Raw genomic sequence first — 144179 nt, 5'->3', positions numbered from 1 at the left:
ACCCTCGTGCTTCCTTCTGGAAAATCTAATCTTAGCTTTGGCTGCCAGAAAGACAGATCTTTTCCTGAGGGGCTGTGGGAAGCCACTGCTCCTCTCTTTTTACTTGGGGCCCACAAGAAGAGGTGCCCTGCTGCCCTTCAGTGTGGTACCAAGCAGGAACAGAGCATGGTGAGGAGAAGGGGGCAGCAGGCTGCTGCCAGCACAAGTCCTTGGGTGGGAGCAGAGATGCTCATGCAGCTCTGGGGTGCTGCAGCTGGGGGGGGGGTGGGCAAGTTAATTTGGAGAGCCCTCACTCTCTAGGAACGCAGAGCCAAACTCTCTTCGTTATACAGCTGGGATGGTCTCTGTAGTCACCAACTTCTCCCTGTGGCTATTTCCTACAGCTGGGTTTGGGAAAGGGAGAGGGGGGGGGATTGCTGTTACTGAAATGCATGAGAATCTCCTCCATAGCCAGGAGGCCAGCGAAGAGCCCAGGAAACTGTTCCCCTTAAATAGTTAAACGGCTGCCTCTCGACAAGCACAATGTCACATTGAATTTGAAACAGGGAACTTTTTATATTTTCCCCCTGATTGTGCTGGCACCTGGCAGATGCCTATTTACCACAGGCATCAATACACATAGTAATCAAAGGAAATCAGAGGCACAGATTAGCAACAGCTGCAAGTCATTAGTGGCAGCCATGGGAAAGCACAGCTCTGCACCCAACTTCCAAATAACCAATATGAGTATTTTAGAGCACGAGGGTTACCGCAGGGCACTCTGTGAGCACCAGAGAAAGCAAACAATTGCCTTGCTTGTCTCTTGAGATGGCTTCTTCCCTCTCCCAAAGGCAGCGCCGCGTTATCGATGAATCAATCACGCTTTATTGGCCCACTGAATGTTAACTCTTTGGGAGGCTGAATTTTGCCCATCAGGAGGCTGCTAGAGCGAGACAACAGGGTCTCTACCTATACAAATTTTCTAGTGATTCTTCAGTTCCTCTGGGCTGGTGGCTGCCCTGATTACTGGTATGTTTGGCAGTGTCTTGACACAAGCGAGAGCTTGGGATCTCTGAGAGTTAATGCTCATTTTACAGTAAGTTTTATTGGAACTAGTGTAGAGCAGAAGCTGACCAAAAGACTTATTTGTGTATCTGATTTCTTTAATCAATTCATTTTGAACCAGAATAGAGTCCAAATTTTATTTAAAAACTTGGTGTCGTTTGAAATTTCCATTGCAGATTTAGGCAGCTTGGATTTCTATTTTGATCGGTCTCCGGAAAAGCCAATTTTACTTCAAAGCCTCTCTGACTCTTGCAGGAGCAGGAAGCTGCTGCCCTATTAATAGACAGAGCAGAATCCAGCATCACCAAGGTGTACCCCATTGCTCCCCAGCAATCCTTCTGTGTCTGGCTGTACCTGCCCTCCTCCTTCCCTCCTTTGGCAAGGCTTTCACTATGGCAGGTGCAGCACCCAGGCTGCATGGGTGGTCTTTGTGGCCCAGAAGTGCTTTCCAGTGCTGCCTGCCTTGCCTCTCCCAGATGGGAAGCCAGCTTGTGCCTCGTGCTTGCCCAGATCTTGGCCAATGCCACCAGGACATAGGGGTGTGTGAGAGGGTTGGTGGCAAGATGTGCAAATGCTGATTTCCAGTACTTCGAAGTACCCCTTGAGCTTCTCTTGCCTTTTCTCAAAGAGGAGAGTAAGAGAAAAAGGGGTGGGAGCAAAGAGAGTGATTGCAGAGGGTGAGGGGGAAGGAAAAGACCTTTCCAGAAAGGCAGTCTCCCACAGTCAGCCTGACCCTCATAGTCCCAGAATCTCCTTCCAGCACTGAAGCCTTCGGTTACTCTCAGCTCCCCACCTGTATGTCCTGCCACAGACACAGATCTTGTTTCTTATCTGCAGTCCCAAACCTCACCCAGCTTCCTTCAGACTCCTTCCCCCTGTGTTCTTCCTGCTGTTACTGGAAAAGTTAAATTTGGTTTCCCCAGGGATAACAGCTAACATTTAAGAGGACATAAAAGGGAAATTTAGATTTCTCTTCCAAGGCCTCTTAAGCTGACTCTGTAAACAATATGGAATATGCAAACAGAACATTAAAAGTAACAAAGAAAATTATGGTTTTAAAGCAAAATAAAAGTGAATAGTCCCAAAAGATTAGACACATTGCAAGTGCTTGTATCTCCTAGTGCTAAGAAGAAAGCCAGGAGAAAAGGGGGATGGAGGAATGTTAGTTCTGCCACTCCCTCAGTCCTACAGCTGTTTCCATACATAAAATAATGAAGTAGTGAGCAAGACAGGTGTTTGTGATGGGAACTTCATGGCTATTAGCTGAATAAAGTAAGATGGCTTTCTGAGTGGTGCCTAGGGGAAGCAGAATTGCTTTTGGGAAAGTCCTAGGTGAGTGCTTGTTTTTAAAGGAATTCTTGATTTGCTGTTACGTTTGCAAAACAGACTAGTAGCTTTTTTTCCCTCTTATTTTTGCTAAAGTTTGTGAGTAAATCAAGCTACAGTTTTCTGAAGAACTGGTTTGTTTTGTGTGCTTTTTTCTTTTTTCAGTAGTTTCCTGTGTGTCTCAATAATAGAATCATAGAATGCTAGATTGGAAGGGACCTCAAGGATCATCTGGTCCAACCTTTCTAGGTACTACTATAGTTTACATGGGATGGCTCAGCATCCTGCCAAGCTGAGACTTAAAACTGTCCAATGTGGAGGAATCTACAGCTTGAGAGACTATTCCAATGTTTGACTGTCCTCACGGGGAAAAGCTTACCTCTTGTGTCCAATTGGAATCTCCCCAGGAGCAACTTGTGCCCCTGACCCCATGTCTTTTCCATGTGATTCCTTGTAAACAGGGAATCTCCATCTTCTTGGTAGCCACCCTTCAAGTACTGAAACATGGTAATGAAGTCTTGCTGAAGCCTTCTTTTCTCAAGGCTGAACAAACCCAGTTTTCTCAGCCTTTCCTCATATGGCAGGTCCTCAAGTCCTCTGATCACCCTTGTGGCCCTTCTCTGGACCCTCTCCAGCCTGTCCACATCCTTTTTGTAGAGCAGGAACCAAAACTGAACACAATGCTCCAGGTGTGGTCTGACAAGTACCAAGTAGAGCAGGATGATGACTTCTTGATCTCAGCTGGTGATGCCCTTGTTGATGCAGCCCAGCATCCTCTTGGCTTTCTTTGCCACTGCAGCACACTGCTCACTCATGTTGAGCCTCTTATCCACCAAGACCCCCAGGTCCCTTCCCACAGGGCTGCTCTCCAGCCAGGTGGATCTCAGTCTGAACTGTGCTCCTGGGTTATGTGTTCCCAGGTGCCAAACCTTACACTTCTCCCCATTGAACTTCATAAGGGTCCTATCAGCCCACTCCTCCAGCCTGTCCAGGTGATCCTGGAGGGTGGCTCTCCCTTCTGGAGTGTCAGCCTCTCCACTCATCTTGGTGTCACCAGCAAACTTCATCAGGGTGCTCTTGATCCCAACATCCAGGTCACTTATGAAGATGTTAAACAGCATTGGGCCCAATATCAATCCCTGGGGGACCCCACTTGTGACTGGTTGCCAGTTTGAGGAGGAACTATTTACTGTCACCCTCTGGGTATGGTCTGTCAGCCAGTTCCCCACCCACTGCATGGACCACTTCCATTTTCTTTTTATTCCCTGCTACCTATAACTGTCAAGCTTATGTTGAAAGAGCAATAGTCCGTCTCTGAACTATCAGTAGAACGCATGCCAGTGTGCAAAGAAAGTCCAAGGAAAGGCCATTAAAATGGTGAGGGTGATAGAAAATCTGCATATGAGGTGAGATGTAAAGAGATTAGTGCATTCAGTGTATCAGAAACAGACTGAAGGATAATTTGGTTGCTGTATCTGGAAAAGGTTGACACCTTTTCCAGAATTATTTTTCTCTAAAAAAGCCTGACTGTTTCTATGAATTTAATATTGATAAGAGAGATGGTGATCCAGATATTTGAATAGTCCAAACACAGGAAAGCTCAGCAGAGAGGAGCTTCACCTGCAGCTTTAAAAAAAAAAAGTGTTTTTTTTTTAACAAGAAGGTTTTGTGTGGACACAGTGGACACTTCTTAGTACAAGGATCCTTTTATTCATTTCCATCTTTGTGGATCTTCAGGAAAGAAGTGTTTCTTTTGTTGTGATGGCTGTGCTGTGATTTCTGTCAGAGCACAAGTTTCACTCCTACGTGTCAGGATGGGTTTTTTTCCTGCTTGGAAGGTAGGACTGATTCTCCATTTCTTTAACTCTTTTAAACGTTTGTTTTGTTGGAGATGGGGCTGGTTACATACTGACTGGAGTTAAAATGATGTGTGGTTCAAGTGATGAAGACCTTAAGGCTTTATTTGCCTTCCTTTGCAGTATAGGATATGAACTGACTTTTCTAGTCATCCGAATGTTGAAATGCCTTTTCTGCTTGTGTCTCAGTTGTTGAATTTCTAGCTATCACAGGGCTGTGGGGTTTGGTAATGCCCCCAGCCCATCCACCTCTTTGCTTGGGGTGCATCAGCATCAGTGTAGTCTCATGGACTGGCCTTTCAAAAGTTCAAAACCAGTTCTTCATGGGTGACATGTCACACTCTGGCATAGGTAGGATGAAATGATCTGTCAGACCATTATTCATATGGGCACCAAAGCCAGTGTCACATGAATCCTTTGTTAATTTCCATGTTTGATTCTTTGTAAAATGTAAAGATGAGTATTATCTTAGTAGTTTGCCTGTACCTGGAAAACAGGCAGGTCTCTTATGTGCATAACACACATGCAGAGGCTGCAGAGACACAGTGTCACTTCTATAATTAGTGACTTTTATGCCAAAACAAAGTTACTCAATGTTTTCAGCTTTTAAATTTTGAAGCCCTTTCCCTGAGTCTGCACTAATGAATAGATGGTAAGTGTCGTGCATGCAGGTTTGATAAGCCTCAGAAGGACACTGGGACCTGGATTTGTGCTGAGTGAGTTTGGTCAGTTCCTCAAAAATTAAAGGGTAAATTTTATAATTGCAATTGCAATTCTTTTTTGCCTCAGTACCGATGTTTTGATAATTTTATTATCTATTGTGCTTTCAAAGTTACTTAAAGCACTTGATCATAGCCCTGCTAGCTGGGGAATGAAATCTGTCATAAAGCATTTAGACTGGGTTACTTGTGTGAGGAGTGTCACTAATGGGTCGATGGCTTGTGTCTCAAAAAGTGCTTGACAGGGAAAGCTGGTCCTCACCCATCCCAGCCTAGTGGAGGCAGTCAGAGCTGTGCTTGGTTGGTCTCCTCACTCCAGGGACTGCAGAGGAAATGTGGTTTTCTGAGTTTAGTTGCTGTGAATAATGTCCAAGTTGGATGGCTGAAATTGCTCCAAGAGGATGCTATGAATGCCTGTCTTTATGTAGCACTGGCATCTCTGTTCAGGAGAGCCTTGAATGCAGCATCTATACTGACTTAACTGCTTTTCACATCTGTTGGAGGGTGTCTGTGTGTGCCCTTTCAGGTCAAGAAAAATGATTTTGTAGAAACCTCACCATTAAAATGACTAGCTGCTCAGGATTACAAACCAGAACGATTTCATTTTCCATTCCTGACAAGGATCTCTGAGTCTCCGGGAGCACAAATACTCAGGACAGAGTATCTTGTTCCTTCCAGGGAATTGTAGTGTCTTTGACAAATCTCAGTTTTCTCCCTTTAAATAAAGCCCTAGGGTGCTTTTTGCAAGATGCTTTTGGTTCTGATTCACTGTGTGAGTGTGTGTGTACGTGCAGGGGGAATGAGACTGTGTTGCACGCAGCCCTAGAGGCCTCATTAAATTGTGATGTGTGGTGTCACATTTCAAACCCGCAGTTCTTGCTGTCCCTAGTTTAAAACTTGATGCAAATGATGAGTAACAATGGTCCAGAAGCTGTCTTGACAAATAACGGGTGCAAAACAATGGCTGAAATGATCTCAAACACCCACTCTTTTTATGTCCTTGCGTTTTGTAGTTGCTCAACTTCAAGACTATTGTACTTGAGTGGTTGGAGGTATGATGAACCCTTTCCCCAACTCCAAAATCTGAAACATGAGAACCTAATAAGGGCTTTAAAAAAATGCTCTTGATGAGTAACATGCAACTGGCTGGGATATGTTTGGTCATGTCTTCACACCCTCATTTGTGTTTCCACAGGAAATAAATCAGCCCTGTTCTGATGAAGGTCAGCATCTGTTTGTACTCATTTAATGAAAGGAAATGTATTGAGAAGGTCAGCAGCTCTCTTAGACCTGAGAGGATAATTAGCAATGAATTATTCTACTATGCAATTGTATTTTTTCCCCCTATTTGTTAATTATCTGCGGCCAACTTATAAAATGTGTCAGCACGAAAAGAATTATTCACAAACAACTACTCAACAAATAGTTTGAAAGGGTGCTGGCAGGTGGTACGGAGGTGGCATGTTCCCTGCCTGGAGGAAGGCCAGCAGGGTCACACTGTGGTAGAGGATGGGCAGGACACATGGTATTGGGCTAACCTTGGTGCAGAGCAGAGGCTCCTCTTGGCCACACACACTTACTGTTCCTCTCTGTTCCAAACTTTAAAAGTCTGTGGTTATGATAATTTGCATTTTGAAATTTTGAGTGAAAAATATACCTGAAATTGTCAGTCTGCTGACTTGTCCAAATCACTCTCCTTTCTTTGCGTGCTGGTGATGTGCAAGATTCCAAGTGTCCAAATGATGATTCAGTGCAGTTGTGACTTTTTATATTAATTTATTTGGGTCAAACATGTTCTGTATACACTTTTGCTTCAGACCCTTTGGTGCTGAGTCAAAGAATAAGCATGGAGAAGGTGGAAGAACGACATGTTGGTGAATAGCTGGCTCATGGAAGGCTGAGTTGAAATGTAGGATTTGCACCACAAAGTGTTAAGTTATCTCCACTTTGAGTGTGTCTGTAATTCTTTCTGTGAAAGTGAACTATAGGAAGTATCTCTCTACATCAAGCTGAGGCCCAAGTCTGTCCTCAGATGGAGTGTTCATATAAAGCAGGGATGTTAATACTCATTGATCTGTGTACTCAGTACATTACTCTTTAATAATAACAAACAAGCTGTTTTTACAGTGACTTAATAGATTTAACTGACGCAATTTCTGACTTGGCAATATCTCAGAGGAGAAAATAAGCCTATATCAAAACCAAAAGTGTTTTTGTTGTTGCTGGGTTTTGGTGTTGCTTTTTTGTTTGTTTGTTTTTCCTTTCTTTTGATATTTTTTTTAATTAGAAGAAGCAAAATATTCGTATGTCAGAATTATAGTAGCTATTTTGAAAATGTCTTCTGCTTAGTGGGACTTACAGGCAACGTCTTTGTGGAGTCTACCTCATTTTTAAGCTCTTGATTTTGTGTGTAACTAGGTACAGTAACTTGTTAACTTTTGCTGTTCTTGTGTGTGTCCTTTTTCTAGGAATATCTAAAAATGTTGACACGAAGGGCACTTTCTATAGAGCTAAAAGATAAGCCTGACCCTGTCTAGACTAGACTTCAAACTTCAGGGTCAACTCAAGGAGGACAAAGATGTAGTGTTAATTAAATGAGCTGAAATGCTGGCAATCAAGTTAATTTCTCAGTATACATTTGATCAAGTATTACACTGGCTAGTAAATAACCCTCCACCTGCACCATTTTGTTTTAAATTTTGTTTGCACAGTTTATGCTCAAGTGGATTTAAGATATCTTCAGAATAATCTGGATGTGAAGAGGCTGCCAGAGGACAAGAACAGTCTTTCCTCATTAGTTTACTCTTTCCACAGCTCAAAGAATCACAGCTAATTGATAGTGTTTCCATTTTAATTACACATAATTTTTCTGTTTTCCTACCCAGGGAGCCAGGAGAAGAAAACAATACTCGGCCTACATGCAAATCTTCCAATCAACAATTTAAAACCTTTATGTTCCCAAATTTGTTACTTTTATTTCAAAATGAAAATGGACGTCCTTACAAGTTTTCATTGAGTGGATATACAGTCACTGAGGTTCAGACCTGTAATTTAGTGCTAGAAGATTCTCTCTCTCTCTCCTTCCCTTGTGCACTGGGGTTCAGGGTTGATGTTCAGGGCTGATGCTGGTGTTCCCAGTGCCCGTCTTTTTAGAAGGAGGCATCCCACAAACAGAGGATGTTCTGGTCCATGGGCCCCTTGTGCTTTAACGGAGTCCTTTTCCATGTTGCCATGCTCCACCTTCAGCCCTAAGCAGGAAGGGCTGTATCTGTTCTTTGGTGGATGCTGTGGTGCAGGTACATGGGATGTTGGATTGCTCGCACTGGTTGCATGAAAGACACTGAGGGAAAGAGAGACTATGGGTATAGAACGACAGTGTGGGGAAAAGTTAGTGGCTTCAGCAATGTGGGAATGGATACTCCAAAGTGGGAGCCAGTGAGAGTTTTCCTGTGGACTTGGATGGAGCTTTTAGGGAGAGAAGACTTTTTGTGGGGGTGGCTGGAGCCAGGCATGTGCACAGGAGAGATGTTTTCCCTCTCTTGGCAGTGGAGTCAGCAGAGGCCTATGCAAAAAAGCAGCTTTTGGAGGGGATGTGCTGTAGGGAGGAGGAAAGGGGAAAGGCTAAGGAATATTTTTAGTAGAGAACTGCCCATATTTCCATGCATGATGGCAAAGCCTGCCTGCTCCAGTTTGGAAAAGTAAACACTGGCTGTGGAAATGCTGTGGGATATGCTGAATCTCCTTTCCTAATGTTGGTGGGCCCAATCCTGTGGGCCTAAGGCTCATGTTCAGTTAATCTTGGGGCTTCAGAGGGTCGGAAAGAAAAGCTGCTTTGATGCCTTGCTGTGCCTCTTCTGATCAGCCAGGCACCAAATATGCTCCCTGAGAAAAAGCAGGCAGTTTGGGCCCCAAGAAAGCCTTACTGACTTGAACTGTAGCTTTATGATGAAAAGCTGAAAGCTGTGATCCTATAATGTGACCAAAATACCGAGTTTTTTAAAGAAACCATTATGCAACATCAGCTGTGCTTTTCTTTCCGCACAAGAAACTTTTTCAGCACAAGTGGAACAGTTGAGTCTGATTGTTTGCAAGAAAGATGGGGTCTCCTGGCACCTTAGTTCACAGAGGTGGAAAGGCACCACTCGGAGTGATCCCAGGGTGCAGCAGGTCTGTCGGGCACAGCAGGGCTGTGTTGCGAGGCACCTCCTCACCTCCCTTGGCCAGGATGCCCTTTTGCCCTGGGATCTGTGGCATCTCTCATCTCGCCTCTTTCCTTCCCCTTCTGTTTAAAATTCTTGCAAATCCATCTGTTCCTACCAAAGCTGGTGACTAATGCAGCAACTCCTATTAGGTCAAAATAGCTGAAATCATACGGCAATTACACATGCACACTCACATGCACGCAGAAGGGTTGTTTCCCCTCTATGCCCCCCTTTCCCCATCTCTGGAACAAAACATTCCCTCACAGCTCGAAGGGCCAGAGCAGCTGCCCAGCTGGCAGGAGCAGAGATGTTAATGCTCTCAGTGAAAGGATGAGTCACTTTGCAGAAGTTATTGTGGAGAGTCACCCTTCTTGTCCCCTTTCCCCTCCAGCCATGGATCCTTTTGGGTTCATCAGATGCTGGAGGTCTGCACTGGCTGCTGCCCACAGGGAGCACAATGAAGGCTTTTTAGTGCAAGAAGGCTCCTGATGGGAGTCACAAAAATGACTGGTCTCGTGCTTGACTAATCTGTTGGTCTCCTGAAAAAAGCTTCTGCCTGTCTTCGAAGCATGTGACATTAGCTCCAAGGCTGCCTTTTTTTTGGTTTGTTTTTCCTTCTTTCTTTTTCTTTTTCTATTTCTTTTTTTTTTTTTTCCTAAAGTTAATTAGATGGGAGTTATCAGTGTGTGAGGGGAAATGAGAAGAAAAAGGCGCAAGGATAACAGAAAATGATGACACACTTAACATACTTTTGGTTCTCATATTTTGGAAATAGGTCACAAAAAAGCAATCATCTTCTTAGGAAAATCATGCTCCTCTAAGCTCTCTGGAGTATGTAGATCTCTTCCAAGGACCCTCTGTAGCTGAGACCCCTTCCACACCCTGAACATGACTGATGTTTTTTGCCTCTCCAAACTCCTGTGGGACCAGAGTGCCCCAGGAGCCAAATCTGCATGAGCAGTGAGAGTTTGGCAATGCCCTCCCAAGTCAGCACCAGGTTTGTAACAGGACAAACTCAGCTTGTATATGCTCTCAACTGGGAAAAGCTGTGACCTTTGGTAAGGCAGCATATGAGAGAAAGCTGGACATCAATGACTGTGAAGGCTGGTACTGGTGTAGCCTTGGTAGTTTAGCTTATTAAATCTCTTCTGATAAAGACAGAATAAAGCTCTGTCTATCCTGACCTTTTGTTATGCTTTTAAATTATCTCTCTGAACCTAGAATTGCTGAATGGCTGCCATATCTGTGCCAGTGCAGGTTCACATGTATGCTGTGAGACAAAACAAGCTCCATGGCTCCCCATCTGCAGAACATGGCCCAACAGGCTTAGAACCATGCTGGGTATACATGGTCTGCCCTGTATGGCCTGAACCACCTTAGGCCAGGAAGTCCTCCTCTCCAGAGTTCAGGTTATTGATGAAAAAACTAAGCTGTGCCTGGGGTCACGCTGTTGAGGTGGGACTGGAGACTCTTCTAGCCTGTTCTGTGGTTTGCAGTATGTAAAGTGGGCATATGCATGGCATGCATGGATCATCTTGTGCTTCCTTCTTCTCCTAATCTATGGCACCTTTGAGAGGCTGCTGAAAACTTTCCATCACTTCTTAATGTCTACGCTATCCGCATCTCAATGTGTGTCAGCGAGTCTGCTAGAAGTTGCTTTGGCAACTGTTACAAGGGCTCAGTTACCACGATTAAACATGTCATAGATTTAGAACTTGCAGGATTATTTTTAAAACATAAAGGTTAATTGTTAAATGTAGTGGAGGGAAAAAAAAAAAGAAAAAAATTCTTATGAGAAGATTCAGGCATCCTTGATTACAATAGTTCTGGCTGGGCAGAGGAGGAAAATTCAGAACTAAATCTTTTGTTGCTTTTAATGCTTAAAATGTTTTGACATTTTTCGTCACTCCTTAAGAAATGTTTCTTATCACTTTTTAAGTGATCTCTTCATGACAGACAGGAATGTAGTCCCTTCCAGACTATGCCACAAGCAGAGAAGTGTTGGCTCATAGTACTGCCGTGGCAGAGGCTTCCACTGATACCCAGTTGCCTGTTCCTTTCTGAGCACCCTATGCCCTTGCTGAACAGCTAAATATAGCTGGTTAATCCCACAATTAGCTTGTTTTTTTTAATTATTTTTTTTCCTAGATGATCTGATGTTGATGTAACAACAACAACAAAATAATTCCGTATTTCTAAAAGCCAGGAAAGTGTGTGTGTGTATGTTTTCCTTTTTTTCCCTCCCTCTGCTATTTCCCTAGTATACAGAGGTAACTGTCTAATTTTGGTAGATAACATGAAATTTTGCAAGTAAGCTAGCTAAGCAATTTTTGGTGTATCAGTGGAAAGAATGGTGTCTTGGTGACATTTTAATTAATATCTCTTATAATAGGTTTCCTCCCTCCCTAAGCAAGCCCCAGGAAAGATACCCATAAGTTGACCATGAGATAGTGAATAACTAAGTGTACTGACAGAAACATTACAAACCCAGAACACTCATCAGAGGCAAACCAGTCTTGTGTCATTTTGTGGGTGTCTAATTGGCCCGGTGTAAAACACTAAATTAAGCCTGAATATTCAGATAAGAAGGCTAAAATAGCCTCTCCCAGAAGTTTATTCTGTTCTCTGATATTTTTGTCCTATTTTCAACCTTTCTAGAGGTGACACATCCCTGCTCAGCGTTACTGGCTGTGCATTGTCAGTCTGGAGTACGGGCGCTCCATCTGTGAGCTCCAGCTAGCAGCAGGTACTGTAAATCATAGAGATTCATGACAGGGCTGTGAAGTTTTCTGAAGGACAAATCACGGTATCTGTGTAGCAAATTACTGTATCTAGTAACCAGGAGCAGCTCTTGGTTTGTCAAACGCTGCTGTGGCACCGTTGTTGGGCAATACTTGAACTGTTGTGAAGCAAATATATAGAAACCACGTGTGCGTTGATGTATCCTTTCCAGCCTGTCTTCCCCATGAATTCACTTTCATGCTCACATGGACACTTGTTGCCTCCAGAAGAGCTGAGCTGAAATGGAGCAGGAGGCTGTTCCTGCACTCTTCTGATGCTGTTTTCCTTGGATTTGGAGAAGGTTGATTCACCCAGAAGCACACTGGGCTCACACTGCTACAGGCTACCAACAGGTCAGACGAAAGGGACCAGAGGGTAGTTGATCAAGTACCTAAATAGCCATGGCCTGGAGGGTTTTCAGCCTGTGATGCCCCAGACAAGTTTGTTTCATGGTGATGTCCTTGGAGACTCAGTCTGGCTAGTTTAGAGGTGGATGCAATTTGGATTCAGATGTGCACCCTTTGCATGAGTGTTCTTTCTTTTTTCCCACCAATACCATAGGTCTTGGGCGTCCCATGGAATGCCAGTGGCTGAGTGCTCCCAGCTGGTGGAGACTGCCAGAAGAAGCTTTTGGGGACCCAAGATCTAGAATGAAGCTAAGGATGACTATCTGGACAAAAAGAGTTAGACAAAGAGACCAGCCCACCAGGATGAGTGGCCATCAGCCCAAAGTAAGTAGTTGTCTCTGTAGGATTTGGTGGAATGGGTCTTATGGGAGATCATTGCTTGTAAATCAAATCCAGCAAAGTCCAGTCAGTCAATGCAAGTGCTACAACACTGATGGTTAGAGCTGACCCCATGTATTATGTGTGTGGGTCTGTCAGTGCTGGTCTGGGTGGATGGGAAGGTCAGGTGACTGGCAATGGGGTAAGCCTTGGGACGTCCTAATGTAGCCTCTGCTCGCACAACCATGTTCCATCCCTTTGAATTCAGGGGGTGTGATGAGACATCCTTGAACTGATGTGAATGTTCTCAACACCTGTCTGCAGTCATCTTTGCCTAGACAAACTGTCCTGCCATGTCCCTCAGGGAATCCTTGAGACATCTGTGTGTGCCTCGATTTGTCCTCGGTGGTTCCAGCTCTTTACATGGATTCTCCAGGGAGATGAGAAACAAAGCTATTACTAGAAATCCTACTGCAGTTGCATGTCTTTTCCCTTAACTGGCAGTCTCATCCTTGCTGCTTCTTGGTGCTAGTGCTAACATGTCTTTTGGCTGCTAAGGGGAGTTTTTAGTCTTGTTTAGAAGAACCTCTTCCCTCTTCTCTGTGCACCACTTGCTGTGTACTGGGGAAGATCACAAAACCTATGGCTACTGAGTATTGAAAATCAGAGGCTTTTAACTTTATGAGGTTCTGTCCTGCTAAGAGCCTGGGCTCAGCCTAGGCAGCACTGCAGTTTTAGGGAACAAAAAACATACAGTGTTTCTGTGCAGTTCCCAAAGGCTGTGCTCTATGTGGGGCTCCCTAAGTAATGAAGCATCATTTTGGTTTTAGGATATCAGTTTACAGCCTAGCATAAAGACTACATATAAAGCTATGAGAGAAGGGCATCTATGTGTGTCCACACACATCAAATCTCCTTGCTTGGGCTGCATTGCTGTCCTGTGCAAGATTTTCAGGCAAAATACATTTGTGTCCTTGGTGTGCCTGTTGTGGTACTCTTGAAAACAGGAGAGAGATGTTACTCCTTTAGAGGTTGCCCAGCTCCAGATTTCCTGAAGCCCTAGATGTGCAACACAGAGCACCCTCACCACCACTGAGCACTGCTATTAATATTTCTGGCACCAAAATACAATGGTGACTCCTGCCTCTTCCTTCTCCCTCCACTTTGAAGGGGAAGGAAAGAGGGAGAGGAGAAAAAAGAAAAGGCAAGGATGAAAAAGTGCATGCTTTGAAGGAGGAACTTCCTCTTAGAAGCTCGAGCTGGGACCAACATACTTTCCACCCTGCTGCACCAGGAGGTTGTTTTTGGTGGTGGTGCCTTTGGCACCAAGCCTGGCAGCAGCCATTCTTTTCAGTTTGCTGTCCTTTGGGAAAAAAAAAAATGTTTCTGACCCCAGTTCATAGTAGTGTTTCCACTTAGGACAGCATTTAATTGTATGTTGGAGTCAAACTGAGATTGAGCAGAACTTGAGCGATGCTTAAAGAGAGGGAATATAACAACCGAGTCCTGGATCTCATTTGCAGGCTGTAACTGCTCTGTTGCACCAAGCAAGACCCACAGCTGAGGAAGGCCTGATACCTCTTGTGTTAGCAGATGGATACAAAGAACATAAACAGGGCTGATCACCCCTGTCAGGGCAGAAATGTAGGCTTTGTTGATCCCAAGTGCCCTGCACCCCAGTAGCATCAGCATTGTGCATGCAGGAGTGACCATCCCTATCCAGCTGCACAGGTCTGTCCCTGAACCCCTAAGATTCTGGGATTCTGTGTGATTCTGAACCTCAGCTGAGGTATGGAGTCCGGACCTCCAGACATGATGCTGGGTGGTGCCCAGAGAGAGGTCAGAGTTGTGAATTTTGCAGGGGAGTATTGAGAGTAGGACAGCAGACCTGTACAGGGACTACAAAGTAATCCCTTTTTCTCCCTCTTGTTCCCACAGAGACTTCATAGTGCGTTTATGTTTTGACTTCCTTTGCTAGTGTAGTGTGGACTTCAGGCCCCTGGGGACCAAAGGAAGGGTGTGGGGATATGTGGAGTCCCATATAGGTCCCTGCTGGGAAGCAGGTCTGCTTGGTTATCTTGTCAGTCCAGAGCATAAGAAATAAATGTGGCTTTGCTTTCCTCCAGTTTAAGTAGCTCCAGGTAGTTTAGGGTTTACCGTATAGCAGGGGTGAGGCTCTGGCTTTGCCCATTGCAGAGGTGGGCTTTAGGCATAAAGATCATTTCCAAGGACAGGGAGTTTTGAAACAATGTTATTTTTGATTTTGCATCTGGCATCAGAAATGTGGAGTTGTCAAAACTAGTAATTCTCTCTACAAAGGGGCAAGCCCCAGAAAGATTGCCAGTGAGCTTGTTGCTTCTGTAGGTTTTTTCATCTGGGTTTCAACAAGTATGTTGAACAACAGTGAACAAGGACCAGAGACCTCACACAACTCTGGCTGGAGAAAGTGTGCAATTCCACTGCTGAAGCAGGGTTTCCTAAAATAACAGCTTCGGGAACCTCTGCAATCTGTTTCCCTGTCTTCTTACCCTTTTACAAGAACTGAGAAGTCTTTCAGCATTGTGAAGCAAGGCTGCAAAATAGCAGCCAGAACAAGAGTGCCTCAGTCTCTTACGCTCTATCTGGGGACTTTGTGGGCTATTATTAGCAGGGGATACCAGATACATTTTGTAAATATTTGAAAAGCCCTGCCAAGTGGTGCTGCAAAGACACAGGCTCTTTTATGAGCCCTCGCGATCGATAAACCCGGGCAAAACGCGATGGGAGCGTCCGAGCAGTTCACCTGGATCATCCCATTCTCCTCTTGTCTGTGTAAGGAAACGTGCTTGTATGCCTCTTGGGTCAAAGTTGAAGATCCTACCACTAATTCTTGGCAGAGGGGTTTTCCTCACAAGGCGAGATCAGGGTACTGGCCTCCCGAGCCCCCGGCCCGGGATGTGGTGGTCTCCCGGCACCCAGCTCCTGCCCTGGGGTCCGGGAGAGGGTCTGAGAGGTCACCCCGCTCCTTCAGCCTCATGCCAGGAGCCGAGCTTCTGGCTGCGAGGGATTTGGGATTCCCATGTAGCCTTCTCGTCCCCTTCCAGCACAAGGAGGAGCGACCCGCAATCTCGGTTTCCATCGCTAGAGGGAGAAAAACTACACGGAATTGTCACCCCCCAGCTCGCCGATCCTGTGTCCCTCCCCGGCCGTCAGTCCGTCCGCTCCAGGCAGGGCACCAAGTGCAGCATCTTTTTTTTTTTTTAAACGAGGAAAGGGTAAAAATGAGGCAGGCGCGCCGTTTTCCTTCGGCGGCACCAAAGCAGGGTTTGTCGCACCCCCTGGTAGGTAGCCGTGGGCAGGGACCAGAGCTGGCACCTCTGGGAAGCTCTGTGCAGCCCCCTGGACCCGCTGCAGAGTGGGGGAACCAGAGGAGCAAGGCAGGCTGCAGGGATCTCCAGGGCGGCCAGGAAGTTCTGGCCATGCTCTCTTGGGTAAGTTTTGTGGGAAGTGAAATCGCAATGTAGTGATGAAGAAGTTGCATTCCACTTCTTCGGTAACCGAACTGATGTGGAAAGGACTGAGAAAACTTGATGCATAGGGTGAAGGCAAATGCTGAATGCTGTACAGCAGTGTGCTTGCACCCTCCTGAACTGAGGGGGATTATGTACATTATTTAATCAAATGTATTCTCCTTCCAAATACCCATCAGCTCCTGTCTGTCTTTTAGCTACCTTATATGTGATGCGGCCAGTTAGTGTGGCTAAACAAATGAACCCATTAAAAAAAAAAAGCCTTTAGGAAAGACTGTTCTCATTCTCTAACATATATATTAGAAAAGCTAATTTACCAACAACAATGAGAACTTTAATAAAAACAAAAAGCGATTATAGGTATTCTTGAAGCAGTGCACTATAGACTTTCTTTTTCTGTCTCCAGGTATAGTAATTTTGAAATTCACTTAAGAGAAAGATGATAATTTCAACCTAGGAATAGCAACACAGTTCTGAAGCCCTGTGCCCATGGGAAGTACCAGACAATAACCTTCCTGCTTTCAGAACCTATTTCATGAAACTGGGTGGCTCTTCACTCACCTCCCCCTGGATTTGGGGTTATGGAGCTAGCTGAGGTCAGCTTTCCTCACCAAAACAACACTGACTAGCTACCGTGTTTTTAGCTTTGTCTGCTGAGGGGATCATCTGTCTCCCCTACAAGATGAGGAAGGTGAAAGCAAGCATGTCAGAGTGAGTTACTGGCTCTGCAAGAAAACCCAAGGGTGTATCTCATGTTCCAGATTTTCTCATGCTGGCTGTGATCATAGCCCCGTGCTGTATAGCATGACAGGCAAGGGTGTTGTCGTCTCTTGGGAATCTGTTGCTCCTCAGGGGATGCTCTTGAGAGGTGGCAGTAGACTGATATTGTATTAAAATAATGTTTAAAATGAAAGGATAAAGGTAAAACAATTCATTGCAATATGGAGGTAATTCATAACAATAAAAAATGGAAGTAAAAGTGACCAAGAATGAACATGATGATGGCTTGTCTGTTGCTCAAGCGTGAACAGAGGAAAAACAGAGACGGTAACAAATCTAAAGTGAAAAGGCTCACTCACTTTTCTGCAAAATGAAAAGAAGCAGGAAGGGTGCAGGACTCAACTCTGGAAAAAACTGAAAGATGAAATGATAAGGAGAGCTGTTTACTGTGTGACTCAGAGGTGGTCACACTTGTAACTGTCTGGGTCATTATCAGGAGGGAAAAAGGACAGCGTAGAGCAATATTGAACATACTTCCCCAGTTATCTTTTGGTGCTAAAATAAATGTGCACGTCCACTACATGCAAAACGTGGCTTCTAGTGGTGAAAACAACATGGAAGGGCTGGAGCAGCAGCAGGTCCCTGTGGGATGGGACACCTAGGCTTTGTGTTGTGCTTTGGTCTCAGACTTCCTCATGGAAAACCTTGGCCAGCTGCAGTGGAAAGGAAGCAATTTTCTTCACTGAAAGCCCGCCTGAGCATTGCCGGCAGTCGGGAAGAGGGGATGGGTTCCAGGAGGGGATGAGTGCCCGAGAGAAGGGTAAGCCAAAAAGATCTGGCTGGCAGTGGAGCAGCTGGCCTCTGCTGCTAATTCAGATTGGCTGGCCCTGGAGGATCCTAATTACAGCACAACTGCTGTCTCCATAATCGCTGCGGCAGGAGCAGCGTGGGCCATAAGGCACTGAAAGGGACCTGGATGCGGCAGCAGAAGATTATTAGAGTTACTGCACTCTGTCCTGGCCACTGAGTTGTGCAAAACCTACCAGATGTCGGGGAGTAAGCAATGGGTCATTCTCTGCATAGGCTTGTGCAAATAATGTCATTGACAGCGTATCTGAACAACGTGATAGTGTAGTGAGGCTGGGTTATACCCAGCTGAGGGTGTTTATGGGGAAGGCACTGGAGATGCAGTGAGTCTGCTCAGGCATCAGGGTCTGATTTGCAAAGTATCAGCTACTTGTGTGGCTGATGTCTGATGTGAATAACAAAAGCTGCTCAGACAGCTCGCAGTGTCAGATGTTCCCAGTGTACCAGTAACATGGCCACTCACCCACCCGCATCAGCCACTGACAGATGAAATCATCCTCAACAAAACTTGGACCCAGTAATTACCAAGAAAAGCTGTGATAAGCAGTGAGAAAAGGATGTTTTAGGATGTGAATGTTATTTTTTTATTTAATTCCTACTATGCTCCCAAGGTCAGCTTCTTCAGACACATGCTGAAATTAAAATAGTAAGCTCAGGCAACAAACATTCGGAGGGGATGCCTCAAAGCAGATGCAATCGCTGTAGCATGGACAGTTTGTTGGCAATTTGAAGTTACTGCTGATGCCCATTGCATTTAGGATCTAGGGTAGGAGGTGCTCCCACCATTTCCTTTGCAAAACAGAAGGATCAAAGATTTTCCAATGCTCCTTTTGGAAGTGCTCCTTCACAAAAGGCCTGGTGCTTGGTCCGGAGATGTGAATAAGGGAAGCGGGGCACAGGTAAAGCATTATTCCCTGCATCCTTCCACTTGCTCAGCAGCAGGGAAGAGCCCCTGTCTGCTTCCCCACAGGCTGCGCCTCAAGCACGCGTTTCTCTCTTGCCCCAGCCAGACTTTAATCACATGCAGTCGCCTTACGGGTAGCTGGGGCAATAACGGTGATCTTAAACATTGCTGGATGACTCACATCGGCTTTATCTAAGTCTGTTCACACGGTTGCAGCTTTTCTTGCCGGTGACGACGTGGCAGAGAGGGACGGAGTGAGAGAGTGAGATAGCATGGAAGTGGGAGGCCGCGCCAAGGTGACGAGCTGTTTTGCATTGGCATCTGATGGTGCTAATCAGTAACGATGTACTTTAGAAGGTGTCTTTGATAACACGCTTTAATAATTTCGCCCTCCTCATATTTTTGGATATTTAATTTGTGTAGGGATTACAACCTGAATCTGCTTAGGTGCCTCTGGTTTCTGACACAGCAGCAGCCTTTGAATCAGCGAGTGTCTGCTCTCGCTGCTTAATCTCTGAGGCAGCCAATTTGGGGACAGAAAGAGTTTTTACTTTATCTGCTCCAAACACGCTTGTACTTTATTCCTTTGTATTGGGAAAACAGGGGGGAAAAAAAGAGACCAAAAAAAGAAGAAGAAGGAAAAAAAAAAAAAAAGGAAAATGCAAAAGTAGAAAAAACCCCCAAACCTGTGTGTATGAGCACGTGTGTGTGTGTGTTTATATAGTATGGGAGACAAAACCGAACAAGTGTGGGAGGGTGAGAACCTTTATTGTGCAACAAACTGATGGCACCAAATATGCTGCATTTGTTGTGAGTTAAAAGGTTTATACAAAGATTTTCTTAGTAGTGTCTAAGATCTTAATAGGGTAATTAATCTTTCTAAGTGTTAGTGCCAGATTATGGGATCAGCTATTACCCCTGGCTACAGAGTACTCCTTTGTGTGTTGCTATGAACAGGACTAAGTGATGAGACTATTCCATTTGCCAAACAAAGATATGGTTGCTGCTAGCTTGTTTATGTTTGAAATGTGTTTTCTGGTGCAGTAAGAGAAGGCTGCACCATTTCCTTGGGAATACTGGCGCCCTTTAAAACGAGCTTTATTAAGAGAAGAAGGGGAAGAAGCTCTGTAGAATTTGCAGAGCTTTATAGAAAAGTGCATATATACTTTCAGAGGCATAATGGTGAGTTGCTTGGTTTGACTATTTTTTTTCCCAAGCAGGAAAGTAAATAGATAGCTAATGTAATTGTAAGAAGCAGCTGTAGGAATAGATAAAAAGAGGTCTCTACTTAAAAACTTTTGTATGGAATGCAGAAGCCAAACACTTTAGCTGAGGAATTAAAATCCAAGTTGTACTGCAGCATGATAGGGTAGGACATAGATGATGTGGGAGAATTTTCCTGAGAAGTAGTCTTTGTGCAAGCCTCTTTATTCAAAGGGTGAGTCAAAACTATTGGTTTTTTTATTTAATAGATAAAGGATTTTTTTTTTTTTTTCCCCCAGTGACATTAGAGGGGACATGGGGAGGGGAAGAAAGAGAGAGAGAGAGGGAAAAGTAGTATATTACCCAGTGGTTGTCACTGTTGAAACAATTGTGTCATTCTGGAGAAATGGCTGCTTGGCCAAATTTTGACGTCTCCTGTACTGTTGAATGAGCAGCCTCTGATCAAGGTCAGTATAAACTACTCTGTCCACATCATTTAGTCTCCAGTCTAGTGAAGGCTGTCTTGTTCGTAAGTGATGATCAAGGAAAACTCCAGCTCCAAGCTTTATAGCTGCCTGGAACCTAGGATTGCTTTTAAGCCATCCTGGGAGCAGTCACCTGCGAGTGACTGTTCACACAGAGGTGATTGTTCTGTTGTATAATAGAGCTGGTGAAGTTGTCATGTGTTGAGATGAAATGCTCGGGGATAGTTCAAGTTGCTGCCATGTCACAGGGTATATGGGAAGAAACCTTTGCTGTGTGGCTGGAAAATGGGTCAATTTGCAGAAAAGTGAGGGGAAAAAGCGGTCATGAAGGCTGGAGGAGGAGAGAGTCTTGCTACCTTTTGCATTGCTGGTGCCCACTGACACTGGTGGCATGCCTCGAGACCTCCAGCAGGGTCTTTCCCTTTACGAGGTCAGGTACCTGTTACAGGGCCAGCTGGGGGATCTGGCACTGCCTGCTCGTCTCTGTAGAAACCATGGGTCCATATGCTCTCCTGCCTTGCCTGCTGTATAATGATTTACAGCTGAGCAACAATGAAAAGGAAGAGCTGCAGGACCTGGCTCACCCTCTTTTCAGTCTCAGTGGGAAGTTTACATTTATACAAGGCTTGGGGGATCAAGGGAGAATCCTGAAATTGTGCCAAACCACCAGAATAAAGTTGTAATACTCTGGTTTGGCATAAGGTTGAAGAATCCTCCCTGTGAGCACACTGGGTGGATGCAGGATTGAAGGGGGTGGTCAGCCAGGCCCTGTAAAGGTTTATTCTCATGGCAGCATGTTTACCTGATTTGTCCCTGGGCTGCGAGAATGAAGTGCCAGCACTGGTGGTCTGGTATAAGGCTTGTACAATACTGAGCAACTCCTCATAGGCTCTGTTTCCCTGACAGCAGCTCCGTGTCTTGAGGCCCAGAGGGTTGTGCAGCACTGGGGATGTCCACTCTGCCCAGCTGCTCTAGGGGAAGGTGCTGTCATCGCTCCAAGTGACTGGAGTATGCCTCCTAGAAATCAAACATCTGCCTGAAAATGACAGTCAGCTCCTGGCTCCATCCTGCTGTCCCCAGGCACCTGTTGTCCCCTCGTTCAGGGACTCATCACTCTGTGATGCTGCAGAGATGTGCTTGTTTGTGAGTAGATGTCTTCATTGGTCAGATTACAATTCTAGCTTTCTGCATTAGCTTGGACTGTTGTCAGTATTCTGGATTTGCAATTTGCCTGACAAATTGCAGTTTGATTCTAGAGGCGATATGGAACACAAGATGCTATGAACTCTGAAATAGTCTTTGAAGATAATTACACCTACCTTACCACAAAGAAGCTTTGAGGGTTGAGGGGGGAAAAAAAATATCCCTATTAATGCAGAGTTAAGATGACCCAGTTGTAGCAGAGACCTTTCCAAGTGGAAAATTTAAATCCAGGAAATAAAGAATCAAGGTACATGCCAATAAAACATTAACTCTGCCCCCCTAGAGCTGGCAGTGCTCACTGGGAATTATCTGTAACCACTCCAGCTGCAGTCACTGTATTAACTGGAGCAGTATTGAACACTGGGAGGATTAGCTGGAGTTTGGCAGAGCTTGGAGGATAATAAGAAAAAAATTCAGGGTGGGTGAGAAGCTGAATGCACAAACCTGTGTGTGTAAATGTGTGCACAAAGAAAAACGGCACCTCTGTGCCAGGGGGAACCTGAGAGTTTCACTTTAGCTCCGAGATCCAGAAAGGAGACAAATACCTAGAAATGGAGATTTAATGGTAGCAAAGCATAGGATAATCTTGACTTGGAGGTTTAGTGCTGGGTGGAGGTGCTGCCGCAGGCTCCGTACCTGGGTGTGGAGTGGGTGACACATATGGTGCAGGTAGCATTAGCAACAGGAAGGTGTCAGGTGCTGTCCCATGGTGGTCATTGGTGGTCATTCCTCTTTCCTTGCATCTACAAAGTGTGTTATAGGGGAACTGAGGTCAGGGGACAGTTCTGCAGCTAAATTTTCTAATTTTCACAGGATTGCTTATCCAGAGCAGTAGGTATTACTGGGCAGCCCAGACTTTCTGATAACAAAGATATTTGGAAGTGCATTTCCTAAGTTTATTCAATAGTAATGAAGTGTTGTTTCTTTTTTTATTATTCTTTTTTTTTTTTTTATTGTTGAAAATAGTGGTGACTTAAGCAGTTGAAGTTAACATAGATTTTTACTTGGTGTATCACTAAAGAGGAAATAGGGAGTCTTCTGATTAAGTGGTTTTGTTCTTTTTTTGTGTAACAAACCCAGTTTTGTTACTGTGGAACGGAAGTTATAGTCACATTTTGAAATATTTGTAGGCCAGCGAAAGAGGAAAAATTCAGACCTGTGGTCTGTCTCTCCAAGTCTTCAGTGCTTTATCTTGTGGTGGCTGTAGTGTCTTGAGCCTTGCAAAAGTAGGTTGATGCATCTGCATTTCCTTCCCACACCGCAATTCAGGCAAGATGTAAAACTTGTGTCTTTGGCCTGGCCCCTTTCCCATGTCCTTGAAGCTGTACATTAAGAACCCCTGTGATTGTCTCCTCTAAGCTGGGTTTCTAGATCTGACCCGTGGATGAGTCCAGGCCCCAGCATGCAATGAAGAGCTGGGGCTCCAGGACTGAGCATGTACCTCCCATCCTGCTGGAGTTCAAGCTTGCGGTGAGCTAGAGGCACCTCCAGATATGTTCAAGACTTGTTAAACACCTTTTTGGCAAGTGAGAGGGATCTGGACTGTCCTGGGTGCAGTAGCGTCCATGATGCCCTTTCCTGGCAGCTGTCCTGGGCAGCCTTTAGGCAGGTGAGGGTTGCAGTGAGCTTCTGACAGCACTGCCCCCTCCAAGGGGTAGGGTCATAGCGGGGATGTTTAAGCCCCAGGCTGTGTGTCTTGCAGAGGCATCTTGATTCACCTTTTCTCAGACGTCCCCAACTTTGGAAGACAAGCAGGTCCTTTTGAGTCAGAGAAAATTCCCAGGTAGTCTGAGTCCGCAGAGTTTTCAGACCTCTTTGAAGACTCAACCTTTTAACAGCCTTCATGAGAGCTAGGCTGCCCCTCCACTACAACAGGCACACCCAAAGGCCTCCTTTTATCCTTGGTTTTCAGCGCACCCACAATATTAGGAAAATGTCACAATGAAGCGCTAAGGTTATTTCAAGAAGTAGCTAAAAAAAGCCCCTGGGAGAGAAGTGACTTATTAACAAGTCATGGGACTTCGGTGGGTCTCAGGCAACATTTTCAAACTATTGCTCTCCAAATCAGTCCCTATAATTATGGCACTTCCCAAACAGAAAAGAACAACGTGGGAAATTCATGTAATGTAATATCATAGGTCTGAGCCTTGGAGGAGAACAAAATGGGTTATTGAAACATAATAGTAAAATAGGTGTGACTGCAGAACAGCGGGTCAAAGCAAACCCTCAGATGAGTAATTAATCCTTACTATCCTACTTGTTATATTTCATCCTTAGGTATTTAATTACACAGTTTTCCTTTCCTCCTGTCCTAACATACACCACGAGGCAATTTTTTTCTTTGAGCCTTGGAAACAGTAAAATATGACTGCTTTATTGGAGTCACTCTCCCAAAAATAAAACTTCGAAAGGTCTGAGCAGTGTTAGGACCAAACATTGTAATTACAGCTGTGTCTGGAAGGTGTAAGATGGATGAGGATGTCCTTGTGCTGGGTGCTGTGCCCTATGTGTTAAGGCAGGAACTTCAATGCAGTGGAGCACTGAAGAAAACCAATTATCTTCTGTGCAACTTCCAGCCTTCTTTGAAGCTGAATCCATCCTTTGAAATACAAGATGCAACAGGGTGTTGCCTCTACCAATTCCTATCTGGGGATGAGAGACTAGGGGGTTTTTTTGCAAGGATGTATGCTGCCCCCAGGTTACTAGCCCAGAAAAATAAGACCCAAGTGTTTTCTCAAAAAACCTACCATTCCCTGCCCATTTAGGTGCTTACAATGTTCCTGTCATTTAAGTCTTCGAACGCCTACTATTCTAGTGACTCAGCTGATAGCACTATGGAAAGTAAATCTCTCTCAAGCGTTTTCCTCCCTCTGCCTAATAGCTAATCTAATAATAGTTTGACTCCTCCCACCATAATAGCTCTCTTTATAAGTTGTGTAGTGGGAGAAGGCTGAAGATTTCATTTCCTCCGTGGTGATCCAAAACTCCACAAAAGTAGTGTAACAGCACTGAAACAAGGCCCTGTGCTGCTTATTTCTCACTTTACAGGACTGAACGTGTCTTGGATTTGGCTTTAAAAATCCAGCAAAGACAACCAACCAAATCTTCCCAACAGTGCACATCCTTCTCAGTTTTTGTTAATTTTTTCCTTTTCAAGTGTTTTCCTTGTTAGTGTTTTTGCATGAGATCTTTTCATTTATTTATTTATTTTGTGCTTTTACAGCAGCCCTAAATGATCTTCCTGTTAGTACAGGAAGCTTGCAACAGCCAATCTGCAGCCTTTGGATAGCCAACTAATTAAGGGGAAAGCAGGTGTGGGTTGATCTGTTGATTCTAAAAGTAAGTGCCAAAAATTTAAGTTATTGGTCTGTGAGTGTTAGCAGGTGGAGCACTGTTTTTATACATTCAATGGTGAGAAAAGAAGGGTTAGAGGAAACAAGTCCTTTTTCATTATTTAAAAGCTCTTCAGAAATACAATGTCTGTTCTCAAAAAAGAAAAAAAAAGGAAGTAATTGTTTTTTATGAGGTTAGTCTTGAAGATAAATAAAGGTAGTGCAGGGGCTCTTACTTTCATTGACCTGGGTTGGGTGATGAACTGGATGGTCTGTGACAAAATAATTCATATTCTTAGGCTGACACTTAGAAACATAACTCACAAGTTACAGATGTTAGTGCCTATTGTTCCTTTGCGGTTCTGTTTATTTATAAACTTTCCCTGCCTTCCATCAAATGCTCAAAATGTTCTAATCTGCAAAAAGCCTCTGCCCTCAGTGCCAAACAAAAATACGATCTATTGAACAAAGTATTATGCAAGGGAGTTTGTGTCTAAGAATATATTCTCCCTTCAAATTGATTTCTCCTCCTCTCCAGTTTCTGTACTGGCTTTCTTCCTTTGTGCTGGATTTAGTAATTTATTCAAACACTTCTAACCAGGGGGCGTTTTCCACCAGGGTGCAGTGGCAAGAGACCACAAAAGCATTTCACAACACATACAAAATACATGAAAACACTTTTCAGGGTAGTATAATGTGTGATAGAATAATGTTAGAATAAAAACATGCAGAACAGCCACCTACTTACTTGACTGGTTTCATTAATTTTGATCTGACTGATATAAAAGTCTTTTTCATGGATATGTATTAATCTTTTATGGGCTGTGTATAAATCTAAATGCAAGCAATAAATGAATGCTTATATTAAAGCTTGCATGTGTCAATCTGGGAAAGACATGCTGAGAGGACACAGCATTTGAAATGTATGCATTGCTAATATTTTCAAACTCTGAGAGGATCTGATCAAACTAATAGGTGTTGATCTGGCTCAGTAAGGAAGGGGACTTGTGGTCTGAGGCACTGCTGGTTTTAGGGACTTTAATTTCTGAATATGCATTCTGAAATCAGAATGGGACTTTTTGGCCTTTCCCCTTTTTTTCTCCCCCTTAAATACTTAAATATGAAGGAGGGAAAGGTGTTTCCAGGTGAGTTTGGTCATTATGCAGATCTTTTAGCTTTGAGTCCAGTTCTCAGGACACTCAGCTATGACTGGACCATGCATGAGACCTCTGTCTGCCAAGCTATAGGATGCTCTGGCTTAAAAAGGAGAATGTTTGTAACTTGCCTTTTGCCCCTGGTTCCTCTTTGTACAGATAATGAGATACTCACTAGAGAAGGGTCTGAGATTGGGTACCCAGCCTTCCAAGCTAAGTGTTATTAATTAGTCTCTCTTTCTTTGTTTCTTAATGAATCTATAAATATTCATTGAGAAGTAGAACTGCTCCAATAGGAGAGACTGAAAAAACCCCTCTTTCTCCAAATACCCTGCAGCCTACCTGGTAGTTACAACTTTCTCCTGATAAGACCATGGCTTAATATCTTTGAATCAGGTGGAGGGAAGAAAAAAGCTTTTTTTTGCCTCTAGGGTGAATAGTCTGTCCACTAGGCCATTTGCAAGCAAGGGGAATGGTCTCTATCTGCAGGGTGTGTCTGTGTGTTGGTCCTTATTTCTTACATACTTTCATTACAGGTGCCTCAAATACAAACTTTTTCAAATTGGAGCTGAAGAAAAGATGTGCTTGCATTTGCTTTCTATGCAAAGTAAATCTAAATCTTAAAAGCTGTTTTAAATCATTTTAAAGCACTTGGACCCTACATGCTTTCTTTATTTCATCTTTGGGCACACATCTTTGTCGTATATATAAAATTGTCATTAGAATAAAAAATAATGAAAGTAGTAAGAACAAAAAAGGCTTGAAAGTAGGTGGGTATGCATTGGCTGAGAGTACCAACAGAATCCATCCTACTGGAGAAAGCCGGCTGTGAAACGGGTGCTAAAAATAAACCTCAACTTTAAAAGTCAGTTCTGACAGACCTGGGTCCTGCTTCTCTGCGTAAAGTAATTTGCCACAATCCGTGGGCTGATGTTGCAGTAAATTAGGTTCCTGATACTTACTGTTAATGAGTCACTGAATAAATACATCTGTATAAATTAGTCCACAATTTGCCTGTTTCAAAAATAAACAGTTCTGATTTCCTGTGTGAACAGCATGGCAAGCATTGTACAAATATAGTTCTGCTAAATATTGAAGATGCTAACCTGTGGGAAGAGAAAAGTGGTCATGAACAGGTAGCAGAGTGGTGAGCAATGGCATGGAGATGTTCAGCTCTTGCCCTGCATCCCACTAAGCAGGAACGAGGCTGTGCAAAGCTGCACAGTGAGTCGGTCTATGGATTTGGAGAATTAAGAGCTGTCTTTAGAGCTGTCATCTTGTTTCATATGGGGTGTCTTCTGTGTCAGTCTGAACAAGAACAGCAACAAATCAGGTACCCCAGGCATTTGGGTTCAAAGGGCACAGAGACTTGGGTGTTGTGACACTAGATGCTCTGTGAGACCAAGGTAGGAAATGTTCCATGCTTGGAGTATTTTACAGTTCAAGACTGAGAAGATGTAATAACATTTGGAAGAAAGATGATGAAACCAGCAGTGAGGACAGTTTATATAGGCCAGATATTTGCACAGTCACAATAGAGGCCTCCTGTACTTCTCTTGTGTATTTTTTAATTTACAAGTATGGTGATCCAAGTGCTTTATAAGTTGCCAAGTCTGAAAAAGACCTGGCTACCTGTTTTTTAGTGAAAACACCTCCACTCCCAGTGACTTCAGCTGAAGATATGCAGAAAGAGCCGTGGCTTCAATTCTTAGTCCTCCAAAGTTGGGTAGTGCGTTTAGCTGTGGAGCTGTGCTTCAATACAGGGCATAATCCTGTCAGTCTCCCTGAAATGGCTGTCTGTATTAAGAGCTGGGTCATTTCCAAGGGTTGCAAGAAGTTGCCTGCCTGCTGGCACTCGACCTTATTGAAATGTCTCCTTCAATATCTAGAGGCTGCGATGTGTCACGCTGATACATGTTTTTTACCTTAACACTCACTCAACAGCAGCTCTCTGATGTGACAGTGCTTTTCTAATGCATAGACACCCAAGGAGATGGATGCCTGTGTAATGTTACTTCTGTTTGCCTAGCTGGTCTGATAAAATTAATATCATCCCACAAAGTCATTATGTGAGTGGCTTATGATGGTGTGCAGGAATTTGAGCTTCTGTGCTTATTCCACCCAAGGTTCATGTATCCCATGGATGTCCTGTTGCAGGCACTTACTCTGGAGATGACTGACTGTATGTAGCATGCATAAAAGGTTGAGTCACTTCTGTTCAGCACAAGCAATGGAGTCTGCAAAGCCCAAGGAAGAAAATGAGGGAAGAGGTACTTAGAGTCTGCCCAAGTTGGACACTGAGCTGGGGAAATGGGCAACGCCATAACCCTAAAGAATACTGTGCAATTTGCAGGGTCATTTTGGTGGCTTCTTTGGGTTGGAGATGCCTTCAAAAGCACCTGGCAAAACTTTCTGCCTAGTTGATACTATTCTGTATGGGTGACATTTGTTAGGCAAACAGATGTGACATTTTAATGCAGCCAGCTACTGTCTCTTGTGCCATCAGGTCTCTGCCTGTTGGTGCACAAGGCTGTGGTTCCTCATCCACTTTGTGTCTCAGTGTGCTACGTGCAGGTGGTCAACCTGATTGGGGATTTACTGGCTGCTTGCCAGCCCAGGGAGCACATGAGCCCTGCTAGAGGATGCACTTGTCAGGATCCACCACCAAAGGAGGACCAACCATACGTGCAAATCTCACTTCTGTTTGTGGGAGGATATTGCATGCTGTGGGAGGAGAGTGTCAAAAGATGTAGAGAAAGCACAGAATGAACTAATGAACCAGCTATGCAGTGGCAAAATATATTCTAACCAGGAGAAAGGAGGAGAGCTATTTAAGCTTGACTTAAAAAAAACCCCCAAACTCCTCTGTAAAGTTATTTTATAATGGAAAGATAATTACAAAATTGTTTATGTCCACATGTGGTGCACGTATACACACATGTATGCACACAGATACACCTGCACATGGTGTATATGGACCTGACCCAAGCCCATTTGATTCTACAGGGTGGTGTGCAACCTGATACTGGCTGAGGGATTTGTAAACTCTTTCATGTTGCATAAGAAATATTTGAAGAGGTTATCTTTTGCCCAGCAAGGTTAATGTCTGTAGACTCTTGCTCTGTTCAAGGGGAAAAGAGGAGCTTCTCCCAGGTGCAATCTAGAGCAGCAGAGGTAGATTTTTATCTTCTGGTAATTTTCCTGTGGGAGAGCTTTTCTCTTGACAGTGGGGGCCAAGACCACTATGAGCTTGAGTAAATACCCTTCATAGGCAGATGTGAACTAGGAGAGGCCAAGTTGTGGGTTGTTGTTTTTTTCATTTATTTATTTATTTATTAGAGAAAAAGAATTGTCTTTAAAGCTAAGCTTCTGAAGTCCCTCTTCAGCATTGAAACCAGAAGCCCAGCTTTTAGCAAGAGCAGCTCCCATCTCTCCCCAGCCACCAGCAGCAGGACCCAACGGGTCTGCCCTGTTTACTGCGGGGCGATCAAGGGTCCTGGGTCTGTGCTTCTCCCTCCATCTGCTCTAAGCTTTGGCTTAATTTCACAGCTCTTCATGGAAATGATTCCCTGTTCTGGGAGGGGCTCAGTCTCTTTCTCGAATGATAATGCAATCCAGACATGAATTGGCAGAAATGTCATGAGACTTCTTATTCTTGTGTATTTCCAGTGTGAATGTGCTCAAAATATCCTGAGAAAGGCAGCCTTGGCTTTTTTTCTGATGAACAGTCACTGACCTGATAGTTTATTGTGGTTTCTTCCCCAAAAGATTGTTATATAGGAAAGAAACTGAAGGGTCTCTTTCCCATCCCTAGCTTGGTTTCCAGCTGTACTAGTACTAAAAACTATTATTTTTCCACACTGTATTTTAACAATTGCTGCTCCATCAAAAATACAGTTGAACACCACTATTAAATATATGCTAATGTTAATTTAAACCCTACCTACCTCTGAACCATGTGTAATAGACATTTCATGAGGTTTGGTGTACCGGGCAAGAGAAGAAAAGCAGAAGTTTAGTATAGTTCTTCAAGTACAAATTTGAAGGGGGACCTTTCCTTCTCAAAGTAAAGGCAACCTAGGATGACTCCCATGATCTCCTTTAGTGTCAGCACCTAAATTTATTGCCCAGACTTGGGCTGAGCGAATAGTTGCCATGATTGTGTTTGTGTCTTAAGACAACAGAACCCTCTTTCTCTCTATGTCCCTGTTTCCCCAAGTCTTAGATAGGGATTCTTGATATATCCTGAGTGTTGGAGGGAGATAAGGTGTTTCACTGGCTTTTCCCAGTTTTGTTTCCATATATGAAGGGGAGTATTGATAAGGCACAATGAGCCAGTGAGAAAAAGTCTCTGGGGATGGGCTGGCATCAAGTACCATTTTCTTTGAATCCTCTACCAGCTGAGCAACATGAGTACCTGACTTAGTGAACATTGGTGTGCCTCTATGGTGATACAGAGGGACCTTAATGTAGATCCTGCCCCTCACCAGGAGGGTCCTTGTTTCAATCCCTGAACCAGAACAGCAGCATTTCACGCCACGTGTAGCCACAATTTTTTTGAAGGTATAAGGTATGAGGCACTGGAGGGCTGGATCTGTTTTTCTCCAAATGGTTTTTGTTAAGCAGCTGCATTTTCTGTCTGTCTCCTCTACTCTTGGCCTGGCTCCTCTCCTCCAGCACCAGGAACCTCTGGTTCCTGGATGTTGGTCCTTGGCACCCGACCACTGAGACACCAGGGCAGATGGGACTGTAGGTGCTGCTCAGGGAGGAGCTTGGGAAGAAGCTTTCTTCCAGTTTCTGCCTCTCCCAAGCGCTTCTCAATGACAGTGGCATGTGTCTCACTTACAGAGGGCTGAGCTGCTTCTTCCACAGAGGAAAGTGGGGGAGAGAAGCAGGTGAGCCTCATCATACTGGTTTTGAGTTAGTGGCTGGGTTGGGCTAATAGTTTGTATATGCCTGATAGAAAGTCAGGCACATTGCTTTTTTTTTTTTTTTTTCTAAAATATAAGATCTGCTTAGATGTGTTGGTAATATCTGGCAATGGTGCTTCACAGAGAGTTGAATTGTTGCATGCTTGTTAGAAAGGCAGAAAACACAGTCAGTACCAAAGCTTCAAAATCACTATAGTGGTAAAATATCACAGCATGACAGGTACATCGCAAATCAATACAACAGAAGAGTCTGAAATATAATGTGTAGAAATATTTACAGACCGTGGAGATTCAGAAATATTGCTGTTTCGGTTGAAAGAATCAATACATGAGGGTAATTACAAAATGCCACCACCTTCTGAAGAAAAAAGTATAGGTCCCCATCCTGCCATCATAGCAGTTCAAGTAGACCTTCATGAAGTTTCACTGAAACCAATGGAAGTTCAAGGGGTTTCTGTTCCTTGACTGAGATGTCTAACTGGAGCAAGTATTAGGTTACAGAAATATGTCCCTTATTTCTAGCTATTTTAAGGGGGGGGAAAAAAAAGCCCCAAAAAAACCAACCTGAAAAGCAGGAAAACTCTGGGATGATAAATAATTGGACAAAGAAATGTTTAAAATGCAGAAAACTTGAGACAAAAACTCTAAAAACAGTTTCCCAAACAGTTTCCCAAGTTTTCATCTATCTCTAGGTTTGGTTCTGAAAGTGGAGGGATTAAAATGATGTGTGTAATTTAGGGTTTCTTTTTTCTTTGGATTTCTGTAGGTGTGATTTAGTTTTCCTTGTGCTAAAGCAAAGGTAGGGAGGATAATGCTTCTGATGGTGTTTCTCATAGCCTCTGCTTATTGCTGCTGAGTGGATGTTTCGGGTTTCTTTCCTGCCTCATTACTGAGGTGTGAATTAATATGTGGCCTGTCAAATATAGTGAAAAGACCCTATTTAATTCTAGGGAGGCAGAAGGCACCTCATCCTGACACTAAACTTAGGTAGCAGGGTGGAGCCAGAGCAGAGACAGACTGGCCTTGGCTACTTCTACTGCTAAACTCTCTCCAACCATGCAGTGACATGGTCTGCATGTGCTGCCTTGTTAGGTGCAGCCTGCAGAGGTCAGGACTCATGGAGCCATCTCTGGTCCTACAGGCACATGAGAACATAATGAAGAGATTTGTGCCTCTTCCGTTGGTCTGAGTTTTCTGGAGCAGGGAGAAGATGGCCTTGACATCTCTGCTGAGATAAGCAAAAGTGGGTTTTAGCCTGTATACATCAGAAAGTAACATTTGTTGAGAAGATTAGTTTGAGCTTAATTAAGGTTTCCTGGCATCTCCAGCCTCCAAGGTGGAGAGTGCTATTGTGATGAAACCATGCCATTAAGCCAAGAGGAAAATCAGGTATCCATTTCTGCAGGTTCTAATGACCCCATAAAGGTGCTGGGAGAACGGAACCCTGCTGTGTGCACTGTGGATTCATGCCATGAGACATGAGGAGAGATCTCTGGGTGCTTCCAGGAGAGGTGGTGGTAGTGCTTCTCACAGTGGCAGAATGCTCAGAGAAACTTCTCCCAGCAGAGCTGTCACTCTGGCACTTGATCCATCTGACAGCTCGGCAGAGGCCGCAGCGAGGGCACCTAGCAGCTAGTGCTCTGATGTTGCCCAGTTAAGATGGCACTGCTAGCTTGATCCAAATGGTGCCTTAGCAGAGCATTTTGAAGTGAAACCATCTTCAGAGGGTGCACAAGCCAAAGCTGTAAGGTGGAGAGCCTTTAGAAGAGATGGACTGAGTTGTGGCCATGTGTTGCATGAAGTCTCTTTAGATACTGGTTCAACGAAGAGAAGTCACAGCAGAACCTGTGGGTTTGCAAGCAGCCAAGGAGGAAGAGCCAAAAAATCTGGAGGCAGCAGAAGCTGAGCTTCTGCTAGCACCAGAGACCAGTCGACCCAGCCCAAGCATATTGTTACTGTTTTATTAAAAGGGTTGATTTGGAGAATGTTGTGTTTGCAATTCAGCATCATGCCTCGGAGCCTTGATTTCAAGCCTTTATTTATATGCTTAATTGTTGCTATGGAAATTCAATATTTAAAGAGGTAATTATTGCTGATCTTGTTGCATGTGTCCATTTCTGATGTCCAGCTGTTAGCTCTTTAGCTCCAGTCTAGCAGATTAATTACCACTATTGATTACTTTGAGCTTCTCTCTTCACACCTGCAGTCTGTGTAATTAGCCGGTGGCCTCCTCTGAAAATTAGGAGCAGTTTCATTTTGGCACCTTGCCATTTCTCAGCCACGTGCATTACACGGATGAACAAAAGCAAATCTATTTTAAATAGAGATATCTGGGCAATGAACTTTTTGTATTTTTGAACTATCTGCAGATAACTCAAATCACTCTGTTAGCAAATATTGCACCCTATTGGAAGACCACTGATAGTAAAAAATAAACAAATACCAAGACACTGGTATTTGTTCTGACTGCCAACCAGTCCATAAATGCTGTTCTGGCTTTTTGAAGTTTATAATCTGTAGTAACTTTTGAACTGAATGGGACCCATTCATCTGAGCAGTCACTTCTCCCCTTGGCCTGCTTTCCTGAGGTGGAGTTGTCCTTTCCCTGTTGCATGCAAGAGAGACTTCCTGCTGTTCTTACTGTATGCTACCAGGGGACATCAGAGAAACATTAAATAGTGGTGTAGGAGGGTGATCCTATACCCTGGAGACCCTCATCCATCCTTTCCCTTTTGGAGTACTGTGCTTTTCTCTGGCCATTCACTGTTTTCCAGTGGCCACCCAAGGATCATGGCCCTTTTTGGGAAGAAAGGTCTGTTCTGGATTTCCCTCCCTTTGTACCTCACAGAGAAGAAGACTGATGGTTTGAAGGCTCTGTTTTAGAAATAAAATATACCATTTTTTGCCACTGGGGTCATGGCTTCATCCTCTCAAAAAAGAAGCCTTTTCTCTATGTAAGTAGTGCTGCGAAGGTCACACTAACGTTGTGTGATTTTCACATAAGCCATGTGCTGGGATCATGAGGGGTAAACTCTTTGCTCCCTCTGGGTAAGCATCCAGTCTAGATTTATAGCACCCCAGTGACAGTCGAAAAGCACAATACGGGTGGCCTGTGAACTGAAGTGCTCTGAAATTCAGTGTTCAGGAGCTAACTTTCCTATTAATGCTGCATGACTGGATGTTCTCCACATATCAGCGGTTTAATGTGCCGTGGTTCAGGGTGGTGAGTCTCCAGAGTCAAGGAGGCAATGAAGGTGCTCTTTGCTTCACGGGTCAAATGCCACCCCGAAACTTGTTGTGAAGTTCAGGGAAAGAGAGGAGATTCATCTCCTTTCTGGTTGGGTAAACTAGTTGCTTTAGACTTTTGTACAGCACTGGCCTCCAGACCAGAAGGTCCCCAGCTGGAATCTCATCACCGCCACTGTTTCTAGATTAAATTCTAAATTGTGTACTGTCATTTGGAGGCCTTCTGTGCAGGGTCTCACTGAGTCACCAGTTATTAGGAATGCCTCCCATTATCACAGCCCTAAAAGCTATTTGAACAGAAGCCTAATGTGACTGTGATTTCCAAGGACCATTTGCTGTTATTGCAGCTCTGCTTTGCTGTGAGTGAGAGAAACAAACCGAAGTTGCTTTCAGTTCACATGAAAGGGAGGGACAGGGAAGCAGTGGAGCTGGAGTGACATTCAAGCTGCCAACAAATGTAAATTCACCAAAAATAAACTATCTTTTTATTAACTAGAGCAGGGTAATTTCTACTGCAAGAAGACAAACAGGTTAATTTTCTTTAAGCAGATACACTTCCAGGGTTTCATAATTCTTCTCATTTTTCTAAGTAGCTGCAAAAAGTGGCTGCTGAAGAATTATGCAGAGCCTATGCACTGCCCTACCCTATGGGCCAGAGGGACCTCTGTACAAGAGGAGGACATTTCAGAAAGGCAAATATCTGCTGTCTGGAAGAGGAAGGCAGCAACTTGTGTGCACAGAATGGGAAATTACAAATGTAAATATTCTGAAGGCACATAGATGCATGTGAGAAGTCTATATAATGTGGGAGAGTTTGGAGTATGAAAAACAGTTTAGGGTCTGGATTTTGGAACAGTTCTGATTCTACTTCATTGCGGACTCTTTATAAGACTTCTTAGTCCTAAGTTTCTTCCATGAAATGGAAACGGAATTTTCCTGAAGAAAGGCTGATTAAGGTACTAGGAAAATAGGCCTTTCAGAAAGAATTTTAGAAGTTTCCTTGTATCTACAGCTAAACGTGCTATGAACAGCTTGCTCCTGTTTAGGAGGACTGATGTGAAATGGAAGTGGTCCATTACAGCTAGTGGTGCTAGGTTCAACACTGGTTGAATATATGGCCAAATATTTGTATTAGTCCTGGGTAATACAGCCATATTCACCACTCAGCCCTGGCTCTCCCTTATCTAGGCTAGCACTGGGGGGGTTTGGCAAGAATGAGGGGCTACATCAGAGAGTCTATTTAGAGCATGAGGTGCCAGACATTATCTTTGTATCAGATGGTCTGCAGCCAGCCACGCTTGCAGAAGGACAGACGACTGGCAAGGGAGAAGACAACTGAAAGCTGGGACCATTAGAGGAAGGCAGTGGTGCTGCCAGCTATTTGCCTTCCCTATTCCCAGCTGGATATATCCCATTTAAGATGCTACTGTATTGACTCTATCAAACAGATTAGTAAATTGGGAAGGGAGTACAACTAGCTTTGGGGTAATAAATAGGTGGCCAGGCAGAAGAGAGAGTAAACATGTTTATGTGTCCATGCTATGTGTCCAGTGCTCACAGCACTTAAGTGTGGCACAGGATGAAGGACAAGGATGCTTTCATGGCTGGATTACTGTACTTTGAAATCTCTGAAATATAGGGCTGAAGTTTCAAAAATTTCAGGGTGGTCAAAATCCCACCTGCTGTGGCAGAGGTCACAGTCCCTGGCCAGTGCAAGGCGCAGAAAGGCCATTCCTGCCATGTCTGTCCCCTGGGATCTTAGAGCAGCAACTGGTCCAATTCTGTTGCAAGCCAACCTGGAAAAAGTCAGGCCTGCATGCACAGTGGAACCACCTGGGCATCAGCTGCCTATGTTATGTGTTTTAAATGACCTACAGGCATTGCTTTTACCTAACTGAGATTGAGCCACCAACATGCTTCCACCCACACAAAGAACTGGATCTCACAGCTGGGAAGGGTGCAAGTGGAGTGGCCGTCCCTGTATTGATGACGAGGTAGACCCACCAGACTTACAGTCCATACCCATGGTCAGGACCAGCGTGCTGAGTGAAAATGGTGACAAACTGGAAGATTTCTGGGGCAACTCTTCTGCAGAAAGGTAAGGGCACTGGTAACTCCCCTTGGGGGTTGCTGGTAATGCTCTATCGATAGGCTGTGACTAAGGCTGTGATTAAAGGCAATGAGCATCCCACTCATCCTGAAATTCTTAAAATAAGTTTGCTCAGCAAACCATTCAAATGCACCTACTGGCATTATAAAAAACTTCTGAGTACCCAATTCAGGAGGATCTGAATACAGGCACTTTTGGAGATTACTGTCTGTATCATTCTGCTGCCTGTATCTTTGGGTGTGCAAACAGTGTCATGTGTTGTTGTGTTAGGAGTGTATCAAAGATGTGACCTGAACAGCCTATCACCCTTTCTGAGATGTCTCATCATTCAATTTCTCATCATTGCTGCAGCTTTTTTCCTCCTTTTATTGGACTGTGGGGTACTGCCTCCTGCCACCATACACTCATGTGGCTCTAGGAGCAGCTGGATCAGACTGAAGTCCTCCCGAAATGCATGCAGTAACAAGGATAACTGCATGAGATATGTACGTGAGGACAAAACTGAGATACTCACAGCCGCCAAATTCTGTATCAAATGTTAGTAGATTTGAAATGCCATTTATTTCTTAACTGTTTGTCTTGGTGCACTGGCTTTGTTCATATGCCAGGTGTTGCTTTTGGTCTTTGGCATCAGCCTATGCAGCCATCCCTGACTTAACTTGAAGCTGTGCTAATTGCTGAACTGCCTCATCTTTTTCCTTCCCCAGGATTTAACTTCTTTGTGATTCTTCTGTATAATGGTATGTGCTGGTTGCATTTTGTCTTCTGTCAGCTTGGATTTTTCCTTTAGCACAGTACAACTGGGAGCTGCTTTTGAGCCCCAGTGTGTGTATTTTCACTAGTCCCATAAAAATCCATTGCCATTGCTGGAGGACACATCTAGAAGTGCAGAGCCCTCGGGATGGGCCTCAAGCTATGATTGCATTTGAGGTGCTTGTTATGTCCTGCTTCTCTGTGACACCAGCTCAGGAAACCCTACCAACCTGCTGCCTATAGGAGCAGGCTGAAGGAGCCAGTGGCACTCTTCACCTCAGGCTGCTCCTGCCACAATCCACCTACCTTCCTTAGCTGGAGCGTTTATTGTCAAAAGCCCTCCTGACAGAAAACATTCCGGCTGTAATGAAGTATCCACAGAGATTAATACAGTATTTGTGACCAAAACATCTCTCAACACCACAGGACTGACTTCTGTGTCCTAATTGTTTCCAGCCTCAGAATATTGCCTGTTTGGTAGAGCGGCTGATATAACCAAACTGTCTCTTGGTATCCATTTCTTACTAATGTGACTTTTGCCTTGTTCATGAGCTAAGGAAATAACATGTTGCTAGAAGGATGCTAGGAAACTCAGGACAATATGGGCTCCTTTTGTGACTAGACGTTTTCAGGAGGCATTTGAAATCCTTATAATATCCTCTTGATTTCAAATCCCTTTCTTAAGAGTCCGTATTTTATGGATCACACTTTTTCCTCTCTGAATGTAAATACACGTTCAAGTATATGCATGTGTCTGTTTGTGCATGATGCATATGAGAGATTTTTGTCCCTAAATAGGGAAAACATGGGTTGACCTGTGTTTTCATGAGCCTGTGTGTCCCCTCCACAGTATCAGCTCTCACCCTAATTAGCTGAAGCTACATTAGCAAAATCCCAGGCAGATAAATTGACTTTAAACCTTGGTTTGATGATCCTACTAAGACATTCAATTAATTCTATTTTGCTACAAGCTAATTTATGACTTTGTGTTTATTCCCCAAAAATGTGGAATGTACAAATCCGTAGGAGACAAGGTAATGAATTATTCTACCTTCCTTCATGCTCTTGTCTTCACACTTCGCTACTGTAAGAATGGAAGAGGAATTATGAAAGAAATGTCTTTTGATGTATGAAATGTGGGTATTTTCTCATACTGAGCCGTATCTAACTGGTGTAAACACATAATCAAGCCCTCTAGGAGATGCTAATTAGTGCAGTAAATGTTAGTTTATTAATTGCCATTACGTTTCTCTTTGTTTCACCAGTGAATGTATCTTTTCAGGAGAACAGATTTGATATGGTGTGTCTGTAGAATTTGTTTGTGTTCATGGCAAATGAAGACAAGTAGTCTAGCAAGGCTGTCATGAATTAACAGCAGTCCATGCCATCAGCATCTCTGTAACAGAGTCCACAAAGTGCATGGGCTTCTGTGTGATCTGAGAAGAAAACAACACAAAACAAAAACCCCCAGAGGATTTTATAACAATTTTCTGCTCCATCTCTCTACTTGGTGTGTTTTTAATGAGCCCTCCAAAAGCACAGGTAGTAAAACTTTTCCCTTTTTGATGTGGCAGAATACACGGCCAAGACATACTGCAGGAGAGGTACTTCAAAGGCAAACAGCCAGCCAATACAATTACATTAGGTGAGGCTGCTGGGTATAATTGAGTTACTCCCATCCTTGGAAAGTGATAGAAGACAGTCCCTTAACAATTGCCTCTTCCTGCTACTCCAGCTTGTTATTATAAATCAATACTTTCTCTGTGATGTTCACATTTGTAAACTGTACCATTATCACATGCTACATCGCCTGTGTACAGCGGGTACAGTGAGCCAAGGTTATGCCTACTGGTAGATTGTAAAGGGTCAAGTGAACAATCGCCCAGTACGCAGCAGCAGGGGCTGTGGAGAGGGCTAAAGAAGTATCCAGTGGTCTGCCAGCTTGGAAGCCTTCTCCTTTGTGAAGGTGGCCAGTAACTTCTGGAAGTGCTTGCACAGGGAGGCACTAGTGCTTCTGGGGAGCAGTGGAGTGGGCTATGTGTGTCAAAGCAGCTTGGTGTCCCAGGAGGACCAAGGGGTGGAAGTTAATTTGCTGGGAGTGGATCTAGGGCATGGCTTGATAGAGCTCTCAAGACCTACTTTTAGACTTGGTATAGGGAGAAGGCTACTGCATGTTTTTAATCACTTTGCTTGTGAAGCCAAAACATAGGAGGAGGTTTTCTTCTTCTGTGTGGAACTTGAACTTCTGTTGTGTTTTCACAGACTTTGATTAAAACACACCAAAACCCAGATATCTCTGCATACTCCTTCTGCTGTAGAATCAGCTCTACAAAGCCTTACTATATGAAACAATCTCTTTTGTCCAGACATTTAAAAATGCTTTTTCATTGTTTTCTTCAATTATTTGCCAAGAGAAATTTTAGTAGGCCACTGAAAATCTGAGGCTAGAATGCTCGTTTGATCTTTATCCCTGAACACAAGGTTGCTTTACATCTTTGAATAGCTGCAGTTCCTAACCCCGTTCAGTGCAGCTTCTAGTTTACATTCTGTCGTGGTTTGGGCCTAACACAACAAAGGAACAGCCATGTGGCTGCTCACTCAACTTCCTCCCCCGCACACACTGTGGGACGGGGAGGGCAAAGGTCAACTAGAAGCTTATGGGTCAAGACAAAGGACAAGGAGGCTTCTTAACTGATCAAGGTCACAGGCACAGACTCAACTTAGGGAAAAAATAATAATTTAATTTCACACTGATCACACACACCCAGGACACAGACACACACAGAGCAGGGCTTGCAGATGTTACCCCACCCCTCCCTTCTTCCCGGGCCCAAATCCCTTTGTTCCCAGTTTCTCTCCCTCCTTCCCCCCAGCGGCACAGGGGGACAGGGGATGGGGTTTAGAGTCACTTCACAGGCTGGTGGTTCCTGCTGCTCCTTCCTCCTCAGGAAGAAGGATTCCTTACAGTCCTGCCCTGCTTCCCCACGGGGTCCCTCCCATGGCAGAGAGTCCTCCACCAGCCTCTCCTTCATGAGTCCTTCCCACGAGGTCCGGAGCTGCTCCAGCCTGGGCTTCCCACAGAGTCAGGGGCTGCTTTGGGAACAAACTCCCCTGGCACTGAGGTCTTCCAAAGCTACGTAATCAGAGTTCACTGGCCACAAAATCCAAGTCCACTGGCCAAGTTCACCCCTCCTGGCACCTTCAGGGAATGTTCCACCATGTTCCTCCATGAGTTCAGGGGGACAGCTGCCATCTCGCCATGGGTTGCAGGGAAACTGCTGCTTGGGCACCTTCTTCCCCACCAAACACCAGTACCGTTCTGCCTCTCCAGCTCAGCTCTTCCTAACTGCTCACTCTGCTCAGCTCTTATCTCAGTTCTTTTGTATGTTAGTCGCTGAGGTGCATCTGTTGTCCCTCTAATGGCTCCTTGGCTGGTTTTGGAGCAGGGGGAGCTTCTCAGCTTCTTCCTGGAGCCAGCCCTGGAGCCCTTTGCCCACTACCAAAAAAACCCACCAAACCAGCACACATTCTTATACAAATAACACCAATCCCATGTCAGAAACTTCTAGCTTGGACTTTTCTGGCTACCTCTTGAAGAGGCAGGATCCTTCTTGTCTCTTTCCACTATAAGGCAGACATCTTGCCTCTGTGCTCCATTTACTGCAGATGTCAAAGGTAGGCATGGCTGACTCTTCTGGGACTCTGGATGGCAAGAGTGGGTGTTGCTGCTGCAGGTCTTAATTGGCATTAAGTAGTTTATTTATTTTCTGGTGATAAATAATCGTAACTAGCATATAAACTAGCCTCTGACTAGGGCACTGCTTTAGAAGGTTCTGTCCAAATGTTTGCACAGTGAATGACGAGAAAAATTGTATTGGAGCACCTTTTCAGATTGGGAAGATTGAAAGAAGATTGCAAATATTGTGTTCAATGTATTACTTCAGCACAGCCTGAGCAAAATTCCACCTTATTATTGAGGGGGCTTTTAGCTGGACTCCGGGAGCAGTAGCATGATGGAGCATGGACCTAGTTTAGAAATTTGTTAGAAATCTGGAGCCAGAAACTGGCTTGTCCTCCGAGACACGCTCCATATATGCAGAATCTATCTGAATAAATGAGCCCCTTACTTAACTGGGAACGTACTGTATATTCCATCTGTAGACTGAATGATTGCTCCATTTCAAGCCTCCTGACTCCCATGGAGCCATCTGGTACATGCTAGTTTGTACGAATAGGTGAGGATTCCTGCTAACACAACAGCCTTCAACTAGGCAGAGTGCTGATATTTAGCACTCTGCTTCACATCTGCATGCAAAGCTGTAACAAAAACCCCAACACTTTCCATGTTTAGTATTTAAATGAACCTTCCTTTTTCTCCTGGAAAGCCAATTGGGACAGGAGCAATTAATGCAATTGCATCAGAAAAATGGGTTGAGCTATTAATACTTCTGCAAAGCAGAGATTTCATGTTATGTGGCATTGTGAATTTTTTCCACCCATTGCTTGCTTAGGGCTGAGCGGGGAGGAGGGTGGGAGAGGGAAGGAAGGTATGTGTCATGTAGATATTTTTATATCATTTTGAGATAGTCAGAACTTAAGCTAATGGATATAACTCATGCCTGTAAGCAGCAGCGGCCTGATCACGGGACTTATCAATAGGTATGTAAAGGTTGCATCATTTTTGGCTGCCCTGCTATGTCCAAGATGTCTGTATGGGATTGGCAGTCTCTGGCACAGGGCCATGAAGAAGGTGTCCTGGTGGTAGCTGAATAGCTCCAAAGGGTTTCGATGAAAGTGGATGGGACAAGGTGAATAGGGGAGAAAGGGAAGTGGACTAAAAACCAAAGGCTGCCTGTGTACTCACACTATTTTGTTCTCTGGCACTTGGATCCACAGTTATATTTAAGGCACCTAACACATAGCCAGAGAGATTAATGTGATCTTTGGCAACTTAATACTAAATACTAAAAAATACTAAAGTGACATTAGATGCCCTTTTCTCTCCAGACACTCCTCAGGAGCCGGGAGGAGAAGGAGGTCAGGAGGACTTCCCAGCCCTCATGCCTCTGGAGCTTCTAAGGAGGTCTCTCTTCAGAAAAGTCCCATCAAGTCTTGCTCTCCACAGATGTTTTGCAGAGTATAGCTTACTTAAGACCTTTGCTTAGTCTGGGATGGGACTTGCATCTGTAGCAGTCATCTGTCTGGTTTTGGTTTGACTAATTAATTTATTTATTTCTGCAATGGAAATAATGGTGGATTTTTCCAATGAAAGTATCTTCTTTTTCAGGCATTCAAGCCAGCTCTAGCTTCTGATGCATCCTGACTAAATGGAAGTCAGTGTGAATGGTGCAAGACTTGTGTTCTCCTGTAACGTGGTGAGTATGTGGTTTACCAATGCAGGCCAGGGGCTGTGCAGACTCTTGCAATTCACATCAGTGCAATCTCACTTTGTTTTGGTAAATGTTGCCCCTCAGACATGGGATCGCTTACAAACTGGAATCTGCTCACATGCCTAGTGCAAAATACAGCCTGCTAAAAACAGCTGTAAGGAGCTCCCTTTGTCTGGTCGGGGTTCTTCACTTAAGTGCTTGTGGTGCCTGATTAAATTAGTAATCAGAGATATAGTCATGCTATTTTGTGACTCTGAGAGCCTTGATTGTGGATTATATTTACACACTGCAATTTCTTTCTAAATGGAGCTCTTTGTATTCAAGGACTCTAAGAGTCTTTCAGCCTGCAATAAAATGCGGTTTGCGACATAGACTAGTCCTTGCAGTGGTGCCAAGCTCTTGGTCAGGCAAGCTGTGTGAAACAGTTTTTCATTTGCACAAGAAATATGTCTATGGAAAAGTTCATGTGTGGTGCAGTGATTTTGCTGACCCTTGACGCTGCAGAACGGCACGATGTTGGACTGGCAGATGCGTTGAATGCCTCCGTGTCGTGCTGCCTCAGAACTTTCTTGTCAAAACAGGGGATGGCTTGAACCAAAGCCACATAAATGTAAACAACAAACTGTGGCATTTAAAATGGTTGCATGGATCCAAACCCTGTGGCCTTTCCCTGCTCAAAACAATGGGGCTGGAAAGTCAGCTGGCCCCTGTGGCATGTTTGGTTGTGTTTAAAACCCATGATGTGTGCTGAGCCAGTGGCTCTCTCCCATGCATGTAGGTGGCAGGGGTAGACAGGAGACCTGACTTCTTCACTGGTTGTGAGACTCCAGAACCATTCAGATAAAGCCCTATGGGGGAACTGATTTGGTGGGGAAGCCCCCGTTGAAAGTTTTTGCTTGTCCTGTTCTGAACAGGCACATGAAACCTGATCTGCATCAGCCCAGCTGCGTTTGCAGGCAAGGAGGTGCAGGGAAAATGAGAAGGACTTGGCCCACCACAATGAGGTGCTCCAAAATGGAGGAAACCTTGGGCCAGTCTATGCTCTGAATTAGCTCTGAGAGTTGGCTTTAGCCCCTTAGGGCTTTCTTTAGGCTTGGCCAGAAGATTCACCCTGGTTTGGAGGAAACTTTGCCAGGAAGGGTTTTTCCTGTTTGTTTGTTTCTCTGCTTTGCTTTTTTCTTTCTGTTGGAAACTGATGGTTTCTTATGAAAAAAAAATCTTGCTTCTTCCTCTCGTGACATTTGATTCAAGCTTTCTGAACAAATTCTGACCAGCTTTAGTGGGTACAATTTATTTTAATATCTTACATTGACACTGATATTAAAGTCTTGTTTATAGATGTATTAGTGGGACTTAGAACACATAATTCAGTTCCTTGCTTTGCTCCCTGTCACAATGCAATAGTTGGATACATAGAGATTCTTTGCGATCCCACCAGGGCAAAACAAAGATAATACAATAATGGGTGCACAAGTAGGCTTTTATTTAGGTACAGATCAGCTGGTAAGAGTTATAGCTATATATTTGTCATAAACTTGTAATAGATGTCATAACTAACCCTAAACTACAAAAGAGAAAGATCGGAAAGGAAATAGGGAGTTAAAAAAAAGTCAGCACCCAGAGCTCCAGCGATGTCCATTGGTCTTGTAGTAGAAGGGAGGTGGTGGTCTGATCTTAGTGGGCATCTGGAGACTGGTGCTCTTCTCCTTTATACAGTTCATTCCTGGGATGCACTACAGCATCACTGTTCCATGTTTGCAGGGAAAATTCTTTATCAACTGTTGCATTTCTTTGGTCCCTTTATTTGTAGACTTCAAGTCTTTTATGCCAGGTTGGTGATTTACATGAAAACACTGTCTGAGCCTCTTGATTAATTCAAGGCCTGGTTATCACCTGATGTCCTTGCTCCCCTGTGCCTCTTTTGTCTGCAATCTCAGCACATCCCACACCAAACTCTTCAGTTCCCTTCAGCATTTGCCACATTGCAGGGTGTCTTGCCCCTATCAGTTGAGTAAAACTGGTTTGGTGGGTTGTCCAGAGTCTCTTTGTTAAACACTATTTATCTCTTGGATGTCTCCAGACAAACACCAGACACTATAAATGTCCCAATACACTATTTATTTCTTGGATTGTTCAAGACAAACACCGTATATCCCAAATGTCACACTCCCCTCCTGCAGCAGCTCTTCAAACATCTGTGCCTTATTTCCCTTCTACTTGCCTTGTCCATAAAAATTCTTTGGAATGACATATTCATTACTTCCTTGTGCTAGGAAATGGAACTCTGATCTCACTTAGGACTTTGTATTGTGTTCATGTAAATAATATTCCATTAATGGAGTACCTTTCATGACTACTTGGAGGCATCCTACCAGCTACAGTAGCCAGTGAGCTTATTAGAATGGTGAAGCCTTTGGATGAATTAACAGACCAGATGAACAGATACAACTCACACACTTCTAAGTGAATTAATTATTTCCAGAAAATGATAGTACCATCTTGCAGATTGTTGGAATGATGCTGCCTACTGGCATTTTCCTTCTGCCACAGATAGCTGCAAATCACCCTCCAGTGAACTGAACAGTCCTGCAAAATAGCAAATGGATCAGGAATACCCCTGGAGTGAACCCTTTTTGAGTTCAGGAGGTTTATATTCAAACAGCTGAAACTGCATTTGCCTCTTGTATTTTCTCATCCAGCCTTAGATGTGGCTACAAGGTTGTTGAAGCAACCTCCCAGGGAAACAGTTTGGACTGGTGGAAAAAACCCACCCTTGCCTAATAGCAGTTATAGTCACTGTAACATCGTGCTGCTAACAAGTCACCTATCCTCCTTGGCCAACAGCAGGTACTTAGTGAAGAGGATCAGAAGAGTGACCTAAGTCATGAGCATGATGGTACACCTCTGAACAGCTTTCAGTAGCTCCATGGCTCCTGACCAGGGCCACAGGATAAGTCTGGGCCTCGGTCACAACTTGAGCTGGTGCAAAGGTATCCAGAGCCAAGCCTGAGGGGATGGAGGGAAAGACAAGGTGGCACACTCTAACATGGAGAAGAAGGAGTGTCCTTTGGGAAGGCTGGAGCTTGCCAGGGCCATTATTTAACAGCAGGCTCCATCTAACTGCAACGTGCTGTCTCCAGTACAGTCCTGCCTGATCACACTCAAATGAGCCTTAGTTATTCAATAACTATTTAAATACACTGTTTCTTGTACCTGGTTTTGTTGCTAGTTCTTTTTGTTAAGTGGTGTTTAGTGATCAATCTTTTCACAGGAGAACTGTGACTGGTTTAGGATTTGGTCTCTGATAATTGTTTTATTTGGGCTCTCCCTTAGCTTGGCTCAATGTCCCCTGCATCACAGGAGCTACAGGCTACCCTCCATCCTCATTTAAGTACAGAAATTATGGTGCATATGTGCAAACCCACCCAGCTCTTTTCTTGGTATGTACAGCCTAGCAGTGATCTTGACAAAACCTGTTCCCAGGGGCTGTCTGTGTTGTTCAGTGTTAATGGTAAGTCATAAAATTTTAGCCCAGGCTTCCTCCTGAGCCTGAGTGCCTCTGCTGACAGCCTGCTGCTCTTGCTCCAGGCTTCTCCACTTCACGCATTCAAATGCTTTTATTTTCTGTGGCTGAGTGTAATGGGACTCACCTGGTTCAACTGCCAAGCTAAGTCGACAAAATAATCTTGAATCTCTATGAAGATTTCTCCTGTTCTACTGCGATGACTGAATTAGTGCTCCACCCTCTGATATGTTAACATCTCCTCCTCCCCCGACAGCAGAGAAGTCCCGAAGCCCTCCAGACCACTGGTGCAGGAACTAAAACTGTCATGATAGTTGCTTTTTCCATACATAGAATATTTCCTGTTGATTAATGAGCTTTTTGATGGCCTTATTCCTATGGCAGTGAAACTGCTGGGTGGCTTGCATGGCACAAATGAAGTGGAACTAAAATTGTGACTGGAAAAGTTGAAAGAAATACAGTTACTGGGCATTTGTTAATTCCATCATTGCAGGAGGATAGCAGCTGCTTTTCTTTTCTTTTTTAACAGATGGAGTGATTTCTCATGTAGTGTTATAGTAATGACCAATGTGACACAGAAGGAAAATTCTGTGACAATATGGTGAGCAAGATCTTATTGACAGCTCCACTTGGTTGTAATTTGTAAGCTCTATATTGTTGCTCTATTCTTTTTTTTCTACCCCCCCACCTCCCAAATGCTGCCTGTCTTTTCTGCCATATAGAGTTAGATTTCGAGTTGAATGTAACAGTTTAATTTTAAGGACTCTTAGCTAAAAGCTGTTCAAAATCTTTACCAGAATTTTCACCCTATTGTAATTTTAAAAAAAGAAAAAAGAAAATCACTGCATTATGAAGTGATGGTATGAAAATTATCCCCTATTTCATTTATCTGTTGAGGTGGCTGCCTTGATTTTTCCCGTAGTAGCTGATACTCTCTCAAGGACAGGACTTGCCTCGCCCTAGCATGAAGGTGGTACAGCTAAAGACCAGCCTAACATGTGCACACAGCCCAAGTGTGTGAACCACAATGACCAGGGAGGAGTGCTTAAACCCTGCCCTGTGACTAAGCAGTATGCAAGGGATGGAAATAAACCAAGCATAGAGGTGCTCAGAGCAAATGCCACCATCCATTTGTAGGGAAGCTTAAAATTCAACTGGAGACCCCTACCTACAGCTCTTCTTTTGCAAAGCATGGGTTACCTCTACTTCACTGAGTGCATTTAGCTGCCTGGATAAGGTAAAGGGCTCTTGGTAGTCTGCATAGGGAGTAAGTAAAAAAGCAATATAACAATGGGATAGTTGGGGTGTTTTTCCACTCTTCCTTTGAATCAAATTTGAAACTTGAAAACAGAAGAAAACAAAAAGTGGGTGTGTGTTAGCTTAATGCTAACAAAGTGAAAAGTGCACCAGAAATTTTATTGTAAAAGGAACATTAAAAATAACAAAGGCGCTATTTGTCTCTGGATGGTAAGGAAGTCAGAGAGAACGACCCAGTGCGTTCAGCAACAGCATAAAGCAGAACTGCAGAGAATACTGTGCCAGTGGGAGGACAGGTGGAGCTTGTATGTACTGCAATCTTGACCTGCCCTGCTCCTGTCTTGAGGGGCCTATAGTCACTTCTCAGGATGAAGCTTGAGACAAATTCTGCTCTTGGAAATGGTTCCCTAAGAAATAGTCCCAAGGGCTGGTTTTAATGTTTGCTTCCAAATGCTTGTGGCTCTTTACAGTCCTGTTGCATACTGAGTACAGTACAAAGCACAGCCGTTTCTCAACAACAGGGAGACATATCCCTAAGAGAGACATTTTCCTTTACAGTCCATAAATGAGACTTCATTTTTAGGTGTCCTACACACAGAAAACAAGGCCATTTTAATCTCTGTAGCAGATTTGTCTTTAATTTCTGGACGTGGTAGTAACTTGTGATACTGTTTTTCAGAAGGTTAGCTGGAACAGGAGGAGATTGGACTGATCTTGTATTTTGCATTAACAGCCTTTAAAAATTTCTGCAAGTGAAGGGCTACCAGCCTGCTGCTCAGTGACTAATAAATTTGATTCATCCTCACTCCCCACAGGGTTATCCTCCTTCTTACTAGTGTTTGACATTTTATGTTTTAATTAAAATCACCCTCCAAGCAGCAAACCACTAAGAGGATGACTGATACTCTTCCTGCAACAAGACATAAGCAAAAGGGCAATTTGCTAACCGTATCTTCGATAGTGCCTCTCACTTAAGCTCTGTGACCACCTAATATTTCTGTGCGTGTGTGTGAGAGACAAGACAACCCCTATCTTAACATCCAGGGTTGTCTCCAGTGTCTCCAAGTCCCAAAACTTGGGTTGTCTCCAGCGTCCCAAGACACTATCATTTAATGTCTACATTTCAGGAGGAGAAACTGGGAATCAGGAGTAGTAGTGCTTACTTGATGTTATACAAACATGCATGTGAAGTCGTGTAGCCTAAGAGAAGGGAAGGAAGGCAGAGAAGAGCAAAGTAGTTCTAAGCTGTGAAAGCAATGGCAATGAAAATGCTACAGATTGTGGCAGTTGGTTGCTGGCTGCCCCAGCCATCACTGAGGAGCTAGTTGTATGGAACATCCCTGTGGAGAGGAGCAGAATGAGAAGAACTGGTGGATAAAACTGGTTGACAGGTGTAGAGAGGGTGATTGTGCAAGGGCCTGTACTAGTGAGCATGTTAAAACATCATCACAAGAAGCTTAAGAACAGGCAGAAAAGCTGGTGTCAGTGGTGGCAACATGGAGGAGATGTTTGGTGGGAGGTGAAGGTGTGAGACATATGAAGCTAGAGACCAGAATCACAATGTGCTTAGAAGGAAGAGGAGGTGATGCTACCAAAAAGGATGGATATGCTGTCCAGAGATGAGTCTGTAGGCCTTGGGAAGGGGGCTAACAAAGGCCTGGAAAAATGCTTTCATCATTTCAACAGAAAGAAGGAAAACCTGAAAATATAGCAATGCAACCTTTTTTTAACTCTCTGTACATAAGGCATAGAATGGATATTGCATGGAAGATGCATTCTAGGGTGGAGGGCTTGTTGATGATAGGATGGTGGAGCCAAAGGGACAAGGATGGATGCAGACAGAGGGACAGAGCCATGCTGTAAACACATTGAGGAACTGGTGCCTGACTCTGTATGGAGAGACAGAGGAGGGAAATACATTGATCCAATGGCTCAGTAATGGCATAAAAACCAATAATGAACCCATCTACTTATGAATCTTGTTCACCTTCGGCAGAGGCTTGTCCAGGTCCTCATGATAGGCCAGGCTTTAGTGCCTGGACATGTGTGAGGTAAGAAATGCCATCTTTCCTCTCCCCATGCAGTCTAAGAGCATGCAGCTATGCTGTGAAAGGGCAGTGGCACAGCCTTATGCCTAATTTGTTTCTAATCTAATGCAGCACCTTCCAGATTCTCATTGGATTCTCTTCATACATCTCAAACTCAGCAACAAAAAGTATTTCTCTCATACCAACTGAGTTTGCTGGTATTGAGAATTTTAAGTGTCCTCAGAAAAGGCAGTGTGCAGGAAAAACTGGCAAAATCCTGCAAGTTACAGGCTTGTCTGGGCCTTTTTGAATTATGATATGAAACCCAAAGGGATAGTGGAGAAATGACAGCTCCCTTTCATGTGATATTCTGGCTGCCCTCAGGAGATGAACAGTGAAATATACAACTTCTGAAGAGAATCATACTTAATAGAGAGGAAGAAGGCTTACATATATATCGGTATGGAGAAAGAGAGAAAGCTGTAAGATGGACAGCAAGGTTTTGTATTCATAGTTCTCCTCCTTTCTGAAACAAGGGAAAAGACAGCAGATGGAGGCTTCATGAGAGGCAGAGGATCCCCTGTCTTCTTGTCATCAGGCAGAAGGAAAGGACGTAAGAGATGAGGAGGGGAATGGAAACAGGTTCCTGCTCAGGGCAGCAGGCAACTCCCCTCCAGACCTTCCCAGGTGCCTTTACAGGACAGATGCGGGGCTCTGGAGATAGGGGAGCAGGGAAATGAGGATGTTGATAAAGCCCCATCCAGAGAGTTGCCAAAGAACTCAGCTCTACGCATTAAGACTGCTTCTGTGAAGAGCAAGAGAAGGGTGACTGTTAAAGGAGATTCCCTTCTGAGGGGAACTGAGGGTCCCATACGCTGGCTGGACCCTTCTCACAGGGAGATCTTCTGCCTCCTTGGGGACTAGGTTAGGGATATAACCAGGAAACTTCCTAATCTAGTATGGCTCTCAGATTACTACCCTCTTTTGATCTTTTGGGTAGGCAGTGACGAGTTATTGAGAAGTCCAAAGGCAACAAAGAAAGATTTCAGGGCCTCGGGATGACTGGTCAAGGGATCACAAGTTGTGTTCTCCTTTATCCCTCCAGTTCTGGGAAATGATGAACGGGTAAACAAGAAGACCCACTAGATCAATGCCTGGCTCCAAAACTGGTTTTTTTTGACCATGATTTGATTTACAGGACTCTGGGCCTGCTTGCAATGGGTGGAAAAACCCTCTCGTGCAGGGGGGAAGGGGTATTAGAGCAAGAGTTAGCAGGGCTCATGGACACGGCTTTAAACTAGACTTAAAGGGAGAGGGGGATGAAACCAGGCCCACCAGAGATGAGCCTAGGGGTGAAGTGCCAAGAGTAGGGGTGACATCGATGGCCCAGTTGAAGTGCATCTACACTAATGCACGTAGCATGGGCAACAAACGGGATGAGCTGGAAGCCATTGTGCAGCAGGACAGCTATGACATAGTTGCCATCACAGAAACATGGTGGGATGACTGTCATGACTGGAATGCTGCAATGAATGGGTATAAACTCTTTGAAAGGGATAGGCAAGGTAGGAGAGGCAGTGGCATGTCTCTGTACATTAGGGAGTGTTTTGATTGTATAGAGATTGATTATAGTGATGATAAAGTTGAGTGTTTATGGGTAAGGATGAAGGGGAAGGCGAATAAGGCAGATATTATGCTGGCAGTCTGTTATAGACCACCCAACCTGGACGAGGAGGCAGATGAAATATTCTGTAAGCGACTGGTGGAAGTCTCACAATCACCAGTCCTTGTTCTGGTTGGAGACTTAAATCTGCCAGATGTCTGCTGGAGATACAACACAGCAGAGAGCAGGCAGGCTAGAGGTTCCTCAAGTGCATGGAAGATAACTTCCTGACACAGCTGGTAAGTAAGCCTACCAGGGAAGGCACCTCTCTGCACCTCCTGTTCACAAACTGGGAAGGACTAGTGGGAAATGTGATGATCAGAGACCGTCTTGGACTTAGCAACCATGAAATGGTGAAATTTTCAATTCTTAGTGATGTAAGTAGAGAGGTTAGCAAAACCTCCACCTTGGACTTCCAGAGGGTGAACTTTGGCCTGTTCAGGACCTTTGTTGAGAGACTCCCTTGGGAGACGGTCCTGAAGGGAAAAGGGGTCCAGGAAGGCTGGACACTCTTCAAGAAGGAAATATTAAAGGGCCAGGAGGAGGCTGTCCCCAAGTATTGCAAGATCAAAGGGTGGGGAAGATGGCCAGCCTGACTGAACAGGGAGCTTTAGAAGGGACTTAGGAAAAAAAGGAGGGTTCACCACCTTTGGAAGAAGGGACAGGGAACTCAAGAGGAGTACAGAGATCTTGTTAAGTCATGCAGAGAGAAAATTAGGAAGGCAAAAGCCCAGCTGGAGCTCAACTTGGGCACTGACGTAAGGGATAACACAAAAAAGTTTTTACAAATACATAAACAATAAAAAAAAGAGCCAGGGAGAATCTCCATCCATTACTGGATGCAGGGGGGAACATTGCAACCAAGGATGAGGAAAAGGCTGAGATACTTAATGCCTTCTTTGCCTCTGTCTTTAATAGGCAGACCAGCTCTCCCAGGTTGTTCAGCCTTCTGAGCTGGAAGATGAGGACAGAGAGCAGAACAACCCCCCCACAATCCAGGAGGCAGTACTTAATGATCTGCTTCTGCACCTGGACATGCACAAGTCTATGGGGCCTGATGGGATCCACCCTAGAGTGCTGAGGGAGATGGCAGGGGAGCTTTCTAAGCCTCTCTCCATCATTTATCAACAATCCTGGTAAACAGGGGAGGTCCCGGACAACTGGAGGGGTGGCTAATGTGACACCCATCTATAAGAAGGGCCAGAAAGAGGATCTGAGGAACTACAGGCCTGTTGGCCTGACCTCAGTACTGGGAAAAATCATGGAGGCTCATCCTGAGTGAGCTCATGTGGCAAGTGCAGGGCAGCCAGGGGATCAGGGCCAGCCAGCATGGGTTTACAAAAGGGAGGTTTTGCTTGACCAGCCTTGACCATGTGACCCACCTAAGAGGGGTGGCTGTGGGTGTTGTCCACCTGGACTTTGGTAAGGCCTTTGACACTATGTTCCACAGCATTCTCTTGGAGAAGCTGCCGAATCGTGGCATAGACAAGTGTTCTCTTCACTGGTTAAAAAAAATGGCTGGATGGCCAGGTCCAAAGAGTTGTGATAAATGGCATCACATTTCATTGGCAGCTGGTCACCAGTGGTGTCCCTCGGGGCTTAGTTTTGAGGCCAATCTTCTTCAATATCTTTATCAATCATCTGAATGAGGGGATTGAGTGCAACCTCCGTAAGTTTGCAGCAACACCAAATTGGGTGGCAGTGATCTGCCTGAGGGTAAGAAGGCTCTGCAGAGGGACCTGAACAGGCTGGATCCATGGGCCGAGGCCAATTGTATGAAGTTCATTGAAAGCCAAGTGTCAGGTTCTGCATTTCGGTCACAACAACCCCAGGCAATGCTCCAGGTTTGGGGCAGAGTGGCTGGAAAGCTGCCCAGCAGAAAAGGACCTGGACATGCTCCCTGACAGCAGGCTTATCATGAGCCAGCAGTGTGCCCAGGTGGCCAAGATGGCAAATAACATCCTGGCCTGCATCAGGAATAGTGTGGTCAGCAGTAGGGCAGTGATTATGCCCCTGTACTCAGCTCTGGGGAGGTCACACATCAAGTATTGTGTGCAGTTCTGGGCCCCTCACTACAGGAAGGATGTTGAGTTGCTGGAGCGTGTCCAGAGGAGAGCTACCAAGCTGGTGAAGGGTGTGGAGAACAAGTCATATGAGGAGTGGCTGAGGGAACTGGAGTTGTTTACTTTGGAGAAGAGGAGGCTGAGAGGAGACCTTATTGCACTCTACAGCTACCTGAAAGGAGGTTGTAGGGAGATGGATGTTGACCTCTTCTCCCAAGGAAATAATGACAGGACCAGAGAAAATGGCCTGAAGTTGCAGCAGGGGAGGTTTAGATTGGGCATTAGGAAGAACTTCTATACAGAAAGAGTGATCAGGCACTGGAACAGCCTGCCGAGGGAGATGGTTGAGTCACCATCCTTGGAGGTATTAAAGGAACGTGTAGATGTGGCACTTCAGGGTATGCTGGAGTGGCCAAGGTTGTGGGTTTTTTTGTGACTGTTTTTCGGTGGAGTGTGTGTGGTTGTTTGTTTGTTGGTTTTGGGTTCTTTTTCTGCTGATGGTTGGACCCTGTGATTTCACAAGTCCTTTCCAACTATGACGATTCTGTAATTCTGTGAAAAAAATCAGAGAAACACCGTAGTTCCTCTTGAGCAGGCTACATGATCCACATTTTAGCATCACCAAAACCACAATCAAGTGATACTTCTGTAACTCCAGGGAGAGACCTGTTTTTGATTTGCTGGAATAGCTGTTAGCCAAAACCCAGTAGCATGCCCTCTTGAAAATAACAACTTGGTGAATAGACATTGTTATAAGAAATAGTGTTTGTGTCTCACCATGATTTGGTCCTTAGGGGGGAATTTACAAAAAAAGGTAGAGCTGCCTCCTTCTATCTCCAGTCATCTCAGTTTCGTGTGGAGGAGGCACTTGTGTCAACCCTGGTAGAACCACATGGACTTTCTAAGGGTCATTGCTGGGTATCTTTGTGCAGTTATCACAGAATCACAGAATTACTGAGGCTGGAAAAGACCTCTGAAATCATCAAGTCCAACCTATGACCTAACACCACCACATCGGCTAGACCATGGCACTAAGTGCCACATCCAGCCTTTCCTTGAACACATTCAGGGACGGTGGCTCCACCACTTCCTTGGGCAGTCCATTCCAATGTCTGATCACCCTTTCCATGAGGAAGTGCTTCCAAATATCCAACCTAAACCTCCCCTGGTGCAGCTTCCAGCCATGCCCTCTCATCCTATCACTAGTTGCCTGGAAAAAGATCCCAGCCCCACCTGACTACAACCTCCCTTCAGGTAGTTGTAGAGAGTGATAAGGTCCCCCTTGAGTCTTCTCTTCTTCAGGCTAGACAAGCCCAGGTCCCTCAGTTTCTTCTCATAAGACTTCCCCTCTAGTCCTTTCACCAGCTTTGTTGCTCTCCTCTGGACCTGCTCCAGCACCTCAATATCCTTCTTGAAGTGAGGGGCCCAGAACTGCACACAGGACTTGAGGTGAGACCTCACCAGTGCTGAGTACAGGGGGAGAATCAAATCCCTACTCCTCCTGGCCACACTATTCCTGATACAAGCCAGGATGCCATTGGCCTTCCAGGCCACCTGGGCACACTGCTGGCTCATGTTCAACCAGTTGTCAACCAGTACTCCCAGGTCCCTCTCTGCTGGGCAGCTCTCCAGCCACTCTTCCCCCAGCCTGTAGCGCTGCCTGGGGTTGTTGTGGCCCAAGTGCAGGACCCTGCACCTGGTCTTGTTGAGCCTTATACCATTTGCTTTGGCCCATTTATCCATCCTGTCCAGGTCCTTCTGCAGGTTCTTCCTACCCTCGGGCAGATTGACACTCGCCCCAGCTTGGGGGAATTTACTGCAAATTTACTGAGGGTGGGCTCAGTTCCCACATTCAGGTCATCAATAAAGATGTTGAATAGGACTGGGCCCAGTACTGATCCCTGGGGGATCCTGGTCACCAGACACCAGCTGGATGCAGCTTCTTTCACCATCACTCTCTGGGCCTGGTCATCCAACCAGTTTTTAACCCAGCGAAGGGGGCACCTGTCCGAGCTGTGGATTACCAGCTTCTCCAGGAGGATGCTGTGGGAGACTGTGTCAGAGGCCATGCTGAAGTCAAGGTAGACCACATCCACCGCCTTCCCCTCATCCACTAGGTGGGTCACCCAGTCATAGAAGGAGATCAGATGGGAGGGATCCTGACTGTTTTCAGAAGCAAGTTTCTTTCAAAATTGCGGGTGTGTGGATGCTTTGCCAGGCTTTCTGGGTGCGTGTGCAGGTGTGAAAATCGGAAGTAGACACCGTCTCTCAGGAAAACATATACATTGCTGTACAGATTCCTACCTTTCCTTTGCCATCCCTCAGATCTGTTGAGTCATGGGTTATTTCACACAAGCGTGTGGGGGAAAGAAATCCAAACTAGCTAAACAATCTGAATTTAAAGTGGGTTGATTAAATTGCATTGAATCCCTGCATAGATGTTCTTTTTCAGAAGTAAGGTAAAGTAAGATAAGTCTCATAAAGACCAAGCTAATTCTGAAGGAGAATATGTACGTAGAAATTTAATGCATTTTTAACTAATCCATATTAGCAGTTAATTAATTTAAGTTTTAAACATCCAGCATTGTGAATTACAAAGCAGATAATTGTCAGCACAGTGTTCCTGAATGGAATGGCTTCACACAGACCTGCTCGTGTGGGATGCTGTCAGAAGGGCCAGCGGTCCTAGAAAGGACTTGCCAAGAGCATTCTTGCTTCCAGGAAGGTGCTTTGGGAAATGGCACAGTGTGCTGTTAAAGTCTTGGCTAACCTGCTGCTATGAGGAATTTTGGTCATTAACGAGGTGTCTGTGCCAGCTAAATGTATCCTCCTCATGACAAGTGTGGAGTTGACTGATAGCTGTGTCTGTCTGTCGTTGGAGTGCAAAGGGAGTCAGGATGCTATGTGAATCTTAAAGGTTTCCCTCCTTGCTGGAGTGATCTATTCTTGGGCCAAATCCTGTCTTCACTTCTATGTGTAAGCCAAACATTGCTTAGCCCTGTGCAGTCTCTTATTTCATTTAAAAAGTCAAAATCTGGAGTTTAAGCGTTATTATTGATTTTAAAAATACATTGCAAACGATAACTTGAAGGGAAACAGGAGATTATGCATCAATAATAAGGTGCATAGGTGTACAGGGAAAATACTGCAGTCCATAAATATATTTAAGAATTCAGTTTTACAGTAAAAAGAAAGGATATAAAAATGTAGATGACTAAAGCAATATGTGTGCAGAGGAGTAATATCTACCATGAATTAAAACTGGGGACTAAATTGCTTATAGTACTCTATACCTTTTTTTAAAGTACCCAGAGGCCTTCAGGTATGAGTGCTAAAATAAAAATATTATTATTATGGATTCTGGGGGGCAGATGAGTTGAAACTCAAGGATGTCCCCTGTGCCTTAGCTCCCTTTCATGTGGTTAAATGCATTGGACCAAATTTATCCCTGGCCTGCTATATTTACTGTTGAGAGCACTTTAGAAAAGTGCATATTAAAGCTATATCTAAGGAAGCACTGAATTCTGATCAGGCATTCAAAGCAAGGCAGTAAAATCGAAGATGTTCTCTCAGGTCAGTTTAGTTTTGGGTGAGGGGAGTGATTGCTCAGTCACGTTGGTCCAATGAATCTGACACAATGGTGCGTGAAAAATACAGTGGCAAAATAATATCTCCGTGTGGGACAAGTGCTAATGCTAATCACTGGCTAAGCTGTTTCTCAGTTTTTACTCATTGATTTTATCCTAATTTTTTCAAAGATTGCTATTCTCCCCCAGTGACTGCTGAGGTAACTTTTCTCCCTGTTTTGCAGGGAAATTTGAGGGCAATGTTTTTGCTGAGCTATGAACTTCAGGCAAGAAAATTCTTCATAGTGCCCACTTGCAGCAGCCTGCAAAGCAGTCCTGATTGTCATGCTGGCTATGAAGGAGATGAGACTGAGCCTTGGAAGACGACACCAGTACTGCAGTCCCTCTGATGGGTTTGCAGCCTGAGAAGCCCCCTGAGCACGTGTATGGCAGCAAGTATGTTTTGCCACTGTCACTGCCAGAGCTGGCTTGGGCAATACTTTGTAATGAGGGCAGTGGTGCTGTTGTGGCACGGCTGCTGGTGTGACAAGTACCAGACAGGCCAGTTCTGTGATTTCTTAATCTATTTTAGGTTTGTCTCCCAAATGCTTCAGAGTAGTGGGCCCTTCAGGAAGAACGTGCAATGACTATGGTGATTGAACACATACTCAGGAAAGTTAAAAGGGAAGGGAGAGAAGAACTGAGATTTCTATAATTTATCTACATTCAAGCTATTTTTACAGAGTTTGATAACTCCTGTGTCCAAAACAGCCAGTTAAAACATGTGCGCAGGAGTTGACGTGCTCCATAGCCTTTCTTCTTGAGCAGCTGTTTGCCTGCAGCATCCCGGTCCAGCTGCATTGTCCTACTTCCTCAGAGCACGTACAGAGCCTCCCATGGCAGGGCTGCAGCTACATAAAAGCTGTGATGGCTGTTGAACAGGGTCACATTTAGAAGAAGAAAGAGGGCTGTTGGAGAAGTGTGTCAAATGCCTCCCCAAAGAAGGGAAAAGCTACAGGCAGCAGGATGTGGAGAACACGCTTGGTTGCTTGTCATTATTCCACAGTGATGGGTTACAGGAGAGCAGCTGAGAAGTTCATATTGATGCTTCATAACATCTAGACGCATCTTGTGTATATTTGCAACCATGTTTTCAACTTGTCATGGCAGAACCTCATGTGGCCACTTGTCCAAAGTCCCAAGTTCTGAGACAAGAAGGAAAGGACTTGCACCAGTGGACAACCAAGTTCACAGAACAGTTTGTAGTGATTTTACTTGCATGTGCAAAGTAGAATTGTGCCTGAATCGGCTGATTTTCAGTTCTACAGATGCAATTCAAAGCTTCAATCCTGCAGACTGCTCCATTTGGCTGATAGAAAGGAGCTAGCACACTAGGTCTCAGTGTGGCCATTTGCTCAGTGCTTGTGCAAGCAGCTTCTTTAGCATGCGTGGGCTGCATGTTACAGCACAAACCTTCATACCTGAGGGGAGGAACATGTGGTGCAGGGGTGAGTGCATGGCACTGAAATCAGCACTGCTGAGTACCCAGAGAGAGAACTGGTCAGGGACAGAGCTGGAAACAGGGTTACCATAATGAAGTTACAGCATAAAAACTCTGCTAAGAGACTGAACTAGTCCATGGCAAGCAGCAGGGTTGGAAGAGGTCATGCTCCCAGCCTTTTCCCTCCCTCGAGGCATAGGGAGCCTTGCACAGCCACTTTGATGCTTCTTCCTATTTTTGTCCCTTTTATTTAAGTGCTGTGCTCTGCAAAGAAAGAAAAGGCAGGGTTCAGTCCTGGCTGACCCTGGTTCACATCTGTGCAACAGCAAGGCCCGTGCATGAGAATTAAAAGCTGTGTGGGGAGCTAGTGGAGGTGCATATATGAAAAAGTATCTATCTTTTCTGGATGCTCTTGGGTGCATTGGCATGTAGTACTTGTCTTTTGCTTTATTATTTCTATTTCTGTTAGTTAAAAATGTCCCTACTTGTTGCCGCGCAAGCAGCTTGTACCTCATGCGGCTTGGGCTTGGTATCCTGCACCTCTGTGGAGAGAGGCTCTTGACCTCAGCACAGAGGCTGCATTTTTACTGGCAAAACCACTTCAGTGTGCAAAGGGCGTGAAGGAAAGCTCAATTTGCTGTTTCCTTTAAAGCATAGGGATCACCTGGGCTAGAAGGATGGAGGTATTTTCAGAAGCACGCAGGCATTTTCGGGATGGCTGCTGTGCCTTCTGGGAGGTTTGAGCCCTGTGGATGATGTCCTGCTGTGCTGCTTCAACGTGAGATGCTTGGCAGTCGTCAGCTCACTCTGAGTGAGATCAAGGCAGAGCTGCTGCTGATTTTAAGGCTGCATGGCTGTAGACTAGACCAGGTGTAGAAATTGCTCCTGGCGATCATCCTTTTTTTGTTTGTTTGTTTTGTAACAAGTGTGAAAGTGAGGCTATCCTCTCAGAAACCAAATTTAAGCCCCCTCATTCTTCAAGCCAAGCAAAATCCTTTTTTGATTGTATTCCTTTTTTTACCATAACAGCACACTGTTTCCTGAACAGAGGTCGGTGGGGGAGAGGGATGGCCTGCATTTTGCCTGGGTAACAATGCAGTTTTATTAAAACTGTGAATCAAGCAGTTGGAACAAGAGAAGAAAAAACAACCCAATGTTTCTGTGTAAAACTCAGTGATGCAAAAAGAGCAGCTTTCCGTCAGCTCAGGGCCTGAGCATATTCTCTCTCCAGCGATGCAAAAAATATCATTACCTTGTCCTCTGGTGAAAGTGCTCCCAAAAGTGGGGTAGGGCAGGCTGAAAACAGGTTGCTCTTGATGATCCAGTTTGAGACCTGGCCTGATCTCCACAGCAGTCCCTTACTGGCTGGTGTGAGGGAGGAGTGGGCAGAAATGCAGTTGCCACCTGTGCTGAGGCCTTTCAGACGCCTCTGCTGTCTCTGCTCTGCTGCCCTCAGTGATGGAGAAGCTGGGACTGACTCCCTTCAATGTGGAAGGGCAGGGGCAGCTCAGGCCAGAAAGGCTCAGGCATACTGTGCTGCAAGAGGGCTTGAGAAAGGTTTCTTGAAATAAACCCTGCAAATGGTTTTCAGGGAAAACCTGTCCTTCTGCCTGTCCAGAAGGTCTACTAGCATATGTAAGCCCTTCTGTGCCATCCTTGTTGCCATGTTCTCCAATGGCAGAGGCATCATGAGCTCATGTCTGGGCTCAAGAGCTCTTTCCTTTTGGTTGCTCATGGCATTAAAGCCTGTCTTTTCTGCTCCTGTGTCTGTTCCATAAAAGAACAAGTGATGTTTTGTCCATTGCATGGGCAATTGTTAAGATGGTAAGAAAAGCACTTTGGAGGAAAGAAATCCTCTGGGCATCTTGTTTTGCAGAGCATTGTGCCTCGTGCTGGATTTGAGGCGCTAAGAGCTGCCAATGACTTTTCCAGGTCAGGGCCCTCAGGCATCCATCCACATGGAGAACTGCAGTAATGGGGCTGACACAACTTGGGCACAGAGCTAGGAGACAGATGCTAGAATGAGAGAAGGAAAAGCAATGCCACCTTATTTTTGCCCATCTCCTTTGTTTCAGACTGTAAATTGTGCTACCCTCCCTGTTGCAGAGCTAATGGAGGGGGCATGGAGTATCCAGGCTGCTCTCCTGGGTCCCAGTGGCTGCTGTGGACTAAAGGGAATGTGTGGGGCTGGCAGCATAGGGAGCCTGCTTGCAGGAGAGAGCCAAAGTTTACATTTGTCAGAGCAAAGTGAAGAAGCGTGGGATCAGAGAACACTGGGTGCTGCCATATAAGTACCATAGCCCCAAGTCTAATGGGTAATAGAGTCATTAATTCTGCTGATTAACTTGGCCTTGGGGTTCATGGTAATGACATCCACCTCCTTTCTTTTTTTTCTTTTTTCTTTATATATTTATTTTTTTTTTTTAAGTTCAAACTGTGGAACAAGGGAGCATAAAAAAACAAGCTAATTAGAGCGAAATCAGGAGAAAAGAAGCAGGGAGAAAAGAGAGACGGTCTGAGCATTAATGAGACTGATTTGGGAAGAGGATGTGACAAGCTCTTCAAAAGCATTATTGTCAAATGTGTCACTGCTTCATAGATGGCTAGCGCTACCTTTGAGCTTCACACTGATAGTTAATGATTTGAAACTATAAAAAGATTGAAAAGGTAAAAGGGAAAATGGCAGACTAGACTGGATTTTAATGAGAGCCCCTCCACCCTCACCAATTTTCTCTTTTTCTGTGTGAAGCAGCCTTGGAAAGTACAAAAAAAGTTCACTTTCTCCCTGCCCACTTGCTCTCTCAAGGCAAAAGTTGTTTACAAAAGCAGAAGGAGGAAGGCAGAGGTCCATCCATCTTGCTCTGGCCACCATCCATCTCCTCTTCAGCAAACCATCGGCTGTCAAGTGGTGGCTGTGTTGTGGCTGTACAGGCAGAGGGCTGACAAAAATAAGCTGAGATTGATGGAAGAGACAGCTATAGCTCTTGTTTGTTTTTTTGTGACGTGCTGAGCAGAAGCAGTCTTCACACTGTGAAATGTAACAAAGAAATCTAAAGTGATTACGCAGGTTCATTTGTCAGTATCACTGCTCCAGCTATTGCTGTGTGCGACAATGAGGTGACAAGGCATTTATTGCTGATGGTTGGTTATTAGCTGCATTATAGGAAACATTAGCACAGTCTAGGATACATAGACCAGGGAGACAATAGCTTTCTGGGCTCCAAACTCAGCAGGGTAGCCTTGTCATTAAATTTGGTAGTACCATTTTTATTTTTTTTTTTTCTTAATACACTGAAAGGAAACTTTAAAAACTAAATCTGTAATTTTGCATTTACGTTAAGACTGATCAGTGGGTTTTCTTCAGATGCTACATGTTGTATCAGAAAGCCTACACAGCCCAGCAGGCCAACAAATCTCCTGCAAAGAAAGATGCATCAGAAAAGCCTAATGATACATGGGCTCCTGGCTGGTCCCATCGCTGCCTTCCAGCCCTGACCTGCACAGAGCCCCTGCTGTTGCCAGGATGGACCAGGTTCTTCTCAACTGAGTCACCTGTGAATGTGCAGGGAGAAAAGGCAAGAGGCATCTGTAATCTTGTATTACGATCTTTATCCTGCTTTTCTTATCTTTCTGAAATCCACTAGTTTTTTTGCTTGCCCTGTCTGGGTCCTTTAGGGTCAGGTCTTGGTAGCTCTCCCATCCTTGCAAATGGCCCTGTAGAAGTCACTGGAAGTATGTGACAGTAAGGGCTAAGTGAGGAAAGTAAAGACTTGGCATGCCTGGGACGAGACTGGATGACTGCCATGTTTATTAAGCTGTAAAAGAACATGCCTGTCTTATGGCAAAAGCTGTATTTGCACAGTGATGAGAAGCCAACCCTCAGTTCTGGGGTGAAGTGCCTACTTTTTGCAGCCTTTCAGTACTGAGTTTTACAGTAAAAACAGAAGTTCTGGTGGCAACTCCTTCTTTTCAAAGAAGGTTTTATTATCTAATTAGTTTTCATATTAACTCAGTCAGTGAGCAATATATTCCCTGTTTCATTTTTTTCTGACTCTCAGCTTCAGTTTATTTTGTGCTACCCTCAGATTTCCAGAATGCCCCAGATTTTGGCACTGGCAGCCCTTAAATAAACTGTAGCAGTTGTCCTGGGAAAGTTGGAGGTTTTGACAGCTGCATGAGGAATCATGGGACTTGAGCCCATAAAATACCCCTGCAAGGGGAATTACAATGTTTTAAAAAACACAAGCACTTGATAACATTGTAAATAGCAACAGAAGCTGGGTTTGAACACATTCAGACCAAAGCCAGGTATTTTTGAAATTGAAAGGTGAAATTTTGCTGGAATCCCTTCATCACCAAATTTGGGTAAAGCAGATGGTTTCTCATTAAATAAATCAATCTATCTAATTTTTCATGTTATGAAATGTGTCATATCCTTTGCCCTATATGCTTCCTGCCTAGCAGTGAATATAATCTAAACTGTTCTCTATTCATCAGTAATAGTGGTAAACTGACAAGATTCAAACAAAGACTCTTAAGATTCATAAGTCAGGTTGTAAATTATGTAGCATTGTTGAGGTTAAAGTCAAATAATAGTAATTTTCTTTTAAACTACAATGTCTGTGAGAAAATTAGCACTGTCAGCTTTCTTACAATTTACTGAGGAACATGGTTTTGCCCTCCACTAGACACACTCTAGGCCACATCGTCTGCCCAGCAATTAATTTTGCTCTGAACTCCCAAACCAATACTGTTTCCTCCAGTTGCTTCATCACTGAGCCCTTTTCCATTAGTTCTGCTCTCGTGTTAATTTTGTCTTCTCTTAGCTTCCAACTTCCTGAAATCCTATGTTTTCGGTGAAATCAGAAAATCAAGGGAGCTAATAGCATTGTGAATCACTTCAGTTTCACTAAAAGAATATGAGGCTGCTGAGCTAGGGTCCCTGGAGAATGAATGTAAGATGAACAGATAGCAGCAATACCTGTGATCCAGCTTCCAAAGGAAGAAAAAAAAAAGAGCCAATAATTTAATTCAATAATAAAAATATTAATATTAATAATGACAATAACAATAATAATAATTATTCATGTCCTTCCATCCATGAGAGGTTTTGAATGGGCAGACAATAGGTCACAATCTGTGATGGCAATTCAGAACCAAATAAAGATGAGGTATCTCTTGAAGACATAAAGTTTGAAACTTGTCACAAAAGAGGCATCTAAACGCTCAGGAAAGAAAGCAATCTCTATTTGAGAGCACACAGGCATTTCTGAAAAGTAGGGTCTGATGAATCAGCATTCCAGCTAGTGAGTTAATGCAGCATTTGGCAGCTAAGCTAGGGAAAAGAAAAAAAGAAAAGAAAAAAAAAAGAAGCCCTTTGGCATAAACTTTGCTTCTGAGATACATGCAGTGTATCTTTGAGAAGTGGGAAGGTTTTTGAAGTTATAAAGGAGGCAGTTTAAATTTGGGGCAGGCTCATTAAGGAACATGGTTTAAAAACATAGATTTTGTTCCCTCTGGCTGTACACTCTGCTTCACACTAAACTTGGCAAAGCTAAAAGCCAATCCAAGTGAAGGTATCTGTATTCTAAGATAATATGCAGCAAAGATTGCCTGCTCTGTGACTGGCTCAGATCAGATAAGGGCTACATCTAACACATACCCACCCTGCAGTGTAAACTAGAGCTAAAGGTATTAAGGGGTATGCTAAAATCGTGTATCAAAATTTAATTTAAATCCTCCTGCAGTAAAAAAGACCAAACCTTTCAAATAATTAGTTTTCAAATATCAATTGGTGCCAATGGACCTTTGTTATCTATGATGGAAATGATGGAAAATACTACAAAGAAGCAGTTAGCAACCCTGCACGTTGGTCCCAGCTTTTATCACAGCCCTTTCACTTGGCCATGATCACATTTTAGTCTGTGTAAAGACTGAGCCCGGCTTCTGCTTGCTCTTTTCAAGGTTGTCATAAGGGATGACTTTCAAGATACAACTTATGCAGGAAGGGCAATGTCTACATTTCAACTGAGACCAAAATGTTAGGCTAGAAGTTACACTTCAGATGTACCGGAATTTGTACACAAGAGAGCAGCAAGGAACTGATGACACAGTGGTAGAAAACTGATGAAAAAAAGTTTTTTGCCCTCTAGGGTGCTAAATTTGCAAAGAGTTAAGTAGTGACCAGCTAGCCATTTCAAACAAGAGCCAGGCATTTCAGACAAAGGGTTTTATTGTTGCTGTTAATAATTATTTTTGTTGTGATTGAGTGTCTGAAGGCCTAGTGAAGCCAGGTCACTGATGAACCAGGCACAACACACATTAACAATTCATAGCTTAAATGCACAAAAGAGCCACAAGAAAGGCTGGTCTCATAAAAACAAAAGAGTGAACTACTGTGGAGAATATCCACCCTGAAAACTGCAGGAGGGGCCCGGTGGCAGCCCTGGCTCAAGAGGTGTGGGTGCTCCCTTGGTGACTCTGTGGGAGCTGGCTTAACCTCTCTGCCCAGCACTGGGCTGGGAAACATGGTTGAATGGCTTGGAGGTGGCACAGCAGCCTCCAGCCTGGTGCCATGTGTTTGTGCACCCACAACGCATCCAGAAGTTGTCTCTGAAACACCCTGAAGCCAACTGGCCACACAAGGTCTGCCTCCTTCCCCCCCCCCACCCCGGTGCCTTTCCTTTCCTGTATGCATGTGCACAAAACACCAGTGGAGAAAATCAAAGTAATAAACAAGCATTCAAAGCTGACCCTGAATGTTTGTGGCCTGTAGATGAGAACAAAACTCACTGCAGCAGCATTTCTGAAGGATGACCCGTGGAATTTTGCTTTTAAAGGTTAGATGCTAACAAACACTGCTTTGCTGCTTGTAGGAAGGAGAGTTTAGCTGTAAGGTCACTTTGTTTTTGCACTCCTGGAAATGTTACCTCCACCCTTCACAGGGAATGTAAATCAAGTGAAAAAAAAACAACACCCAGCAGGGTTATCAGGGTAACACTAAATCAACAGCAGCTGCAACTGCTAGGGGTGAATGTAAAATTTACAGTAGGGATTATGTCTGTTGCTACTGAGCAATTAACAGTCTTTTCAATTAAAACATGCAAAGACCAAGAGGAATAATTTATTTATTTATTTATTTATTTATTTTTAGTGGTCTAGAAGAATCCAAACTTGGAGGCCAAACTCACCTGGGTTTTCTATTCTGTGTTCATGATATCTCTAAATCAAGATGATATTGCGGGCTGGAAGAGGATAGGGAGGAGGGCAAACTTTCCTTTCAGCAGTTTTAAAAAACTGCTGACTAAAATCTGCATCTATCATCTTGTTATTGAAAAGTATAAGTAAAAGGTGAGAGAAAATTATGTCTGATATGGGATGTTTAGTTGACAGACAGCTCATTGTAACAGATGTGGCTCCTTTTAAATAGCACAGTAAATGATATCCCAGAAAGACAAGGACAAAGGCTAGGAGAGAGCACTTAGACTAATTAGACAGAGAAATTAATTTCCTTTTTAACTGAATGCTCCTCTAAATGTGCAGAGATTTCCAAGTTTGAAGCACAAGCAAAGGATGGAGACTACAGCTATCAGTTCATAATCTGCAAGGCACAGAATAACAATGGTCCTCATTTTTCAAGTACTGATCTTCAGTAGTTTGTTAAACCTGCACATCATCTTCTCACTAAAGTACCTGCAGATTAATGACATGGCTAGAAAGCTTTTCATCCCCGGGGGTGGGGGTGGAGTGGGGGGAAGGGGAGGAGGATCGTGAAGGCAGGCAGAGAATGGCTTCAAAATTTTTCTATTTTAAATATTCACAAAGTAAAGCACAGGTAGCCCAGTATTTTACTTACCTAAACTTACACGGGGGAAATAAGAATCAAAGTAAAGGACACAGAAATGGCACTCTGGTTTCTATAGCAATCAGAACACCAGGAGAACACCAGGCTTAATGTGCCTTTCTGTGTGTGCTTTATGTTGGCTGCAAGATATTAAAGGCAAGATGTCTCTCACCTAGCTTCAGTTCTTTCACTGATAGTCATTCACACATTATTACGCTTATAAATACATGTACACTGACATTTCCCATGATATTCCTACAGCTAACTCTGAGAGAGGCATCTCCAAAGTTAGTTTTGTCTTGTCCAAAGTATGTGTGAGACTGGCACCTCTAGAGGGTAAATTTGTCAACCTGTTGACTCCCACTGACTACAGAGGGCAACTGGTTCAGGTTAGCAGATGTACTTCTAGACAGAGTTACATAGTTATGACATAAGAAGTGATTCTGCACTTACCACCAGAAATCTCAGAAAATTTTTCACCAGAAATCTGTGTACTTCCTTGTTTCTGACCTCTTTCTCTGTTCTACCCAAGACTGAAGAAAGGGAATTGAGAGAGGGACACTGAAGGAAATGGAGAGCATGGTGAATTTCTGTTGCTCCTTTTTGAGCTGAGCAGGCAACCAAAATGTAGTGTCTTGGGTGTTGTGTGAAGTAACCAATGATTGACTAGGGCATCTTCGGTGCGTGTACATTTTTGCAAAGAAGCAGTTCTGCTTTCATGGAAGCTAGGGGACTCAGATGAATGGAAAATATTTCTCAGCTCCCACCTCTATACCTGTTTTACCAGCATTTCCCTGACCTTCTTGAGAGTCCTTATTTACAGTGCTTATGCAGACCATGTCTTGGCCAGTGTCTTTTGGCATGTTTTTTTGCACCCCAGCAATAGGTAGCATGTGGTAGCAGGACAGTTGCAGTGAAGACAGAGCAATGTTATGTTTTAGAGAACTAGAGTGGGGACCTACAGTCTGTGGGTCATCTTTAGTCGGCTTGCTGTCATGTATCATAGCCTGGGCTGCAGTGCATTTTCACTGCTTTGGCCCAGATAATGTTAATAATGTTGGTGAAAGGCTAACTATAAAGTCTGGTAAGAGAGTGAAGTAAGGGGAAATAGAAAGTAATTGTTCTCTCCAAGGGAAAAAGCCTGAACTGTTCCTCATCTCCCTTTTCAGAGCCAGCTCCTCTGTAGAAGAGTAGGAGTGGGAGCAGGGAATGATGAGCCCTGCTGCTTCCTACGTCCCCAAATATAGGACAAAAGTGTAGGATAAGAACATCGTTTTAGGAAGGATTTGGTACTGTCCCTTTTAAGTAAAGGAGCATTTAATCTGTTTGAGGGCAAAAGCAAAACCTTTTGCCAATGTGTCAACAGGCAGCTTTCTGGATAGTCTGAAGAATAATGCAGTGTCTTAGTAACATATGAGCCAAACAAATGTGGTTTTTTTGAGCGTAAGATCTGCCAGACTCTTGCCAGTGGTGCTTAACAGGCAAATTGCTTAACAATTACAGGAGGGGTTCTGCAACTGGGATCTGTGCAGGTGCAGGCTCCTGGTTATAGGCCAGGCTGATTTTGCAATGCCACTGGCTAAAACTTTTTTTAAAGGAAAAACATGATGGAGCTGTATTTGTATAACTTGAGCACAAAAGTGTATTGCAAGCATAAGCTGGGCATGGGTCAAGATAACAATCTCAGCTGGATTTCTCCCTGCCTCTGGGCAGGACATCCAGCACACAGGCAGTATTTTCCAGCAGCTTGTGGACTTCATTTGCTTACACAGCCTCAGAATAGGAAATATACTGTTATTTATCTGTGATTTTTTTCAGAGACTGTCTTAATTGAGATACTAAGAGAACTAGCTGCAGAATAGATTTTGGTGACAGGTGTCCTGTGCTGTGCTGTTATGTAAAAAGCCACCTTACCTTCTCTGTCAGCTGCAGTATCTGGGTATAATTAGAAGAAATAATATATTACAAATAATTGGTTATGCACATTTTGATTAATTTCCTGAGACAGTTCCACTCTCATGCCACTTCTCAATCTCCCTGTGATTTCTTCATTTTCTCATTTGGGGAGAACTTCTGGTTAATTAGACTCCAAAATCTTGTAAATGGCTCTATAAATATATGCAGTAAGGTTTGTTTCCTTACACTTGTGAGATACCGGTATCAGCAGCATATGATATTCTCAAAATGTGTTCCAGAAGTCCTATAGCACCATCGCTACTGAAAGTGGTGAAAAGAAAGATAGTAGAGCATCTTTCTTGAAAATTTAATTATATGAAAGACTGTACTAGTTCATGAACACTGTAAGTCTGATTTGGTGCGTGGTCATGCTTCAAGAAGGTTAAGATTCTGAAAGATGGTTTTGGTGAGATTAAATGTTCTGGAATGCGAGGTTTGTTCATCTCATTGTGTCTTTGTCAAATGCATTTAATTTTCTTTTTAAGAAGTTAACCTAAGTTTTCAGAACGTAACTTTCAGAATAGTGACTTTGGTATTTCTGTCAGTCAGTGATGATTATCCTCTTCAAAATGTAAAATCAAAACAAGCCAAAAAAGAACCCACGCTTAAAAAAAAAGATTTTGCTCCCAGACATGGGACCAGCTGAAAGACAGGGGAAAAAGGTGTAGAAAAAAACCCCAAGAAAATTGTTTCCCAATCTTTCCTCGGGCTACTGCTTCGATAGCAGCTGCACGTGTGCTGTTGGCTGGCGTGGTGCCCGAGGGGCTGCAGTCACCTCCAGCGGATCCATAGGTGTGTGAGGATGGGACTGGCTCCAGATCCATGCCAGGTACCCCTGCTGTGGCAGCAGCTCCCGGGGGCAGCCCCATCACTCTGGCACCTGCTGCTGGTGGCATGGAACCAGCACGCTGTGACAGGGGAAGCCTAACGAGCCTCCAGCTGCTGAACAGGGTTTAGGATGAAGGGATGACTTCCTGTGTTGTATGGATAAGAAATATTAAACACCCAGTACTTCAGGATAACAGGAGAAGGAGCAGATTTTAAAATTTTTTTCCTCCCTCTTTTCTTTCAGCAGTCCCTTTGGGGCACACGGTAGTAACAGTAACCTGTGGCGTATGTGCTCTCACATTTGAGCCCTACTGTGGTATTTGCCTGGGTCTTAGGTTCTACTGAGTATCTTCCTTAGAAAAGTCTTGAAGGAGATCCACCAGCATTTTGGGAAAGATACAGTAGACTGTGAGGCAAGTTGAATATAATAAACATTAGATCAAAACCTGGGATGAAGTATCAGCCATTTTGAACCCTTTGGAGTTTTGAAAGTTTTTTACTGACTTGAAAGAGGACAAGACTTTCCCATGATATATTATAAAAGTGGGCCATATTTTACTTTTACCTCACCATTTGATTTTGAGTATGGATTCTTCTCAATCCGGTCTCCACTTATTTTCCGTGTGAGTTCATTCTCCTCTATGGAGAAGGCAGAGTTTTAACTCCAGAGCTGACCTGGGGAGGGATGCGCCACGACCAAACTGTGCTGGGCAGGAGGGTTTCCCTGCATGCCAGTGAGGAGACGGGGCCTGCAGGGGAACCTCAGGATCAAGCCAGAGGACTGTAAGGTGGGAAGCTAAGCCTCCTTTGCTCTTCCTGGGGTGATCAGCAGGGTGCACACCTGTGCACAGGAGGAAACTGCACCAGGTGCTCTCTTTTGCTCAGGCTTCCATGCAGGGCGTGGGCTGCCTCCTGCTCGGCAGGCCTGGCAGACAGCGTGCTCAGCAGTGGTCTTGCTGTCCTGATCTTCCTTTCAGGAGAGTAGATCTGTGGTGCTGCATTTCCTCGTCACTTCTTGGCTGTTGGAGGCAGCATCAAGAAAGCACATCCCACCTGGTCCTCCAGACCGTTTTCAACCCCTTGCACTCTAGTTTATTAAGCCGTTTGATAGTGTATATTCCTGTACACTTGATATACCTTTCTTCTCTTTGCTTTTCCTCCATAACCCTGCGTGTTGCTCCGTGTGTTGTATTCCTGGCAATCTGTGATGAAATGCTTCTGACTTGGGTGCAGATCCCACTGTCTACATATTGAGCTTCTTGCCTTCCTGTCTGTTTCCCACCCCAGATTGGCTGTTGCATCCATTTGGCGGACTCAACCCAGGGATGGTGTTGCCCGCCACGGGGAGGCCCTGCTGACTTCACGGCAGCGTGAAGCAGCACCAGGAGCCCCGAGTGAGGCCAGTCCATCTGAGTGTGCAGAAAGTTGAATTGCCACTGCCTCCTGCTGCTGCTGTGATAGATCATGCCACGAAGTGGATGTGATGTGGTTATTAGACTTGGATTCAGTTCATACTGAGCGGTATTGATTGGTGTTGGTTCAGCGCTTGCTAGATATTTTATCGATTGACCTTCTGTATTGTATTCCTGCTCTGCTTCTTTTACTTCTAATTCTGCTTTATCTCCACTTTTTGTAGCTCCTAATCTTCCTGTAGTTGATTTCTCACAGTATTTCTTTAGCATTCTGTTACACAGAAAGGCTCTTTCTAATGAAACTATGCTTTCCTTCCTTGGATTCCCTTTCCTTTGTTTGCTTTCATAAATCTTTTTTCTTTTTCTTTTATATTTTTTTTTTCAAGAAATCCACCTGCTCTTCCCTGATACAACAATTCCATTAAGAGAATCAGCTTCTAAAATATTTTTGCCCTCAGCAGAAGGAAGAAGTCTAAGCGCAGGTGTTTTGCAGTAAAGCCCAAAGGTGCAGAAACTGGTTTTATAGCAGATCTTGTGAAACAGGATTTAGAGAACCTGATAACATAATACAGTTTGATAACATAATGCCTTTGTGAACTGTTCTCCTGGCCATCTGTGGAGCCTCACGGTTATAGCAGCTGAAGATCTGGCAGCCTATTTCCAAGATGTTGTTTGTAAATACACACTGAAAATGCAAAAGATTAATTGTAACTAAGTGCATTTAGCCGGGTGCAATTCACTGTGGGTATTAATTTTGGACTTTTACTGAGTGACAAAGTTGACTGCTGTGTTGGTTTAGCACTGTCTGGTAGGAAAACAAGGTAGGGAGCTAAAACACTTGCCTAGATCTATGCAGCTGTCTATATGGCAAAATTAGGGTTGAAACAAATGTTTCTGGCTCACAGCTCCCTGCTCAGCCAAGGAGCATGCTGCAGACCCTTGACATACAGATCTGCTGCATCAAATTAAGAGGTTCAGGCAGCAAGAAACTCAGCACAGGAGAAAAAGTAAGTTTGTGCCAGTCAAAAAAGTAGAAGATAAATAAAACACTGTTAATTCACAGTGTGTGCAAAACCTTTGGCCAGGAAATGTAGAGCATCAGAAAGAAGACCATGGGGTTTTCAGACTGTTTTGTTAGTTGGAATGAATGTTTGAGGAGCTGGTTGAGCCACCATTCCTGGAGACATCTAAAAAGACAGATGTGGTGCCAGGGGACAGGGTTTAATGGTGGATGCAGCAGAGTTAGGGTAGTGGTTGGACTTGATGATCTTGAAGGTCTTGTCTAACCAGAATGATACTGTGTGGATATAAAATGTCTCGTAGTAAATGTGAATCTACAGAGATATGAATTAGGATAATTTAAAGATATCAAATTCATATGCCTGGCTGAAGTTCAGAATTATCAGTTAGAAATTGCCTTTTAGGATCTTCCTATATCCTTTGTGTAGGAGTGAATTTGAAACTCACAGCCCAGAAGAGTGGTAGTGGATGTCAAACAGGGGACAGGAATTTCAAAATATCTATTATGAAATTGTGATAAGGTGCCAGCTCTTTGGACATTTCTCCTTGTCAATAGTGTACAAGTGCCTGTTCTCCATGCAGTTTCATTCAATGCTCTCTTTAATGACCTGGATCATGGGAGGCTTAGTAATTCTGAAGATAAAACAATTCTAAGAAAGATTGCAAGAACAACAGGGGAAAGAATTAAAATTAAGTGATTCTGACAAATTGGAGACATTCACTAAAAACAGGATGAAATTTTACAGTGCCTCAGGCAAAGTAGTGGGCAAAAAATCATTGATGAAATATAAGATGAGAAACTGTTGGTTTCTTCCAGGAAGGATCTTTGAATTATGTTGGATCATGAGCCAAGCAGGTGTGAGCAATGTTAGCCTGTTGTGAAACAGAGAAAATCCATCCTAAGATGTGTAAACAACAAAGACATTAAATAATCCTTCCACTGGTAAAGCTATTTCCTGTCCAGTATCAGGCACTGCACTTCAAGAAAGTCATAGATCACTTGGAGAGGATGGAATAAAGCAAGATTAAGATATCTAGAAAATGTGACCTAAACACATAGTCAAAAAAGAAAAAAGGCAAAGATTTGGGTTATTTACTCAGAGGGAGAGCAGACGAATGGGGAAAATGGGACAGAATAACACTTTTCATGAGGAAAGAGGGAATGATCTGTTCTCTATGGCAGAGCAAGTAGTAGTCCTAAGCTGCAGAGAGAAGGACCTGGGTGAGAAAGCAAGAAAAAAATGTAGATAGTGAGGAAGAGGACAAGAAAACCTGTGGAGCTGGGGAGCCACCCTCCTTGGTGAGATGTCTTTCAGAACAGGGAAGACAAGCATCCACTAGGAAAAGCATTAAGATACAGCTTTGCCTGCCATGGGACATCTCAGGGTATTTCCAGCTCTTTCTCTGGTGATTCTATGATACCTGTGTCGATGAAACCTGCAGGAAAGATGCCGTAACTGCAGAAAGCATGGGAAACTTAGATGACAAACTTGTTGTACAACACTGTGTCTACATCCATGCTGATGAGAGTTTTGCAACTGACAACCAGTGGACTCAGCACCCCAACATTTGCCTTAGAAGTGCAGGAGTGAACTTCGTTGGTGTTGTGTTTTGTGCTGAATCAAAAAATAAATACATTCTGCAATTATAGGGATGCCCTTGAGTCTGCTGGGATTTTCCAGAGCTTTCTTGCACATGCAATGTTCTTGCACTGTCCTGAGGACCCTTCTTCTTGCTAATGCTTTTCCCCTAGATCCCCCTGAGCACATAAGCTGTGTGACTATTTATGCTGTTGTTTTTATTTGTGTGATAGGCTCATCATCTCTGGGTGGAGACACACATTCCTTTTAGACCTATCTGTACTACTGTGAAATGTTGCTCCTGCCCCTTTCCTGCCTGCACTCCCGTAAGGTGGCCTCAGGAGAGCCAACACGAGGGACCTGCCTTTGAGAGCACCTGGGTGCATGTCAGCTAGACTACCTGTCACTGTCCCATCCCAGTCGTTTGGCAGGTGCCATGCTGCAAATAGGGACAAGTGCTTTAAATACTGAGGTATGTACCTGGAAATGAGCATTGCTAATGAAGCTCCTGTGGAAACAGGCAGCCTGGATGCATTTTGAAAAGGCAGGAGAATTCCATTGCATGGACAGAGGCCATTCTCTGCCAGCTGACCTAACTGCTTCAGGATGGTCCTTGTCAGCCTTATTTTATTAGTATAAATGTAACTTCTCTTGCAGCAGATTCCTCTAAACCGATTGCTGCTATTGTGGGGAGATTTGCCATGAGGGCAGTGACTCTCCAAGCTCAACACAAGAATCAATATGAGTTCAGCTAAAAAATGGCTGTCCTAAAAAAATTCCTCAAGCTCCCAGAAGAGTAGCTCATCTCCTGAACAACAGAGGGTGATACAAGTGCATTACCCACACTCCACCAGCTCCAATCAGATTCTCAGCAAGTTTCTACCCTGTATGGCCATTTCCAGACTGACTGACCTAGATGAAGTAAAAAACTAACATACAAAAGAAGAAAAAGCCCCTTTGGTTTAAGCTCTGAATGAGTTGTGGAAATGTAAGTTCACATCTTTTCTTCAGCATGGCATGGGGTGGGCTGTAAAGTGACTTTTCAAGCCTGTCTCTCCCTCTTGTACCAATGCTTCAAGGAAATAATACATGCATTTTAGAAATTGCCTTCCATTCAGTATGGTAATATTTGAGTGTGTTTGTGAAACCACTTCAAAATTACATTTAAACAAAAGGAAAAAAAAAAGAATCCTTCAATTATCTCTGAACAGACCAGCCTGCCTTGATAATGTTACAGTATGAGGGCAGCAGGAGAAGTATTTTCACAGCCAAATCACTTGCCAGAAAAGTGTTATGGTCCATTTTCTTACATCTACCCTAATGTGCTAAGTCTTATAGGTATTTTGTTTTGATTTCCCAGTGTATTGGAAACAACCTAGCTGTTGCCATTAACGTCTTTGATATTTTAAGGGAAATCATAATGGTCACCCCAGGGTTTTTTCTGATTTATTTTTTTTTTTAAATCTGCTTCATTCATTGAAACAATTTTCACACTTACGTTGTTTCTCAGTGCGATATCACTGCAAATATTTGACCAATTTTGCAGTCAAACCTGAATACCTTCCCAGTTTAGATCTTTGTGTGTCTCAGTTATATAAAAATTAAGGTCAGAAAGGGGATGAAGACTTAGTGAAGCTTCTAGCAAATTAAATTTTATTACCTATGAAGAATGATGTTAAATAGAACCACCTTGGTGTCCCTCTAGGATGCTCTCCCTCCCTTATTTTTCAACGCAGCTTTCTTATTATCTTAGAAGCTGCAGGTCTTCCCTGAGGGTCAGAAAGACAGGATGCATTGAAAAACATTGCGTAAGTGTCACAAAGTCCAGAGAGAGTCTGGAGGAGCAGGGTAGCTGAAGGGGGTCTGGCCAGGAGGACTGATAACTGAGAGAATACCTGTTAAGACTGTTGTGAGGAAGACAGAGGAGGAAATTTGTACAATGATATTGAGAAGGACTTCATGTGCACCAGGGAGACAAAACAGCTGGTGAGAGAGGATGGAAGAATGAAAGATGCAGGAAATGCATCTTCCAGGGCAGGAGGAAAAAGTGTATGTTGGGGTAAAAAAACAGAGAAGAATAACCTTTGTGCTGCTGCTTTTTTTTTCTTTCTTTTTTTTTTTTTTTTCTGCAGGGGGAGTATAATTTTGGAGCTGGAGCCTCATGATATTTTAAGTTGTTTTGAAATTGCTTATTATTGCAACATTGCATACTCAGAGTGAGGTGCCATTCAACCTGAAAACAATGGATAATACATAGCCAAAGTCCATTTCTTTTGACTGCCTTCTTTAATAATCAGCCACCAGGGTAGGTGAAGAATAAATTACAGAAATTCTACACTCTTCTTCTTCTTTTTTTTTTTTTTTTTTTCCCCCTGAAGCCACAAATAGCAGAAAAACCATCTGTCTTCAGCCTTGAAAATTGAGGGAAAGTTCCCAAGGGCAGGCCACAGAGTGAGTCCTGGACTGACCACACTGCTGCTGGCCAAGAGACAAACCAGCCTGCAACACCACAGCCTCAGCAGACATACAATCCCTTCCTCGAACCCATCACAGTATCTCCCCCCAGCCTCAAGTCCTTGCAGGATGAGGACTGGGCTTTGCTCTTTTATTTTTTTTTTTATGATCCTTTGGAGCACTGATAAATTTCATTCAATCTTCTGCAATGTGAACAGAAGTGTGAAATCCTACATTGCTGCACAGTGGAAAGGGAGCAGCGCTATCTTGTAATGTACTGATTTGTCTCTGTGAGGGATTGCTGCCAAGCTTCTGTGAATAGAATTTTTTTGGCCACCCTCCCTCAAATGAGCAAAAATGCTGAAAATTTATTCCCACAAACCCCGAAAGTTCTTTCTGGTATTTCATAACATTAAAAAGCACACACAAACATGTAAACACATGTGCAAAACTTTGCCAGGACCAAACCCACTTTTTTGCGACCACAGCGTTTTCTTTCCCAAAGCCTCAGAGAATGCTTGAAGGTGTCTAAGTTACTGGTTTGCTCAGACCTTTGGGATTTTTTATATCTCTGTAACTCTAAAATCATTGCCCTTCTGACAGGCAACATCAAGCCTGAAAAATATGATGCATATCTTGTGCAGCTATATTAGGATTATTTCTGAGATGGAGGAAAAAGGAGAACAGTTAAGTCAAATATTTAAGAAGTAGCTTATAGTTAATATTCCACAGCTGGAATAGTTTTTTATTAAAAGAAAGCAAAAAGAAAGAAAGAAAACGAGAAGACTGATTAAATGTTCCTCACATCTTTATAAATCTGCTGCTCTCCAAAGAAGGCTGGGCACTTGGAGTGCATGCTTATGAGTGTTATATCTATTTCTATGTACAGGACATATTTTCAGCAGCAGAAGGTAGTAGCACTGATGAGTACAAGGTGAGAAAAGGCTTTGGTGATGAATGATCACATTTTCAGAATCATCTCACCTCATTTGATTTGTTCATAAAATCCATTACAAGAATGAATAGTATTTTCCTACCTCAGGCATTTTGCAGTTCTTGGTCACAGGATGATGGTTTTCTGCAGTATTTGAAGTTAGAGGTTTGTTGTTTGTTGTTAAATAGTATGTCATCTAAAAGAATAGCCACATTTTTTCTGAAAGAATGTTGTGGCATTGGGAAGATGACAGCATCATCAAACAGTCAGCAGTGGTGTATAAGTAAGGAATTTATAGGAAGAACTTCCTAGCTAGAGTGATCTCTTTACTAGCCAGGGTTGGCAGAAGGAAGGCGAAACAGTCAAAGAAATTATTATGCTGATACAAATGTTTCTCCTGTAATTTTTCTTTCTCTGAAAACAAGAGCTTGGACAGCCTGTGCTGTCCATTTCAATCACCTTTGGTGGGACCAAGCTGTGGCTTGGACTCACATGAAGGAAAAGTCTCTGAGGCTCATAGAATCAGAACCAATGTTGGATTTTCTGTAAACAGTGCTTTGCAGTTAGTCCCAGAAGGTACTGTCTACTGCTACTACTGGTTTTGGCTACTCCTTTTAAAATAGTCTTCATCCCTTGTGGAGCAGTAAAGGAAACATTTTTATTCTCTTAACTGGCCTCCAACAGAAGGTACTTCTGAGAATCCACCTTTCTGCACAGGCTTGTAAGGTAGTTGGTGAGGTTTTCTGTCCTGACTGAACTCAGCAGCACTTCTCAGTTCCCAAGCCTGGGGGCATGTTTCCTTAGGATGAAACCCAAGTGCAGGCTACCCCCTGCCAGGGATAACCCAGGGCCAGTGAGAGCTGCAGTGTGCACCACGATCCCCTAGGTCCCCCAGACTCTGAGACATACAGCTCAGCAGCTAACATGGATGTGACCGACATTTGCATTAATTATGGTTCAGTAATTATTAGGCTCTAGAGACTCACAAATAATTAAACTTACTAATACGTGGAAGGCTGTACAATGTAGCGAGCCTTTATCAGAGGCGTAGTTATGTTTTCTAATGAGATTTCAGTAGGAAATTGTAAAATGGTTTGGGTTGGAAGGGACCTTAAGACTATGTAGTTTCACCTCCCTTGCATGGGCAGAGACTCCTTCCACTAGACCAGGTTGCTCCAAGCCCCATCCAGCCTGCCTTTGAACACTTCCAAGAAGGGGGCACCCACAACTTCCCTGGGAAACCTGTTCCAGTGCCTCATCACCCTCATACTGAAAAATTTATTCCTAATGTCTAACCTAAATCTATCCTCTTCCAGTTTAAAGCCACTCCTATTACTACGTGCTTTTATAAAAAGCCCCTCCCCAGCTTTCCTGTAGCCCTTTCAGGTACTGGAGTGTCACTATAAGGTCTCCCTGGAGCCTTCTCTTCTCCAGACTGAACAGCCCCAACTCTCTCAGCCTGTCTTCATAGGAGAGGTGCTGCTCCAGCACTCTGATCATCTTCACTGCCCTCCTCTGGACTCACTCCAACAGCTCCTTGTCCTTTCTGTGTTGGGGTCCCCAGAACAGGACAGTACTCCAGGCAGGGCCTCAGACGAGTGGAGTAGAGGGGGAAAATCACCTCCCTTTACCTGCTGGCCACACTTGTTTTGATGCAGCCCAGGATACAGGCGTTGCTTTTAAGTAACTCAAATGCTGAGGATTTTCCTTCTCACTCTTGGCAAAGTCAGCAATTGGCAACCTGGCCAGTGCTCTCATGTGAATTTCCATGCAACGCAACAACTGGTGTTCAGAATCTTCAGAAAGATGTGGTTATGTGCATCTCCCTCTCCAGGGCCAACAGGACAAGGGCACTTCCCAGCCACCCGTTGTATGAGGAGACTCTGAGATGCTCTCTGCCTTGCTGTGGTCCAGTGAGTGTCCCTGCAGCTGAAATAGCAGCTAGGCTGACAGCATGTGAGTTCAGATTTCTCTCTCCTGTCTGAGGTTGTACCAGAGCAGTGGGCAGGGGCTGGATTTGGCCTCTTCCCCATAGGAATTTTAAGCAATAGTGGCCTTTGCAGAGATGCCATGTAATGTGGCTTGCGCCTGCCTCTGGAAGCAATACTGTGGCTTGAAAATTTCTTCCTCATCTGGCTGCCTGAAGTGTCACATTCAAAAAATGGTGGGAGCTGCCAGGCCCTCTGCACCCACTGTCCTGGCTCTGAGCACTGTACCGCTGCCTCAGGTGCTTCCCATTCAGTGCATTGGACTTTTTAAAGTGCTTACATTGCTGGAGGACTTCAAGTGCCAGTCCAGACCTGGCAAACATTTTTGCTTGGTGAACTCTCATTGTGGCCCCAGGAGTTTGTTCCCCCAAGCAGGCTCTGACTGAGAGTTCTGGTGCTGATCACCTTCTGCTCCCTTATCAAGGATGAATTAAGCCTCCTGATTTTTAACTATCAACACCTCTGCTTTATATATATGACAAATTTTCTGCAGTTTCACAGTCGCTTCATATTCTCAGCTGCTTTAAAAGAAAACTGTCTTCTATTTGTTTTCCTGTTTGCAATGTGTCATCATTCTAAACCTTTTCAGTTGCTCACAGGTTTCCAGATATTTTAAACACTATTGTGAGTTTGCTTCATTATCTTTTTGATAGTTGCTTAATTCTTGTGATGCCTAGAACCATATGCTGTGTGGTATTTACTGAGACAGGGAGTCTGAGAAATGTTGAAAGTGCATGTTAAAATTACAGTTTTCCACAGGTCTCATTGGGAAAAACTCTATTGATCTTTTGTTGGCCATTTGGGCTTTTTATGTGTAGTTGTGCTTAAAATGACTTCAAGGAAGTTTAGAGAATGAAATTTTAGGTCACGAAAGATGGAAAGGCTGAGAACTCCAAGAAACAAAACCCTTCCTTTTTTTCAGAGGGTAACACAGCTATTGCACTGGGCTGGTGGCAGTACATGTTTCCTCCTGCTGCTCCCATCGAGGTACTGAATTTGAAGGAGCTGTGCATTGCTCAGAGGGCTCATGTACCCTCTGCTCCATGATGAGGGTAGAAGTAAGGGCATGGGCTTGGGTCAGTTGGGCAGGGCTGGGTTCCAGGTGCAAGTTCTGGAGCCTGAACCACCCAGTTTCTGTGGAGGAGACAGTGGCAAAAGTCCTCAAATGAATTCTGCTCCTGCAGTTTCTCAGGCTTGGCCCAGGGTATCGATTAGAGATGATGAGCAAAACATACACTCCGTGAAGGTATGCAGCCCATCCTTGATTGTTGTGCTGTTGGTGAGGTTAAAAATAATCAGCTGCAGTCTCAGCCATTTCGGTTAAGTATTTTAAATGTTATTGTGTGTCGACTTGGAGTATTTGGACACCAGGCACTCCATGCTGAAGGAGCTGAACTTCTCTCTCTACTTCACCCCCTTTCTTTATTTACTTTTGGCAGTAGTTTGCAGAAAACATCTGCTACCCTTGGCAACTAAAGGCACCTTCATTTTCAGATAGGTTCTGTGTAAATACCAAATAAAACATATATTATAGACATTTGGCTTGAACCTAGTACAACACTTGCCTCCTAAGCTACTCTTTTGTCTGTTTTATGCAGATGTAAGGGCATTTCTGCAGCTATGCACAACTTTCCATCTACATGGTATTTTCATATCTAACTGCGGGCTGCTGGCCACCATCCTGCTGCCCTGCTCCCCTGCTTCCAAGGGCATAGCCTGCAAAATGCAGTCCAGTGTGAGCACTGCAGCTCTTCATTTGCCAAAGAAACAGAAGGGGATAGAGCCCATTTCACATTGGTGGAGCTTTGTCAGGCCTCGAGTGCACTTTCCCCTTCAGCAAACATGATGAACACTGAACAAATAATTGCCATGAGTTGCTTGCTTCATAAATTCTTTTCCTTCCTCTCCTCTGGGTTTTGGTCTGTCCGTAAGCAAGCTGGGATTTTATCAGGGGTCCCCAGCATCCCTCTGAAGGATTCTTTGTCCACAGAGCTGCCAGGCGCCTGTCCGGCTAGCTGGAGACAGAGGTTACCTGGTATGTTTCTGTCCTTTGAGTGGACTTCTAGAATCCTTCTTCTGGGATAAATATTTGGGTTTGCAGTTTCAAAAATTGCTTACCACAAATATTTGCCTAAAATTTGCTGGTGCAAGGAATGTTTCTTCAGTAAACACATTTGCCAGCATGTTTTCAGTCAGTAAACACCACAGAGGTGTGAACAGAGTCAGAGGGAATTAATTTTTAATATCAAATAATTTGTAGAAGGCTGGAACTGGAATCAGATTTTTGTCCTCTATTTAGGGGAATGCTTTTTGCTCCAAACCCGGATATGCTCAGTGCAAGCCTGTACCTTTCTTTGGGGGGTATGTGCATGTGAAAAGAGGAGTGTGCTTTTAGAGCATAAGACACAGTGATATGCACCCCAGTTTAGAGGGAGCTGGCACACCTGTGCATGGTATGAACCAGCCCATTTAATTGGTCGGGCATGAATGATGAATTGCTGCACTGTGAGGGTCCTCAGCACAGTCCTTGGACCAGTCTGGTTTTGGGAGGTGAGGAGGAGATGGGAAATGGGAGCTTTTGCTGCGTGGTGGTGCTTGGTGGGACTCAACCTGTTCCTGCAGTGATGTGGCCCAGGATAGATGGGCAGGCTGAGGAAGGGAAGGCCTGATCTCCTTCCTGGTGAGACGGCAGCCCTGACAAGGCTGGCTAGAGCAGCTGCTTGTGTTTTGGGCTGCCTCCTTAGTGTCCCTTCCCTGCAGCCCTGAAGTTCTCTCCCTGTTGGTGGCAGGGCACCTTATCCTATGAATGGTTTTTCATTGCATCTTCTGCTGTCCTCAGTAGAAGTACTGCACTGCCGTTTGTTCTCTGAGATGGTTTAAGTCTGGGAGGAGATGGCAGGCTGCATTGATGTCTGCTCCTTGACTCAGTCTCTCGAGATGGGGTCAGCCCATGGTGGGGCAGATGAGCTTGCTGTGCTCGAGCGTGGGACTTCGCCTGGCCTGGAACTGTATCAGCAGGCTGTACCAAGGATGTGGCTTCATTATTATTATGGCTTCACACTCCAGTTTTAAAGCTAATTTGCAAGCTCTAGAGAAGTGATGGCTTGGCAGAGGGGAGATGTCATTATTCTTTTTAGCACCAGTAGTTTTAGATGAAATCCTCTGCCCTCACTCCCCCTGAGAGTCTACTGATTATCAAGAAACCTTGTGATCCAGGCTGGGTAAAATGTTTATTTCTGGGCAGGGGAACATACTGTCTGAATGACATGGCCAGGAACATGAGCAAGAAATCTTATTTTCATTCCAGGGCTCTCTGAAGCTTGTCAGGGCTGCTGAAGATAATCAAACTCCTGTCTTATTAAAGATCCTTTTCTTCATCAGTATGTTGTCCACTGGAGAAGTAGGAGGCTCAGCCACTGATGCCAGAGCAGACTGAGGGACCATAAAGAAGCTAATTATATTTTGCCTTTTTTTTTTTTTCTTCTTTCATTTCAGGAAGACAGAATAGTTGTGAATAAATTGGGAGAGGGGAGGGTGAGGAGAACTGGGAGTTCATTAATAGAGAGACCAAATGGACTTTATTCTTGATTTCCCAGTGGTTATCACTGAAACCCATCCAGCAAAAAAAAAAAAAAAGTAGTCAAATAAGATGGTCAGCGGGGGTGAACAAGCACATTTTAATGGGGAGTTAAAGGAATGGAGGCTTATTCCATTCTCGCTTTGCCTAGTGAGCCCTGTCAGGGTCTTGAGGTCTGAGGTATCTTCCCCCCCTGCCCCCAACCCCCCAATTCCTGTTGATTTAGCTATTCTTTGAAAGCTTTTAGCATTCTCTTCCTCTTTATTTCATTGTTGGGTGATACTGCTATCTGGATTATACTACCTTGCAGCTAGGGAAGAAAGGAGCCAAGGAGATTTCTTTTACACACATTCTTAGTGTTGCTTTAGCATGTTGGTTCCCACAGCAACTTTAAAACTGTAGAGCCGAATCCTTTTCTGTAACACACAAACAGAGATTAAAGCTAGTGGAGATACATGAGTTTAGGGGAAAACAGAATGGGGTCTATTCTTGGCCTTTCCTCCAATAAACTTCACCTTGCTGAAATATGTCTTGAACAAATCATTGGAATCTGCTTTTAGCCTTACAGCAAGGAACTGATGTTTGTAGCACTAGCCCAGCATAAATTACTTTTGTTTTGGTGGCTGAGGTAAAGAAGTGAGTATCCTGAATCATCCCTTATATTTTTAACACATACTGATATCTGGCTTTTCTCACATGGTCCAGCCCATGATCTAGATAATTACCTAACAGAGGATTGCATTTATCTTCAGGAAGAAGCTTCTTCCAACGTGATCAAATCTGAGAAGATCTGGCAAGAGAAATGCCATGTTGACACAGGAGCATGTTAGGACTCTGCAGCCCCTGGGTTGTGTCTCCACCTCATCACTGCTGAGGGCAGAAGGAGCAAGTCTGGCAGTCAGCGATGCTGCTGTTTTGCTTGCACCCTGACCTTTGGCAAACCCTGGGAGAAACAAAAAAACATACGAGTTTCTGTTTGGTCTCTCTCCTCCTTGGGTCTTTGTTTGGAGAGACCTTGCTAATGGTTCATTCTGCTCAAGTATCTCCGTGCTCCTAGCAGACAGATAACACTGGTGCTGGAGAGATTCTTCAGATAAATATCTTATGGACACACAACAGCTACTACACCACATGTTTTCTCTCTCCTACCTCTTTGGCACTTTTAGTGATTTGATTTGCAGAAACTACTCTCAGCTTCAGAACCTGTCCATGTCTTTTCTTCACTTACCAGGGATGTTTTCTCTTGCTCCTGCTCTTTTTGGATTCATATTGCTTTTCTAGCAACATTTCAGTCTGCTTTGAGTGATTTAGAACAGGACAGATAGAAAGGCACAAATATTACTCCCTGGCAAATTAGCAAGCCTCAAACACATTTTTCATTTTTTTAAAGTCTTACTCACAGGCAATTTATGTGGCTGACTAGTGGGCAAATACAAATCCTTAAATCCCTCTTTTCCTTTATTTTTATCAGTGTTGCTTTGTCTTTCTTCTGCTTTTCTTGTCAGCTTATTTCTAAAGGGCAGTAGGTACAAACATGCTTTCAAAAAATCCTGTTATATCACTTTTTTAGACACCTGCATACCACAGCAAAATTTTGCCTCAGTTGTCACTTATTTTTTGAATGCAAATAGTATTTAATTATGATAAAGAAGAAAACCTTCTAGGCATGTCTTTCTTTAAAGGCACGGTAGATACCTGTGGATGGATGCTACTGCCACTGTTCTCTCTTCCATTTATTAGAGTCCAGCCCCTTACTAAGCCCTCAGCTGAACAGAGGAGATGCAGAGTGACAGGCATTTCTGAGTAGACTTCAGGATGTGCCAGAGCCCCAAAGTGAGTCATGAAGTATGACAGACATCCACATTTTTTTACCTATATGTGGAGCTTAAAATGCTGCAAGATGCCTTTCTTTGGGAAAAACAGCTGCTCCCTGGAGAGCTGTGGTTCAGACACTGTGGGTCCTGCCTGGTGGTGCTGCTGCAGGTAAGGAGATACTGTTGTACAGGCTGGAAAAGGTACAGCCCAATTAGGAGACAGTTATGGAAAAATTTCCTTTGACTTCCTGGTCTTTCATGTGTGACTGTCATGGCCAGTGTGACAACTTGTGATGCATACTGTGCATTGCTTCTGTTTGCTTTGGGAATGAGAAGGGATGTCCTTTACCAGCTATCTGGCTTGTGTGTAGGGAATGGCAAAAACAGAGTCTGCAAATGTAAGAGGTTTTTTTCCCCTCTTTTTTTTTTTTTTCTTTTTTTAACCTGTGAGAAAAAGTAGAGTGTTGAATAATACCCAGGGTCATATGGAGCAGTTGAGCCAGAAGAAAGGCTGCCCTTACATTTTAGTAGAGGCACGTGAGGAACCTCTGTGCTTCCTACAGCCAGCATTGTCTTGTCCCACCAGATCTGCCTTCATTAAACATCCTCCCTTGAAGACCTGAGATGCTGCCAAATGGGGGTTCTTTGTCTTGCCTACTCCTTAGGGGAACAGGTTGCAATGAATTATCACATCTCTTGAGGCACTTTGCAGTATTTCCAGCCAAAACATTTTGATTTTCAATGAAATACGTGTCACAACTATTTTGTCTTCTTGCCTTTCAGTGGCAAAAATATTTTGGGGTTTTATAAAATTATTTTATTTTTTTCCCCTTGAAGATACACCACTTTTGTGGGGTAAGAAATAGTCTTAGCTTTACTGGTGGTACTATTTTCTGTCAAGAAACCAGTTCATCTTAATGTAAAAATTTCAATCAAGTGTGTAAATAAAACACTTTTCAAGGCAGCAATCCTGTCACCTGTAGAGAAGAGATTTGGGGTCTAGGGTTTTGAGCCTAAAATCTTACGTTTTCAGACTCCTCAAGTCAGCCTCATACTGCGCAGGCATGCACAGCTGGAGTAGTATGAAAAATAGATAAAAACATATTTCTACTAGAATGGGCAAAGTTGGTAAAAGTGGCTTCACCTGCTCCCCTGAGAGGCTGGTGAAGTGATGCTCCCCTGTGGCCACTGGCACACACCACTCTTGCCCTCATCGGGATGACTGGAAATAAGGTTCCTTTGGGTCAGCACTGTCTTTACCAATCAGGGCTGCTTGATAAAGCCCTAACACTGAGATGATGAAGTGAATTTAGGTTGTGGCTACCACTGATACCCACTGCCCGATCCTCAACCATTGCGTAAGAGCCTGTAGGAGGATGCAGGGAGGTGTCCCTGCAACAGCAGAGATGGAGTTTCAGATTGCGTCAGGCATGAGAATAACCATGTACAGAATGTATTCAGCCCTCAGGCACATATCCATATGTTTGGATGCTGGTGGGTGTTTTTTTAAAGTTACTGCTTTAAAGATATCCACACAGGTGGCTAACAAGTGTTTGTTAGATGGCACAGCACGGCTGTTGAAGCAATCTGACCTCTTGTGGGTGAGGAATAGAAGGAGAAGTGGTGCTTGGTGGATAAATGGCTATTTGCCATATTTTTCTGGATAATGGCTATTTGCCTTAAGAAAGAAAGGACTAATTTTTTCCAGTTAGCTTTGGGGAAGTGCACAGGGCTGTGTGGAGGCTGACAGCAGGCTCTTGTTTCAGAGAAAACAAACACCCCGTGGATAGAGGCACTTTGGAAAAACAAACCCAGGTTTGATGATGTAATTTCTTTTTTATTTTTGCAAACTATATTTCATGCCTGGGTGCAAAGTGTTATTTTCTTAGTCATTCAGAGGAAATACAAAAAGGGTGTAATGCTTGGGGGGAAGGGAGTGTGTTGGTTTGGGGGCTTTTTTTTTTTTTTTTGATAATGGAAATGTATGTTGAGGCCAGAGCGTGCAATTGTAGAACAACTCTGATAAGCAGCAGGATGAAATTGCCCAGCCACAGAGGTTTGTCACTTGGTTTGCAAAGGCCACAGGCTCACCAAAGAGGCACAGTCCTGCACCAGTTCCTTGTGGGGTGATGCAAGCTTTCCCCTGTGGTCAGTCAGCTTCTTCAGGTTTCTTTTCCTCCCTCTATTTCACAGTCATGGGAGCATCCCCTCCAGGAGGGCTGGTTCACTGTACAGGCAGTCACTAAGGGGACAGCAGATGTTCCTGGTGCACGTTCAGAAGAATGATTTTTTACTGCAAGGATTTTGAAGCCAGTTTCAATCCACAGCCTTCTGTAGGTCTAAGTTTGCTCAATGCAGATAACACCAAGTGAGGGTGGGTCACTAATTGCAAGAAGATTTCCCAGGGGCAAATTGCTCTGAGGAACCTTTCCTTCCAGAACAGTAAAGGCAGCCACTGAGCTGAAGGAGACCTATCATTTATTTCTGGGCAGTCACTGTCAGCAAAAAGCCCCTTAATTCCTTTCCCACCAGGCCTTTCGTCCACATACTTCTGAAACCATGTAGAAAAGAGAATTTCTGAATGTGCTTTTATCACAACTCTTTGTTGCTTCTACAAGATTTGTGCCAGTGTTCACTGAGGAAAACAATCACAAGGTAGGTTTGCTGGCTCATTAGCTGTGAGTCTGTAAGGGCATGACTGACATATGAGAGAAGTTAATTAAACAAGCTATTGCTGCAAGAAGGGAATGAATACCAGTGGTCGTACCGAGTGGGAGTGGGACTTGGGTAATATTCATATTGAGCTATAACTGGGATATATAGATGCCTGAGCCAAGTATTAGCAGCAGAACCACCCATATGCTGAGGGAGTTGTCAGCTGGTGAAGCTGGGAAAAAAGAGCAGGACCAAGACTTTGACTCCAAACGTCAACACGAATCCCTCACAGAGCTGACCTGCACCAACCACATCTGTGCTTTGTGAAGGGAGAGCTGTACAGACCTTAACAGTTTAACCTGAAGCTATTTGGAAGCTGGTCTGGTCAGCACTCAGCCATCAAGACAGCAATTGTCTATCACTATTTGCTTCAAATATAATTGAAACTCAAGGAGAATTAGTGCAGCTAGGCTGATACTGTCAAAATTACTGCAAAAAGATTAAAAATACGGTTTAAAAAAAAAACCCAAACAACACCTGGCATTCTGTTGAAAAGAAATATGAAATCTTGGAAATGACTGAGAGATACTCTAGGTCCTTCACCTGCCAGCTCTCAGGGCTGTCGTATGGGTGGCTTCTGATGGGGCAGTGCAAGGCAGAGCTGGTGCCCCTTGGGGGAACGTGCCATTTCCAAGCTTATGACCTCATGCTATCAAGCTGTACTGTCTGTGGATGGTCTTTATTAAGCATTACTGAAACAACACCTTATGCAGGCACACACACATTCACCTGCACACACTATGCCTCACTTTTCCATCCTGCGTCGTTGGTGATTTTGGGAATATCTTCCCTTGTGGGCTCTGACTCGTTCTGTTCTCTTGCCATCCCTCAGCTATGTTTACGCTGCGTTCTGCTGAGAAGCCCCTTCAATCTTCCCATGCACCCTCGTGCGGGCGTGCAGGCAGGCCAGCGTTAATCCAGCTCCATGGTGAGGATGTTCACATTGCTTCTCATTAGCGACGTGCAACGCAAAAGGCTTGCCTCGAGTTCCTTGAAGACGGCAGTAATGAAGCTCTGAAGAAATAGTCAGGGGACTGGAGCTAATTAAAATGCAGCAGGGTGTAGAAGTAAAGGTAGCAGCAGCTCGCTATGCCGTGTCTCTGGCAATCAGCAGTCCCTAGTTTACCCACACTAATTGACAGGAGATGCAGTGCTACTGAGTGTGCACACAGCCAGAGTTAATGGAGTCAGCACACGCTGCTCTTCCTGCCTGACTTGTCTCATTATCGACCTTGAACTGGCAAAGGTCAGTTGATGGTGCTGCTTTCATCAAGATGACAGGTGTCTGAAGATCTTCCCTTTGTAGTATAATAATTTGGCAGTTGTCTTATCCTGTACGTGAATTAGTGATCTGATCCTGAAGAGCTGATGGATAAAAAAGACTGGCTCACTGTGGTGAGGAGCTGGGCTGTTGTGTGGGTAAAAAAAAAACAACAAACAGGTACCAAAGGTCCTGCAGGAAGGAAACAAAATTGTTTTGCATATTTCCCCTTGGAGAAGATAGTGCCTGAAGAAGCAAACAGGCAAATTTTCACAAGTGGAAATGCAGTCTGCCCACTGTTAAAAATCAGCAGCTTGTTTGAGTTGATTATGAGCACCAGGTGCACCACTGGCTCTTGGCAAATATCTAATAATAATAATAATAACAATAGTCAGGGCACCTGACACCTGCAGTAAGCTGTGAGTGACAGTGTTCTTGGGGAGATGTCTCATCTGAAGGCAAAGCAGTCTTCAGGAGTTGCATCATTAGAACAGGCTGCACCAGGACTGCATCTCTTGTGCTCTCCTTTTTTTTACTCCTTTCTTACAGATGGTCTCTGCAAAGACAGAGGAGACAGACAGAAATACTTCTGCCATCCTCCTCTTCCAATCTCCAAACCCAGCATTTTTGAGCATTTTTAACAAGAGCTTTGGATTTTCTGAGAGATGGCCAGCAGCCTCCTGTGTCTTGTGGCTCCCCTGGTTGGAAGTGGATCTTGCAGGAGCCTGTGCTTGCATCTCCCTTTCCTCTCCTACCTTCACTTGTGCAAGGTGTGGGTAAAGATGCTGCATGCTGCCATAGTGGCACTTGACTGCGTGCTTATGGGTGCAAACCAGGGTAAATCAGGGTCTAGAGCTGGTAGGGTTCCGTATGCCCCAGTAGTGCAGACAGAAAAATGCTCATTGCTTAAGAGCTGAGCAGAAGTCTTGGTGGCAGCTGACGTGGTGGCAGTACTAGGCTCCTGTGTTTTCTTGGCTAAAATATGGAGAGAGAAAATCAGTGGGAGCCCCGATATGCAAAACAGCACCTGCAAATGAACTCCTTCAAAGAGACTCCTACTCCCCTGTCTCAGTGTGGGGGCTCTGGCCCTGCTGATTGGGTCCTGGGCAGCTCTTGTGTACAGCCCTGCTCTGGCTCCAATAAGAGTAACAGCAGATGATGATGGTCCCCAGCTTGGGGTGCCTTTCTGGGAGTGATTGCAATCCTCATCAGAGCTGGGGAGGAGGGAGTAAACTGAGTACAGCTTCTCTTTGCTTCACCTGCAATTTCCCAGGATCTTTTTTATAAAACCATCTCTGAAAGCAACTGCTCTTTGCTAGTATCATTACCAGAATATTTCTTCATTTAGCTGTGATTATGGGAAACTGAAGTATTGTCTGGGGAACAAAATACTCTGTAACTTGAAAACGATTTATAGCAGCTCTCTTTTTAAAGATGTGTGAAAAAAAAATGCTGGGGAAGAACATATGTGTGATATCTGTATAGCTGCAGTGCAGCTCTCAAGGTAGAAGACCAGGAGATTTTTACCAGGGCAAGCCTAAGGCGACTAATAGGATCATTCTTTAAATAGAAAAATGTTTTTATTATTGATCCTTCCCAATTTGACAAGTTGCCTCTGAGAGAATTGTCAAAGGTATGGGATGCTCTTGATTTCTATCCTCCCAGTACCTGGTGCTGGGAAAAACACCCAGGCTTCCCACCATCCTCTGGCATGCCGAGGGACTGTTTGCTCTCTGCCTTCAGTGCTGCGTCCAGTCTGTCATGTCAGGATGCATTCTCCTTTGGGGCAGAAGAACAAGCCTTCCCCTTTGTGCTGGGTTGTGAAAGCAATTGTAGAATAAATGTTAAAAGAAAAAAAGTGTTGCCTGAGTTCATCCTGAGATCAATAAAATATGCAAGCATGTGCTCCCACTGTTCAGGGCTGCAACAGTCTCTAACCTAGAGCCAGGGGTCTGGAGGAGCATGTGGGGCTACTCTGAGTGACAGCTGATAGAAATCCTACATTAATGCAACAGGTAGGGCTCATACATTTGTACCCAGAGGTCTAAGGTTCAGGTGCCAGCTATGAGGGGACTCTCAGGAGGTCCCCGTCTGAAGAAGCAGTGATAAAGGAAAGAAGCAGTGATAAGAGAAAGAGCCCGTGATAAAGGAAACTCGCAGTTAAGGTTTTATGCCTGGTTTAACTCCTTCCAGCGCTGGGTCATTTCTTATTTTGCAGAAGAGGATCTATCCCTTTCTTTTGCCAGGAAGGAGACAATAATAGAAGTGGTAAAAAATGAGGATAGTGACAGTTTTTCTCTTGCTAGGGAAAGAGAGATGCTTCCATCAAATCCAAAGACAAATGAGGTGGATTAATGGATCATTTCTTCTTTAAATGAAAAGCTCCGCTTATGCTGCAGAAACCAGTAACAACGTGGTGGGACAATAGTTTCTCTCTCCTGCCAATGGAAGGGCTGGTGAGTGGAGGAATAACAGGCATGTGGGAAGTATAACATGATATCTATGGCAACATATGATTATGTTTGCCTGTTGGATCACCCTCAGTTCCTGTTAACTCCCAGGTTATCTCTTTTACTACAGAAAAAAAAAAAAAAAAAAAAAAAAAAAGAAGAAGAAAAAAAAGAAGGCAAAAAAGTCTTCTAGCTTCTTCCTTGTAGTCTTTGTTGGAAGGATTGGCTAGGTCCCAACCCCTGCATACTCTGGGAATGGTGGTTTGCAGCATTCCAGTTTTAAGGAACCACTAGAATTTTCTAAGGATGAAATTGACTGATTTAAAACAAAGGCATCTAGGAATGTTTGTGGCTCACAGGAGTGTTTGTATTAAGAACATTTGTGTCAGTGATTTGAAATTTTAAATGTTTTGTCCCTGTACTTTCCCTGTGAGTGCACATGTAGGCAGGGAAGTCAGGACTGAAAAGCAAAGTGACCTCTGATGTGACAACTTTCCTAATGCATGTCGAGTGAGGTGTCCTCAGAGATCTGGTGCCAGTTCATCTTCTCTGAGGGGAGAGGAACAAGATGCATGAACAGTAAAGCAACTTGTGCAAAAGGAAACAGGAAGAAACAAATGCAGTAGCTCTCACACTGATTCAGGTACACATGTCAAGTTGAAACAAATTTTAAGGCTTAGATGAAACTGAATTCAAAGCTATGTAGTCCACCAATGAGAGGGTGTGGAGCAGGATGGAGACTACCAGCGCAGAGCAGTGGGAGTTACTTGCAAAGGTCTGGATGATCCTCTGTGGGACTCTGAGATGGGAAGAGAGTCTGGAAAGGATGTGGAGTTGATTGACAAGGAGTTTTCTGATGAGAGAAACAAATATTTGCTGCAGAGCTTGGGATGTGGGGAGTGAGAGAGCATTGGCAGAAGAAAGGATGTCTTGCTGAGAACACAAAACTCAGAATTTGGAAAGGGAAATGGAGTGCATTTTTTTTTCCTGTCATCCAATTAGTGTGTTACATTAATGCCAGAGAAACCTGAGCTGGGAGAAGCCTTTTGACTCCTACATAAGCTCCCAAGGAACCCGGGAAGATGAACAAAGAGGAGAAATCTGAAGTGAAGGGGAAAAAAAAAAAAAAAATCTCTTTCTTTCTGGCTTGCACCTCTCTGGGAAAATTACTTTTCTGTGTTTGGGTGGGGAAGACTTGTCTCTCTGGCTAAAAGTTTATTTATTTTGCCCCAGAACAGGTTTCTGGGGTAGATGCAGGAACTGGTGGATGCCTCTCTTTATCCTGTGTTACTTGGAAAGTCTGAGCATTCACGTTCTCTTCTGGATTAAGCATGCTAAGTGTTGACCCTTCAACTGTTTAAACAGGGGAAAACGTCAAAATAACCTTTGTCTCCATGTTTCCATCTCTCTTAGTGATCCTGAGATTTTCCCTCTTGTCATTACCTCTGTGGGTGTTGCCTTTGAGTGCTCCAGGTCACACAGATTTTGCATAGCGTCCGTCTCTTACCAGAGGCAAGGAATTAGTTTCCCTGTTTCTGAGTGCAAAGTGCAGAGAATTATTCCAGATGCAGGCTAAAGTAGGAAGTGTATCTCAAAACTGGGCCCAGTGAAAAAATGATGAGAGTTCAAAACAATATAAAAGGAAATAAACTGGCATAAAAGCCACTTGCAGGTGTAAGGATTCCTGGAGGAGGCCAGGTATCTTGAGGGCGCAGTTCAAATGATGCTCCCACTTTCATCAGCTTTGTCTCCCAGCATTTAAGGCCCTTTGTTTTACAGCATCTCTTTGCTCCAGTTTATAGAATATCAGTGAAATGTTTTACTCTGAAAGCTTGTCACTTCTATCTCACAGCTACTCCAGTATGGCCAGCTGTGATCTGCTGCTACCATGCTAGTCATAGCATTATTAACTGTTAATGTCCAGGAAATTACATTTGTCCAGGTGCACCGCCTTGGGATGCAGATCAATCTCTGTCTTTACACCACTTCAGAAAGCCAGTTATCCCTACTCCAGAAGGATGATTCTTTTCTCAGCTCTTTCTGATACCCTCCCTTAGAAAATGTTGATTACGTGCTTTGTTTTGCACTGATTTGGAGCAGAATGAAGGCTTGTCTGAATTTCCACCTTATCCTTCAAAGGAAGTGCCTGAGGCTTCAGACTCTCCTGTTCAGCAAGAAGCTTGGCTTTTAGTCATAGCTTGATAATTCCTGTATCTTCAGAGATTGTTCTCAATACTTCTCAATAATTTGATTAATATAATTTTTGGTTCCACAACCGGAAATACTGAAGTCCTGAAAAATATATTTTTTTTCTAATCTGGAAAAAGCTTAGTGAAAAATATGCTCAGACTGCACTTACACTGTACTTATGACTTGTCTGTTTTGGTGTTGAGTTCTTTATTAATCATCATCAACACAGCACAGCAGAGATGTTTGCCACAGCAGAAGACATTTCGTGGAAAACTTTCTAAAATTTTATGCCTTGATTTACTCTGAGATTTTAATCTGATATGCACAATTTCGTTCACATTGCTATGTCACAGGAAAACCAAGGAACATAAAAGGAAAAAAAAAATAAGTAAGAGGAGACAGATAAAGCAACCTGCAATGTGCTCCAGTCATGCTTATGCTGTTTGGGTCTGTGCTTAGCTCCTGTAATGTCACACTGCCAGTGATTTGCAGGAGGGAAGTGAGGATTCAGCACTCACAGGAACCCCAGGCAAAGCCAGGATGAAGACCAGGCTGCAGCATGGAAGGCATTGAGGAAACACCTTTGCAAGAACTTCACATGTAGAAACAGCACTCAAGTTTTCTCTAAGTGGAGTTGTGGGGGTTTTTTGCCACCCCTTACACTAAAGTAGAGGGAGAGGACATATTAATGTTTGAAGTTCAGAGGGTGGACTTCCCTGACTCCAAGCAAACCTGAATTCATGAGACGCCAACACAGCTTTGCAAAAGCATTAGGCATTCTTAACATCAGATAAGAATTAGATTGAGAATGGTGGTGGTTGTTTTGTTTTTTTTTTTTTTTTTCCTCTATTTGCCTATTTCTGCAGAAGAGTCAATACTGAGAAAGTAATTTTAGCAATTGATTATTTTATCATTCCTGCACGCAAACCTTTTTGTGATCTGGATTTTCTTTTGTGTTTCATATTTTCATGAGTTTTGGTCTGTTACATCATGGCCTAATCAAGCTAAGGAATAAAAATAATGTTTCTTTTCTGTTTGCTGCTTTTGAAAAAAATAAAGGTCATGACAGAAAAGCAGATGAGAGGCAGGGAATACATAGATCATCTGAAAATTTTTAAAGAAAATTCATCACTGCAAATGTTCACAGCATGAAAAGTCATTGAATATTTTAATATGGGTGGTTTATTTGTTTTCCAGATTCCAGATTTCTGGTTCTTGTGGTTAGCCTTTGTGCTAATATAAAAATCTCCTTTGCTTTGGATATGTATATACAGTGATCCATTTGGGTGATCCAAAGCCAAATGAAGTCAACAGCAGTATTTCCATTCATTTTAATCTGTGGAAGGCTATGTTTATATCATACTCAGTGTTCTTGAATCTGATCTTCTGTATTTGCCATGGAAAAACTGTACTTCTGTGCCTTTACTCCATTTATACTTTATGAATCTCTTTTAGTTTTATTTGGGGGTTTTGGGTTGTTTGTTTGTTTGTTTGTTACGTGTTGTTTTTTAATGATAAAAAAATGCCATAACCCTTTTGATTTAATCTGTCTTTCTGAGGAAATCACTGTTACACCTGCATACCAAGAAAACAATAAGCATATTTTCTGTGATTAAGGCTTAAAGGAAATAGAATTAAGCATTAAATGTGTACTGACTGGTCTAGATAATTACAAGGAGTGTAAAAAATTTTCCCCAGCAGAGGATCATTCTGTTTCAAAATAAGACAGTTTCTGGTTTTGCCCCATTTTTCCCATACTCCAGGCTTGCTAATGGAACTAGATGCAGAAGGATGGAAATACTGGGAGAGAAAAAGACACCTCTGGGACATGCTTCTTGGCTAAGTAAGAAGTGCCAGGAAAATGTACTAGTGAGATTACATCCTGGGGGATTTGCACCCTTAATCTATCTAAATTACAGAAGAATGCTGAGATTTTGAGGGAGTTCATTGTGTCTCAGCCTATGAATTTCTCATATTCCCACTGCTACTGATAATTACATATGCAGGGAGTAGTTTTATTATGACTAGAGTCTGAGCTGAAGCACAATATCTGGGCTTCATCATTTATTTGCAAAATAGCAGCCTGAGGCATCCTCCCCGCTTTCCTGTAAGATGCCAGATATGACTCCCCTTTTACTGTTCAAGAGGAAAAACAGGCAGAGAGGAGGAGCCGATAGATGAGATGTTGCATTTCTCTCTATTACATGGTGGGTAACATTTGTATTTAGAAGCTTGGTTCTTTCCTCCTTTTCTCAGAAGGGGAGCTACTGACAAGGGAAGGAAGAAATGCTTGTTCAGTCTGGTCTGTGTCCTGTGGAAACGTGTGACCGGATGAACTGTTCACTACAAGCAAAGCAGAAAGGCATGTGCTCTCCTATCTAGCAAGTCAGCCTGGCTAAAGCTCAGTTCCAACAGAAATACATCTTCTGCCTTGTCATAAGAGAAATTAATTGCAAAACACTGATCATGATAAAAAAATATTGCAGTGATAGCTCAAAAGGTCTTCCTATTCCACAATGGCAATTTCTTTGTCATTGTGGCAGACGCCAAAAGGCCGTTTCCTTTAACCAAACCAACATCAGAGAATCCGTGGTTTGACCTTTTGGACCATGCTGGCCTAGCAAACCTAGGTATGACCTATACCTTACCTAGCTAATTATGGTGTGACCTTACCTCTCTGGGTTTTAGGGTGTGCCTGGCTAGGTTTTAATTGAGACCAGCAGTGACTCTTTAGTAGGGGTGAACTGTGAGCAGAGTGTCCCTTCCCATTTAATCTTCAGTCTCTGTATATGGGATGGTTTAGGCAGAGAAGCCTAAGAGGACACGTTCTGCTGATACAATTTGCTTCAGTGCCCAGGTTGGGAGTAATGCAGCCACTTCGGGCAGGTTGGACCTGTGTGGGGCTGAACAATGAACAACAGTGGCTCCTGCTTGTCTGACCTCCCTGGGCTGCTGAAGGATTCTTGATTCTGATCCATCAGGATCCTTGCTGAAAGCTGTTCCTTCTTCTGCTGCAGAAGTGTCGACATTCAGAGGTATCGTCAGGACATGGCCTGAGGTGAGCGAGATATTGCTGGGGAGGGCCTTGCATTTCAGCTTCATTCCTGTGTTATGAATACAACTTATTTGCTGCAGAAGGTTTTGGAAAGTAGATCAGACTGTCCTTTAAAAAGAGCTATTACTAGGCTAAAAGAGTTCCAGCAGGAAAGGTAGTAACATCAGTCAGTGAAAAGGGATCCTTAGCAGATTCAATTACAACCTGCAACTGCACTAAAAGCGATGGAGCAGTATAGGCATAAGAAATGAACAGTGCTGCCCATTTAACTTCTCAGGCTGGCAGAATCTGAGGCAAAGATTTACAATTGTTGGTATAAAGTGTCAAGGATTTGAATTAGACCCCTTGCTTTTTCCACTGGGATCCTCAGGGAACGGGTCACGACTTTCTTACGCTCAGTGATTCTTCACCCAAAAGAGACGAAAGATGGAGTCAGTGTCAGCACAGCTGTGAGCTGGACGGAGCCAGGCAGAAATTCTGCTCCTTTATCATAATCTTTATCCATTTGGGGACTTTCCTCTTTGAAAAGGAATATCTTGCTTTTCCACTTGTTATATGCTGATAAAGCTATGAATTGACTCCTTTGCTCTGAATTTTCAACAGTTCTTTTAAAGATCATCTTTATTCTTTCACTTCTGCTCCCACTTCCCCCAAAGTCCCCTGGCCATGATGAAATAGCATCAGGCCTGACCCAGGGAGAAAGGAGCAGTGTTGAAGTGTGTGTGTGCTTTGTGGCTCTCCTGTACTTTCATCTTGGCATTGAGCTCTCCACGCAGGAAGAGAATTAAAATGACATGAATATTTTTTTATTTTTTTTTTTTCCCCTCCTCAAGGTTTTCCTTCCTGAACTTCAAGTAACAATTTACTTTTTTATTTACTTTTTTTTTTTCTTTTTTTTTTTTTTTCTGGAATTGCCTCCCTCAGGACAAAGCCTGTGGGTGGTACAGGGCTGAGCATTGCAGAACTGCGGCATGGGTTGAAAATCATCCTAGCACACACTTGGGGGCAGTTTTGTTTTTCTGCGAGTCAGTCAAGCAGCTCTCCAAGCTAGGAATCATTATCTTGGATTCTAATGGCTAACATGATGGCTAACGTGACCATTTGGGTGACAGTTACTTCTTGTGGCCTCCTGTGAATGCTAGATAGTTACCATACATGTGTGCCTGCAACAGCAATTGCCTATTTTTTATTTACCCTCTGGTGTTCGTGTACAGCTGTCAGAGACAGGGAAACATGTTGATTGTAAAAAAAATGTGCAAACAGTTTGATTGTGGTGAAAGTGCTTATGGTTTTTGTATGAGCTGAAAACAGTATCAGCCCATGACTCAGAACAAAAGACCAAATACTAATTCAAAGCATGTGTGTTTGCTGATAGAAAAAAACTCAAAGCCATCAAAGGAAAAAAGATAAACAGAAGACAGAAAGAAACTCAGAAGAGGCAAAGAGAGCAGAAAATCAGCCAAAGATGGCTTGTCCTAGTGCATCTCACTGCACTGCACCAACCCCACTCCTGCTGCCACTGGCCCTGCTTTCTTGGCAGGGGCAGTGTTTGGCACCCGTGTCTGATGGGGTACCCAGAGCTGGCCCCCTCTTTCTGGGCAGGGCAGCGAGCTGCTGGGTGCTGGTTATGTCAGTGCTCTGCCCTCCACAGCAGTGGTGGTAGAGGCTGGAAACTTCTTGAGTAGAGGCTGGCTTTAGGGAAGAGGTGGCACAGGCAGCCGCATCAGCCGGGGCTTTGCGCTGTGGTGAGTTGCCCCAGCTGCTGTAGGAAATGTCCTGCTGGCCCTTTCTATGCTCAATCACACCTCCTCCTGCTTCTCTGAACCCAGTGGAGGGGCAGGGGTTATAAAGTAGCAAAAAAGCATTGGCCCCTTGTGTCTGTGCCTAGTCTGCTCAAGTTAATTCATTTTTTGGCTCATTACATTTTCTGCCCCATTACTAGTTGCCTCTTGGGCTCTACTCATTGCCAGGGTTTTCTGACCATCAGAACATTACCAAACAAATGAACTAAATAAAAAGTAAGCCTTCTTCAAGAGCCTTCCCCCTTGTGTTAGTATTCTGGCTGAGCCCAACAGGTAGGCGTCTGCACTCATGTTATCTGTATTAATTAGACTGTAATACCCTTGGCACAAGACAAGGACAGGGATGCAAGAGAGTCTCTTCTGCAGCTCTCTGATAATTTACACCAACTAAAAGCCTGCTGCAATGTCTTTCTCTGGTGCCACACATACCAATAGTGATGCATAAATAAGATTAAGTTTTGTTAGGTGTTTTTCCTTTCCTTCCAACTAATTAGCCCCTTCTCCACAATATCTGAGCCCTACACAACATTTAATGAGAATTTTGCAGTGAGCTCCTGAGGCAGAAGTACCATTATCCCCAGACAGACCCTCTGTGTTGCCCATGGTGAGGAAGAAGTCCCTGATAGAGGGAGACATGGGCTCAAGTTTCCCAAGGTCTAGATGAATGCTCAAACCACTGAACCCTGCTTCCCACCAACTACCTCTGGTGGTGATTTACTGCTCCCTGACTTTCCACACTCCTGTCTTATACCGATTATACCTAAATCCTTCAGGCACAAAACCTAACAATTGAAGCAATCTGTCCTGTGTATTAGGTTTCTTATCCTCACAACATCAGCATTTCTTAAAATCAGGGGAACAGGAGGGTAAACATGACTGACTCAAGGGAGATACTTGCCATTGCTTCTCATTAGGGCTGATTATTAATGTAATAAGTTGAGTAGCAAAACTACTACAGTGGACTGCTTGACCTTGGACCTTGCTTGACCAGTCTCTGACAGATCTTCACCCCATGTTCATGTTACCATAACAGCGGGGCAGGTTTCTTTATGCAGCCAGTAGTAGTATGGTAATAAAAGAAACACCAAAAGTAGGTTTGTTCATTACTGCCTAAATCCATGTTATCTGTCAAGGGCTGTATCCTACTCTTCTAGGGCTGGAGAGTGCTCTTCTCCCATAGAGTCAATAGGACTTTGCACATTGCGGCAAAACAACAGATAACATCTTCTCTTGTCAAGGTAGTTTAACACCAGGAGTTGTCCTGGCTGCTAACTGCTCCTCCTCCTCTCCCCTCCTCATACTCGCCCCAGTGATTTCCATCTCCTGCAGACTTTGCAGGCCATAGCCCTCTTCCTCAGCAGCGAGAGTAGCTGGCACCCCTTTGGCCTCACGTGGTCATTGCTCCTCTCATGCCTGTTGCTGTGCAAAGGTGAAGGTGGGGAGCAGCACACCCATACCCTGCACTGTGTTTTTTTAATCACCTGCTGTCCTGCATGTAGGGCAGGAGAGAGGGGCAATGCTGTAGCTCTGTGGTCCCAGGAACAGTGGGAGAAGGTGGGAAGCCTTTATTGGAAAGGCAGTGGGATGCTGGGGTGCACTGGGGAGCTGAGGCTCTGTGCAGATGTCCCAAGGTTTAGCCTTCGATGCAAGGTGTAGGTTTTTTCAGAGCGGGGCTTTTTGTCCCTGCTGCTCCTGCTATACAGTTAACAACCTGTTCTGAGCCACTTTGAGAATGCACACTGTTGCCAAGGTCTTCAGTTTGCCACATTCTTTTGGTTAATAGAGTTATTTAACTGAGGCATGAAGGCATTGCATTTCCAAAAGGAAAACACACAGAAAAAGGTCTGATCATTTTTGGTTGTTTTGGTATTTTTTTTTGTGGTGTTGTGTTGGTTTTTTTTTTGTGTGTGTTTTTTTGTTTTGGTTTGTTGTTTTTTTTTTCTTTGGGCCTGATTGTCTCTGCTTGTTTATGGCTGCCACTAATTTGCTCGTTTGCTTGCTGGAAAATAGCTAATTAAAACCCACTTCAGCTAACAAGCTGACTGGGACCATGCAAATGTCACTCTCTGCTGTCTGCTATTTTCGTTTATACTTTACATTATTAGTGTTGTTTTTCCTCCCTCCATAGTAATAAACGCAAGGAATAGATTTAGTACCCTCTTCACAGGTGTGTGCTTGTACATCAGCACATCATCCCGAGAAAAGTGCTGCTGTTTTACTGCACTTCAGTACTTTGAGTGTTATTACCCCTGACAGTTAATGGTTTCAGACTACACCGCTTGTTAGCACTGGATTCTGAACAGCTTCATCTATCTTTTTGTTTTTACACTGACTGGTCACATTAAGTATATGTGTCTGAGCTATTAGTCCCGTCTGTTCATTGCATGCATTTCATTTGGTGGGTTTTCTCGCTAAAATTAGTATGTATTGTCATCCATATACTTCAACACATCGACTTTTGTTATAATTATGCTGTCATCATTTTGCTTCCACACACTTGCTAATTTATTGTAGCTAAATTAGACCTAATATTAGCAATTTTGCAGCTGTTCCCATAGACCACACTCAGCTATATATTTGTACATTGTTTGGTAATTGGATTTGAGGGCTCAGGAGCGGACGACGGCACTCTTTAGAAATGAGGGAAAGATTTGAGGAAATGGGAGAATAATAAAAAACACAAGCCCCAGAAGAGGCTTCAGGGATGAATTTCCAGAGCCGGCTCGAAAGGTTTTCACACGGCCAAACAAATCAGGGAGTTAGTGTACCAGATCACAAACTTTCCAAAAGGCATGTCGCGTTCTGGCGGGGGATTAGTCATTCCCCCTGAACATGCTTTTTATTTTAACCAAGACCGGACCACGAAAAATCCCTGGGGACTTATGGAGGGTCTTGGGAAATGGTTCTTACTGCTGTATATTAGGAATCTCCAGGAAAGGAACTTGGCATCAGGGGAGGCTGCCCTGAGATGATTTCTTTGGACTGAACCATGGGGAGAGAAGAAGTAGAGAAAATGGTTTTGTTTCAGAGCGCGAGTTCTCCGTCTCTGGGTATTGACACCCACCTCTTGCTGGTTATCCAGCCCTTCTTCAGCTGATGTCAATACAAGCAGAGAATGAAAGGCATGATTTTTTTTTTTTTAAATAAGAGAGCAAATGAGGAAGGCAGAATAGAGCAGCACAGCTGTTATGTTATTTTATTGCCAAGGGGTGGGGTACAGCTCCGGCAAAAGAAATTCTGAGAGCCTGCTATTGAATCTTATGTGGCCTTCTTGGAAATAATTTTCTGACATGACAGAAGACAAAATTGTGAGGGATACTGTTCAGACTGATGCCACGGTATCAGTTTAATTCCCAGTGCAACAGAAGAAATAGAAGAAACTTAATCACTGAAGAGCATCCCCTTAACTGAAATGGAACTAAATGCTCTCTGCTCATGATACATCCACCTGCTTAATAGGAATATTATAACAAGATGCAATGCTGCTGGCAGATGCACATGCAAGTTTAAAAATAAGACAGTGAAATTAACAGAAAAAATAAAAAGAAAGGTTATTTTCTCTCATCTATAACGCAGAGTTCCTTCCAACTCACTACAAAATGTTGCAGCAGGCTGCATTCTGCTCTGCTTCTCCCTTGGCCGAAGCTTAATTTCTCTTTGGAAAAGAATAGAGGAAAGTGACCTGCCAAAAAGTAAGATGGCATAAGCCAAGTCATGTAAGAATTCAGGCACTGCAAATGTCTTATGCAGGAAAGGAAAGTGAAGGCTAAAAGCCAGACCATTTAACACATTTTTAAATTATTGCAACTCGTTCAAAATATTTAAAATAACAAATTCACTTTAAAACAAGTCGCCCCCCCACCCCTCACTTAACAATTGTTAATATTCAAATGATTGCCAGGTGATATTCTTTTGTCCTGACAAAGCCTTCCTTGTCCTTCCACTCTTCCCAAATGCCAGGAAAATAGTTAGTAGGTAGGTCTTGCAGAAGCCTGAACAGTTACTGGATGCAACAATGCAGAAGTTGGTCTCTCAGCTGTTGTTTCCAGTAGATGCTATGGCCAATATTATCATGTCCTATGGGACACAGGGAAGTATGTGCTTTGCTCATTTATGCTGCTTTGCATGTTTGTGGGGTTTTTTGTTGTTTTTTTTTTTTTTTTAATTTGTTTTTCTTTTCTATTTCTTTAATGATAAACTTCCCTCTCAGCCATCTCGTCTTGGACTTGCGGATGTGGGCACTCAACTAGGACAGCCTCTTCTCTGTGGCAGTTGGCAGCACATCGTGCCTTGTGGCATGCCTCTAATTTTCGTGCCATTTCTCACACTCTGGTCTTCACACTCTGGTGAGGTTGCCTCTCAAGTGGAGGTAGACAATGGCATTTTTATCTCTTTCTCCCCCCTACTAGTAATTCATGATTATGATTAATATTGCTGAGCAGTGTAGAAATATTCATGCAAAGAGCACTTGTGGCACAGAATGTATATAATATACTATAATATACATTTCAAGGTTAGCAAAAAAGAGGAGGTTTGGCAACATTAAGTCTTAGCTTGCACATACTCTTTAAGTTCTTGTTTTTACTACTGTACTGTAACATCTTTTCTAGCAAGCTGCTAAAGACCTACTAAAAGGGTACAAAATGAAGTCATTAGCAGAAACTTGTTTAAGGCCTCCACACACATATGTGCTCTTCAGGTAGCTGGCTGGGCAGTGCTGTGAGGCTCTTACTTGGAAGCTGGAGCAATAAATGTCATGTCAGGGGCCAACTGTCTGTAATCACAGTTAGCAGGTTGAACAGACTTGTGAAAATATTTTCTTTATGTGAAGGGAGACGCTGCACACTTTGCCACAGCAGAAGTTGCTAAACCTAATGTAATATGACAAGTCCTTTGGCAGCAAAAGCCACATTTAATAGACACACTGCCTGTGAAATGGGAAAGAAACAAAAGCAGTTTTCTGCACAAATGTCATCTCCTCTCTTCTGCTGCATTTCTCACCTCACCCGGCTCCCACACCCTTTGTTTTCCAGGTGGCATCAGCCACATGGCATGGTCTCCTTCCACAATACCCTCAGCTGTCTTCTCCTTCAGGTGCCCCAGGACCTAGCTGTTCCACAGCCATGCCCACATTAATATACTATACTTGTGCCTAGAAATCCAGCTGGAGAAGTGTGCTTTGCTCCACTGGGAGGAAACCTGGGCAAGGAGGGGGACCTGGCACACCCCAGAGCTGCAGCAACAGGAAACCCATGCTACGCCACAAAGTGCCCTGGGGAGGATACATCTCACAGCATCGCTCTGGTTGGAAAAGACTCCCAAGATCATTGAGACCAACCACAACCTAACTCTGCCAACCATTAACCCAAGTCTACCAAGTCCAGCTCCCACATGCTGCTGTCTGTGGCAGCCTCCTGTTATAAACAAAGTGTCTGTGGCACTTTGTGCAAATGGTGGTGCGATTCAGGAAACTTCAGGGGACTGCCACGAGACAGGTAGGAGTCTGTCCTCTTGCTTTGCCAGTGGCACCAGTGGATAGCCAAGTGGGGCCAGACCCTGCATCCCACCACCACCTCAGCAGGTATGTATCAGCGTAGGGTCTGCTGCTTCAGAGTGGCTCTGGCTTGTCATCATAGGTGACCTGAGTAGAAAGGGAGTCACACCTGAGTGTCCCCTGCTGGTGTTCAACCGCAGCTGTGTCCTGTCGTGCCTTGCACAGCACCAGCTGCTAGTGCTGTTTAGGAGGCATTACAAGGTTTTCATACCGACTGGCCTGCAAGTAGGCATTCTTAACTCAAAGCCAGAAAGGTGAACCAATGCTGTTTGTCTTCTGCAAACAGGAGCAGTGTGTGTATGTACCCTCAGACCCTCTCTGAAGTTTTCCTACCTCGCCCTCCACTGCTCTGTCTGGTTGCAGAGGGTGGTGGAATGCAGTGTGAGTCAGACCTCTCTGCTTGCAGCCGTATGATAGTGTTTTGCACTCACTTTGCACTGATGTAAATGATTACATGAGGTGTGAGGCAGTGGAAAATCAGGTTCCTGAGGGCTTCTTACAAGATGGCAAATAATTAATGACCATGTGCAATGCAACTGCAGTAGCAGTAACAAATCAAGACTTGAACTTGCAAAACAGTTGTTCTGTCACTGAACTAACAAACCACTAGTGTAAAAAGGGTAGTCCCATAGAAATGTTTCCAGCAGCACCCAGGGTAGTTTTCTGCAATGACTGCACAGAATCCAAAGTCAATTTTTTGAACCAGGATGTCTTCAGTATGGAGACATGGTGAGGGAAGGAATAAAAGGAGTCCATTGAGAAATGGGATTTGGAGATTTCCTGTAAGAATTATTATCAAGCTTCATGACAACTGGCAGCAATACTTGAGGGCCTACAGGGAAGTACAGTGCTGGTGCACCTGCCATCCAGTTGTCCCTGTCTCTGCAGGATTTCTCTTCCCCTTGGCAAAGTGCTGTTTCTTCAAGGAGCTCTGGGTGGTCACCTATAAGCAGAGACCATCTTCATGGAACAATACGAGTAGCTTAAAGGGGACAGACAGAGGGGGTCTTAGTAATTCTTTGATCTTTTTCTATTGAATACCCAAGGATGTAAGAATAAGTGAAGCATTTTTAAGCTACTGCTCCCTTTCACAGTTCTTTTCAGCAATTTGGCTTCTTAGTAAGATGATGCCATTAGGAGGATAGGAAAAAAGCAGGTGTGAGGGCATATGAAGGGAAAGGTCAAAAAAAAAAGGCTGCAGCAGGATGCCAGGCTCACCTTTCTTATTCTTGACTCATTTCCCAACACGTTACTTCATACAAAAGGATGCAGTGGCAGTGATTGGAAAGCCAAGTGTAGCATTCCTTGAGCTGAAGATTGTTCCTAACTTGCACTGAGTGTGACAGATAGATGAGCTGATTTAGTGGTGAGGATGTATATGCTCCATTTCTTTAAAGCTGTAGCAGGGAAAAGCAAAGAACACATTACAAAAGCTCCAGGCACAAGCATTATAGATGAGAAAAGTAACAGATTGGTACTTGAAGTAATAGTGTTTGTTAGACTTAAGAGAATGATTTAAGCATACTAAGGAATAAAATTGCAAGCAAAGTACATTTCCCCTCAAGTGTTATCTGAGGTCAGCCTTTGCTGTCTTTGTTTTGAGATCAGGGTGCAGACCTTTCCAGCTTCCACTTTTCCACCAGGTGTTCATCAGACTTCTAGGTAGGATCACAGCCTATTGGTTCCCCACTGCCTCACACCTACGCTACCATCTATAGTTCATTTGAAGGCCAGCAGTCTACAGAGTTTGACACTGACTCAGGACAAGGTGGGTATCAAGGTCTCTGCCAGCAGTCTCCCTGGAGTCTCAGTGCACCAGAGCAAGCTGAAGCTAGGAAGTGCAGGAAGAAATAAGGAAGTTTGAGATGCTTCATATTTAAATCACATCAGCTTGCTTCATAGGATTATTTTCACCATCATAGCTTCTTAAGCAGCATCTAAATCTGTTCTCTTAGCCCACAGCTGCACTTTGAAAATGCCATTTTCCAAGTTGCTTTCAATGTACATATGGATCTATAGCCTGTGCTGCAGAGGAAGTATATTTTGCTGACCCTGCTTTGCTTCTTAAACCTCAAGTGGACCCTGAAAATATTCCATGTACTGCACTGGCTAAAGGAATAGCACTAATGTGGCCATCCTAATATTTGAGAGAGCTGCAACTGTATTGTTTTTACTGTAGGAATGACATATATTTTGGATATAAATTCAATACTTAAATGTATGATAAATTGTTTAGTGATATTGGGGTAGTAACTTTTTTTTTTTTTTTTCTGAACTAACCACCCAAATGACTGAACCAGTGTAGTTAATTAAAATCGATCTCACTTTTTAGCACCAGGAAGTGCATAATGGAAGATAAGATTGATTGTAATGTTGGATCACTTCATTTAAAGACTGCTAATAGGCTAAAATGACAGAACCAATCTAAAATTATAATTTCAGAATCAATATAATTTTTATAACGTTGTCAAATCTAAAAAATTAATCTAAATTTATACTGTGAAACTAGCAAATCCTTCCTAGCTATTATAATGAAATGAACCAACATTTTATTATATTACTTCTTTAAATAGAAAAAAAAAAAAAAAGAAAAATAAAAAAGGCTTCTTTATTGGCATGTTCTTGCAGCAGACTAGATAACCAGACTTTTAGTTTGGGAAGTTTCTGCTCATTTCCTGCTTCGGGCAAGAGCAGAAATGGATTTTAACCTTCCCTCTTTCCATCATAGACCCATTTTTCCACATTATTAAAATGCCAAAAAAGTGTGAGAGCAGCTTCATTTCAGACAAATAAATCAGGATTGGGAGGGAATTCATCTGCTAACAAAGCTGTAGCCTCTTAGTTTGCCCTTGCTATCCCTACACGCTCAGAAGAAACATACTGACCTTCTTCAGAGGAAAGGAAGGGACAGTGGTACTAGCTTAAGGGCAAATATTTTCCTTTCCTTACATATTCATTCTAGGAGTAGGGTCTGACCAAAACTCGAGTTGCCAATTTTGAAAATACCAAGGATTTTGGTGCATTCTGCCCCCACAGAAGCCAAAATAAGCTGTGCACATGGCTTCAGTCCACACTGATGTTTTGTTGGATGTGAAGTGCTCAGGTTGTTCTCTCTCTCTCTTTTTTTTTTTTTTCCTTTAAGTAATAATTTCTCTGCAGAACCTGTGATGACTTACGTGCTGTAAGTTCACAGCCGCTCTTGGATACTGAGCTATATGGTGTTGAGTGGGCAGAAGTGGTCTCCAGGTGTTTCCACCTGCAGACTTCACTGAGGGCTGTGGATTATGCCTCTTTCACCTGACCTCCTTGGGAGCAGCAGATACATAATAAAAGCAGCCCTGGCCACTGCAGATCAGGGCCTTTTGTACCCTTGAGTCCCTCCTGGAGCTCCTCATCTCCCTCCTATGGAGAGCTGGAAGTACTACTTGGGAAGACCAGAGCTACGGCTCTCCAGTAACCTGTGAGTAATGACTCAACCCACACTTGGGGTAATGCCTTGCTCTGAATTATCTCTGTGTGCTTTCTGACTGTGTTGATGTGGTTGGCAATAGCTTAATCTTCAACTCTTTGCACTGGGCTGCCTTTAGGATGAGTCTGTTCTTTCCAGCAGTGACGGCCCTATGCAGCCTTCTTCCTGCTCAGGGGGAAGGCCTGAGCTTCCTTCTAAGGGCAGTGCTTCCTTCTGAAAGCAGAAATACTGTTGAATTACTCCCAACACTGGCCATCATCAGAGAAGACTGCACAAGGGCGAGGGCCCTGGTCTTGCTGAAATCAGGGGAGCCTTGGCATAGATGTCAGTCAGGCCAGGGCTGTGATTTGACAGCCCTGCCTTTAGTGGAAGGAATTAAGATATGTCTAGGTAAGTTGGTTGGAAGGCCATTATCCCTACTTCTTGAAGGAAGTTGCAGAAGCTCCTTTCAGCCAAAGGGGATATCCTGGAAAGGCAGGACAGGGCATCCTTGCAGACAAGGCAATTCCCTTGCTTCTGCACACAAAAGCAGAGGCGACGTGCAGGCAAAGCCCATCCTGAATTCATTTTGCAGCAATGGGAGATGAGGCTGTGTGTGTTTTTGAGTGAGACCTGCATGGAAGGGGCTGACCCTGGGATGGCAGTAATTATGGCAGGAAAGAGTGAGAGAACACATGTACAGAGACCCCAAAGAGCACTTTGGAGAGCTTTGCGTTTCTTGGAAGTTTAATGTATTATAATCTGCTTCGGCACAAGCCAGTCTGGGAATAAAAGAGAAATGCAGAAAGACTAATGATTTGAAGCGCAGGGGGAAGTGGAAAGAAAACAGCACTTTTAAGTACATTTTTTCCCTTTTATGCAAGATCTGACTGGGGCCAGGCAGAGAGAGCAAAAAGCTTCTGTGAGTTAACAGAAAAGTGAAACAGTACTTTAAAGAGGCTTTACTTGCTCCTCAGAGTCTTCTTTTGATTTTTAATATCTCTAAGACTTGTCAGGGAGAAAACAAAGACATTAGATTTCAGGTCTTGGGCAAAGCTCAGGGCCTTGAGACTGCCACAAAATGAAACAAATTACAGCCTGGAATAGTTAATAACCTTACCTTAAGTGCTGTGCAGCATCAAACAGACGCACCCTGGTCCATCTGCTGTGGAAATCTCTTGTGTTGGCTGGAGGAGTGCTTTAGGCTGATCCCAGCATACCCCCAAAGGTCCAGTATAACTGTTTCAGCTGGACCGAGGAGGAAAGCAAGTTGGGGAGATGTCCAGCACCAGACTGGAGCTGCTGCCTCCATTAACTCCAGCAGGCAGGAGCCGTCCCAGCACCCACAAATTAACACTGCCTTTTCCAAACCCACTTGCTTACTGTCTGCCTGGGCCCATGGCCTGTGTCCAGACACTGCTAGGGAAAGAGGAACTTGAGGGAGATCCTGGCTTCACAAAGGATGTGCTTTTGGTTCAGCAGGCTTGTAGCTGGAAGGTTCTGAAGCCACTTCAGCTTGGGAAGCAAGAAACCAAGCTTGGTTTTTACTCAGGGTTGACTTGATTTGATTATTTGAGTCTGTTTTAACTACTAGAAATAAATCATTTCAGCTTCATTGAATATCTGTCTGCTTGCTGACAGTTTCGTGCATTTGTGACACTTTTCTGTCTTCTACTACTTTCAACCAGAAGAAAATAATGCTAGCAGTAAAGATGCTACAAAAAAAAAATAGAGCCTGAGGTAAATTTTGCCAAAAGGCAATTAGAGATTTGAAAAACTGATAGATGTTTCAAGCCAACTTGAAGCTTATCAGACTGAGCTTCTGGTGGTTCTGAAAGAGTGTAGAGACTGAACTGACTCTGAAATATCCAGCAGGTGCAGCTAGCTGAGACCCTCTGTTGAGAGAGACTCACAGTCTTCAACAAGCCTGCAGAACATGGTGGTTGCAATAGGACATTAAAAAACCTATCTGTGTCTTTGTAAAGTAGGCCCCAAACTGTGGAAAAAGCTGGTGATCTTCAACAGCACAACAAGCCTCAGCTGAAAGCAGCCACTGACTACTGCAGAACATTTGAAAGAGAGACATCTGTTTTCTGAACCATGTGGAGTTTTCTTCATGAAGAACAGGCTGCAGTACTCTAGCTTAGGGATTGCAAAAATGTTGGCTGTCTAAACAGCACAGGCCTTGATTTGAGTCAAGCATGGGAAAACTTGGGTTTTCATAATCATGAGTGGAATTCACTTGTGATAAAACATAAAAGCAGCTTGTATTTCTAGGTTAAAAGTCACTAGAGCAAGTTGTGAATTTGTCCATATTTATTGCCTGATTTAGGATAAGGAAGTGACTGCCCTGAAAAGAATGTGCAGGGAATATGTTGGGATGGTTAGCTATTTTTAAGCCATTGATTTTTGCTGAGTGGGAGTCCTATGGCCAGGACTTAATCTGCAAGACTGCCACCATTCTTCCCAGCAAGGACTCCCACACATATCCTGTTTTTCACATTTCTGCAAGAACATCTGTTTGTGGTTCCTTCAGCAGATTTTGAAAAAACAGAAGTCACTTATGATGGTACTTTCCATCATGACCTAACACCTAGGACTGCCCATTTCAGGAGAAGACTGAATGGCTTTGACCATCCAGAGCACTTGGATGTATCTACTAGAACTTACATTTCTGAAGGTGGTTACTGAGGTAAGGGTAAGGGAGAAATGACCCTTTGCTAATAACGAAAGGGAAGTGAGGGCTTTTGAGACATCATCCTAAGTATACTGTTTTTTCCAGAAGATCCAAAAGGGAGAAAACATGAAAGATTATCTTCTGCTCCAGCCCATCCATCCTGTTAATAGCATAGAAATCCTTCTTGGATTCAAAATTCTACTTATGCCCCCACTGCTCACTCACAGATGTGTGCATTAGAAACACCAATAAAGTAAGCCGAAGTTTAAAATACATTCTGTTTTGGTTGGTTTGTTTGTTTGTTCCTGAAGAAAAGCCCATATTTTCCTTTAAAATCTGAGTGTATCTGCATGGGAAAGAGAAAGCAGGTTTATCAATAGTCCTCAGAAGACAACAGCAGTTGTCTTTCCTCTTCATTCCAGTCCATCTGCTCTAGCTAGGAAGATGTTCTGGGGTTGAAAAGCACCATAGTCCCAAAGATGTTATTGAGTGTGATTGATGTAAGCATCTCTTCTCTGTTGCATCTGTGGAATGCAGATGTAATTCCAATGCAATCTGTGGAAGAAAAGCGTTGACTCTCTAGACCACCCACTTCAGAGAAAAACACACGTGCTCCTGCATTCAGCAAAGAGTCTGTAAGCATTTGTATCTCCGGTCTGACTGCTAGACTGAACAATATGACAAACTAAGAGTGGGCCCCAGCCCATGCATCTAAATTAGGAGGTCTCAACATCTGCTTTACAGCTGTTCTCCACAGCAAGAAAAGTTGCTTCAGGATGCTATGAAGCCCCTAAGAATGTGTTAATGGCCAGGTTTCTCTTATAAAGCATTTAATTTATGGGGAAAAAATGATTTTTAAAATCCAAAGCCTCCTGCAGGTATGTATGTTTTATTTTAAACATGGATAGAATCTTTCATCCAAGCTAGAGTCTCTTTCACCTTGAATAATAGCTTGAGGTGCTCACTTCATGCAGGAAGTTGAATCTCACTCTTCTATGTTGGAAATGCGTGTCTGAAGCACCAAGTAGGTGGTTATTCTCAAAGAGATATTCCCTCTCCTCTTCTGTGCATCTGACGTAACAGTTCTCCAGTACATTTCTGAGTATTTTTGAAATGGCAGGATTATATCTGGTTGTCACAAATGGAAGTTTTTTAACTCACAAGGTATGGGTTGATCTTGCTTTGGAGGAAGGACCCCATCTTTTTCTTCTCTGATTTTTTTTTTTTTTTTAAGGAAAGGTTTTTTGGGGTGGCTAAACTGTTCTTCCACAGCACTAGTTTTGATAGTTTGAAATACATTTGGAGTCTTCAATGGGATAACTTATTTCCTCAAGGGCTTCCATTAGCCATAAGAACACAACAAGAACAAAGTGGCTGTGTGTGACAGCATCGTGTATTCAATGTAGAAGTGAGGCATATATATTTAAATAGTGCCAATGAGTGGTAGAGACCTTCACAAGTAGAGATGACTTTCCTAAATCTTGATATTGCCTGTCCCAGGCTAAGTATTTAGCTGACAGATATACTTTAGTCAGTCTGACAAGAGCATAACAATGCAAAAGCTTCTTCTTGGTCCTACCCAGAAGGCAGGATCAGAGTTGTCTGTATCCCTCAGCCTTGCCTTGCGCGGGAGCAAGGTTCCCTGTACATCCATGTCAGGGAAAAAGCAGGGGTGTTCTGCTGATGCTCTGTACTGCCAAGCTGTGAATGCTGAGGCTGTGGTAGGGACATATCTGCACAGCTTCACATGCTTCAGCTGGACTGTGTGCTTGCGTGCACACTGTGCAACAGCACCTGTAGGATGAGATGACTGAACCTTAAAATCTATTCAATGGTACAAGGGTACAAGTATGTGGTTTGTGCTGCCCAGATAGATGTTGAACTAATTTTCCCCTCTCCATGCTTTCTCCTCTGTGTGTTACCATGGAGAGCTTCTTATCTGGATGATGAGGAAATGCAAGTAGGCACTCTCATCCCATTCATAAATGTGCCCAGGAAAGAGTTAACCTGCCCTGAAAACACTGCCAGTGATCAGTATTTGTGGAACCAACCCCATGTTTTGGAAGGCAGGTGGTAATTAGGGCAGTTGTTTTTTTAATTATCACTGAAGTCAGTCCTTGCAAGGCCCCCCAGCCATATCCAGGTTAATGGACAACGGTGTTATGCTGAGTCAGCAAAACCCTTGGGCTCGCCTTCAGTGGGGGCTTCTGATCAGCTGAGGCCAGCTCTTTTTGCTGGATGTGCTGAACTTCTCTCTGAAGCCAGGATGATTAAAAGAGAAAAGCAATCTACAGCTTTAATCAAGCTCACAGGAACACACCTTCCAGATTTTGTGAGACAAAGTATTTGTTGCCTCCTGTCCTCTGGCATGGAAGCAGTTTAATGAAAGACTGCATATTTTTCTGTTAGCAGCTCAACCACTTAATTCTTAGGCTCCTTCAGAGCTCTCAGATGTATGCCATCTGGTCATGGTGACTTGTTGCTCTTTAATTTGTGAATTTGTTCCAGCACTTCCAGTTTTGACACCTCAATCTCTGACAGAGTCTCATCTTCATTACTTGAAAAGAATAGCTCAGAGGGCTGTCTCTCTCTTGCACACGTCTTCTTGTAGTTTCAATTTCATTAATGCAATTCTAATTTAAAGCAGAATTTAGAGCTTTTCCCAAATATGCCAACTCTCCACCTCCTACCCTTTCTGCAGTATTTTATTGTGCTATATATTTAATAAACACAACCACATCTGAACACTACATGGAACCTGTGCAGATGGGTTCCTTTTCTATTTTCGAAAAAAAACAGTAATTCTTCTGTTTTAGAAAAAGATCTCAAAGTGAGTTCATAGAAACATATATCACATCTAGCAAAGGGATATTATTAGTTCTTAGAAAACAGGGGATTGGAAAGGCTATTTAAACATATCTAGAATGCTTCTTCATGGCCCAATGCTATTTATTTATGTATCATAAATACTATACATTATTTACGCTCTATTTGCATTTAAGGTTTTCAGGGAAGTTGAGTCCCCATTGTAACATGCACTCTACAAGCACATGGTTAGAGGCAATTCCTCTTCTGAGGAATTCACAAATAGAGAAGACAAATGGCTAAGAACAGACAACATGCAAAGAAGTTGTCAAAGATTAATGTCTTCATAGTTACAATGTTAATGGATTTTCCTTATATATACAATTTCCTCCACCGCCCCTCCAGTGTTTCTCCAGACATCTACCCCAACCTCACCAGGGGTGCCTAATATGCTTTATTTCCATCCTTTCCTCATTGCTGGATGATGTGACAACAAAACCTTGGCAGTGTAGCGCACCAGCCCGTGCCATCATTTTTTTCCCGTCTTCTTGGGAGACTGAAACAGTTTTTCAGAGGTATATTTGCCTGTTGGGATTCAGGGCAAGAGACTTACCTGGCTTGCTCCCTTCTTTCTCACCCGCAGAGCATGGGTGGCAGGATGGCTGCAATGCCCTAGTGCAGAGGCCACTGCTGGAAAGCATCCTTTGCCTTCAAGCCATGGAGATGGAGAAGGGAGGGCTGCTCCACCTTCCCTCTCCATACTTTCAAACCTCAAGAAAGTTTTCTGTCGTGCCCTTTGCAAGCCTCAGAAACAGGCTGGCTGGAAGGAGCGATTATGGATAGGTACAGAAAGGGCAGAAAATTGAATCTGCCCTTCACTTCTTCATTAAATCTAGGATCTGACACAAGCATGCTCCCCTCCTGACAAAGTCTGAGGGTCTCTAGTGACATTTATGTCACTGGAAAGGCATATAATATGTACACTGTGGTTTAATTTTATCTTAATGAAACAATATACATATAAAACTATCCATTAAATATAAAACAGTGAAGTAATTTGCAAATTTTCCTACGGCATAATAAATTAAGCATGGAGAGCACTAAGGAATGCAATTTGCAGTCATTTATAATGCAGTGTTTTATGTTAATAATTCAAAATCACATGCTATTTGGAGACACTTCTAATTAATGTATTTATGAAATTGTGAACTGTGACTGTTTTGGTTCCATTTAGCTAAACATTTCAACAGAATGAGCTTGCTGTTGTTTTGTGTTTGCTTAATGGCACCAGCAAGCATCAAATGTACAACTGGGGAAAGCTGGGGGTGGTATCTGTCGCTGCTTTTTTTACGGGTCTGTGTTTTTGTCTGTGTACTCTATACGTGCATGTGATTACACCCCTGATCTCACAGAGGAGAAGGAAGTTCTGCAGTAATTCGAGGAGCAAGTAAAGAAAGTTTTAGGGATGAATAATTAATTGCAAGAAAAGTTCAGTACCTTCCTAAAGAATTGTTAAAATATTCAATACTTTTCACACAGAAGATCTGTATACACTGACATTTCTCCTGACTGGTTAATTATGACTGATACAGCTCTTAAATTTGTATTTGTATTTTTATTTCAGTATTATTCATCTTTTTCATTAGACTAAGTGTTTCTCACACTTCTTCTTTATCAGAATGGTACAAAGAATGTCACGGTTTCCTAGAAAGTTATTCTCCTAAGAGAAGACTTTCAGGCATTTTTTAGTATTTTGAAACTTCAAGTACATTTTAAGAAAAAAACCAACACATATCAGAATTTGTAGTGAATTATTACAGGTCAAGGTTCTGATTCTGACCGTCGCTTGAAATGAATGGGCTTCTAGGCATGTGCAGAAGCAGATGCTAATAGTACATTGTTGTAGCTCTGCACAGGAAGGTGAAGTTAAAGCTCTTGAAATATTTTTCTATGAACAATCTATTTCACCCTGGAAAATAAAAAAATAAAAAATAAGAGGAAGAGGAAGAGGAAGAGAAGAGAAGAGAAGAGAAGAGAAGAGAAGAGAAGAGAAGAGAAGAGAAGAGAAACCCGAAACTCCTGAAGCCCATAGTAAAGAGGTCCAACACTAAATCAAAGTAACAATGTCTCCTGATAATTTCAAAGCTCACTTGCAGATCTGTAACTCCATGTTGAATGTTTCATTTCATCACTGTGCTTTCTGTATGGTTGTTGTTCTTTCTTATTGCTTGCCTGTGTGCCTTTTTAAAAATTATTTTATTTTTACTGCTTGGGACAATATGTATATGGGTGGGAAAGTATTTAAAAGTTCTCATGGCCTTTAGCTGTGGTCTTGGAAATAGACCAATGTAATCATTAGACTGAGAATTAAAGCTGGATTTTGACCACTTTGTGTGATTTATATTTTAAACAATGTAGGAACTGTTATGATTTAGGAGGCAATATGGGTCTCTAGGCCCTAGCTAGTACTTACCATCATCCAAGTTGCTCTATCAAGTATTTTTATTTCCTTGGTATCAAATAACAAATAGTAGCAACACATTAGAATAGCTAAATGACTATCTTCAATGAACTACTTATTCCTAAAATAAAAAACATAACCATATATTCTGCATTTCTTCAGTTTTGTCCAGTATGAATGCATTCAGGAGAAGTCCCATGTATTTAAATATTTCTCTTTCTCTTTCTAGTCCCAGACTAAACTGGAATTGCTAGGAATGGGTGAATGTTAAGATCAGATCAGGGACACATTTAGGTGAGTTGCTCCATTTCAATGTCTTTTATTGCTGGATTTTTAACTAGAATTTGTCTTTCACTAAATGAGTTGGATTTGTGGGAGATTCCATAAAGAAGGCTCAGATTTTTGGGCAAAAATTCTTATGCAATCTGTGTTCTTTGAGAGCATCTCTTGTTTTTTTAAAAAATGTACCCTATTACAGGGATTGAAGGTTTTAGAAATGTCTGTGATGCATCAGAACAGGATGTAAGGTGATGCAATGTACTGTGAGATAGGAGACACATGGAACAGATGATCTCTGGACTTTGCTAACTAATCAGTTATTACCTTTTTGCCAGCAACTGTGGTGGTCTGGATAAAATGATCCAGCTTTATTTTGAGCTGTAGGCTCCTAGGTTTATGTCTGAATCTGAGCTTTTTGGTTTGTGCCTATCTCTAAAATTAATTTACACGAACACAGAACAAAATTACCTTTGCTATTTTTTTCTTTCTGCCAGTTTGAACAAAACTTTTTCACATTGTTGTGAGGCAGGATGGCTGCCTGCAGCTTTTTTGGTTTTTTTTCAGCCCTGTGGTATTTCAGCATTCAAAAGTTTATGGAAGGCTTGTTTTAAAAATCCTTTTTCCAGTGGTGGGAAAATGGCAAAACTTGGGAATGTGCACTTTTCTTTTTTATTTTAGTTATTTTGGCAAGATTCATAGGACTAGATCTACAGCTGCCTGTGGTTAAATGCTATTCATGAAAGGTTCTGTAAAACAAAGAAAGCCCAAAACACAGATTCTAACTGATGTGCTCAAAGTGATACTGCCATTTTTGATAGTACATTTGGGTTTTTTTAACATATCCAGGCATAAATAAAGGTTAACTGTATCAAAGTCAATTCAGTAACAATTTCCATGTGTGATTAAACATCTATAGCTTTTACAATTTGTAAATAATACCATCATGCTTTGTCTCACATCAGTGGGTAGGAATCATTAGTGTGCCTGAATGTAGGTACTTCAGCATACATCAAACAAGAGTTAAACTAACCACCACATTCTGAAAAGAATAACAAACCCAAGCACATCTAACATGGATGTCTTATGGAACTCCACTATGTGGTATGTGATCTTCTTTCAAATCAATATCAGGGACCTACAGTGTGGATGTACTTATGAAATTGTATTGGTTGATCTGAACATTCAGTAGAGGAGCTGCCATTCCTTGGCATTCTACTTATCTTACAGGATTTTTATTTGGTGATTCATGTAGAACTCATCAAGCAGAGCTATTGATGTCGAAACAGTGTTCTGTTTCTGGAGAGCCCTATTGCTTTGCCTCCCCCTCAACTGCACACAGTTTTTCAAAATGGAAGTGTCTTCGAAGATACCAAATTAAGGGGTTTATAGGGTACCAAAGAAAGACAGGAAAACAAAGACTGCCAGAGTTCCTTATGAATGAAGAAATGCTATATTTATATTTCTTTTTAACTGATGTCTACTAACTTGTGTCCTTGGGGTAACTGTATCAACATATCAAACTTTAAATTGATCCTAGTTAAGGTGAGTGCACCATTTCTTTTTTTAAATTTCAAGACATAACTATATCTGTAAAATCCTTGTCCCTCCTCTTCCTCCTTGGATTGTAAGAGGACGTGCCTGTCCTCATTTCCACTTCTAGCCAGAGCTTTAATTTGGAGAGACAAGATACTCTGGAGGAAGAATAAACACATACGCATTCTCCAGAGATGGAGTATGTGAAAAAAGAGGAAGAAATACAGCAAATCTTCTTGACTAGTATAGAGAAGTCTTTGGTGCAGGACAAAACCCGGGGAAACAGAAGCTTTGGGGCTCTGAACTGGCTGGAAATGCGAAGAGGAACAGAAGGTCCGTGTCTCTTCTGTTGCAGGAGCTCAGAGCAAACCTACATACAGGAAGAAATTTACAGGATTTTGGTACATTGCTACCACAAAAGGATAAATAAATTAACCAGTCAGTAAAGGGACATTCAGCACCTGCCACTGTGGCAGCAAGGTTAAGAAGTTTTGCCATCAAGCTTAATCCAGCTCCCACCGAGTTCCCTGGGAACTGAATTCAGCCTTTTCAAGTCAGAGCGAAGGAAGTTTTTCAAGCTGTTCAGAATACTTTTATTGCCACAAACAAAGCTACTGAGTAAGTTGTAAGCAAACAAACGAAAAAACCCAGATACAGTAATTACCAGCAGTGTAAGAAGTTGTCTAGCAGCAGGCAACAACTCAAAAATCCACACATCCTCTGCTGAATCACTAAGCATTTATCTCAGCAGTGTTTGCAACCTCATTTCATCTGCTTGCCATGTACACTGTGTGAAGGTGCTTGACTAGACAAAATGTTTTGGGAAAACGGATTTTAAGTGCCACCTTTCTAATATTCTTGGACAGAGAAGTTGGGAAATCTGAGTTTTGTAGGCCACATTTTCTCAAATGAATCCCCATGGGCCATACTGAGGATGCCAGGAGCACAGCGAGAGCTTTGCAAGACCCACTTTATGGAGGCCATGCCATCTGAAGAGAAAATCTTGAGTGAAATAACATTTTCCACATACTGTTTAGCCACTGGTTCAAAATAATATCCTTGAGGTCATTAAGCAAACTGAAAAGCTGGGGAAAATCACTGAATCCATGACCTGCTCTTTCCCTGTCACTTGGCTAAACAAAACTTGCGGTACCTGTTTTTCAAAGTATGTCTCTCCTTCTCTCCCACCAGTGATTTCCTGGTGTTTGAGTCTAATTTAGGCAGGATATGCCAGAAATTAACAGTGGTGCTGCCCAACACTTCTGCAACCTGAATTCAAGGAGCAGGGGAAAAGGGCTCTTGAGACAACTGTTTTTCGGCAGCACAGAGTTAACAGCCACCAGAGACACAAATGAGATAATGGAATAATCTTGGGCAATTCTTCAGTACTTGGAGAAGCCAGGCTGGACAGACCAAAAAAAACCCCAAACAACCAACTTTCCTCTCTCCAGAGCATTTATGCTGCCAAGCAACTTATTTTACGTCCATCTATGATGCGAGTGTATTGTGAAATGTAGCTCACTTGCTAAAAGTTGTTTTGATGTGTTGTTCAGGACACAGGGAAAGATAAATGGACTACATTCAATCTCTGTTAAAGAAGAGAGAGGTCTTCCACAGAATTTATTTTCAGAAGCTTTGCTCTAACTTCATTTTCTTAATAGCTGAAACTGCTAGTGAGACAGTTTTAACAGTGGTTCTAAATGTGTTCATGGAAAAGATGTGTCTGTCTGTCTGTGCTCAATGAATTGCCTACTGTTGTGTTGGTTCTGGGAGAACAGATCTTGTCTATGGGATTTGGGGATCTGGGATTAGGTCCTAGTGATAATTCACGTGGGAAAAAATGTTATATTGTCTGTAATTACAGAAAGGCAAATACCTAGGAAGATACCAAGAAAGTTTTATGGGTAACTAGAGGTGCAGAGAAAAAGGAATTTGTAACCCACAAAAAATAAGATGATATTCATAGTTGTGATGGTTGAAAATTGAGAAAAAGGAAAAAGGCAATTTGAGCTTTTTGGGAATCAAAAGTCTAAAATAAATTGTATCTTGGAAATGTGCTTTGGGAGCATTTTTATATCATCATGAAACAAGCTGAGAGATAAATTAAACTGATCCAAAAAACTCTGGGTCACCAGAAAACATATTTTCTTATTATGGTACACTGAAGTTGAAGAGGAGGAGCATTATGCTCCCACTTTCCCTTCAAAGGCCTTATTGCCTGTGTGGGTTACAACTCTCATAATGTATCTGTAGGGACACAGTGCCCATGGCAAATCCTCTCCAAAAGGAGGAGACGGGGGGCATGGGCTCCTGGGGGGCAATGTGCCATTGAAAGGCAATTGGGTTAAAGCTGGAACTGCTGCAGAATGAATGGCTTATGTCAGTCCAGCAATCTGAGGAATTCAGATTTGTAACAAGTCTGAGCAAGAAAAAGTCTGTAATGATGGTATCTGTGGCAGGGAAAAGAAAATAAAATTCAGCATTGTGGAAACTTCATGGGTCATGTGAAACTCACTCTGAGGAAGCAGGCTGGATGATCATTGTAGGTCACTTCAACTGAAATTCAATTCAATCCCATCCCATCCCATCCTATCTTATCCTATCCTATCCTACCCTATCCTATCCTATCCTATCCTATCCTATCCTATCCTATCCTATCCTATCCTATCCTATCCTTTCCTGTCCTGTCCTGTCCTAGCCTACCCTATTCTGTCCTAGTGTCCTGAAGCCATGGTCTTGATAGTCTTCAGGATGTTAAGCCATAAATTCCAGGAACTTGGCAGCAATGGTTTAACCGTCCTGGAGGTAGTCTTTCCCCGCCCCCCCCTTTCCTGTGTATATTATATATTGCACATGCTAAGGAAAACTGTATCTTCAAAGGAATGTTTGTTTGAAAGACTTGAAGATTATGTATAGGGCATCACACAGACTGCACTATTTAGGCTGAAAAAAGTCTAGAGTTAGATCCTATATTCTCCTGTAGCCTTATCTCTAACACCTTTTCAGAGCTGAAGCATGGGCTGTAAGTAGCATACTGGGGTGGATCGTTACTGGTGTGTCCACACTGATTATTCTAGGTCAGCCCACCCCCTAAGAAACACCTCTTTAGATTGCGCCAAACTCATTTGAAGAGTCTGGATGAGGTTAACTAGGATGGTGAGAAATGTTCTCTCAGCTGTAGATTACCAGAGAAAAACCTGTCATATCTTGTGTTGGCTTTCTGAGTGAGCTAGAGAGACAAGAACTTCCTGGGATGCTGAGCTGCCTCTAAAGGAAACGCTGGCATTGGTCAAACTGTCACACTGATGTGTACAGAAAGCTGGACTTGGGGCTGGCCAGCTGAATTTCTTTAATCAAGCCTGTGTCTTTCAACAGCTTCACAATAATACTGTTTCTGAGCATGTTTCTGTATAGGAAGAATGTCTAGGATCATGTTCCTATCTGTGTGTCTGTCTATGCATCCCTGTCCCCATTAACTTTTGCTCATTTCAAGCAAATTTGACATAGCAGTAGAAAGTTCTGGGTATCTGTAGGTCTTTGACAGTTCGTTAGATGTGACATATCAAATATGATGACACCAAGCTGGGTGGTGTGGTAGATAGGCCAGAGGGACAGGAGGCCATCCAGAGGGACCTGGACAAGCTGGAGAAGTGGGCCCAGGTGAACCTCATGAGGTTCAACAAGGCTGAGTGCAGGGTCCTGCACCTGGGCCAGGGCAACCGGAGCTGAATAAAGGCTGGGGGAAGACATGCTAGAGAGCTGCCCTGTGGAAAAAGACCTGGAGGTGCTAGTGGATCAAAAGCTGGACATGAGCCACCAATGCACAATTGCAGCCCAGAAAGCCGACTCTATCCTGGGCTGTATCAAAAGAAGTGTGGCCAGAAGATTGAGAGAGGTGATTCTGCCCATCTGTTCTGGTGAGACCTCACCTGGAGTACTGTGTCCAGCTCTGGAGCCCCCAACACAAGAAAGATTTGGGCCTGTTGCAGCATGTCCGGAGAAATACAATGAAAATGATCAGAGGGCTGGAGCACCTCTCTTATGAAGACAGGCTGAGGGAGTTGGGGTTGTTCAGCCTGAAGAAGAGAAGATTCTGGGGGGATCTTATAGCAACCTTCCAATACCTGAAGGAAGCCTGTAAGAAGGCTGGGGAAGAGCTGTTCACAAAAGTATGTAACAATAGGACAAGGGGTAATGGTTTCAAGCTAGAGAAGGTTGGATGTTAGGAAAAAGTTCTTTAATATGACAGTGGTGGATCACTGGAACAGGTTGCCTACAGGGGTGGTGCAGGTCCTATCCCTGGAGACATTCAGGGTCAAGCTTGATGGGGCTCTGAGCAATATGTTCTATTGTGAGATGTCCCTGCTTATTGTGGGGGGGTTGGACTGGATGACCTTTAGAGGTCCCTTCCAACCCAAGACATTCTATGATTTTATGCAATATGGAGCTACACAAAACATGATGTGCAAGATTACACTGCTGCTGGTCATTCAGTATTCCCTCACTCTTCCATTCCTTGCTACTTTTAAAGCAGGATGAAGAGCAGAAGCAGCCAGTGCCAGGAAAGGAAACTGCAGGAGCTGGAGGTACACACATAAGGGAGTGCAAAGACACAGGCTTTCACTGCTAATGACCTTGGCTTTTTGCACATCCCATGAACTGCTTCTAGAGCTGGAAGGTCCATGTATCCCATGTAGGGCTCAGGGAAAGGAAAAAAAATCTGTCCTTCTCAACAAACAGCGAAATGAATTTCTACTTATGGTTACTGGAACCTTAAGTGGAAAAAATACTTTCAGGAATAATGCCTTAAAAAGACCTACTGGTCCATAGCTATAAGAGGGACACAGGCCAATACTTGTCTCCCCTTCTGCTCTCAGCTATTGCAGACAACCCTGAAAGTGTTTTCCTCTGTGCTCTTGTTTTTTACCACTCTGTAGATTGAGCAATTTTTCTCAGGAGTGATATGGCAGAATGGTTTACCTTGGTGTGGTTTCCTCTCCATCTACCTACTAGTCAAGAATAAGACCTGTCTAGGTCAATGGTGCTGTTTCTGTTAGCTGTCTAGTAGCACTAGCAGCTGTGTGTAAAACTTTCCAGCTTCTTTGGAAACCTGACCCAGATGGTGGAAGATATTGCCAAAAATAGAGAGTTAAAGTAAATAAAATTAATTCCGTCCTCAGAAAGTCCTGTCTGTCCTTCTGTGATGATGACCTTTGTGGAGATTCAGTAAAACCATTCACAGTCAGTTTTGTTCTTTGGTGTGGCTGCATGCAAACTGAGTTGGAAAATGACGAAATAAAAAGGTCAGGTATTGACTCTTCTGCTAACTGTGGTATCAGGAGACTGTGGTAGTGGGAAGGTGCTGAAGACTCATATCCCATGAACATCCTCAGGAGCTGCTCACTTCTGAGGCTAGTATGTAAAATTCTACCTGTCATTTCACAGGAAGCTCCCTCAGCATCACATTTTTCCCTTCTCTTCCTACTACCTTATTTTATCTGCTCACTCCACCTTTCCATTTTTCATTATTTATTTTTTGTTTCCTGTTTTTCTCCTGCCTATTTTTTTGTTTCCATTTTCACAACTGGGATGAGGATCCATTAATTTCCCATTGGAACACTTGCTCTATGATATTTGAATGCACTAGGAATTACAAAAATTAAATGTGTTCGTTCCTTGGTACTTTCATTTGGATTCTTGCTGAACATCCCCAAAGGACAATGAGCACTACATGCAGTATGGCCAAACTTAAACACTTAGGTTCATTAAGAGACAATCAGTAACTACCTCTAAAGTTGCTTTCCTCATGGACATATCTGTATGGAAATGCTTTTGGGGAATGATGCTTTTTCAATGTGGTAGACATGTAATACGTTCAAAATTAAGTACTGAATATATGTGGCCAGTTGATTTCAGTGAATGACAATTTCTGCATGCTATTCTACATAACTGTGTGAGTTATCCATGAATATTGAGCTGGTTTTGTAGAAGAAATATGTAAAAGCATGAAAGTGGTCATCATTTGACCTCCCTTCCAAGCTGAACTGGACAGTTTTCTAAACTAAACTAAAATTCTTAATTATTTTCAAATTAGAATTTGATTGTGAAAGAAATAACAGGCTATTTCCATTCAAGCTTGGAGCTAAAAGGATGAGGAAAAAACTTCAACTGCATCATGAAACAGCTATTTTTAAAGTTTTAAATAACCTTCTGGACAAGGCTAAGATTCTGCTGCCATTTGCATGGCCTGTATAGAGTCACAATGATCACAAGTGGTGACACTGGGTATTTCTGTCTCAATGAAAAAATTAAGGCAATATTTTGTTTTCCAGCTTCCTTTTTTTTTTTTCTTCCCCCTTTTTTCTTCCCCCCTTTTTTTCTTCTTTTTTCCCCCAATCATTCCAAATTGACTACCATTATGAACTTTTATGTACTGAGTTGTTAGGATTTAACCAGCTATAAAAATTTAGACAGTAGCTGTGGCAAAGAGCAACTGTATTTCTGTCTTGAAGGTGCGGGTGCTCTGCAGTGTTTGCAGGCTTGCTCTGATGCACTGCTCTGCTCAGCTGCCACTGCCACATCCTGCTTTCCTTTGAAAGAAAATTCAGAACATAAGCAGGGAAAGAACTGTGATACCTTCTGAGGGGTCAGAGGCCAGGTCTGCAGGAATGGTGGTGGGTCATACCTGTCCCAAAGTGGGAACACAGATACTTAGCTGGAGTATATTCAGTGTGAGTGCGTTGATGCTAGCTGGTCCCAGTAAAGTATGCCAAAGTCTTACGGAGCATAATTCTGAAGAGGAGTGGCGAAGGAAATTGGGATTGTTTAGTCTGAAGAAGAGGAGGCTGAGGAGGAGACCTTATCACTCTCTCAAACTACCAGAAAGGAGGTCGTAATGAGGTGGGTGTTGGTCTCTTCTCCCAAGAAATCGGTGATTGGACAAGATGAAATGACCTCAAGTTGTGCCAGAGGAGGTTTAGACTGGATATTAGGAACAATTTATTTACTGAAAGAGTGGTCAAGCATTGCAACAGACTGCCCAGGGAAGTGGTGGAGTCACCATCCATGGAGGTGTTCAAGAAATGTGTAGATGTTGAACTTCAGGACATGGTTTAGTGGGCATGGTGGTGGTGGGTTGCACTTGATCTGAGAGGTCTTTTCCAACCTATCATTCCATATTATAAATACCTTCATCTTTGTGCCGGTTCCAGAGCTGAACCAGAAGCAGCCAAGACTAACACATTCTCCTAGATGGAGTTCTCCTCATCTGTAAGTCTCTCTGAGGAAAACGGACAAAAAAGAATTAAGAAAAAATTAAAATCAGCCTTTGCACAGTGACACACAGCCTGGACTATGAGGAAGGTAAGTGAGTGAGAGACCGAACTGTGCTCATTTATCCACAGGGTGAAACAAGCCTGGTATCTTTTGGTACCTGCTTTAGTGAAGAAAGGTTAAAGCTCATTCACTCTGTCTTGTCGCAGATGGTACTCATTTCAACTGTCTCAAGCTGAGGCAAGGCATTTGAGTAATATGAATAGAGGCTTTTATACTGTGAGCAATTCAACGTGGGTTAAAAGTAGCTGTAAGGCTCTAATGGCCTTACAAAAATTTTTTGCTCGGTGTTCTACATTATAGCAGCAATTTTAGAACAAGAATGTTCTGTATCTGCAAAAGGTGTACCTCTTTTTTATGTACACACAACTGTTTTCAAGAAATGTCATTAAATAATATTACATAGACTTTTCTTCAGAATAAAATCTTTGACTAATGGTATGGGCTTTTTTGTAAAGGATAAATTTTTTCCCCCTACTGTTCTTTTCCTTCGGCTTTAATTACATTGGCTTTATTCAGACCTTAGGTCAAAGACATTTTTCATTTAATATATGTATCCTGATGGGGGCTCTAAGCACAGTTTTGAATCTGGGAATTTAGTAGGGCATCTCTATTTGATTTGTGGAGATGTATGCCTGTGAAGTCTCAGCCTGAATCATTCAAACCTGCAGGCCTTACGCCTGTGATCGCACGCATTTGCTAATTTGTGCGTGTACCTATTGTTCCCTTTGGTTTCAGAAGCTGAGGGAATTGAATGTCTGAATATGCTGCCCAGGACCAAACTGGAGGAATGCAGTCTTTGCAAATGCTGCCCTTGGTTCACACGAAGTTATCAAATGGTGAAAGGCAAGTGCCCCTTTCTTTTATTCTCTGCTGTAAATGTCACCGGAACATAGTGATATCCCTCCCTTTTCTTGTAACAGAGTCCTAATTGTGCCTTTGAAAGAGCTGAAGTATTTCAGACCAGTGAGTTGTGCCTTTATAATGCCCAGGGAGGAACAGCTTCTGTTCTTCAACCAAAAGCAAAACAAATTCCCCCTTGCAGTTAAGGTTGAACGCAATCATTATTTCCACCCCTTCTGTGTTATAGTATTATAGTACAAGATGTCACTGTGTGCTTAATAGTGTTCCCCAAGCACAAACACTCGGATTGCCCAGCTCATCTTCCCTCAGCACAGAAAGGCAAGGTTGTAGGCACCTCTCACTGGCTGTAGCTGCATTACACCATGTGGCGCAAATGGCTTCTGCCAGCAATGCTGCAAATCTGCTTTGTCTCACAGAGAAGCATTTTTGTGAGAGGTATGATAAATTGTCTTGTCACACTTGGATTAAACTATTGATTTACCAACACCCTTTGTATGTTGACCCAAGAAAACAAAGTGGATGCTATTCAGAATATTACAAACCCTCTGCCATATGCATGTTGTCTAGCTTACACTTCAACCCTATCACCTTTCAGCAGATTGCTTTAGACAAGAGATCTCATGGGCAGGGAATCTGCAATGCATATAAGCTTACTTGCTCATTTAATACAAGAGAGTCCTAGACACTGACCTTGTCTATAGCTTCCAGCTTGGCAGGGCTGTAACACCACAAAGACCTGCAAATCCCTTTTTAGCAAGGCTACTGGAACCCAATGGCCCAGGTCCAAGTAGATGAAAACCTGAAGATGTCCAACAGATCAGTTGCTTATACTGATAAGTAGAAAATTGTCTGATGCTGCACATACTGGAATCTGCTTACGTGATTCAGTACCAACTCCTGGCATAACAGCGTGTCTGTTGTCAGTCCCTAGAACACTATATATATTGTTATTTCACTGGTGAACTGTGGAAGGGTGTTTTAAGTGGTAGATATAAAAGTGTAAATGTTTATCCAAGTCATCTCACAATTTGAAGGAAAAATCACGTTCCACCAAGGGGGATTTTATTTCTGATTATTTGAAACAGACAAATGGTTTGGCTGTGGGCTGGAGAGCCTAAAAAAAGTTTCAAGGTAAAGGAGATTTAGTCTCTTTGTCTGAGTGATTGCACCGTGGTTTTAAAGGCTGAAAACCCGTGTGAGCTAGGAAGGTGTTTGGGGAAACACATGGGCAAAGGAAGGTGTGGGGCCTCTCGGGTTCCCTCAGACTTGTATCCACAGTCCTTCCCATGAGCATAGCAAAGAACCGAGGGGGCCTGGGTGTTGAAGAACACATGGTGAGGGTTGTGAGCACCTGGGCACAACACGGCTTGCTGATTTCCTGCAGGAATTTGCTGCTTCGCAATAGCAGCCTTCCCTTAGCTGAATTCAATATTTCCAGTAGCTCCAGTGCAAGCAGGACTCATCCCAGAGTTTTTTATATTTCTGGGCTTTTTAATTGTTTTCGTAACCATTGTAGCTGTTTGAGTTGTTTCATGGAAGTGCTATTGTACGCCTAGCACAGCAAGCATTATTACATTGGAAAAAAATACTAAAAACATGAGTTTGGCACCAGGGAGAAGAGAGATGACTAAGCCTAAGTTGCAGTTCAAGCTGTATCAATTAGGGGTTACATTTTGATAGAAATAAACCCAAAAATGATTCCTACTTCTGGTTTACCCAGACCAGCAGAATTCAAGGCAGAGTCAGAGATGGGTGTGCAAGATTTCTAGCAACAGGACTTCACTTTTGTCCTTGTGTGTTACAAACTATCCCAGTGATAAAGGGGAAATGCCACAGCAAACTATAGTAGGTGCATTTTAAACCAATAGCCGAGTAACCTGGCAAAATTAACTATGATACACATATTTAATTATTTACAGGACCAGGGCCCTCCACACTGCTCAGAATATCCCCTGTCATCTTCTTGTGCTGGCTTATACATGATGTCACTCAGCTTCTATGATGTTAGGTCAAATGATGCAATATTGTAGGATGTGATATTCCCTGGCATACTGTGCATTGTAACAACCTCTTCAGCTTCTAAACAGAAAGTGACAAGTACACTTGAACCCTGGATATTTTGCTGCATTGTTATTTAAAGATTTGGAGTGCCTGTTGACTTAGCAGTTAGTTGCATATTAGCACTTCCCACGAAAAAAACAAAGTGCAAAACCTCACCACCCACAATGGGTACAGTTAAAATCATCACCCTTTTGTTTGCTTTACATTCAGATAAATTAAAAACCAAACAACTGGAGTCTCTGCAGAATCACCAGAATATAAAACAAATAACCTCTTAAATCAACCTCTGGAGCTCATGGAGGATGTGCATCAATAGGCAAATCAGAGGCAGGGTTTCCAGACAAAAGTCCTTGCCTAAGAAAGCACTTCCTCTGAGCCTGATGGCTCCAGGGACTGACAGCAAGAGCTACTCAGCTGCACTTATCTGCAAAGGCTGGAGTGGGCACATAGCAGATATATAGAAAAAGGTGGTGTCCTTCCTACAGCAGACTGAAAAATACAGGGTTATCACTGACATCTTGAGTGGTGATCAGCAAAGGATAGAAAGTGAGTGTGAGAGTGGAAAATATAGTACCTGTTTTTGCAGGAAACCCCTGGCAGGCAGGTATGGTGGTTGTACGTGGTTGCCCTATTACTTGCTGCTGATGCAAAAACATGTGTATCCCATCCACACTTAACAAAAGCACACAGATAAAATTTACAAAGGGTGAGGTTTCATTTGTGAATCCTGTTTTTCAGCTGTTTTACAATATAACACATGCCCAGCCTTGTGGCCTTTAGGCAGAAGAAACGAACTCAAGAATGAAAATCACCCACCTATCACCATGTGAGGTTAGAAACACTGCCCACAAATTACACCAAACATTACCAAAAGAAAAAATAAAATCAGTCAATCAAACTGTTGCTGGGCAACCAGCTGATAACTCGCATCCTATAGAAGGGAATTATACCACTCTTTTGTCTGATATAATGACCTCCAAGCAGGCTCTATGCTGGCTTCAGCCTTGCAAATTCTTTTCATGCGCAGATATCCTGTACATGAGGACAGATGGGGAGAGTGCCAGTAATGAAAAACACTGTCTGCTAAGTTTTCTGGAAGCTAAGGCAAAGACTTGTCAGAAGACAAGTCTAATTAAAAGAGCTGCTTGCTGGCATATAGTTTTCTGGGTCCTTGCTGTTCCCTATTTAGGCAAAAAATAAAATATTTCCCACCATAGAGAGGGAAACTGTTTTCCTAGGAGAAGGCTGCCTATCGTCTGGATTTCATTCACTGCTTTAAGAATAGGACATGGTCTATGTCCATCATTGCTTGTCCAAGTATGAAAGGAACAGGTTAGCTACTCCCGTTCTTGCACGAGATCAATTCACTTTCTGGTGCAAAAGGTGGCAGGTTTTACACAGCTCAAACTCTCTTCCTCTAGAACTCTTTCCAGTTTCATTGACAAACAGACCCTGCCACAAAGCCATTCAGGTCATGCTCATGTACCTGTTGTGACTGGTTTTGAAGTCAAGCCTGTGGTATTTCAATGCTTCAACATTAATCCAGTTTTCACTTTTAAAAAAGAAAAAGAAAGAAAGAGAGAAAGAAAGAAAGAGAGAAAGCAATTTGTTCATGGTCATAATAAAAATATAGGTTTTGCTGAATCTCTTAAGGGATGGTTTTGCCAAGGCAGATACAGACACACTAGAGAAGGTTAGCACAGATCCCACAGTCCAGGCCCACTGCTGCTGCCCTTTATTCAGTCACCCACAGCTGCAGTAATTGGATCTTTAGGTACAGGTTAATGGGATAATTAGCCAAATGAGATCAAACTTGTATGCTGTATAGAAATGGATGGGTGCTGTCTCACAGCCTCCTGTTGTACACCACTAGGGCAACCTGCCTTTCCTTTCAATGGGCAAGGAAGGAGGAGATGAATTAGATGTGGGTCGTTTTGCCGTCTCGTGGTGGTGAGGACAGCTTCACTGGTATGGTATTTTAAAGAGCAAATAATACAATTAGCAATTGCTACTGGAAGCACATTGGCAGGGAGATCTTCTGCTCATCGCTCTCCTGAGGCACGCCAAGCACTCAAGTCTCAACAGCTTCCATTCCAGGACACTTCTAGGAAACACCACTGCCAAGAGAAGGGCTCTCTGCTAAATTATCCTTGTACAGAGGACCCTGAAGACTCTTAATTTTTGGTAATTTTATAATAGAACTGAGACAGTTTGGGTAGCCCGTGGAGCTTGCTTATAGACTCACATTTCTTCATAGTTCATGGCTGATGTGGATCTGACCAGCAGCTTGCCTCGCAAAACTGAGAGGGAGCAGGCCTATGTTCAGACCTAAACGATTCCAGGAATCTTTTTGGAGGAGAAGAATTTAGGTTTTAATTTGGGTTTTTTAGGGCTATCATGAATGCTTTTCATTCAGAGATCACTTTTTAGATCAGGTCTTCTTGACATGAATGAACAAATATTCTTATAGAAGTGTTGGCACAGACTTTATTCACCCTACAGTGGTGGATGAGGAAGCCTACAGAGCAATTTTTAACTAATTCCAGAAACATACTTCGTGGTGGAGTTAGGAATGCCATCCTAGTCTTCAGACTTCTATTAGTGACTCAAGAGGCCACCTTCAGCCAAGTCAGTGATTCATGCAGAGTGATTTAAGAGCAATATGTTTGAATGAGCTGCCTCTGTATTTGTCACAGTTTATGGCTTTTTAATAACAAATAATAATTATTATTGTGAATTATTAAGCCCAGAATCCTCCGAAAATCTTTTCAAACTGATCTCTATTTATAACCTGGGGAGGAACCTGTTCACTGTTTTTTGTTAATTCCACAGTTGTTGATTCATGGATTATTATTAGACAGGTTTTAAAAAATTTAAATGCTGTAGGAGGGTGGACGTTGTTCAGCAAATCATTATTTTTGCCTTGACAGAGGACCTGCTTGGTTTACACCTCTGGCTCCACTAGGGAACACAGAGACTCACTGTGGACAGCATAGACTTCCACCCAGGAGAACTGAGTCTGCCTCAGCAGACATGACTCCAGCACAGTGCATCTGCAGGACCGTGAACCAGTCAAGATAGGGTAAACTTGCCGACACCGAGTCCAGCCCAGTTGCAGCCAGCCTGCCTCATGAATGAGCTAACTTAAAAGTAGATCAAATATCTCCACCTGACAGCATGGTTCCACCTGAGAGTATGGTGGAGACAAAGACAAGATCCTTCTTTTCCCCACCTACTGCAGTTAGAAGCAATAGCTGTAGATGAAGCCAGAGAGAATGTGACGCATATGTAGACAAACCCCCTGAGGTTTAGCTGGTCGTTTTGAGCTCCCACCATACGTTTGGCCTTTTCTTCCTTGCAAAATTCCCAGGGCATCCTGTTGCAAGCTCAGTAATTACAAGGATATGTGAGGGTATGTAGAAATAAGGGATGAAGTGAACCCTTATTTCAACTCTTTAAAAATATTTTTAAAATATTTAAAAAATGGGCTTGTGTTCACTTCCAGTAACAGACTGTGGTTTCTACACATCTGGCACATTGGAGAACAGGGGCTGAAAGCTGTTTTGTTTTTTTTTTCTTAACTGATTCAGCCTTTCCTATACGTGACCAGCATGGATCCTGAACCTGCAAGATGCTGATAAATCTATAGGAGGCAAAGGCATTTATCATCTCATAGAAAGTGCTCATTGTCTAGTAGCATGAGGCCATGATGTTTGTACAGTCTTCTAAATTGGTGAAAGCATTAATTACACTGAATAATGGTAACCCTGGTATCTTGGCAGACATCTGAAACCTTGGATAATTATAGCTTCTGCTAAACAAATTTTAGTTCTTCTCTGAATTTTGATTTTAGGGGACAGAAATATTTTTCAGATAACCCAGTTCCTGAGAAATCAGAATGTGAAGAGCTGGAGTTTTACCTATCGAAAAGTGACGGACTGACAAGAGTAACAGATTTTTCTAAACCCTTCTGATGAAATAATGTATTTTGCCTAACTCTGAGAAGACGGAAAGCACTGAAAAATCAGTGAAAAAGCAAACCAAAACAACTCACAAAACATACTTTCAGCAAACGAACACAACACAATCGAACATGAAATTAAAAGAAAAGAAACTGAATCAGTCTTGACGCGCATTAGAAAAGCTACATGTCAGCAAAAAATAAACTTGTTACTTAATAAGGTTAATAATAGATAAAGTCCCCTAAAGATAAATTGTTATCACAGTTGACGACCATTTTATTAAAATGTTAATGGCCTGAGGCAAAAGCAAACTGTTCGCTTAATCTGCCAGAAGAACTGCTTTCTCAAGAATTACGTGCGCCGGAGCACTTGGGATCTGAGCTAACTGTAATAAGCATGTTTGAAAATTGGAGCATCCACAGCTTGTGAATTAGTGACTAGAAGGAAATGGATCTCACATGTCTCAAAATGGCTGTGCCCTTTTCTGCCTAACACAACTTTCCCTTCTATTCTCAGATAAAAAACCTGTTGGATTCAACTGTTGCAGCCAAAACAGCTGATGTGTTGGTGACTGGAGGAAGGGTTTTTTCTTTGCCTTCTTCCATACTAGCTGTGAAAAAGGTATAGGTTAATAAGGGCAACTGCTGTAACAGAATGGAAATAGGTTTTTATCAGCATCTCTAGGCGTGGCAGAACTATGAAGTAACCTGGCAAGTATACCAAGCATTCAGTCAGTTGTGATCGATTGCAGTATGATTTGTCTGGGATGAGAACCCCAACAAAAAAGGCCCCACAAGATTTGATGAAAACTCACCCCATACAGAGAGACTTTTTTCTACAAACACAGTGTCAGCTCAAAAAAAACCGGAATGGAGGTGACGTGGTTGAGTTCAAGTCCCATATTTTCTTCTGACATATGAAATGTGTATCCCTTAAAGCCCTTGGAGACCTGAGAAATTAGAAAGAAAAGGTAAAGCAGAAAGCATTTGTGATGTTGAATGCTGCGCTTCTTCTCAAATTATCTCAATGGTAAAGTTGCAAAACAACATGCTATGCTATAAAATCATGCCTAACACCCAAATCTCCTTTGCCAAAGCTGTGTGAGATAAAAGGGAATGAGTAAGACTAAATCAGTGGAGCACAGCTGTGGCTGTTTCCACCACGGAGGAAGGAAGTATATCCTAATTCCCAAGTGGTTCCAAGGCAGAGGGTCCAGGAATGAGGAACAACCTTATGGAGCTTCACCACTGAAGCTAGCTTGTGTGTGCAGCAGGAACTCAGACTCTGCTAGGTCTGGTTTGGGGAGTAGTATTACCAAATCTTCCTTCCTTCCTTCCTTCCTTCTTTCACCCAGGATACATGATGATGGTGCAAGTTTTGCTGTAGGCTTTTGCAGCAGGGGCAGGTGTGCTGAGAGCAGCACCATGTTGGAACACAGCCCAGAGAGACTCTGGGAACAGCTATAAATGGCTTCCCCTCACCCAGAGACATTGCCTATAGGTGTAGTGTTTATATATGCTCTAGTACCTTAGTGAGGTTACAGGAGGGGTTTTACCATCTTATTTTCAGTAGCATTTACTCTTATTTTAACTGGTCTTCATATGCATAACCTATGTGCAGTTTTTAAAAAGGTTTCTCCACTTTTCCTCAGCCATTTAGAGAGAATTGTCCTTCTGTGCCTTGCTTGCCTTTGTAAAAAAAAAAAAAAACAGACAAAAGTTTCATGGATGTATATCTGATTATCAGACTTTTGGGGAGACACTGTGCTTCTTGAGGAATTTTTCTTTGCCAGTTGAATCAGAGAGGGAGCACAGATATTTTGGTGCAGACAGAGAAAATAAGGTTTGTAAGATGGGCTTTTCTTCTCTTTAACACACATAGACACACTTATTCTCCTTTAGTGCCCATTTTCCAGGCCAACTATTAACCTTCCTTTAGAAAAACTGCAATTGTCTGGGCCTAATTTATTTAATTACCTTGCTACACCTGCAGTTCATTTAGTCATTTCCTTCCACAGCAGACATCAGTCTTCCTGAAAAAGTGGAGATGGTCAAGTACTAATCACTAATAACATTAATGTTCTTCCATTCAGTTTTGGTATAATACAAATGTGAGTAGCATTCTCACCTCTGAGATAACTTTTCTTTGATGTAAAAACTGCCACATAATTTCTGTAGTTAAGAAACCCAAGGGGGCAAAAACTATAATGTTTGCAGGTATTTCTGCACAGTGAAATGAGCATAGCACTCAACCACTTTTCCATCTGCAGTGGTGACAATCCGACTGAGGTTTGTGCTGTGCTTGGGAGAGGTAAAGTTCAGGAGAGATGCACATGGATTATGCATGTCTGTGCTCAGCTGTGCCTGGCTTCTCCATACTGCATCACAATATTTGCTCTTTGCTGAAGGCCTCCACGTGCTCTCTCCCATCAGGAGAGAAGCAAGAGCTGAGTCCACTTTTGTGCTTGAGAAAGCACTGTGCATTTGCAACAGGCCTGCTCTGTGCTTAGGTGATAGCATAAGCATTTTCTGTAAATCTGTTTTATTTATTTTTGTTCATTGTTTTTCTCTTCACAGCAGCCCTGAATGTGTGTTGCCTCTTCAGCATGTCCCTCTTGCAGCTTTGCAAAGCCAGGCTATGCGTGAGAGATTGGAGGACAGCAGGTAAGTGGGGGCATCCTCTTTGACAGCAATCCCCTAAGATGGCACTTTTTCAGAACAATGTAGGCAGAGCTATTGCTTTGAAGCAAGAAACAAGAGCCAGGACACCAAAGTAAGCATGTGGTATGCAAATTTTAACACAGAAAATCACATTTATTTGGGGAGAAAAGTCTTTTACCATCTTTCCCATCTTCTAACCGGGTGACTAATGCATAACATTGCAAGAAATTCAGAAGTGGCACTGTTTGTTGCTAGGTGGAGATGAGGAGGTAGCTAAACTGCTACATGGTTTTATTAGACTGGAGCACTTCTGCATTCTAGTGTAAAGAAGTACAGTGCAGCAACACAGATCCCAGTCCAGTACTTCTCTTTGTAGACAGTTTGGACAGAGAAAGCTGACATCACACACACACACTGAGCTGGGTCCTTTTCCTTTTGCCATAGTTGTAACCATTCAGAAGCAGCATCTGGAAAGGGATGGAAGAATTTTGAGGGGCCTCCCCAGCATGCTCTGCAATGAGGCTGAGATGTGGTGATCTTGTCTGCCCAAGGGAACAGGGATGCAGTGAAGTGAGCATGTTTTTCAGGTTGGAGTCAGCAACCTCAAAAGTCCCTGCCACCTCCATGGCCAGGATGGCCTGCCAGATCTCCCAGAAGATGACAGTTTCTTGCCTGGGAATGTCAAGCCAGGGGTGCCACCCCCAGATCTCTCACAGAGCTTGGGAGAAGTGCTGCTCTTGTGCAGCTACACAGCTGTCAAACCAGAGTGCACTCCAGCCTGGCCAGCTCAAGCTCTAGAGAACATGTACTGGTCTGTACCCAGCCCCAACTGTCCAGAAAGGCTTAGTGATGGAAATCAACAGCTTCCATTATAGCACTCGAACTTCCCCATGTAGGCAAGCCCTCAGAAGCCACATTAACCCGAGTTTAGACCATAATTTGAACTCTCTGGCAAAGACACTCCTTAACTAAATGCAGAAAATCTCTGCGATGAGCAGTAACAGTGAGTATAAAATAAAATAACAGCAGGCCTAGGGAATAGCAATGGCACATCTTTCCTTCCAAATTGAATTGTTCACTTTGCTGTGAGAAGGAATAATTATCATGTATATTGTGTTTGGCTCAATTAGGCTGGAATCTTAGGCCAGGAACGTTTTCTTTTACATTTCTGTAAATTCTGTCCTTGTATGGCTGTGTCAGCATTGATTTTGCTATCATGAGGTACCACAGCTGTCTGCCTGAATTGGAAACCAGAACCAATTTTTAAAGTCTCTCTTTTTCTACTTTTAATCAGCTAAATTTGTTACTGAAGTGCATGAAAAGCAAGCAAGGTTCTTGTATTATTTCTATAGAGTATTGCCCTTGAAATCACTAGGGACAAAGTATGGTTTAAAATGGTTTCCTTTTGTATGTAGTGCACATTTACTCATGGAACCTATTGCAACTAGATGCATTAAGGCTGCATACACAGGGAAATTATAAAATGTGCTTGACTTTTTTCAACTGACATATGTATATTTATTTATATATATATGACAGGCACATGGCATTATGAGTAGGAGACAGTGAAGCCTGTGGTAGAGTCCAGCCTTTTAAACTGGGGAGAGGTAAGCAGGAGGTAAGTACCTGGCATGGAGAGCACAGGTACACACAGTTTAGTTAGCAGGGAGCCTGTGTGGGACTATGTGTAGTAGTCTCATACTCATTTTTGTGGCAGGGCACATGTTTTGAATAACTACACATTTAAACACAGAATCTACATTTCTAGAAACGGATTTAGCTCCCTTTCTTCTGATTCTTTGAAGTTTAATTTTGTTTATGAAGACATAGAGAAGCATAGTGAACTACAGATTCTAAATGTGTAAATAGTACAAGGTGAAAAGTGAGGCATAACATGCATCTTGAACACCATGAAACACTGTGGGAAAAGACAGACTATCTTAGCTAGAGAGCAGATTAACATCTTTAGTAGAGCAGTTTCTCAATGGGTAGATTAGGGATAAAATGAGGGATGCTGCCTTTCAAAATTTTCACCTAGGATACTTGATATTAGAAAACTTTTCCATATCCAGTCACAGGTGGTACAAAAATCACAGCTGAAATGTATGTGGGTCAGGTCTTGGATTGGAAAAACAGGCTAGAAGGAAAAAGGATTGTCTGACTAGTGAATGCAATAATAAAAGGCACTTAAATAAAACCTTATTATATCACTGTGGGACATTGAGATGAACCAGAATACATGGCAGAGGAAGAGCATGTAAAGAAAACTGTCAAATTTGTTAGAGCTGCAGAATGAGGGGACCATAATGTCTGCCTGTTAGCTCAATTTCTCTAAATGTCCTTAGATGTGGAAGAGGGAGAGGAGCAGGACAGAGAAGAGTTGTATTAAAAAGACAGTGTTTGGGGTTTTGTTTCCTCACTTTATGATAAAACCCACAAAATGAGTTGTGATACCACAGCACATAGATGGGACCTAAAGTCTAGCCTGGACCATAGGAAAAGGCCAGTCCAGAGCTAGTGCCATGCCCTAAGTGTCTGCAACACCCGGGACGAGTACATACAACATGTGTAGGTCAATATCCGAGTTCTCACATCTGGTCTGCTTTGCTTAAGTAGCACTTTCAAGAAAAATACCGTCTCTTGAATCTGCTGTTTAAAAAACCCCAAAAAGCAAAACCAGATCCCATTTTCCCCTACTGATGTGTAGTTTCAGTTTCCAACTTAACTTTTAATTACCCCAGGACCTGCTGGTTTTCCATGCAGCATCATGTGGGATCGTACACTGAAAACAACTTGTGCTGCTTCTCATATTCTGAGAGCTGTTGCTTTAAAGAAAACTATGTTGGGCCTCTTTCTGCGGATACGGCAGTGAGTCCTAAGAAGGGACTAATTGCCTCAAGAAGCCAGCAGAAAACTTCCCACTGCCAGAAGTGGTGCTGCATCGTTTCAGTAGAACAGAGTTGAGTGAAGTTTAAAGGCAGAGCAATTCTATGCCATCCTCTGCGCCGGCATGTAGGGAGCTCTTGGCAGCTCAAATGGTGGGTCATAAATTCTCCTCCGCTAGTTTGGGGGCTTGATTATTCTTCTGTGCTCTGCTGGAAACATTACTTATGAGAATTGGGGCATTTTAATTTGGCTGTGCTACCACTTTATTAATATTTGAACATCTCACTGTTTTCTGTCTTGGCACAACGGGATCCACAAAAAGAGGCTAAAAGAGAAAGCACTCCCCTCCCTGGCACCACATTCCTGCCCTTTTATTTTTAATTACTTTGAATTATTTCTGGAACTTTTTATGCCATTTTGAGAATACAAATTAAGTTTTGACAGAAGGAAAGAATATAGAGAAAGCAAGTAAATGTGGCCTTACAGGTTTACCCAGAGACTGCATCAAACAGGCAAGGGACAGACACTTGCCAATTCATCCATTATATCCTGGCGTAAGAATAATCCATTAGCCTGAGCAAGGCCTATGTGAACTATGTGCACATTTGGCTAAACCCACTCAGTTTATTTAGCCTCTGGTGTGCTTTGGATTAAAGCAGACACTCATTAGAGAATAGCATTTCTTCCACAAATGCTGTTTTCCATCACCTGAAAGAAGTGACAGAGCTTTTCAAAAGCCTTTGTTATTTTAAGAACAAATGCTCCTTTCTTGTAAATGTTCATCCAAGATTCAATAGGTTTGAACCATTAGTATTTCTAAAAGCAAAAGTTGATCCTGAGGCTAAAGGAATAAGACCAGAATTGCAGAGGATTTGGTATCTGTAGCTGGGATTTACTACTTAGCCTCAATGTGTTTCTGTTTCCCAGCAGCTTGGTGTAAAAGACTGAACACCCTGACATTTCTGAACCATGCCTTGAGATCCCAAAGTAAAAGTTAGACCTCATGCAGTGGGGTAATTTTGTCCTGTCAATTTCCAGGAGGATTCAATAGCCAAATTAGGGGTTAGAAGGAAAAGGCACCCCAGAATATTCAGGAATTACCTGACTGTCAAATGTAGTGGACATGATTTTTAGTGCCACTGCAGCATCGTTACACCAATTATGAGAAGAGCAGCCATTTTAGGTCCATTTTAGTCTTCTTCAGGCAGTCAGACCTCAGACTGCTCTCCAGGAGAAGAGACAACTTACTGCATGTGCCAGGGCAACATAGCATTTATTTTCTTTAAAAACTGCACTGGTATATTTTTAGCAGACTTCCTGGGAGAACTATTACTCATGATTATAAGGGCATGCAAGTGCAACATGTACCTTTCAGTTAACAACAAAAGACATGGGGTTAAACCCTGAATCTAATGAAAAACAATGTGAGTGCTCAGATTTTTTCCCACTAGTACATGGTCCTTGGCTGGAGAAGATGACATGTTCAGATGAACTTTGCTGCCCTATGCAGCAGTTGAACTAATGATTTTATGAAAAATACGTTGAGTCAGTCTAGATACAATTCTGTCATCCTGAACTGCCAGCTCTATTGCTATCCCACGTATGTAAAGCTTCACAGATTAACTTAGCATTAAGTTCAGCATTGAGAAGACTTCCATTTACTTTTATATTTTATTCTGAGTTTGAGTCCTTTGCCATCGATTGCTTTGTGGCATATGCAAGACCTACCCACTTCTGGAATTACATACTTTGCAGATTCACATTTATAAATAATAATGTCTAATAAAAGCAGGGATTAATTTAAAACAACTGTTCTCCCGGATGTAACTGATTTTATTCTTTCCCTCAATTTTTGGAGCACAAAACCTACAAACTGTGTACAATATATTTCACTTTGGGAGGATAAAGGCATAGTAAGAGGTCCTGAAAAACGTGGCTTCCCAAACACAACCTCATCACAGTTCGTTGTAATTCCTCTTTTAAACTGGACCCCAGGGCTGTGCTTTCTGATGGCAAAGAATGATCAGGTGCAGCCTCTGTCTCCATCCCTGAGGAATTCCTAGGCAATATCATGTAAGATAGTTGAGGCAGCAAGGTCAAGGCCAGGGTTAAATGATTGAGCCACATTCCAGCTAGGAAACAGGTTCTTTTGTGTCATAGTATCAGAGTTTAAACTATCATAATGGGAAAAGACCTGATGGATCTTATTAAAATATTATTTTATATTGATTTGTTGAAAGGTCTTAGTTTAATAATCTTTCCTCATGGATGAAGACATTTATCGATAAAAGAATGAGAATCTATTGCTGTTAGGCAGCTATGAAAGAGAATATATGGTGACATTTAAAAAGTTACTTAATAAAAGGAACAACGTCCCAAAGTTGAAAGTTTCCCTGTTCCTTCTCCCTCAAAACAAAGGTCCAAATTCATGCACCCTAAACTCTTTGGGGCATAAGATGAATATTTTCCACAAGCTTTCAGAAGCACCAGACAAACAGGAAGTGTCAGTACTGGGAATGTGGGTGGCATGTAGCCAGGGTGGATCTGCACAAAGACCAATACCTCTGTATCTATGAAGACCCTTTGGGAAGGGATTTGTTTGCTTTTGTTTTGAGAAAAAAAAAAAAAAAAAAAAGAATGTGTGTAAAAGGCCCTGGGAGGAACAAGAGGTAGGAGGGCAAGTGCACTGCACCAGCAGTAGCCTCCCCCTGCAAGCTGTGAGAGAGCTGGGGGTAGCAAGGGGGGTGTAAGCACCTTGCTGATCTCAGCCACTGCCCAGGTACAGTCTGTGTGAGACTGCATGTGATCAATGAAAATAGGAACCTAGAACTGAATCCAGGAGCAAAAATGTCAGGGTAGGGAGCAAAATACATGTCCTGCCTAACTTGAGTCAGTTCCTGGGGAAGAAGGTACTGGCAGAGGGCACCTCTTCACACCTGACAGCAGCATAGCTTTCTAGTGATGTCTTTCTCTGACCCTCCCAAGTTAGTGAAAGAGTTCAGTGCGCACAGGTAGGTAGGATGAATTCAAGCCACCATGCTCTCATTGCCTTCAGGGCTACAAGGCATTTTCATAGAATCACAGAAACATAGAATGCCAGCTTGGAAGGGACCTCGAGGTTCATCTGGTCCAACCTTTGAGGTACTACTACAGTTTACACGAGATGGCTCAGCACCCTGCCAAGCTGAGACTTAAAACTGTCCAATGTGGGGGAATCTACAACTTTCCTTGGGAGACTATTCCAATGTTTGACTGTCCTCATGGGGAAAAGCTTACCTCTTGTGTCCAATTGGAATCTCCCCAGGAGCAACTTGTGCCCATGACCCCTTTTCCATGTGATTCCTTGTAAATAGGGAATCTCCATCTTCTTGGTAGCCACCCTTCAAGTACTGGAACATGGTAATGAGGTCTTCCTGAAGCCTTCTCTTCTCAAGGCTGCACAAACCCAGTTTTCTCAGCCTGTTCTCACAGTCTGAACTGTGCTCCTGGGTTATGTGTTCCCAGGTGCAAGACCTTACATTTCTCCCCATTGAACTTCATAAGGTTCCTATCAGCCCACTCCTCCAGCCTGTCCAGGTGATCCTGGAGGGTGGCTCTCCCTTCTGGAGTGTTAGCCTCTCCACTCATCTTGGTGTCACCAGCAAACTTCATCAGGGTGCTCTTGATCCCAAAATCCAGGTCACTTATGAAGATGTTAAACAGCATTGGGCCCAGTATCAATCCTTGGGGGACCCCACTTGTGACTGGTTGCCAGTTTGAGGAGGAACTATTTACTGTCACCCTCTGGGTATGGTCTGTCAGCCAGTTCTCCACCCACTGCACAGACCACTTGTCAAGGCTGTAATGAGTCACAGTTTCTCCAGAAGGAGGCTGTGGGGAACTGATCAAAGGCCAGACAATGTCCATCGCTTGCCCTGCACCAACCAAGCAGGTTACTTTGTCGTAGAAGGTGATCAGGTTTGTCAAGCACAATTTGCCCCTGGTAAATCCATGTTAGCCTTTCCCAATCACGTGCTTCAGCTGACTTGTAGCTGTCCCCAGGAGGATTTGCTCCATGACTTCCCCAGGGACTGAAGTGAAACTAATGGGTCTGTAATTACCTGGGTCCTCCTTTGGACCCTTCTTATAGATGCGGGTGACACTAGCCTTCCTCCAGTCCTCAGGGATGTCTCATGATCTCCATGGGAGAAATGTTGTGTCTCCTGTGGTGTATCTAAGATAGGATAACAGTAAGTACATCTTAGCCAACTACATTCCTTCACATTCAGAAATGGATGGGAGTTTGGCTGGAGTGGACTCTTCTAGCTAACAAATCTGCATGAACAAACAGGTCTTTTTTGTGCACTCTCCCTGAGCCAAGAGATCTTTTGCTCTTTCTTCCCCAGGTTACTTCCACCTATCTGTGTATCCTTACCTCTGTCTGCTCCAGGTGATAGCACCCCTCCAGCCTCCAAGCCTGGAATTTGGCAAGCGTTAGCAGCAGTCAGTCCTGCAAAGCAGGATTTGTAGGCCCTGCTGTTGTGCTTTATTTCCTCTGCTGTGCACTGAACAGAAAGGGATCCGGGCCCCTGTTGCCTTCAGGAGAGACAACCCATCAGTCTTCTCAACCTGCTTAGTCCCCTCAGAGGGAAGAGGCTGGGGCTGCTGAAAGGCAATGTCATCTATTCCTGCCATGTCAGCAACACTTCACCGTATCAGAAGCAGCTGACGGGTCGCAAAGGAGAGGAGTAACTTTATTAACCACTTCTCTTGTGTTGAGCAGCTATAGTAGAAATGTGAATAACCAGTTCATCCCCTGGGTTTATTGGACATGGTTTGTTTTGCAAGTGGGAAAACAATTGTGAGCTTCATGCCTGGATGAGCTAACGTGTTTACACAACACTGCTGACGCAGCAGAAGCAGGACACAGAATGTGTCAAACATTGCTTGGGCAGAGGGCAAAATAACTGTTTGAGCTGAAAGGCAGTGCTTAAGGCAGGACTCCTTTTGCCAGAGGCAGCTGTTGTGTGAGGGAGAGGGGAAGGGAGTGGGACTCAGTGTTCAAATCCCTTGTTGCAACACAGTCCCCAGCATGAGAGGAAGTTTTCCAAGGTTGCTACTATGCTTCTCCTGATAATGAACAGTAGCTATTCCCATCCATTGTTTTGTTTAAAGAGGAGCTCAAATGGTGCACAGACGTCAGCCTCACCCTGAGGATCTGACTCAAAGCCATCTGAAGCCCGTGGGAGACTTTTCACTGACTTCGGTGCGAGGCTCGTTTCTTAGTTTGGATTGTGAGGAGATAGATTTGCACAGCCTCATTTCTGCATCGGGATGTCTGCACAGCAAGGAGAGAAGAAGGAGCTTTGCTCTTTCCAACACACAATAAGGCAGAGCACAGAAAGATGGGCATTTCAGATGATTGGCTTAAAAGAGCTATCCCATAATGGCAGTGCAATTACAAGCCTGCAGGGAAAATTTCTGGGCTTTTGCATAAAGCAGAGCAAAGAAGAACACAAAAAGGTTTTACTGAGTTGTGGTGCCAGGGTTTCAGTTACCAGTCATGTAGGAAAGCCAATAAGAGGCTTAACTAAAGATATTTCCAGCACTGAGCCTGTACACATAATGGGTGGACAAGCAAAAGCAAGGCAGGAGGCAGAATGGGAAAGGAAAAGGGGGTGGGATACAGGAGCAACCTGCTGCAAACAAGAATTGCCACAGAAAGTGGCTAGACCAGCAAGGAGCAGAAAGACTTTCTGGAGAGAGAAAAGTGGTCTGATGCTCTCCAAATAAATGAAGATTTTAAAAAAGGAAAAGAAAGGGAAAGAGAGAGAGGAAAACCAGCTGCCAAGGAGTGCTTGGGCCAGAAAAAGCAACAAAGCCCTATTTTTAATATAACTTTTTTTTTTCTTCTTCTTTTTTTTTTCTTTTTTTTTTTTCTGCCAGTAAAAAATCAAATGATAAAATAGGCTAGAGAAAGGAAGCAATTGGGAATGGCTGAAGAGGATTCCCAGCTGTGCTTGTAATCAGTGCAATTCATGACTCACAACATGCTGGCCACATCACTTCCCAGGAGCAACATATTCTCATAAACAAGCAAAACAAGTCAGAGACAATCTTTAAAGGCTTTTTGGATCATTCATGGCTTAGTTGTGAAATCACCCATGAAGCAGCTCACTGGCTTTGAGGGTCAGGGTAATCTGAGGATTGGTCAGCTTTCCTTTTCTTTCCACATCAGCTGTTGCCCCATCCACCAGCCCTCGGTGGTGTGGCCAAGAATCTCCATTCTTTTCAGTACTCTGACAGAAAGGAAGAGCTGGAAATGAAACTGGTTTACTGGCTTTCAAGTAATTCTTGTCCTTCCAGTTTTCCACAAGGACCTACTGCTACCCTGCAAAGAGTGGAAAAATAAAAAAGCATCTGAAAATAAGATTTAGATCTTGCCCTTAATATAAATACTTAATATTTATATTTTTGGGTTGTTCAGCCTGGACAAGTGAAGGCTCCAGGGAGACCTTATTGCAGCCTTTCAAGAGCTAAAGGGGGCTTATAAGAAAGATGAGGACAAACTTTTTAGCAGGGCCTGTTGCAACAGGACAAGGTGTGATGGTTTTAAACTGAAATAGGGTAGATTTAGGCTAGATATAAGGAAGAAGATTTTTGCGATGAGGGTGGTGAAACACTGAAACAGGTTGCCCAGAGAGGTGGTAGATGCCCCATCCCTGGAAACAACCAAGGTCAGGTTGGACAGAGCTCTGAGCAACCTGATCTGGTTGAAGATGTCCCTGTTCACTGCAGGGGGGTTGGACTAGTGACCTTTAAAGGCCCCTTCCAACCCCAATTATTCTATGATTCTTTGGTTCTATCTTTACACAAAAGCAGGTGTCTCAGAATTGACTGCCTGTATCTAGGTCTTGCTAGTTCTTACCTGGCTGGTATGCAATTCTTCTGACTCAAGTGATAATACTGGAGGTCCCTCAAAATCTCAGCTTCAATTCAACTAGGTCAGACTGCTACTTCTAATAATATTTTTTAAAATAGAATTGTGCACTTGCTCTACCACACTGTGAAATGTAGAGCAATCTATATAATGGACATGTAGCTACACAGCTAAAATAAAGAAGAAACATTTAGTGCTGCAGTAATCTTGAGTTTTTCCTATGGTTGGTGTTTATTTACTTATTCTCATGGTTGAGTAATCTAGGGTTTTTTGTTTTGTTGTTTGTTTTTTGTTTGTTTGTTTGTTTCTCAGCTCAGAAGTCTTATCACTAACGAAAGGTTACACATCCCATTTTTAATAGTGGTGCAGAACAGAAAGTGACTGTTGGGGTTGGAGTCCAGCTAAAGATCCAAGCTTCTGTGAAGGGCTTTTCCTATCACCAGAGTTTTCTTACCTGGTTGTGATGTCTGCCTTGCATTTGTGTAGAGGTTACAGCTTCACCCATGTGCAGCAGAGAAACACTTTTCCCCAGGGAACTGCAACCTTTTCAAATTGGTCAGTGCTCTGAACCTATATCCTAAATCCAAATCTTGAAATTTCCAAGGGAATAAATGCTGTGAAAATAGCAAATGGGAAATATCAGTATTTTGTTTCTACTTGATTGAGACAGTAACTCAGTTATTAATGCAGCTTAGAAGAAATCAACTTACAAGCTTTAATGGAAAGGACTTCTTTTAGAACAAAAAATATTTCAGCTGTAAGGGTATAAATTATACAGGTGAGTTACTGTGTTTCAGTAATATTATAGTAAGCCAGGTGGTAAAAACCCCAGTGTTTACTACTTAATGCACTGTAGCTGAATCACATCCTTTAAATACAAGTCCAGGGATCTCTCCTCCAGAATGAATTTGATGAGATCTGTATAAAAGAGGTGGCAAGGCCTCATATTTTCCTTATATTGCAGTAATTAAGAAAACCTCTAGAAACAATTATACTAAGCAATTTTAACTTGCACAGAATCTCTGGTGTTAACTTCTGCCTAACAAGACCCCTTGAGGCCAAGGATTCTCTGGTATTCCTGCCCTCCTTTGGGACATTGTCTTTGGGGTTATCCTGGACTTAGTCTCAGATTTCTAGCAAGTAAGGTCTGAAACCTGAATTTCAGAGTGATAACATGTATAAGATTTGTGATTTTTTTTGGTTTTCATTCGGGGTCTAATGAGCATTCCAAAGGTTTTGGGAAATTCAGAGTTTAACACATCAGTAACTAGACTGTAATCTTCAGCTTTTGAACTAAAGCTAAAATTGTGTTTCAGGGTAACACAATAGCATTGTTTTGCTCTTGCAAAGGCCAGTTTCACCACAAATAAGTCATATCTTCAAGATGTTGACCTTCTCTTGACAGACCCTGTCCATCCAGCCCAGCAAGTAAAAGGCCAGAGCCTGGCCAAAATTTAAAAAAATAAAAATAAAAATTAATGTTACTGAGAGATTTAATTTAAAATCCATGAAGTATTGACATATCTATTGCTTGTTCTCTTTTAAATTCTTCCTAGACAAGGTCTGACTGATTTTGTTTAGTCCATCCAGCAGAGGCTCTCCAGGATTGGCTACCTGAAATACCTTTCCCAGAAGCATTTATTTCTGCACAGCCTGGAAATCTAGGGGGACTGTGAGTTGCAGTGTTAAAATACAAGAGAAGCAAGGAAATAATGTTCCAATTTCAAGCATGAGAAAGGATAAGTCTCAGCCTAGCAATATTTATGAGCTGGTCAAAAGCCGTTTAGGTCACAGTGGTC

The sequence above is a fragment of the Apus apus genome, chromosome 2, assembly GCF_020740795.1.
Source record: "Apus apus isolate bApuApu2 chromosome 2, bApuApu2.pri.cur, whole genome shotgun sequence".
In the NCBI taxonomy this organism is placed as follows: domain Eukaryota; kingdom Metazoa; phylum Chordata; class Aves; order Apodiformes; family Apodidae; genus Apus; species Apus apus.
The sequence above is the reverse complement of the archived record's forward strand: the minus strand, read 5'-3'. Positions refer to the sequence as shown.